The following is a 144,179-nucleotide window of genomic DNA, read 5'->3' on the forward strand; positions in this document are numbered from 1 at the left end:
TGGCACCAGAAGTTGATGTATCTCCTGCTCCTGCATTTGCACCACATGGTACAGGAGATCTTTCTTCACTATAAACTAGGGTCCTGGACCCTGGACCTTCCCCTCCACTGATATCCCATCTATCTCAGCCACCTCTTTCCTGACTTTATCATATCTAGGGTCCTCTGCCTGGTTCCGTCCGAAAGTCTCTCTCCCAGGACTAACCTGCCTGAGCTCCCAGGGGCTGGCTTCTGCTTTTTCCAACGGTTCGTCGCCATCACAGCTGGGACCAGCCTCTGGGTCACCTTCCGTGTTGGTAGTTTCTCTGATGGCTGCTCGTGTCCATCTGCCTACTAGCGCGGTCTTCTGGTCTGGGTCAGGATCCGGGTTCCCAAAGCCTTCACAGCCTTGCTTTCTTTTTTTGTCTTCCGGGCCTTTTGGAGGGCTGAGAATAGATCCTGAGAAAACTCAGAAAACATTGGGGGTTGACATTCCCCCAGTGATGAGTCACTGCCAACAGGGTCTCCACCTCCCTCCAGCCTCTCCGGGGGGAGTAAATTATCAAACCCTGGATAGTCCCTCCCAATAACTACAGGATATGGGAGTTTAGGAACTACGCCCACTGTCACCTTAATGGGGTTCCCCTGAACCTCTATCTCCACTGGGATGGTGGGGTAACTCATGGCCCCATGCACACACGTCACTGCTACACATTTGGCTTGCAGCAGCTGGCTGCTTTTTACCAGCTTACCCGATATAAGGGTGATAGCACTCCCCGAGTCCACAAGTGCTGTAGTCTCTGCTCCATTTATCTTCACCAGCCTGGTGTAGTTATGCGGGGCTAATGCGACGCCCGCAAGGTGGATAAGGGAGCATGGGACCTCCCAATCCCCCAAGTTGCTTTGCACAGGCTCCTCGGTGCTGGAACACTGTGCTGCTATGTGTCCCCATTCCCCACATGCATAGCATCTATAATTGTTTCTAATCATTCTCCTATCATGTGGGCTAGGGGGGTTAGTCTCAGGATTCCCCCCACTTAGGCCAATCCCTTCCTTCTGGAGTCTCTGCTGGTTTTCAGCCCCCCACCTCTTCCTCCACCTAGGATTCCCCAGGGGTTTGGCTGTCCCACCTTCCAGGGTTGGAGTTGGGTGTTTGCTATGAAAGGGGCTTTCCTTGGGTAGTTGGGTCAATTCCCTGGCTGTCATGCGTCTTTCTACCAGCGTGATCATCTCGTCAAAGGTGGACGGATCGTTCTGGTCTACCCATTTGCGAAGATCTGGTGGCAGTGCCCTCATGTACAGATCGATGACCAGAACCTCTAGTATCTCTTCCAGACTCTGGGACTTTGTTTGCAACTACTTTCGTTTGAGATGGATGAGGTCATACAATTGGGACCACGGGGTTGTGTCTTCCTGGTACTTCAACTCATGATACCACTGGGCCCGCACTGAGGTTGTTACCCCAGTTCTGGTCAGGATCTCTGCCTTCAGCTGGGAGTAGTCTGCTGCAGCCTCTTCAGGCAGATCATGGTAGGCCTTCTGGGCCTCCCCACACAGGAATGGGGCAAGGATGCCAGACCACTGATCTCGAGGCCAGACCTCCCGTAGGGCTGTCCTCTCAAAGGCCAGAAAGTATGCCTCTACAGCATTCGTCTGCGTCATTTTCTGCAGCCAATGGCTAGCCCGTATGAGCCGCGTCCCATCATGGCCACGGTTCAGCTCTGTAAGGGTCTTTACCTGGCTTACCAGTTCCTGCAACATAACTCGGTCTTGAGCAGCTTGGTCCATCAGCAGGCGATTAGTCTCTTGCTGCAGCCACACTGCTTCTTGCTGGGCGGCTTCCTGGACACGGGTAGCCTCCTGCTGGGCCACCGTGGCTTGTATCAGTGCCCGCACTACGTCATCCATTGTGGTGACAAAAAAAATTAACCCTCTTTTTTTTTTTTTAATCACCCTCCTTCTTCCACCGCGCTGTGCACACCAAAAATCCCACCGCTGACACCAATTGTGACACAGTTCCTCCTCTACCTTGGTGGGTCCTGCGCTTATTGGCGGATTTGCTCACCTCAGTGATCTTCCCCTCTGGTGGAACCCACAGTCTGGGTCAGCTCCTGTGTCTGATTAGGAGTTGAGAGGTTTGGGGGGAACCTCTTCTCCGGGTTCCAGACCAGGGCCTTGTGGATTGCAGCTGTCTATAGTGCCTCCTGTAACAGCTGCATGACAGCTACAACTCCTTGGGCTACTTCCCCATGGCCTCCTCCAAACACCTTCTTTATCCTCACCAAAGGACCTTCCTCCTGATGTCTGATAATGCTTGATTGTCTGATAATTCCTCAATTCTCCAGTAGCACACCCTCTCAGTCTCAGCTCCTTGCGCCTCTTGCTCCCAGCTCCTCACACACACTTCCTCTCCTCTCGCTCCTCCTCGCCTGACTGGAGTGAGCTCCTTTTTAAACTCAGGTGCCCTGATTAGCCTGCCTTGATTGGCTGCAGGTGTTCTAATTAAAGTAGTTATCTCTACTGCCTTCTAGAAAGATCTTAATTGGCCCCAGGTGCCATGATTAACCTGGAGCAACTGCCATTTGGTTACCACGGTACTAGGGATTTGTTTAGCCTGGGGCTAACATACCTGTTCCTCAGTACTTTATTGTAGCCATCTGGCCTTGCCCCATCACACCATGCTGGATCACTTTATGCTGTGGTCATCTATTACTTTTTGAATTTGCACCTAAAAATCTATAGTTTTACATGTGTTACATAATTGGAACAGATTTTCTATTTATTTTTTTAAAGGGATGTTTGCAAAACTCTCTGGCATCTTAAAATTCTTTATGCAGCATTCATAGGCAAAGTACATATTAAAAAGTATAAGGTAGCCACAGCTTTAGGTGCCCTGACAGAATCACAGTGCAACAGGGTTACCACCCAGCAGCATAACAGCACTCACACATAACAGAAGAAAATTAATATAATCAGTCAGTAATTTCAAATTCTAACAAATAAATGGTCTTGGTAGCAATTCCTGAAGGACAACAGAAGGTCATTAAACAGAGCTAAATTCTTTGATAGTGTAAATCAATATAGTTTCATTGACTCATTTACACCACTTGAGAATCTGAATTTGAGAGATAAAATTGACAGATATCTGATGATAGATATATAACTCACGTACGTGGCACTCCTATCTCTGAGCCATTATATCCCAGCATATAGTGGTAGAGGGTTCTGTGTTGCTCCAAGGTGCCATGTTTCAGGTGAGATGCAAGATCAAGATACTGACAATGACACTTTTTGTAAGAGTGAGGAATTTAGTAATCCAACCAGGTCAGTGTTTCAAGACACTTGTATTTTCTCTAGTATCTTTTGCATTAAACTATTATTATGTTCAACAATATGAAGAAATCCTAAGAAAGTGATAAAAATGAAGGTCCTCTCCCCTTAAATTTTGGGAATGAAAGTGCTTACAATAATGATAGCCAGTTAAAGCACGTACTGTATAATTGTTCCTCTAAAACTCTTCCATTACAGCTCCATTCTACAGTTTCAACTTTGAGTGACTTTTTAGCGGAGGTTTTCAATTTTGTAGAACTGTACCAAGGCATTTGTTGGTTTTTAACACTGTCAGATATTCCCCCTACACATCTCCCCAAACACGCACAAGAGAATGAAAAAGCACTGCATTTATTTCACAAAACTAGATTTACCCCAAATATGTAGAAGTAACAGACTGGTAAACTTTCTTAATAAGACAAAAACAAATGTAGGTGGAAAAGCACACTGGCCTAAATGGAGCCCAGAGTTCAGTTCCTAAAGCCATATTTAGGCCTAGTTGGCCTGACTTTCTCAGCTGTTGAGAACCTATGGGAACTGCAGGTGCTCAGCACCTCTAAAAATCAGACCATTTAGTTAGGCATCAAAGCATGGTTTCAGACATCCAGGGACAGATTTTCAAAACACAAAGAGGCACTTTGAAAGTCAATGTGAATTGAATACCTGCAGGAGAAAGGTGCCACACTAATATTTGTGTCTTTCACCCCACCCCCAATTAGAAAATGATGACCATTGTTCCTGGTTCCAGTATTGAAACAGCAATGTCAAAACAAAAGGGCCTTCAGAAAAATTAACAAAGACAAACAAAAAGGTTAAACTTTTTATTATTATTATTGAGATAAAAGTCAAGTTTTACACTAAGCATAGACTATTGGCTGGTGTTGAGCTCTAGGTCATGATGTTAATGGTGTTAAAACAAGTCCTGGGGCTAAGGGTTAATGATGGTATGCTCCATCATAATCCTAAATGTAGAATGCTTGCTATTATTAGAATCTTTTATTCCTAATCCTGTTAAATTTCTACTCAAACAGTGACTTGGAAAGTCAGAGAAACAAAGCACAGGCCAGATAGTTTCTATGTGCCAGAGTGTTTCCAATTCAAGCACTTGTTCCCAACACAGAAAAGAACAAGCTAATCTTCAGCCAATTGATCCCAATTTATATCAGAATGAAAATATCTGCTGAGAAAGAAAAGTCAGTGGGGAAAATGTTGGAATTTCACCTTAGTGACCAAAGTTTTAAATCAAGTCAGATGACATTCAGATGGTTTGCAAAGGTGCAGAGTGGGATGTGTAATGTTTAGTGAGGCCCTTAGGAGGCATATAGCTGGAGGAAAGTCACAGCATTTTTATGAACTGCACAAGCACTGAAGTCAGATGTTTTCAGAAACCTGGGCAGGCTCAGTCTATTGCATGCTGGGCATTTTCAGGGTATGTCTACACAGCAAAGAAAAAATGGCATCAGGCCCAAGCCAGTTGACTCAGGCACATGGAGCTCAGACTGCAGGGTTGTTTCATTGCTATGTAGACTTCCGGGTTTGGACTGGAGCCCCAGCTCTAGAACCTTTCAGGATGAGAAAGATTAACTAAGGCTCAGGACTTGGAATCTATTCCCAGCTCTGCCATAGTTTTCCTTTACTTTGGGCAAGGCACTTAGAGCAACATTTTCACATGTCCACTCAGGGGTGGCTCTAGACATTTTGCTGCCCCAAGCACGGAGGGTCCGCTGGTCCCACGGCTTCGGCGGACCCTCCACAGGCATGCCTGCAGGAGGTCCACTGAAGCCGCGGGACCAGCAGACCCTCCGCAGGTACGCCTGAGGGAGGTCCGCCGAAGGCACCATGCCTGCCGCCCTAGCGGCGACTGGCAGAGCACCCCCCGGCAGCTTGCAGCCCCAGGCACGTGCTTGGAGCGCTGGTGCCTGGAGCCGCCCCTGTGTCCACTGTTTTGTCTGTAGCTAGAGTAACCTAGTTCCATAAATTCAAAGGTGTGGAGCACCTACAACTCCAGGAGAGATCACTACAAAATGGAGGCTTTGAGAATCCATGTAAGACCCTCCATCACTCAAGATGAGTGGCCAAAACCAGCAGCACTTAAAAGTAATGGACACTTAAATATATGGCCTTTCCTCAATTGTCCATCTACAGAAATCTCAAATACGGGACTGAGACAATGTCAATGTATATGAGGCTGTGGAATGGTGGATTCATTATGAATGTGCCCTCTTGTGCCTGGGAGTGGGAGGCCAGATTGGACAGGAATGGTGTCCCTAGCTTCTGTTTGCCAAAGGTGGGAATGGGCAACAGAATGGGTCACTTGATGATTACCTATTCTGTTAATTCCCTCTGGGGCACCTGGCATTGGCCACTGTCAGAAGACAGGATACTGAGCTAGATGAACCTTTGGTATGACCCAGTATGGCTGTTCTTATGAGTGTCATAGTAGCTCTTTCTTCTCTAGCACTCCCTTCTAATGGTCACTCCAGTCTTGTGATATCTACCTCTTCGCATGACTTGGCCCTCCATTCAAGTCACAATTTAGTTCCACCCCTTCCATAGTACCCAAAGTTCCAATATCTTCAGCCCCTCTTCATGGTGGTTACTAAGACCCATAGGTCCTTTCACAGGATCTTCAAACAGACCACACTACGAAATCTCAGCTTCTGTACTTCTAGTCCTACTCATCTGTTAGTATTTTATCTAACCCTGTCTCAGGCTCACCATAGTAAGAATCCCACATCTGCTGTCTTCTTGATATTTCCCCTGTCTGTCCTTGAGGCTCAGTTTTCTGCCCCACTCTGTGCTTAATAGCCCCTATATCAGATGTCTATGAGGATTGGACCAGATGACCTCTCGAGGTCCCTTCCAGTTCTGTGATTCTATGCTCCTTCATCAGGCGCATAGAGGGGAACCCAGGCCCACCTACTTCTCTGAGTTTAAGCCCAGGGGACTCTGGGCTAAGCAACTAGGTCTGCTCCTTCAGACACTTTCTCTTTGCTTACCTGGACTTCTTCCTACCATTAGCCTTTCTTCAGGCCCTTTATAACAAATAACATCGTCCAGGAGTTCTCCTCAGAGGTCCAGATCTTGCCCTTGTGTCAAGGTCATCCACAGGTATTCCCTCCAATCCTATGTCTTCCAATGTCTTCCCTCCTTAGGCTTCCTCCTTGCCCGCAGGAGCCTTCCTGTTGCCTATCAAGAGAGTGACTGAAGAATTCTTATCTTTCCATGTAGCCCCTTCTGTTCCAAACGTCCTCTCTTTATAACCACAATGCAGCTCCTCCCCAGCTGGGCTACATCTTTAATTAGGGCTGGCCCACCCTTCAGGTGCAGCCAGATGGGTTAATTGAGCTCTTTAACTCCTACTAACCTTCTATTTACCTGTGTGGCATAGACACCCCTTCAAGGAGGTGTTCAGATATTACAGCGATGGGGTGGCGGGGGGAAGAGAGTCATAAAAAAAGTCTTATAAAATATATAAATAAAAGGTATGCAGCAACAACAGAAACCTGGTCCTTGATTGAGGCTGCCACACACTACCACAAGACACCTATTAAAAAACAAGTAGGTATCCCTCAACCAAATTAGTAGAAAAATATTCATTCTGAGAATTTAACCAAACCACAAGCCTCCAGCTTCAGATATATTCAGGAAGATGGCTTGATATTTAAAATAAATAAATAAATAAAATTACACTATTTCTGAGTATCAACTTTGGCCCTGATCCTGCAAATGCTTAAGAATGCTCACTGATCTCAATAAAACTATTCAACAGGACTATTAATATACTATATGCAAGTGTTTGCAGGACTGAGGTCTTAGTAAAAAAAGTTAATATTTGTAAATTTGTAATATTTGCATTATAGTTTGTATATTTTTTAAAAAAGATTAAGGGTTTTTTATTATTTGTTTAAAGAGATTTAAAATACTTAAAGGAGAATTCTCAAAGAAAGATACTCCAGTTGTTCCTGTAAATTAGTGCCAGAAAATGGATATATGCACACACAAACCGGGCAATTGTGCCTACTACCCATTTGCACGTTATTACCTCATTAGTGCATGAAGGGATTGAACTGCACTCCTTATTGGTTATACTCAAAAAGAGTTTTGTAGGAAGAATGGAGGCAGCATCAGGCCTTCAAATGCAAGATTTGCACAGTGTATACAATGGACAGTGATACATTTTAAAGATGTAGCCATAAGCATCCACATACGAAAGTTTGATCCTTAAAATCACAGAGCAGATTGCAACCAAACTGCAGTAGTTTCAGTTATCACTTCAAAGTGCAAAATATTCAATTAAAATAGTGCCATTTGCAGCGTAATGTATTTTAAAATTATTAAAGATGTTTGACTTCATGAAAACCAGTTTGGAAAATATGAAACTGCTTCAATGATTTTAAAGTGATATGCTATACATTGCTATAGTCCAGAACTAAGATCAATTCTAAATTAAAGCACCTATAAAACATCTGTAGTGCTCTGATAATTTTAAATCATTTTGCACTGCTGAAGTCCAGATTCCCTATCACTTTCAAGCTGAAACACTTAGGATAAATTTGAAGAGCTCTAATAATTTTAAATCATTGTGTACTGCACATGCTCAGAACCTTGATCACTTCCAAATTCAAGGGCATATAAAAATTTGAAGAGCTTCAATTATTTTAAATCACCATGTGCAGTGTATAGAGTGATTTAAAATTGTTGTAGTGCTTCACATTTTTTAAGCACTTCAGTTTGGAAGTGAGTCAAGCAGCATTCCAGCATAGCAGCTCAAGACATATTGGACTGATTTAAAAATGTAACACTCATCAGAACTGGAAATTAAACAAAAAAGGACTTTTTTTTTTTAAAGGAAGGAGGGATGAATGAAAAAGTAATCATCTCCCTGAAAAGGGGAGGGGGAGAATATCCTCAAATATTATTTGAAAAGAAAGAGGGAAGGTTTTCCTTAAAAGTATAGCAATGTACCTTATGAAAGGGACCCAGAGAGGCAGGAAAAAGGGGGAAAGATTTGAAAAAAAACAGCTGGCAAACTCATTCTCTTACAGCTGAATTGTAACAGCAGTGGCATTTCACTGATTATGGTTTTGTTCTTTGCCTCAGTTTGCCCAATAAGGATAACGTGCAGATTTCCTTTCTTTACACTGTATTGTATGTTACTGGCTGCTAGTCCCCTTGCTCCTATTTAATATTTCGCTCCAACTGGGGAGGAGGAGAAAGCGCTGTACATTCAGTGATAGTTAAGAGAACCCAGTGTTAGTTATCTAGAACCATATCTTCACAGGTTGTAAAAATTTTCAGAAATGCTTAATATCCAGCCACTCCTCTATTAGTACAGTCAGAGTGTTCTGAATTATTCTTTACAGAGACATTTTTAAATGTCCCCTTTTATTCAGCACTGTATAAAAACTGGATTTGGGGAGGAGGGGGGTGTTTAAACTTTATCATCTTCTTTGTTGCCTTTGGGTTTTCATGTGGAGCTGGCCTGGCAATGCCCAGGAAGCAGGGCATTCTTCATAATTCTGCTTCAGTGAAAACATACTGTCCTGCAGTTAGTAGGAAAAAAGGAAAAAGAGCCTGAAGGCACTGGAATAATTAAGCGGATGCAGTGACAGCTGTGGCAGGTCCTGGGCAGGACTGGCTCCACTGAGCTGAATTAATGGCATCAACAGCCCAGCATCTCCATTAACATTTGATCATTAATTATTACCCTCTGACAGTAAGATCTGAAACCTTCTTATGAGTGGTCTGTTATTAATCTACCTTACCTGCCCTGTAAATCAGGCATATCTCCCACCTAAACAGAATTCTTTGTATTTTTTGCATTAGCAATTGGTTTTTAGAATTGGTTTGGTAAATAATATACACAGTGCTACTTTTAAATTAATCAGGTGTACTTCTTAAGCAGCAGCAACCTCCCTAGAATGTTTACTTAAAATAAAATGGTTACCTTCTATATTTTGCTAGCTGGGTGTAGTTAAAATTCTCAGAGAAAACAAATATTCATTCTTACTTCTGAGCTGCTCATCATAACCAAATAAACTTGTCAAAATAACATTCTTCTTACCAAGCACAGCTGAGAATAAAAACTTTACTTTCACAGCAAACACAGTGCCTTATTTATTACCATTTAATTCAGAAGATATAGCTGAACTATTGTCATGGTGTTTACCAGCGTGCTAAATGCTAAATCATGATCACCTGCATCCTTCACTCAAAAATCGCAAATAGCAAAACATAAAAATCCTGTGCTTTTAAAAAATGGAAAATACCAAAGAATTAATTATATCACTAAATTTGCATTTAGCAACCTTTGCACAGTCATTTGGTTCACTGTCTTTTTAGAGGGAAATTACTGCCTATTAACTTTTTATTTTTCTTAAACAGCATAAGTAGCTATTTCTATGGGTACCAATCAAGAGCAAAGGTGAGCCCGATTCTCCTATCGCTGCTGTAAATCAGAAGTCACTCTGTTGACATTAAGAGGAGAATCAGGCCCTCTGTTCCTTCATCTGAACTACAAACATTCCTTCAATCACTCCACACGCAATCAACAGGATTTTGTAATCAACAGAAATTTTGAGTATTGACTGTAGGCAAGGTCAGAGTGGGAGCCCAGTTAATACTTTAAAAAAAGCAAATTACAATGTACAATTCATGTGGTAGGTTTTCCTACAATGAAGAAAATTTTTATGACATGGTAACGCAGCCAAATTAGCACAGCCAATTAAAATGTTAGTAGCTAATCCAGCCGCTGGTCCTTTTTCATAAGAGAAAGAAGAGGGATTGATTATATGTGTTAAGGATCCTAATAATCAATCTGCTCACTAAACAATATAGCCCAAATCTCCACTGTGCCAGTACCCATTCAGTATAGGAGGAAAGTGCAGGGGCTGGTCAGGAAGCCAATTATAGCCATCTAATATTTAGGCCAACTTGGACCCAGCAGAATTAAGAGCACCCTATTGGCTGCTCTAACTTACAATGGCTCGATATGGTCCCCACAGGCCTATATGCCTGTTGAGAACTGACAAAATGTAGGTACTCTTCATCTGGCCCCAAACTTGACTCCAACACCTGGAGTCAAGCAGTACAAAGTGGCCAAAACATAGGGGGAGAATCTGGCTCTTAATTTTCATTGAAAACCCATTGAAGTGAATGGAATAATTCACTTGAATTCATTGTATGAGGATTGGACCCCAATTGTAACCCTAGTTTACAATTATTTCTCTTACAAACCATTAACAAATAGACTTCAGACAAATAAAATGTACTAAGTTACTGTCTCCCCACCCTGCAGACAGACACACCCCATTTAAGAGAAATATGTAAGAGATAGTGTCTGCCACTGAATACCGTTAACCATCTTCTCCAGCATAGTTGCCTACATTGTTTTAAAGCTAACCTAATGGGATATATATTTTCAAAGGGGGCTGTGTTTCAGGCCAGATGGTTTATCTCTTGAAACAATTCTCCCAGTAGAGAAACAGTGGCTACACAGTTGCAGCAGTGTTCAGCCGCATAGTGCAATAGTCATTTGGCACTCACATTTTGGAGTCAAACAAAAGTATGGTTTGTGCGGATTTTGACTCAAACTCATGAGTTAAAAGGACTTTTCTATAAATGGGTATCATGAATAGCTGTAAAATTGGTATCCAATTTTCAATTGGAGTGAAATGTGCAAGTATATTTTGGTTTTACGCACAAATGTGTCAGTCAGTACAATACTGAGGGGATATATCATGATTAACCAGATAATGGTATCACTGGAGGGGTCTCAGCCCTGAAATTTTAGGATCTGAAAAGCCAGTTTGCAAATGTTGTGCAGTTATACGGTGCCTTTTAACTGAGAATTGCAAAAGTGGGTTTTATCCTTTCCTCTTTTACGGGCTAGGAAAGGGGCAGAAAATCAAGGCCTAAATTTTCTTTCAATTTTGGATACCTAACTTTAGACACCTATAGGATAATTTTAATCAATTATGAGCTCCTCCCACTCCCATTGACTCCAGTGGAGATTCAGGCATTCATCATCTCAGAATATCAGGCTATTAGTAAATGTCAAGTTGGGTGCTCAAAAATATCTGATATTTTTGAAAATGTAGCCTTTAGAAACTTGCCAAAACTTAACACAAGTATGTGACAAGAGCTGAGGAGAGAACTATGGTTTTCTGAGTCCCTGCCTATTGCTCTAACCACTGGAACACCTTCTCACCAGAGCACAGATTTTGGGTGGAAACAAATTGAGGTAAAACCATATTGAAATATGCATAATACAGAAATATCCATTATATATGTCTGCTAATATTAATGTGCATGGACTGCAAGTCCTTTAGCTTTCTCTTCTACTGAAGAGCGATGTTACTTCCGAGACAAGCTGAAGAACCAGATTTTCTATTTCAACAATGATTGAAAACTTCTCTAATTCTGTTATAGAACTTCAGTTGAAGACACAGATCTTGTTATGCAGTACTGGCCACTTTATAAAAATAAAGCTGTAGAGGTACAGGTATCCATTCCAAGAAGTTTACCACCCTCTGAAACTTTCCAGGCATCTAGAGGGATGGGAGGATCTTCTAGATTCCTGAGATTTAAAAAAACAAAACAAAGCAAACCCACCTAACACATATACAGGAGGTTATAAATTAGAGAATTCATGGGGAACTTGGGACAGTTGACAAGACTAGCAAAAGTCTTGCCAGAGTGCCACCTATTTCTTTTTAACTGAGCCTTGTTAGTGAGTAACCTCTTTTCTACAATTAATAATATTCCTTTTAACAAGAACAGGAATATTTTCCTAGGAACAAATGCCATTTTACACCAATGTACACTTCTCCCTAATGCTTCAAGCATTTCCATAGTGCCACAAATACAAGTTGGGAGTGTAATGTTGAGGGATTTCCTTAGTATAGAAAAAGCTGATTGATCTATAACTTTTCTTAATTTGATTTTGTAGCTAGAACTTGTTCTTGGCAAAACAAGTTAATCAAGCTCCATCCCTTTCAAAACTCTCATACTATAAAAAGAAATCATGGAAAGCCTAGAAGGAATGGTAGTAAAAGTAAACAAATACTGGAACCATAGATGTGCTTAACTATCCTGAAATAATCTGGTTAGCTAGAGGCCCACAATATTCATTGTCTTAGATGCTGCAGACACTCATCCATTAGCTTTTGTTGCTATCATCCAGAATACATTCAGATTAAAAAACCCACTACCCACATTAATATGGCTATCATATCCAAAAAAATGTTTAAGACACAGTCCAAGATTAAAATACACAAAGTACTTGCTATCATATGTCATAAAAACTTGTGTCTAGCCAATAATAAAAATAAAATAATACCACCACCCCACATATACCTGTAAATTACTTGAATCATCCTGAGAGGAAAAGCCAAATTCTGGAGATTCTATGGAAAGTGTCTAAAAAATAAAATCAGCACCCAAGACATCCAGAACTATTAGATAGACAGTTCTAAGAATCCTTTTTTCCCCAGTTATTTAGTGTAACTGGCATCTGGCACAGTGCCAAACCAGTGTTCAAAGGTCACATAATATCCACAATATATCAGGACTTGAGCAAATATTTCATAAAGTATCTGCCACCCTTAAAAAAAAACCACCATGTCAGTTGTTCATTGCTCTGTAATATTTGAGAGTAACGAATGCCACATACAACTTAAAATACTCAGATGTTCTAAATGCCAGGAGGTCTGCCAAGGTATTCAGCACATCACTAGAATTGTTTTACTGCTGGCTTTATATAGTATATAAAATATGTTATGTCACTTTGCACTGATATTAAAATACAAGGATCAGGTTTACTTCTAGGTAATATTGAATTGCATCATCAAAGTTATAGATCTGAAAATTGCAAGGTTTGGGGAAGGGATCCTCTCTTCTGGGTATCTTGTATCCAATTCAAATATTTGTTGCATTAGACCACAGTGGGTATTTCCTGAAAGTGAGTAACCTGAATAATTCATAAGTTCATAGCTAAGTCAATATCCATCTCTCTCTCTCTGAAACCAAAACCTTTTTAATAGTTTGTTTGGTAACAATATAAAGCACAATTATGATTTACAAATACAGTGTGAAAACAAAAAAGAAAGTTGGTTTTGCAAAATCATCTAATGCAGAAAGACTTCAGACAAAATCATATTTGTAAAGAGGATGTGATTGAATCAAAGAAGTGTTTAAATGATGTTAAGGGGTTGACAATATTCAAGAAACTGAAAATCTGGGGAAATTAATTTCCAATCTGTTACTGCACTAACTTACTCTAGTGGGCAAGAATAGCTGAACAAATAAATCTGTAACAAAGTTTATTAGACAACAGACAGTTTTGGGTTGGCCAATTATCTTAGACAGGTCCTGGCTTCAAACTTCAGGGCTAACTTGAATATCCTTCAAGTTCAGATGGTGAAGTCTTGGCCTCAGCTAAGGCAAAACTCCCATTAACATGTACTTCAATGAGGTCAGGATTTCCCTCAAGGAGCTTTGGATATTGGATTTTATTTTAGGCCCATCGCTAATTAAATGAATTTGTTCATTCAAACTGTGTCTGCATCACCAAACCACTATGATATCCGTCATAAACAGACGTATTGCTCAAAAGAGGACCAAGGCGGGAACAGCAGTGGTGCTGCAGAATGGACCGATTTGCATTGCCAAAGCTATGGGGGTAGGGCGAAATCCTGAAATGAAACAGACTGCACTACGGAACGGATCCAGAGTCCAAGTCAACAACAAGACTCACACTGATTTTTATAGATGTTGGATAAAGCTCATATCTCGCTCTAGGTCACTCATATTCATGAGCCCCGAAATTCACCAAAAATCCTAAGCAAAATTGTATTCAGAAACAAGGATTAAACTTCATGTAGCACCTAATGTATCTGCCAATAGCCACCTTGACACTTAACACCAAGCAATGACACACAGATTAAACAGACTAAAATTCATGTAAAATTGAAAGCAAAGAGACAATTAAACTAAACTTAAAAACAGTGTGCCATGTGTGCTGAAGGCCTTCTGAGAAAGGGGGTGAAGCCTGGATTCAGGATTATATTAGCACTCTGAGATGAGTCCTATAAGCATGGGAGGCCTAAGAATGTGCTGCTCCCCTCATATTTCTTCTCTGATACAAATTGATCTAATTTGTGTCCTGTTTTGTCCTGAATCCAATGTTCTGTTGGGAACATCACAGAAACAGAAGCTACAATTTAAATAATTTATTTTAAATGGACGCTGGTGGTGGATTGGGCAAGGAAGTGGATGGGAACTAGGATGAAGCTTTTCATCACTAGGTCACAGAGTAAAAGGGTGCACCACCCATTCCCCATCTTTTGACCTATCCATTTCCTCGTTGATAGTGATTCATTAAAATGACTCTACAGCTAGTACAGCATCAACACAATAAGTAATAACTGGAACTCATCAAAACCAAAAACCAAAATTCTCTAGTCCAAAAACGTTAAAACCAGATAAAGACTAGGGTTCTATAGCTCAATGATGAGTCCGTGCTACAAATCAGGCAGAGCAGAGGCTTCAATCTGGGGGTCCCACATCATAGGTCAGAATGAAAAATTTCAAAACCTCAAGTTTTGTTATTTTTAAGCAGGGTGGGGGCAGGTATTTGTTCTGTATTTCAGCCAACCCTAGAAATAACTGGGGGCAAAAGTTGGTGCCACTTAAATTTGATAGCCTCTGTGGGGCAGAAGTAGAGGGGAAATGGTGATCTCAAGACATTTCTTTTCAGCCAAGGATTCAAATCACCAAAATGTCCACCCAATTAGCGTTAATTAGCACTCTTGTTTCAATGATCAGCAGGAAAACCACACATTGAATAAGCCTAGAAACTGAACTACTCTCTGGGCTATTCTGTTACTCCAACTTGGTTTCTTTTGATTGAACTTGAACCAATGACCTACAGCAAAAGGGACCACAGCCCTCCCTCTGAGATTGCTAACTTTTGCAGTCCTTAACCAACTATGTTTGTTCATTGAAGCTTGTTTGTTAATTTTGAAATTATTTTTTAGATTTGTTTGGCAAAAACAAACAAAAAAAACCCCTCTCTTTACTGGGCCCAATTCATCCTGGATTAATTCCATTGAGATCAGTAGATCTACAGCCAGAAGGAATCTATCAAAATGATCTGCTTGCCCAACTTCAATACACAGAAGCTCTCTAGGCTGTGCCAATTTCTTGATTTCAATCTAGTCTTCTACAGCTTGTTAGCTCCTTCATTAAGAAACAGGAACTCAGGAAAAGAAAACTTTTGATTCTTTCTTTCTTTTAGATGACATACAAGCTAATACAACCTCAGCCTGAATCATACTTAAGCTACCCAAAGCAACTTGGTTAATCAAGTCAATGGGAAGCAATCTTTCATGACTTATCTTGTGGCTGATCTGTCACTGAACGATGGAAGGCAAAGGAATTTTATATACATCAGGCTTATTCTTAATTTGTTATTTAATAAACTGTTTATAGTATGCCCTAATTACACACGTTTGTTATAGATATCAAACCCAGAAATGTGTGAGAAAATGCTAGATAGTTTCCCACCTAAAGTTTTAATGAGATAATAATACCTCCAGCCCATATGCTTCAAAAACGTTATCCTCAATTATGTAACAAGGGGTATGCTGCTGATATCTGTTAACAGCTAGAACAGCTGTGGTTTTCTGCTTTTTTGCACTGCTCAGGAGAAGCAGCAAGTTCAGCTTCCCTTTTTTTTTTTCTTTTTTTTTTGTTGTTGTTGCAAAACCTCTGAGCTGAACAGGTGTGTGCAATCATGAACCACAGTGATGAGCCCAAACTGCTGCCTTTCTAAAAATTCCACCAGCCAGTGACACATTCTGGTCAAGGTTTCACAACCTTGTTTGCCACTGGTTGTTTCTGATGATTCATTACCCTCATGGAGGTGAATTTCAATTATCGTTAATATGCTTCTTTTCTCATACTGTACTAAGAGGTTCCTCATTTTCATTTCTTACTCTTCTCTCCACCCACCTTAAATGAATTTAATGCCCTTGATAAGCGCTGGATTCATAGCCCAGGGGAATTGAGCCAGGTACAGAGCCTGCTACAAAAGCAGTGGAAAAAATTCCCCACATTGCTCCATCCATGTGCATCAGCATGAAGGGGACCCTCTCCCGATAGCCCATTTTCCATGTCCATTCATGCCCTTTGCTTCTCTCAAGATTGCCAACAATTTGTGCAACTAGCTCATTGGTGCAGTTATAGAATTGCTCTTTGCAGGTGGACACTTGCCCACAGCCACTGAACTCATTTCATATAGGCCACCGGACACTCATCTGATAAGATATAGGCTGAATCTTACTTTCAGTGAGAGATTTGCCACTGTCTTCATAGCAGCAGCATCTGGCCTCTGTTCCCTACCTACTGTAGGTATGATGTACTAGAACTGCGGGGCAGTGACCTAGACGTGAAAGTTGTGCTACCCTATTGTGCCCTCAGTCCCAAGCTATCTTGTGTATTCTCCCCATTTTGTTTCCTTCACTTGTTCTCAATTTCTCCCCCCTCCATAAAAATGAAATTGTTTTTAATGGATCTATTAATGGATCTATTAATGGATCTTCATTAGCCTTCTGTCATTAGCCTTTATTTCTATTTCCTTTCCTTTCTCTTCACCTCCACCCAAGATCAGTGTACTTTTAAGAAACAGGAAGCATGTAGAAAAAAAACTGTGTCCTCAGAAGGTCAGATGATGTGAATTTCAAGAACAGCAGCATTGTGAAAGCTGTCCCCAAACTTAACACTCTTATGTCTTTGTAAGCTCTGTCTGCAGATGTCAGGCATTTTATTATGCAAAAGGTAAGGCTAACTCTGTGATGCCCTGAGGATGGATATAAACTCATGCCTAGAGCTCAAACCCTAACTTTGCACAGGCAGCAATGGAGGAAGTACCTCATGAATGCTTTCAGTCAACCTTCATTATATACATTCCCCCTACACTGTGAGGCACAGAGTGGCACCAATGGGTTGCTTAGACAGACACATCCACGATTTCTTGCAAGGGGAAGAGTTATTGTGATGTAGATTCTTGTATGAAAAAAAGCAAAGAGGGTAAATAGGATGCCGCTGTTGGATCGACTTTCTCTCTTAAGTACTTATAAGACCCCCTTACCCTAGTATCTAAGTGCCTTGCCATCTTTATCCTCGCAACACTCCTGTGAGCTCAGGAAGTATTAACACCATTTTACAGATGGGGAGCTGAGGTTCAGAAAGACTTATGATTACAATGGGAGGTAGGTGATTAGGCACTTATTGAAAATCCCACTAGGTACCTATTTGCATCTTTGGGCACTTAAATATCTTTACAAATTCAGCCCTACGTAACTTGCCCTGACAAAGACTTTCTGTGAGACCTGGGACAGAGAACTGAACCCATCGCTCCCAAGTCCCAAGCTAGGGCCCTAACCATTTGACTGATCTTCCTCTCACTCCCTTTCTGCCCACAAGCCTTGTGTGTCCCAGGTTCAAGACAGTGGGTACCCTACAAGTCATATGGGTTGCATTCCTCACACAAGCAAGTCTTCATTCCCACTGAACTAGCAAGAGTACAAGTCTACTTTTCTAGAGAAGTTGGGTGGCAAAGTTCAGTGCATTTACAAACAAGGAACAGAAACTTTTTCCCCCCTAAACTTTTCAGTTGGAACCTCATGACCTTAGATTTTGCAAGTGCTGAAGGAAAGATACGTGCGACTGTGTGCACAGGCAGAGAACCTGTGATTCACTGGCTTGTGGTCTGTGTATTCAACTCCTGAATCACAGAAGGAAAGTGACTCTTCAATTAATGTGCCCATCAGTACACAGGCACAAACTGCTAAAGAATAAATTGCTTTGGCCCCAGAATTATGACCTTCTAGAAAAGTTGTACTTATGTAAATGTCATTACAGCAACTGAGGCATGGTCTACACTTAAAACCTACACTGGCATAGCTATATTGGTTAGAGGTGTGATTTTTTTTTTTTAAATCAACAAAGCTATGCTGGCATTAATAGCATTTATGCTAGGGTTTAACAGGCATTTGTGTTTTTTTGCTGGTGTGACTTATTTCACCTAAGGTACCAGCATAAGTTATATTGGCAAAAGCACTCTGCTGGTATAAACTAGGTCTACACTAAGTGGGCTTACTGGTATAGTTATACCGGTAAACCTTTTCTAGTATAGACAGGGCCTTAGATGCTCATTCACAGTCTATGCCTGTAATGTTATTCATAAAACACACCACAGTTATTGTTTTTAACTAGTATAATATTCACACATCTGAAATGTGCATTGGGGTGGGAGGCGGGGATAATTCTTTGTATTTACCCAGCACTTTTCATCTGATAATCTTAAAGCATTTTACTAGCCTGGGAACATAGGAATTACCATACTGGACCTGACCCATCTACTAGAGTATCCTGTATCAGATGAAGTGCAAGAACTAGAGCTGAGTGAAATGTTTTAAACAAAAAGTTTATTTGCTGAAACATGCAGTTTTAGATTGACCTAAAATTCAAAACTAGTTTCAAGTCTAATTTGCAAAAAAGCAAAGCTAATGAAAGTCTAGAGATTTCATTTTGACATTTTCATGACACATTCCAGCTTTTCGTTTTGAACTTTTTGTTTCAAAGTTTGGCTAGATGTATTAAAAAATAATAAAAATTTAAAAAAAGAGCAAGACACAAACTAAATGAAAAAAAATCTGCTTTGGGTCAACCCAAAACAATTTTTCCCCTGATTTTTCAGTTTTACCACCAAACCGAAAGAATTAATTACTTACTCTGCTCTAGTAAGAGCTTCATTGTAGGCAGATGTGCTCTCCCAAACACACACATAGTGGGTCTTATCCTGATCTCTAATAGTTAGATTGGCTTAAAGTCTGAAGCTTGACGGTTATATTTTGCTAACCTTAATTAATCCCCCGCAAAATTGGTATAAATTTTACAGGTGAATACAATTAAATCAAATAGGAAAGTTGTATGACTTACTAAGGTCCATGACAAACCATTGTCAGAGCCAGAAGGAGGAGAACCTAAGCATCCTGATTCCCATGTCCTTGCAGTAATCCCTGGAAACAATACCATATTTCCTCATCCTAGTCCAAATACAAATGGAGCCCTGTCGGTACAGTTGGAGGGCAATAGGCTCAAATCTATTTCAGAAGAGAATTTCCTTCTATTCAGATCTACTCGAGGTTGCTATTCAGTGCACATTCCCAATCCAGCCAAGCCTGGTTTTATTGCTGTTTCCCCCCCGAAAAGCTACATTGATTTTTAGTTATCTTTTCTAATGTATGTCAGTACCATTCAGCATACTACGTAATATTTTCTCACAGTGTTTTGAAGTATTGTACTGCCATGGAGATTTAAAAAGACAACAAAACAACAAGTCTTGTGATCAGACAGTCACGATCATTTGGGGTAGTAAGTTGCCAAGTCAGCTTTCTGGCAACAGATAAGAGAAAGGAATCTCAAAACAATTTGTGTGTATTTGGAACATGGCAAACACAGCAGGCTGGTGACTATCCAAATTACATTCAGGTAGCTTAGTTAATTCCTAAATTGTATTCCACTGCACTGTGCATATAGGAATCCATGGACACACATGCTATTGTGGAAGGTCAGAGCTAGGATATTTTGAAAGAATAAGGGTGATTTTGGAGGACAAAGACATCATGTCTTTTCTTCATCTTTCGAGTAGGATAGAGTAAGTGTCAGTATGGTATATTTGCTCACAATCTTTCATACAGAAAGAGAGTACTTTGAGTCAATTTGGCTACATCTGTAATGATGTGTAAGAGTTTGTACTGCTGGTTAAATTCTTTGATTACTTCTCATTAGGAATCAGTGAGTTGTGATTTGGTATTTCAAACACTTCAAGTTCAGGCCAAAATCAGATTTATGTCAGTCCAATGTAGGATTTGTAATTTAATTTAAGGCCATGACAACTCACAAAATGAGAGATGTGATCAGATTGCATATTGGACACTGAATGATGGAAATGAAGTTTGCTCTGCTTACAGAAAAAAAGGGATATACTTAATCTACCTATTTTAGATTTTGCTAAAAGAATTACAGAATAAATATATTTATGGATCTCACAGCTAGGTAGCTACATAACTTGTATTAACATTTTATATTTTGCATGTGCATTATTTAAAGCAGATATGCTATAGAAAGTATTACAGAGAAAGATCATCATATTCTTCAGAAATCTGCTGTCTCAGTTTGCATTGAACCTTAATTGCAAACCAGAGTATTAGGCCAAAACATATTCAGTTTTGTTCTAAAAACTGCCTCATGTTGGAATTACAGCTTGTGTCATTTTTCAGTCTTCACAGAGATGCATCCGTGTCTTTGTTCAATCCTGTCAAGCAAATACCAAGGTCTGTCATTTTTTTAAATGACATCAGAGTAAACTGGCCAACAGTGCACATCTGGTCAGAGGGAACATAGAAATTATTTATGGGCATCAGAAAATAAAGTAAGCTAAAATTCAAACACACACTGAGGAAATGGTTTCCGAAAACCTGACCTATGAAGAATGATTTTTTTTTAAATTGTGATGTTTACTCTTGAGAAAAGATGAAGGGGAAGGACCCTGAGAACAGTCTTCAGATAGGTTCAGCCTGCTATAAAAAGGACGGTGATCAATTCTTCTCTGTGTCCACTGAGGTAGGGTAAGACAATCAGCTTAATCTGCAGCAAGGGAAATTTAGATTAGATGTTAGGAAAAAAGCTTTCTAACTCTAAAGGTAGCTATGCACCAGAACAGGCTTCCAAGAGAAGTTATAGAATCTCTATCACTGGAGGTTTTTAAGAACAGGACAAACACTTGTCAGAGCTGATGTACCTGATTCTATCTCAGTTCAGGGGGCTGTAGATGACTCGAGGTCCTTTCCAGCCCTACATTTTCATAATTTTTCCATTACATATAGTTTGCTGGGTTTTTTTCCCCAAAAAGCAAGCTTCTTAAAAATAATTGACATTTCATCATTTTTCATTTTCTGAAAAAAAAAAGTCATACTTTAAAAGACAAAAATGAAACCACTTGGAACACTTCCAAATGAAAACTTCACAATTTCCATTTTTTCCCCCAAAAACAGATTTTCATGTTCCTCCCAGCTCTACTAGGCAGATTACATAGGTCCTAACCTGTAGCTTAGCAAGACTTACCTGATAACAAAGGCAATTTAACTCCTGCAGATCCTGGATACACCCCTGTAGTAGGGGTAGAGATGGCAGGGTCTCCTTCCCAGAGTCAGTTAGGGGACTATGATGGTGTGAAAGCAGCCTACCCTTAATTTCTTGCTGGGGCACAGCTTCAAAGTGAGTCCAATGGAATCATAAACCCCACTTCACACGAGAGTTCAAATTTTATGTGGACATTAGTGTCAGCACCACATAGGAGTCCCTGGTGGAAGCAGGCTTAAAACTTGGTGAATTGTTCACTGAAGGTCTCCTATGCCTCAGGTCAGCTCTGCTTAGACTTCTCTCTTCAAAATAATAAGTACACCTAACTGGACCCTGCTCATTTTGTGACAAAACACACTTTTTGTCACTCTGTTTAAACTAAAATTAAGATAGTCTATCAATATAAAGTTCACATACAGTTACCTTCAGGTCACAAGTTTTAAGGAATATTTCAGTTAGGCTCAACATTTCTGGTATTGTTAATCTCCTCCTTACTCCAAATTCAAAGGTAAGTGAGTTTTTTAATTAACATTTTATCAAGATGTTTATAAATGTAGCAGTTTTCTCTAGACATCATCACACAGTCACAGGGAAGAAAGAGAGAATGAAAAATCTTAAGGAGTATATTATTAATACAAAGAGAATTTACTTGGTTGCAATGTGTTTTATTGGTATACTCATTGCACTTCAATTTAGATTAAGTAGTAGGGAGATTATTATTTCCCAAAAGACAAGTAACACACACACACACACACACAGTCTTGTATTTATATCCCACAGAGATGTCCCAAACTCTCTACAAATATGCAGGCTCATGGGCAAATTGGAATACCTGGAGCTTCTTGGATAGCCAGTCTGTATTTTACTGTCCTTGACAACATACAACTGCTGGGTTCTCTGGATCTCTGATCCAGTGTAATGTTGTCATTGCACTGTGTCAGGTTACATTGGGTCATATCTCATCTGTGATGTGACATAATTCAATGTGATGTGATGCACAGAACAGCCAGGTGCCCACAGGAAGCATATATTCTATGACTAGGAGCAAGTTGTTCACCACAGCAGGTACAGAATTCTGAACCCACTCACACATCCATTGATGTAGATAATTAGTATACAAAGCAACACTTCGTGCTATGCTCATTCCAACTCAGTAGTTTCCTATAAAACACACTCTTAAAATATATTTTATGGTGAGGGTTAGCTAAGATTATTTCACATTTGGGTATTATGGTATCATAAAAGGCAGCGAAATCGTCTCCATCAATAAGCAGCATTACACCTCCATTTAGAACCCATTTTCAAGCACCAGTATAACAGGGGGATGGGATAGAAATGTCCAGTTTATTCAGGGAAGTAAACCTTTTTAAACATTTTCATGTTCTGAAAACTTGGCACATTTATGCCCTCAGTGGCACTCACGTTTGGAGAGAATTCTGTTACGAGATACTAACGTCACCAATCATCTCTTCACTACTGCAGTAACAGCTGAAGGTGTCACAACCCCTTCTTCCCTGGATTAACTGCAAGAAGGTGGATGTGGTCATGGACATACATCAACTGAAAGGAGCACAGAAGCTGTCTGTGAGAGAAGAGTAGCAACAAAACTTGGAGAGGGGTTTGGGGAGGAGGAGAAAAGGACCTGAAGAAAAGAGGTGGTGGGGAGGGGAAATGCTGGATAAAGGAGATGCATGTAGAGGAATAAGAAGTCTAGACAATAAAGAGGTTTGCATTTTGTCATTGTTTTGAAGTCACCATTGAAACCGCACTCCAGGAAGGCGGCGAGTTTGAACACAAGCTCAGAGTATACACTTTGCTGAGGACAGGATAGGGACTCAACCCATTCAGAACAAACTGGATAAAGTGGGGAAATGGAGTTAGAAAAGGAGTGCTAAAGCTCAGCTATTCCACTGCAGGGAAGTCATTATCCAGGTCTGAAGGTCCAGAGGAAGTCACGGCATGCACCCAGCCACCCAAACAATAACTGGATGAATTCCCTTCATTCTGCCCTATACCAAAACTTCCCTTATGAATGTAGTAGATCAATGAGCTTTCCAACCCCAATTAAAATTTTGGAAATATAGCCACTACCTCCCTTGTGCTCCCTCTTTCTAGCTCTTGCCCCCTTTAAAAGGGACTCTGAAAGATTGGGACCTTAGAAGGTGCTTATGTATGCTGGTGACAGGAACTCTACAACTACTGAAGCAGTAGCTTCATTGTGTGAGAACAATTGTTTTCTACTCAATATCAGTTTCAGATTCTTGTCCCTCATCAACATTATCCAGTATGCAGGGCACTCTCAGGAAAATATTTATTTGCTTTAAAGATCATTTTAATTGGAATAAAAAAAAATCATGTAGCACTCTGGTTTCACTAAAGTCTTTGTATAAATCTAAATTTGGAGGCAAATGAAACTTGATACCTCTTTAAGCCAGAATGAAACAACTCATTACTACAGAAGCATATGAATGATGAATAACAAAATTAAAATTAAGCAGTTCCAAAAAACAGCATGAAACAGATTATACATTTCAGTTGTTTGCCTGAGAAGGGTAGTTTATAACAAAGAACCTGATTTTAAATGATCACCATTTTGAAATGTCAATTCGCAAACATTTTACACTACTGTCCATTTCCAGATCTGTCTCATTTTCCTTAGATTTTTCATATAATAAAAAAGCTGAGTTGGTTCATTTTCACACAAGTTCCCTAAACTAGTATTTGCTCTCCCTCTTAATATTTTTGTTGAGATCTCTGTGCTAGATATTGAAGTCAGAGCATAGCAGAACCCTGTCCATGTCACAGTTTAGAAGCTGTTACCACCACATTTCACTTTTTTTTGTTAATTTTTATTTTACTGAAATTGCTATGACATCAAGGATGGTGAGGCACATTCTGCTATACGTAATGTATAATACAGGAGGTACGTAAATAGACAGCCCTTTTAAAAGGCATACAAGTCTCCCCCTCAGCTACATCATATTGGGCCTCTTCAAAGGTATTTAAACACATGTAGTTCCATACATGTGATTTCCTGGGAAAATCCAGTGTTAACTGACCCTCAGATTTACACCACCTCCATGTGTAATGGGCTAAGGTTAGAGCACAGGGCTATAAAACAAGAGCCTGGGTGAGATCTGCTTAAAGGTGGGCTTGTTGGTTTTTTGTGTTTTTTTTTAACTCCGTACTGCATGGGTTCTATTTGCCAGTTTAGGTGTGTTGTTTTGTTTCTGTATTTAGAGAGCAATAAAGAAACCCAATCCCAAGAATGAGAGCACACCATTTTTAATAACAGTAGCTACAAATCTGGGCACCTCACACATATGATCAAGTGTATTGTCAACAAGCTACAGGTGTACATAAAAAAAGGCAGGAGAAGCGCAAGTGTGATTATAAGGGAGCCGATAACAGGCTGAGCTAATAAAGCATTCATCCCAAGGTGCCCTTGTTTTATATTTAGGTATTTCTTGCCTATAGTTTTAGAAGTGTGTGCGCAAAACTAGCAGCTTTAATTTCCATTACAGGGGATATGTTCACAACTGGCCAAAGGGGGATGATAATGTACTGTAGCATGACAAGGGTGGTTAAGGTTGATTGCCACAAGTGAGGAAAATTGGAGGGGGTGTGTTTTTACACACACATTTATTTTTTTTAAAAGGCTGGCAAGTCACCATGCTATTTGCCTCCTCCCTGTCACTCGCAGAAGTATTTAGGGATTGCTATTCCAATCCAAAACTTCAGCAAATCCCAACTCTGGGCTACAGGTGGCTAGAGCTGTGAGCGTAATTAATTTTTCCATTTTATGGAAGATCAGAAAATTTGAAAAAAAGATTCAGTTTGATCCAAACCAATTCCAAGAAATTTCAGGTAACCTTAATGCTGGCATTTCCTAACTTTAACTTAACTAGCACAATTCTGCTAACAGAATAATGTTCTTTTAACATTGTGTGTGTGTGTAATATTTACTTCCACACCCCTCAATCCTGTAATTGCATTTGTGCAAACAGACCACTGTGCCAATGCAGAGGCCTATAAAATCCATGGGAGCTGCTGGGTGCTCAGCACTTTTCAAAAGTGGGCCATTTATTTAGATAACTAACTATGAGTTTAGCAGCCTAAATTTGGGCTGCTATTTTCAAAAAATATTGGCCTAAGTGCCATTCTGAGCTCCCAAATTTAGTTCATTTCAGTTCTAGATGCCTAAGTTTTGGGCCTTGTACTTCTGCCTACATTCCTATGGAGTTAGTTTCCAAAACCGGAACTGATCGCTCAAGAGATTTAAAAAGAAAAAGAATAATTCAAAGCTTCCCAGTGAGAGTTTCTTGCGTTATGCCTTATTTCTAGATACCAGGCACTCTATTTGGATCTCACTTGCACTGTTTTTATACCTGAATATTTCCACTGGCCTGAACAGAGCTGGTCCTGCCATACATAAGTGAATGCAAGTTAACTTGTCACAGGTGACATTTTAAAATGTCTCTATGGGTATGGCTACGCTGACCAAAAAAACCCACACCTAACAGCAGTGAGTCTCAGAGCACGCAGTCACCTGACTTGGGCTTGTACTGCAGGGCTAAAAATAGCAGAGTAGGTGTCTCTCCCCACCATCTTGCCGGGCCACACAACCAGGGTTCTAGCCCAAATGGGATTTAAGCTCTTAAGTAATTTAGGGGCTTTTGAAAGTTTTACCCCATCTATCATTTTCTGTTTTATATACTCTTTAATTTTTGCTGGTAGGAAATATCACTGGGTAAGTATCTTCCATCTACAGAAATCATCTACTCCTAAGCTTCTCAGACATTTTTTCAAAATGTGCAATACAATGCAAACATGTGTTGCATTAAGTTGGGTTATACCAGGTCATGACACAGTATATCCCAACATAATCTAATGCAAAGCAAATCACTCACTACAACATAAATTTAGAAAACAGCGTCCTTTTTACACACACCCCAACTTAGACAACAGCTGCTGTAGATAAAGCGTCCACACTATCCCATACAGGTAGGCATGCATGGCTTGATAGTATCTGAATTACAAGTCAGTTAGATACATCTGTATGCAGATGCAACTGTAAATATTTATATCTGAGCTTAGTGGGCACAGCTGGAGGAAAAAGTTATTTTTATTGAAACAGGGTCATTTACAGAAGTATTGTCCATATTTTTCTTGAATACCATGGTAAATAAACACCATGGTGCAGTAAATGTGGACCCTTCAGAAATGACCATTGTATTCACTCAGGGTAAGATTAAGTTCAGCCACCAAACCAGGCATACTCTAGCTTAATGTGAATGAAGTACAGGTGGTAATGTTCAGGAGATGAAATCTACTGTCCTTGGGTGAGGATCCAGGGCTACAGTACAATCCCTTTGCCCTTGCACAGCCTTGAAAATAATGACTAGCTACTCTGCACCTCATGAGATGTGGCTCTAGTGGCTAGAACACAAGTGTGGTCCTGTAACCTCTCCCCACCCCTCATTTCCACTCTCTGCATAAAATGGGGCAAGAGTACGTGGAGTTCCCCTATGTGCTAATTCACTGGTAACCCCAACCCTATGCATTCTACTACTTAATTTAAGTGGCATAGAAGTGTTTGTGTAGACCCTCTCCATCAGGCTAGATTTCATACATATTATATGGAATTCTTAGAGCTGGGTAAATCATTCTTGGAGTTATTGCAAAATTGGTAGCACTGATGCATACCAAACTATCATGATTGTAATGACAAATGCATCTTCTGTAGATAGAATATTTGTATGTACATTCACATCTCACTTGCAGATAAAACATGGTTATGTTAAGAACTGGGTATATAGTATACACACGTATCATTTGATAAAGTATAAATTTATTTGAACTGTATATTTTAATTTTATTGATCACAACTGCAGTATACTTCTACTGATATCTTCTGTATTTATACTATTTTAATGTTATCTACCATATCTAACAGATATGCCAACAGATTTGCGGTTGTATTAATAAGAGCATCTTGTGAAGTGGCAGCAACTGGATGCTGCAGGACAAGTAGAAGAACATATCCAGCACTGAAACAAACAATTACTGATGATGTAAATATATATCCAATCCCATAGACTGACATGAACCCTGCTTACAATTTAGATTATTTCAGTTGAACTGGCTTCAAACTCAAATTCATGCTAATGCAGGTACTGTAAATACTGCTTGAGCCTTAATTCAGTAATGAGATCAACAATTACGCTTAAAGATTACTTACCATTTCAGCAGTGCGAACAAAATCCTTTTGATCACACCTGTATTGTGCTATTCATTATTTTCTTTGATGATTAATAACACTGAAATAGGCTTGTTAAAAAGAACAAAATGAAGTACAATATTTATATCTTATGAAGTGCTTTAGCAAATCAGAGGGCTTAGAGCACCTAAATTAAAAAGAAAATTATATCCATATTTGATGTGTTTAACATCTAGTGGTGTATATACACATCAATAAAACTCCTGACCTTGAATTTATTGCATTATCTAGAAATGTGATCTTTTGCCTACAAAATCCTCTTCCTGCTCATTTTCTTTCAAATCTTTGTTTCCTTCATCTTATTGCCTGCAGAAAAACAGAAATTCACTATTTGCAAAATGCAAGACATGGATGTTGGGAGACATTTTTAGCAGGGGAGAAAAAAGGCAATTATTTGACTTCGGGTTTTCACTGTTATTCTAAGTTGGAAAAAATGGCACGAAGACGTTGTGCTAGGCAACAGATCATGTAAACATTTCCTGTGACAGTCTTTCATCATATATGGGAACATTTACAATGCCAGATCTTGTCTTCTTTAAAAATGTCAGCTCTGTAAGTTTGATGCACATGTGCTCCTTCTGTAAGTGTCTGCTCAGGCAGACAGTTTACTAATTTGTGGCTCAGTAAACCTTTCACTGCACTGAGCACCTTGAGGTTAGCACATCTCTAATCATTATTTGATAACAGAAGTCTGTAAGCATCACAACCCTAGTAACAAGAACATTGTATCTTAGCAACCAGCCTTGATATTCAAACAATTTCATTAAAGCGTAGCACCTCTTAGCAGGTGGGTGAGTGCGGGTGTTGATAAACATTTATAACATGATCAGCCATTGTGTTTGCCAACACTATAATCAACATGACAAATTTATGGATTTGTTTACAAGCTCTTAGGTATCCAACCTAAGTAGGTAAACTACCTTGTATCTATAGATACAGATATAGTCAGAGACTTGATGCTTCTTTAAATTGTACATACTGAATAAAAGGTTGGCAGATAAATACATTTCACCATAAAAATCATTTAAATTAAACCACAGAAGTGTCTTAGAGCAAAGGCAAGTACTGAGTTTTATCCCCAAGAGATCAAAGAAATTTGAAGTCAAAATTGTCCTTAATTTATCCTATGGTTCCTAGAATATAGATCACATGCCATAGTGTCATAAAGATCCCACAACAAAAAGGAATGGCATTTTGGCCCCGAACCATAACTCTAAATTCTAGTGATTAGAGCAGAAGACAGAGAATCAGAACTCCAGGACTATATTACCTGATGTGTTGCTACTTCACTATGTGATCTTGAGTTTGCCATTCCAATTTATTAGAATCTCAGTTTCCCCAGTTGTAAAACAACCTGTATGACAACAAATTGTTCTATTAATCATCAGATTATTTCAACACAGCAAATATAAACTGGTACACAGAGCAGATGTAAAATATCATTTTGAGTGTGTGTGGTTTTGAATAGTGGTATTCAAGATACCAAAACTACTATAGTCCTCCTAAAATGGAGGGCCAGGCATCGTGGTTCAGACACAAGTGCACAGGCAAGCTGGCTGCATGTCTACACACAGGATGTCTACTCAAAAAGCCAGAATAGCAGATCACTATTGTGATGGTAATACAGTGATTTTAGACACCTTGGGTATGATGTTCAAAAGTACTAAGCATTGGCCTAACTTAAGCTCCCTCTGAAGTCAACAGGAGTTTTACCATTGGCTTCAATATATATAGAGTGGGGCCAGGGTTGAGCACCTTCAAAAATCCCACACTTTGGGGACCTACTCCTCCTCACACACTGATTTCAAAGACATGAATCTCACCAATATGAATATAGATCATTGTAAAACTTGTGTGAGCCAGTGGAGAGTCAGGTGTTGTGGTGGATTATTTTGGGGTGGGGAGGGGAGCGGGGGGATAAGGTTAGCATTGCTCCAAAAGTTGTTAATAGCTACTTCATCTCTGTTAAGATCAAGCCATGCAACTGCTGCAATTACGATGGTTTGCAAAGCAACGATTTACTAATTCACTGAACAGCTTTGTTATGATCCGGCTGTTGTAATAAGAATTTGATAGTTTCAATCCAGTCCTAGGCAGATAACAAGTAACATCAAACACTTCAAACCAGTACAATTCTGAAAAATTGATTCTAAAGAGAATGCAGATTAATCTAAACCAGATAAATTCTCTACCCATTTTAGAGAGACAAAGTGTACAACAAAATGAGGCTTCATTTACTGATAAATTCCCATCATATCTTACATTTCAATACTTTACTTCCTGATACTACTAATGTAATTAGACCAAATTTTATTATATATGCATGTCTATGCTATGGTGGCCAGACTGTCTATACAAATTCATATCTGCCTAGATTATGAAAAATTGACATCACATCTTTTTATTACCATTTTCTTCTATTCTTTGAATGTTGCAGATTTGATTGGCCAAATTCTCCTCAGAGTTACACTAATGCAACCCTATTGAGGACAATGTGTTTACTCTTGGGTAACCAAAACAGCACTTGGCCTCACAGTCTAAAGCTGACAGACCCACTATCCTTCTGAAAATGTCTGTTTTGAATAGTTTCTAGTTTTCCCTCTGATGTTCAAAGAAAAAGGGGGAAGAGAAAAAACTGACAAAAAGGATAGTTCAGTGGTTAGGGTGTTAGCTGAGAACTCAGAAGACTGAGTTTCTTTTTTGCTTACAGATTTCCTGTGAGACCATGGCCAAGTCCCTTAGCCTCTGTAAAATGGGGGTAATAGAACTTCCCTGCCTTACATGGGTGTTGTAAAGACTGCAGGTGCTAAGATACTATGGCAATAGAGGCCACATAAGTACCTTAGATAGACAGGTGAAATATACACAGTACTTTGTCTTGTATTTGTATTTGATGAAATACTACTTTAAAAATAAAACATTCCAAATTTTTTTAGTATATGCTTAGATAAATGTTCTTGGCACTTCACAGCAAGTTTCCAAAATATAAATGATCCCCATTTTCAATGTAAGCAGGTATTTTACAGGAATTTTGCAGTTGTATTAGAAACCCTGCCAGATTTGCTAAGGGTGTTTAAAATTTACCAAAAGGTATGAATTAAAATGCAAGGGAGAGATAAACAAGGAACTTTTGCTAACTGAAGTTTGTACCTTGTACCTATTGCATCCAAGGTAACATACCGCATCACTGATTTCACACTGGACATGCTATTAATCTACCTGAAATACCTGAGATTAAGTGAAGCATTCTAGAATAGGTAACTGAGACTCCCCTTTTGAAATTAAAACCAACCACTATGAAAAACACTTATTGTTTTAGCTTGTTCCCATGTGTTTAGTTTGCCTCCCAATGCAACACTCTGACAGATAATAAAACAGAATACAGTAGGACTGGGAAAGAAAACCCAGCTGGCAAACAAAAGCAATGTTTTCATAAAAGCCCCAGGATTGTAAGAGGAGGGTGAGTTTAATATCTTGAGTGATTTTAATTAAGAAATTGACAAACAGAACTGAGGAAGAGAGTGACTACAGGCAAAATATCAGGCCCCAGCGTCTCTCAGGATCAGTCCCTTCAAAGGGGAGGAAGATCTTGCTACTGAAGCACAAAACAATGAATCGCACAATCTGGATTCTTTCCCGGCTTTTCTGTAGACTCCCTGAGCAAGTGACCTTCAGCAAGTCGTTTAACTAAAGACGGTCAAGAGACAAAGTCTTTTCCAGAAAAAGATTCCCCATCAGCTTTACACTTTGTGTCTTCTGTAAAATGGGGAAAATACTTACCTAAACTTGCCAGGCAGTGCTTCGGAATGCACAACAGGAAAGTGCTTTATCAGTGCACAGAACTGATTTTTAATGGTGCTAAAGACTCCCTCTAATATCACCTTAACCAAACCCAACACAACCAGCATGTAGAGTACGAATATTGCATTGGCTAGCAGCTACATTTTTGTCACTGAGAGGGGCAGGAAGCATCTTTTTGTTCTGCATTCATACAGTGCCTAGCAAAATGGGGTCCTGGTCCATGCCTAGGATTTCTCAGCTCTAAAGAAATACAAATAATAATAGAAACAGAAAAAGTAGTTTGAGAGGAGGTTTCATCACTTTCCTTCTTAAGGCATGCGCCTCAATTACCTTTCCAGAATATGCGTTCAGCAGTAGAAGGCAGAAGAAATGCACAAATATTAGTTACCCTGGACCTCATTTTTATTCACAGTATATAAGGCTGCTGCAATATTGGTCTGAATGGAGATGGATATTAAACAACAAAGAGAACAATCTATATATAAGTTTCTCTTCGGTCAAACTATTCTATCCACCCAGCCAGCACACTTTATGCTCATAGACACACTCAGTATTTCTGGTTCTCACAGTTCCAAGAGCCTCTGACTGTATTTATAAAATATATGGCTTCAAAAGCTGATAGATACTAACTTCTATCTCTCTCAGCTCTTATAAACATATGCACCCCCATCAACCAGTCTGCGGAATATCTTTTTGGAGGCTGGGGGGGCAGGATCCCACACCAGAAGGAAACCACTTCCCAACACTTACTTAATACTACGACAAGACAGCAGGCAAGTATATGTTACAGAAATCAGCAGTGGATAGAAATTGAATTGATAAGACGACATTTCACTATAACACGGATAATTATTTATCACTTAACACATGTTAAATATTCCTTACAGCACCACCGTGAGCTAGTTAAGTATTATTCCCATTAAACAGATAGAGAAACAGACAATGATTGTTTCAGGGCCTCAAGTCACTTGGCAGAGGTGGTGCTTGAACCGAGCGGCTTCAGGCTCCCATTTCTATGTTCAGACTTGAAGCCAAGGAGATAAAGATTGAGTGGAGAGGGGAGGGCTTAATACTAATATTTCCAACATGATGGAAAAAGTCAAGGAGGTGGAGAGCTACAGGAAGGTTATTCCAAGTAACAAGCTTCAGAGGCACACATGGCGCAAGACTGTGGGAGGAGATGGAAGGGGAGAGAGGACTAGATGAGTGTTAGGGTGGCAGGAGGAAAAATAGATGAGATGCATCTAACTGTCCATGAGCAAGTCCCTAGAGAATTTTAAAATTCAGAAATTAATTTAAAACTGGATGCTGAAATTAGCAAAGAGCCAGTTGAGAGATGGTGGAGGGTAGGAGTGATATTATTCTTCAAGGTGTCACTGGTATAGCAGTCCAAAATTGGGGAAAGGGAACATTTTTGGACAATATTGTATGATTCTTTTCCCTCAACAAATTATAGGGCCAGCCAAAAAAATTCCTTTCTTAAGAGAGCAAGAAATATTTTTAAACTCTTTTTAATGACTCCCCCTCACCACCCAATCAGCACTGGCCAAGTTGTCACACATTCCAAAAAGCACAGCTACGCCAGGGATTAGTGTAGTCCACTGCATGTCAGTTACCTTTATTACTTGCTTTTCCATTGGGAAGGTACCATGCAGTCTGGTTGTTAGGGCTCTGGACTGTGATGTGGAGACTCAGCTTAAGTCTCTCCCCTATTGCCTGATTCAGAATGGAGTTTTTCATCCCCCATCACTCAACCAAGTAGATGATTCGGAATTCGAACCTTAGGGTACAGCTACACTGGAATAAAAAAAAACCTGTGCCCAGATCAGTCGACCCACGCTCATAGGGATAAAAATTGTTGTTTAGATGTTTAGACTTGGGCTGGAGCCCAAGCTCTGGAACTGTCCCCCCTTGCAGGGTCCCAGAGCCTGGGCCTGAACATTTACACAGCAATTTTACAGCCCCACAGCATGAGTCCCATGAGCCTGAATCAGCCATGGATGTTTAACTGCTGTGTAGACATACCCTTAGTCTCTAACATGGCAAGGCAGTGCCCTAACCACCAGGCTACAGAGTGGATAATTTAAGTAGTGGTGGGGTGAACTGTGTAGCAAAACATGACATGCAGGTGATTAAATCCACTAGTCATATGATGCCTGTTTTCTGCATCCTGACTTTACACAGTAAAACAAAAAACAACAACTTTCCCAGTAAAACAAAAGGTAGATTTGGAATTATTTGTTAAATGTGATTATGAAATAAGGACCTGACTAATTAGACTCACAGATGCAAATTAGATATGATGTACTACATGAAACTCCACTCTCTTTCACCTACACAGACAAGCAGGTTGTGCAGTCAACTCCCTGCTCTTTGCTACAGTCTGTACTACAGGCAGATAACACTCCCCAAATAAATAAAAAATACTCACAGACGTCCTGCTAGCCATGAGGAAATGAAGGACTACAGAGTTTTCACTACGCTGGGAGGCAAATGATTGTGCACACTTGTGTTCAAAAACAAGGATACAACCAGCTTTGCTTAACAGATCAATTAAACATCAATACAGTGTATTGTTTTAAGTTATTGGGGAGGGGTGCATGTGTCTGTGTGTGATGTTTCATTGGCACCAACAGTTTTTCTAGAGCAGTATGGAATTTCCAGACAGCCTAGTGGGCAGATTGCTGCTACCACCTTGCCTTTCTTTGAGAGTCTATTGAATGGATAGATGAACAGCAGAGCTTGTGGTTGTCAGCTAAGTTATATAAATTTGTATTTTACTACTAGTCTAAGGGGAAAATTTGAATGGACATAATTGAAGTTTCTTAGTGGCCCAGACCAAAACAGAAAAATAGGTCCAATACAAAAGTCAAAGTGAACTTTTGTCTTTTCAGAACGTAGATTAAAAAAGTTAGAGCTATGTATGGACATAAATCAGAGTGATTTTTAACCACTCCTTGGCTCACCAGGAAGAGCTACCACCTTTTAGGGAATGAGTGACTATAAAAGGAAAAAAAAAGAAGATTAGGTTAATTCTAATCTTGAGTCTAGACTTTTTAATATTTCTTTTGATTATGGATTGTACTAATGTGATTAAAATGTTCTAATGAAAAATCCTAATCCCAGACCTAGTGTCTTTAGCGGAGCGGCTCATTTGTGTCTCACTGCAACATATAACATTTGTAATAATGTTATTCATCATTAATACTAGGGTCCAACACATTTAAAACAGGTTCATAGGCTTCCCCACTCACCATTCCCCACTTTTTTAAAAACCCTTTTATCTTCCCACTCCCACTAGTATAGGAGAATGGCAGAAGAAAATACTGCATTACTGATGCTTTCTAATATGTGAAATGTAAGGATCAAATTTTTGGCTATTCCCCTGATAACATGATCACCTTTACAACCTCAGAAGGCTTTATCAAACATTGTGAATGATGACAAAAGCTAAAAACAAGCATCCTACTATTTTCCTAAGTATGTTTGTTATTATTTATAAATACTTTATATGTTGCTATAAGACAACCATGAGACACATGTAGACAGAAAAAAACACCAAGTGTTTAGTTTTGTTTTATTTCAGAATGATCTTTACATTATGGGATTTTCTTCAGATTCTTATGCATCATCAAGCAGAAATCCTCATTTGACTCATCTCATTATGTGTCTATATTAAGTTTCACTTTAAACCTCAAGTGCCATTTATAACTTCCTGGTAATATCTTCACACCTCTGAGGCTTTGCTGTTTGATGGAAAACCCTCTGGAACCTCACCTAAGGTATCATCAGATCAGGCAAACCTCACTTTCCTATGTATTTACCAACTGAAGCATACATTCAGCTGAACCTAGTTTGTGGAAGTCCATGGTTGGTTAGTCAGCCATGCACAGTTTTCCCAACCTATCATTCCGATTGATATTTCTAAAATTTAACAAAATATTGTCCCTTGGTTCTATAACTAAACATCATTACCTGAATAAAATGAAAAATGGCAACGTTCTTAGTTACTTTTTACTTAGTGCAATATATCTAAAGAAGAGAAACTTATTGAATCAAATTTAATGGCATAATAAATTCTTCCCTTCAGACAATGTTGAAGCTTAATTCACCAGTGCACTTCAAGCCTTTGCCTTCAGCATCGGATGGGTCATTAGTCTGTAATCCAGCAGCTAGCCTGTTTGGAATCTAAACTAAATCAGCAAGGACCATATCAGTAGTTTCTGAAATATGATTGGCAGGTCAAATGTCCTCAAAAAGACTGCCTGGGGCAGGTAAGACTGGTATAGGGCACGACTAGAACAGAACCAAGTAATGAATCTGAAAGCTTGTACTCACTAAAGACTTCATTCATTCTAACTCACTGAACAGTAGTTCTTCAAGTGATTTGACTTATATTTTTGATGTTTTTAAACCAGTAGGTCATGCAATAAAATTGTCCTGTATGTGCCAATAGGCTTAACCTACAGATCATTGGTTTGCATGCTTGGGCATATTTTATTTATATTTTTCCCCCTGAGTTTTTCCCTAATAGCCTGGTACAGGCAGTAGAAGTATTACAGGCTTCTCCACAGCACAGTCTAGCAGTACTTTAAATCACAGTGTTTCAAAAATACCCTTCTGTCAGAAGCCCAGTGACTGAAGTGTTAGCGAATACACCTGAAAATCCAGAACGTACATGCAGTTTTAGCACATTCCTGCGACTTCACTACAAGTCAGGATTGTCAGCTGTGAATGCGGGGTTTTCACGTTATGTATGAAACAGAATCTAGAGGTAACCACTTTAGGGATTTTCAATGTACGTCTAAAATCAAGTTCAGCTTTAAGATTTATTAAGAGTTTTTCAGACTGATAGAAATGGAAAATGTTGTACCTTGAATTTAAGATGCATCCTATGTTTAGCTCTAAATGTCCTACCACACTAAAGATTGCACACTCATAAAACTTGATCCATAGTCTAGTGCAATCAATTGGCATCAATGGGCTTTGGATCAGGCCGTTGTCTTTACATTATGCCAAGGCCATCTGTGACAATTTAGCTTTTGAGAGACAATAAAACATTAATCCAAACATTTCCCAGATTCAACAAAATAACCAAAACTTCTGAACATAAAGATCTGATTTACTGTCTCATTTTCTTTCCCCCACCATAGCTTGTTATGCACTTTATTGGGATGAGATGGGTGAAGTTTTCCAGAAGCAGCAGCATAGTAGCAAAGGGGTACTTGAGCTTAATGTCTGGGTTTCAGCCTCAGGTACTCAGCAACCAAGGAATACATTTATATGCGGTTCCTTTGGACTATTTATTGTGCAACTCCTATGTCATACTGATTTAAAATGTATGTGAAGGGTATCCAGAGTTCTGGATAGGGAGTTGTTTTATAGAATGAAATAAAAATTTAAAAATGTATGATTCAAGATGTGTTTTATTCTACTAATTTCTTTAGTCAATGCAGAATATTACAATCATAAGTAAAAAATAGAGTACAAACATCATTTGGAATATTTGATAAGATCTTCATGTTACAGAATAGACTAAATATGTTCTAGTAGAACCACACTTGCTGAGCCACCATATGCACCACATCTAATGAAAGACACCAGCAATTTCAGCATGATATAGATAATGACAACACAGCAGGTGCAGTAGAGAGCAGCAAGAGGGTTAAAACCATACAGCTTTAATATAAATATCATCATTTTCCATGCAAATACAGTAAACATTTAAAGAACTTACAAGAGTTTACCAATAAAGGACTGATTATCCATGCACATTGAAACGTCCCTAGAGAGCTTACAATCTGGATTCATTTGGAAGGGACCATGTCTTCAAATCCATTTTTACAGCACCTCACACCACGAGATAAAGAGGTTTGGTAAACTGGGCATTTGCATTGTTTTGGGTGACATCCTGATTGCAGCTTTTGAATCTTGGTTTAATAAAATTATAGTAATGGGAACTTGGAGTGCACTAGGAAGGCAGGGTAGGGTACATCATGACTTTCAGTCACTTTCACTACAAAGTCTTGTTGGAAATTGATGCAGCTCCAATAGAAGACCAAATAACTGGCATTTCAAAAACATGTTTTTATACCATACGTACCCTTCGGAGAACAGAGCTAGGGAATGTAATAGGGTTAAAACCAAGGAGACCACAGAAATTTAAAAGTGATTCTATCCCCTCTATTTCCACAGGTTTTGTGAAGTTACCCAGAGAATTTTTTTTTAAATACACACTATGCATAGTATCTAATAGAAGTTAAATCTCTGCTAATGAATTTCCTTTTCCTGTTCATAAAAGTATAAACGTGTTTGCATCTTCCAGTGAAAACCCAGCAGGCAGAATTCATTCCTGATACAACTCTACTGAAGTCATCAGAGTCACAGTAAAAGTTAGCTTTGGGTTATTTTTTTTTTAAATGTGGAAGGAGATACAGATGGAGCACCAACAAATCCCATCAAAGCCAATGGGAGACCAGATGCTCAGCACTTTTGAAAAATCAAGCTAGTATGCTCTATGGAACCTGACCCTTTAAAATGTATTTTCTTTGCAAGCCAGGGGCCTATTCAGGTGTTCTCTGTCCAAATATGTACTGTTAATACACATTCTCTTCTCTAATCCATAGAAGATAGCTGGAGATGCCTGACTCAGTGGGCCAGATCCTCAAATGGCATCAATGTAGCTTTGCTGATTTACATCAGCTAATGTACAGTATGCTATTACTGTATAATAGTTAATGTATAACTAATATACAGTAATAGTGTCTCTCACACACACAGGAGGTGAAAGGTACTTAAAAATGAAAAGATTTAAATTCCTTTTTTTTTTTTATTATTGAACTATCAAAAACACTCTGTCATTTGGGATCTCCCTCTGTATCTCACTCTTTGTATGCTGAGGTACTTCAGTGAACCCAGCAAAGTGAGCCCAAAATGCTAACTTGAGATTTGCATTATAAATGGCAGATACAAAGAGAGATTTTTTTAAACTTTTGGTTGATCTAGCATATCAAAGATCTTTTTCCTCTCTTTTTCTAAGCTACTTCAGTGACTATTTTGAAGTGAACTGAAAGGATTAACTTGAAAGTGGCAAGAAATCTGGCATGCAAGAAAAAAAAATCCCCATTTATTTCAGTTGAACTCTTCATTATGGGGGAGCTATCTCTTCCTCTTTAGAAATGCGCTTTGCTCTCTCACACACAAGCTACTCTCCACTCCGTCAACACGGAACAAGGTGAAAATAGGAAGCAGACAAAAATAGCTCCTAACACTAGTTCCTGCAGTCTCCGCTCACCCTATTAGGTTGCTACAATAAAGGCCAGAGTGAAAAGTTCAATCTTAATTTGCTGCCACCACTATGACTAGCACTTCAGATGTAGCTGTTGTGTGGGGAAGAGAGAAGAGTGTCACTAAATTCACTACATCACCTCAAGCACCTTTCCAAAAGGATAAGCCATTAGCGTTATGACAGACGACCCATCTCAGCAAAGCTCACAGGAAACACAAAGGACAACACCTGAACCAAGACAATTACCACCAACCAGGGATTTCAGAGCTTGCAATGTGCTCAGCATGTTTTTGCTCTGGTATTGTTCACTGGGGGAATATGAAACACCATAGGCTTGTATTTGCCAGGAAACAGGGATTCCAGTTTCTGGCAAAGTTAGGAACAGAATCTACATTAATTCTCATACAGCTCAATCCTGTAGCAAACCTCACACTGAAGTCAATGGGAGTCATGGCCAATTACATCAGGGCTCAATTCAGAACTTCTCATCTATTTTTGATGCCCTCATTTTAAAATTACTTTAACATTTATTTTCTAAAATTCCTAGAAGAATTAGGTCCTTTCTTCTCCCTCCACTCTGGGGATCTTTCAGCTTCAGCTTTTGGCCTAATTCAGCTTCTCTTATTTAGTTTGGATACTTAGGTAATGTAGCTGAATCTACAGAAAAGCTTTTGGGCTCATATAATCCCACCACCCTGAAACAAACCTAATGACAGGCCTATGCCAACAAAGAGTATTCTCCTACCTAGCGTTATTTTCCTGAGTGGGCCTTCTACCTCTGTTCAGGGTCTTTGGAAGGCAGCAGACCTAATCCTCTTGTGGTGCTTTTCAGGGGTATATTGCCACTCTTCCCACCACAGACTCAGGTTTCCCAGAGCACGTTTCCTTTCTTCTTCCCATAAAGGACTGATCAAACTAATTAAAGTAGTTTCTACTAACCCTCTTGATAACATGGATTAGATTTAACCACGTTTGGGAACCTGAAAAATTAGCATGTGGCTTCCCACCAGATAAACTCTGTTGGAACTAGGAATTTGAAGTAAACCATGCAAAATTGTCTGCGAAAATTTCAAGACAGAGTGCCAAAAGAAAACAAACAAACAAAAACAAAAAACAAAGAAAGGCCCAACCAAAACCACATGTATTGATTTAATTGTGTTATGAAAACTTTTGCACTGAACATTCTGGGAAAATGTATCCCTTGTGTAACTCCATTAATCTCAACACAGGATTAGATAGGACTGCAGCAAGAAGAAAAGCAAGACAATAGATACTAGCACCCACCATCTGGATTCAACCAGCCCTACAAACAGCAACAGTACAGTCTTTGAACCCTCTAGTAGAGACATGCACACAAATGCCTGGGCCCAGCTGAAGACAGTACTGCATTGACAGGGAGAAGTAAATGTGAGAAAATCTGGGGATATGGCAAAATGGAAGAATGTGGCCACCAAAACCTGCTCAAATGCAGTACGTAACATGTATATGATGCATTTCCTTTATGATGTTTAAAAGCACATTTGACTAGCAACAGGAAAATATAATTGATGTCATATTATCTCTGGATGTAAACAACAGACCTATGTTACAAATATCTTAATAGCTTTCTTTTCTACAACCACTTTCCTACCACTGCATGTACATCATGACAAGTTTCCTACTTACCTCTGTAATTTTTAACCAAGACAATCTGTTCATGTCCTGAACTGAAATTCCACTGGTTCCAGAAAGTCAGGTTTGTGAATCAGCAAAATCCACCTTGAATAAAGGCAAGGGAGGCCTTCGACACCTGAAGAAGCAAGGAAGAGCTCTCACTTTCTCCAACAACTGAAGGTTGATTGTAGAGCAGCTCTCTTTTAACAAAACTCTAAGCCTTCTTGACTCCATGTGTGTGTCTAGATTTGTGACCAATGTAGAAGGCACTCATCTGTGCCATTTTATAATCATTAACATGAGTCAAGTCAGCTGAATTGAGCCCATTAATTTTTAAAATGTAAATAAAGATTTAAATGCTATAAAAGCAGTTAATTAATCAGATACAAGATGTAATCTTCTTCCTCTGACAAAAAGAAGCAAACCAGGGAATCTAAATCAATTTGCATTTACCTCATTTAGTTCTCGTAAAAGCCAATGCTTAATATAGGCTGAAAAGAAGATAGCACAAACTGAGTCCATGATCCTTCAAAGACTTATGCATGTGCTGAAATTTTCACACACCAGTGGGTCAACTCAAATGTATAACGGTCAACATGCACAAGCTCTTTTCATGATCAAAAACATACACAAAAACTGGTGCCACTCACGTAATCCTAGAGACATTAATACCATGGGAGGGAAAAATCCCCATATTAAGACGGATATTTACTGCTCCCCACTTCATCATCCATCCAAGATTACTTATGACTGAAGAACTTTAATTGTATGAGTATTCATAGAGGAATACCTAAAGCCACAAAATCCAGCTGGGTCAGCCTGATTCTGATGATGAACTTTTATTGCACATTTCTAACACTGTCTGAAATAATCCCAGATTTCATTTAATCTCTCTTACAGTACTAAAAATAACAGAGCAATAAAATCTCACATGGCACATATTGCAAGACTAGTGTTTAGTCTCATTGATAAAAATGACAAACCCCTCTCTCAGCTCCACAATAACACCAATTTTTTGTTTTTTCTTGTTTTTCTGGATTATGCACTTCCCTTCCTATATTAACATTACATCTCTGTATGTTAGGTTTTGGAGACTATTTTCCTGCACGTAAGTGTTTTATCTTCTGACAAAGAGCAATACTGACATTAGATAGGTAGAAATAAAAAATAGTTGCTGAAGCCAATAAAGAAGCTCTCTTTGCCATCCATATGGCTGCTAAATTTAATAGCAATTATGTCATTTTTATATGTGAATCACTTGATGTAGTTTTTATATGTAAATCATTTGACATATATAAACTCAGGCAGATTTCTTAAATAAACACATCACCAAAGACTGAATTACAAAACTAATTACTTAATCTAATATAAAATTTACTTTCTAAACATACTTTTACATAACAATTTTGTTTTTAAATTGAAGATTGAACTATATCAAGGTAGTAAAGACATTTACCTTCCAGGAAGAGATAATGAGGCCTGATAAACTGAATATTTGTAAATTTAGGAGCAAATGGGACCAACCTTTTGCACAGTAGGTGGGTACATGGAAGAACTCTGCAACTCTGGCATGCCATGGAGGTGAGCTGAACATCAGCTCTACAGAACCCTGCTTTGGGGGGAAGTAAAGAGGGACTGGAAATGTGGTCCTTGGATCTACAATTAAAAATATCACTAATGTAGGTGGTGTACTGGGGTCACAAGCCCTATTCCAGCACATGCATAGGACAAGTACCCATGGAGTGATGCCAATCTGTTTCTAAAAACCAAACCTAGCTATTTGTTTAATGTGGGAGGTAGAGAGGAAGGATTTGACCCTTCATGAGTTTACCATTTTTTAATTCTCACTTCTCTTCTTGTTGGAAGATGATATGACAAGTCAGAGGTCAGCATTAAAGAAACAAGGAAGGAAACCCTGTAATCAAAGAGAATTTTACAGTAGAGTTACATTTTTCAGCCCTGACCTTATTGTGCTTCCAGCACAGCACACACCCCTTTCTCCAGAACCCGTTCTACATCCTGTAATGCCCCTTCCTCATGTTTCAAATTGTTTATGGTCTTGTACATCAACACTATGAACATTTACTATGAGCAGCAAACAAAACTGCCTTTCCCTCTCTCTAGTAAATGATCATTTATTGGTCATCCATTTTCAGTCTGATATAAGATATAGCCTCTGTCTTTGCAGAGGAAGAGACTCAACAATCAAATATGTTTTGTCCAGTTTGAGCTTTTATTCAATAGTACATTTTTTCCTGTAAATAAGTGAATTATACCTAAGCTGTTGCTTTTATAATGGTGCTGCAGGAGTCAGGGAGAGGGTAAAGATTTTTTTCCCCTCCTGTTTTACTGTGATCAGGGAACAGAAGCCTCTCAGGAGACAAGTTTCTTAACTACCCCCTTGCTTATTATTCAGGACCTTGAGAGCAGAGCTTCATTCCTTTCTCATGGTGTGTGTGCATGTATGTAACATTCAAAGATGATGGCCCTATAATGAGTTTCATATGGGCAGACGCTTGCACCTGCTTAAAAGCCCCCATGATTCTAATGGGTTTCCATATCAGTGCAAGAGTCTATTCACTTGGGTCAGGGCCTTAGTACTATTTAACTGCCTTCTATCCTCAAAGGACTCAGACATACAAAATTCTAAGCATATCTGGCCCTATTCAACAAAGCCATTAAATACATGTCTAACTTCAAGCATACAGAATAGCCCTAATGATTTCCTCCAACACACATTAACTTCCGTGGGAATATTCACTCATATTTAAGGAGATGCTTAAATTCTTTGCTGCAAAAACAGAGTCAAACCCTAAATGTCTACAGGCTTTCCTCAAAGTAGAAAGGAAATCCATTTTCTTATTTCTCCTTTTTGAATTTTCTGTTTTCTTATTTAAGGAATTAGCTAATTATGTAACATTGTAAACATAGGTTATTTCTCCTTTTCTTCTCCAGCTCAAGGAAGTAGAAATTCTTACCTCACAGAAGAAAAGCCTTCTCTCCGCTATTTAACACCAGGAAAAGAGAATGACTGTGTGAGTGATTTCCTGGCAACTAATGGCTACTGGGCCCAAATCAGCCTACCTGTAGCTAATTTAAGGTGTCACAGGTGTGACAAAAATCAGTCATAGGCTGGCCAATACTGCTATATAAAAGCCCTGCCCCAAACATATAGAAGTTATTTTAAATAACAGTGTCAAAGGAAGTAAGGTGGGAGAAAGTGAGTTCCTAGAGGGATCCTCAAAACTGATTTTCAGCTGGTATAACTAGGCATAGTTCTATTGGTATCAATGCAGCTATTCTAATTTACTTGAATTGAGAAGTCAGCCCCGAAGGGCTTGGCAATATAGTGCACTGTTACCCCTGCTTACTCGGGTGGGGGTGGGGGTCTTATTAATAAATGCTTGTTTTAGTCATTTTATTGCTGTTTACTTTCTGCCGTCATTCTAGAAGCTTATTCAAGTCACTCACCCACTGACATATTGATCATCACAATAAGAGCTCTTCTTTCCTAGCAAGCTGGCTCACTTTTGCTTCCCCCCTTTGTTCTCTTTTCTTTCTACTGTGAGAGTGGAACAGCAATTCTTTGAAAAGTGAGATTTGAAAATAACTAGTGGTTTTGTGCAAAAATAGATTAATTAACAAATATTTGAATGAATACACAGTTAAAATTAATTTAAGAAAATTTCATGGAAATACAGTGGAGGTGTGATTTTTCCAAGGTGCTGGGAGTGGCAGATTGTCAACACCTCTGAAATTCAGGCCTGGCATAATTGTAGTTTCCTCCAGTGAAGAAACACATCTAAGGAAGATTTGTGCATGCTGACATGAATCAGGGCAGTTGAGTCTTTTGACATACAGTTTTATTAATGTTTACAAGAGTACGGTGCCTTATTCATACAACCGATTAACAAAAGGAAAGGAATTATAGTCAGACAGCAGGTTCATTGATCACCTTCACATATTTTGCCAGACCATATACTTTCCTGTGTAGGAATAAGGAGTGTCTAAAGCATGCCTAGTTTGTGTGGGTGTTTAGGGGGTGAGAGGGGATTTCCACAATAGTTTAGTGCTTGACCCTCTCATAGTTTTTTCTCTTGCCTCTTAGTTCCCCATAATATTTTTCCAGACCCCACATTGCTGAAATTGCCCATTTGCATACACATCTAGTTATACAGAAAGACAGCTTAGAAGTATGATACTTTCTCATGTATCCTGGGGATTTAGCTTTGTTGAGAGCAATCAACCCTCATCACATACCGTTGGGTTCGCAGGGATGAGTTCTGATTTTCAGTGATGCCTCTCGTCTATGGTTTCCCATAGGGAAATACTGTACAGTGGTGGGTCTTGAACTCCAGCATCTCTGTCTGATACTGTGACTGTATAATGAATAACAACCATAGTGTTTCAAGGACATGAGTTAATAAGCTATGTGGTTTCACCTAACACAAGCCCAGACTAGCATACTAGTTTGAGACCAAGCTTCTGCCACAAGCGCATCCACAGATAATGTAATAGCCTGTCACTCAGAGCACAGCAAACCATAAGTGTGTCAGAGACAGGACTGCACATTGTACTATCTACATCCTGAGTCCCCACCACTCACACCTTCCATTTCCTATGGCTAATTTATTTGCCCCCATTTGGTTGCTTTGATTTTGCATTTCTTTACCCACAACATCTCCTGTACTTGCTGTGTTATGCTCAGACACTTTCTGGTTTGAAAACCTGTTTGGCAGTTACATTGTGTGGTTTTCCATCACTCCTGGATGGGCAACCATGACTTCCTTTTTCTCTTCTGCCAACAAACCCACCTCCCGTCTGTCATCGTACTTTATCATAAACACTCCAAACCACCCAGCTTTTAATGTGGTTGCCTCTCTAGGTTTGTTGTGTATAAAATTTTCATTCTCCTCAGTGCACTGCATTGTGACATGTTGACTCTCAAGATATCAGCTCTCGATATCCTGTAGGCAAATTGCATAATCCAGAGGGTGTAACAATCAAAACAGGGTAGTAATATTCTTCCTCCAGGCTCTTATTTCCTCACTAAGTCCCTGGCTACAGTAGGTATTTTTGCACAAGTATAAGTAGGCCAGTGTTGCTATGCCAGTGTAAATCCCTAGTGCAGATGTGCTGCACGTGTGTGATGTCACTTATGTCACTGGGTGAATGCTCCATTTTGCACCGGGTCAGTGTGACTAAATTAGGAGTTTCCACCAGTCAAACCACAATGAAGCAGTAACACGTTTTCTTAGTCCAGACAAGGCCTTAGAGCACATTTACAACAACCAACCAAATTGGCCTTATGATGTCTGAAAACAATACAGAGAAATCCCAGTCACAACACTATTTCAGCCCTCACTCTTAAGTCTGCTGGCATCACATTGTGCCCAACAACCTGTCACACTTGCTCTGAAAGGATTCCTGAAGCCCTTACCACAAGCCCCAGGATGTCCTCAGCAGGAAAGAATCACGGTGGTTATTTTAATATAAAAAATTAAGTTTGAATCAGGAACCAAGTATGTTGAGGACTATCATTATATCCTCATGACTCAGTTAGTTAACAGGGAAGTAAGTAACCTAGTTACGCTAAAATGTTGTCATAAATAGAGTCATGAGGATATTATGATTTCCCAGGTTTTCCCTGTGCTGCAGGAAATGTATTGAGAAAGGGTGGAGATGGCAAGTGGGCTGAGAAGGTTTTTTGGAATCTTTAAGTAATTTGATGTAATTCGTTAAAGACTGTGCTTTTACTATATGTAAGGTACCTGGGATGAGACAAGCACAAATGACAAAAAAAAAAACCTAAGTATTGTAAAACTTTTGGGAATAAAAATTATTGGAATTAAACTTGCAGCCCATTTCCAATATCTGATCTTAATGTGATCCTCAGGGAGCTCTGAAATTATCTTCATGTAAGTGATCTTTTCATATGATTTTATTTTATCACTGTATTTAGGTATCATCTCCATAACTTCTGTGTCCACAAGCTTATTTATCTCCTTGCTAAAGTTCAAAATCTAATTTCCAACACAGGTTACTTACTGTAATAAACTGTACAAGTTTTAAAATGACAAGTTGAAAGATACAATTTTTAGAGTTATGAATTAATAGCCCTATATGTCAAAGACTTTGAAAGTGCCAACTTTTTCATATTTATAGATATATTATTGAAATGATAAAAAATGAACTGAGGAAAGAGAAAAGAAGTGAGGAGAACTACATATAATGAATCAAACATACTTAACAAGACATGTACAGACACTTTAGTGTGCATCTCTTTTATTACATTACATTAATCAAATTCTGCTAAAGACATCCATCTGAGCAAAGTGTCACAATGATATTCTATAAAAACATTCTTTTGAAAAAGAGTCTTTCCTGACAGCAGTATCAACTATCTTGTCTTAAGTGATTGTCAGGACTGCATTACTTAGAAATTAAGAGAATTTATATAAGTGCCTCGCAAGCTTCCCTGAAGAAAAATAATTTAATTGGAGCAAGTGTACAAACTCTGATAAAGGCTGGTAAAACATGGGTAAGTGATTTAGAAAGCATAAACTGGGTTTTTCCAATTCTTCCTGCTTTGACTCATAGTATTAACAGGACGGTCTCATTTTTAAATTATTTGCATCTGCTATTGACCAACTTTGAAGAAAATCTTACTCGCACTTGACTGCATGGGTAGAACGTGAGCATTTTTAAAGTCATATGCTGAGATATGATCAGTGTCTTTTGGGCTCTTCTCTACGTCCAAGTAGATAATGCCATATTTCACTTTGATTTCTTTTTAAATGCTCTTGAAAAAGACTCCTATGTAGGTACTGGAGGCTTTCATTGTTAAACAGACTTTAGGTCCCAATCCTGCAACTTATTTAGCACGGGTAGATCCCTGGGCTTGGAATCAGTGGAGCACTCTCTGTAGATTCAAGGCCCTGCTCAGAAAAAGTTGCAGTTTCAGCGATCTTGTCTGCGAAAAGAGGAGAGAGACAAAGAAGAGGAACATCTAATGATTTGTGAGACCACAAGGGGATCAGAGGGAACCATTTTTACAGCATGTGTGTGCAGTTTATTTCACTATGCATTTCACGGGCAGTCCAGTAATTTTCTATACCACCATTAATGAATAGATACTGTAAAACAATAGATTCATTAAGGAAAACTCTCTGCTTTTTGTACAAAGTACAATAGTCCTTAATTTTGTAATGGGGCTTTTAATGGATTTCAGTCTACACCGACTAAAACAAATTGTGTGGAATTAAGATTATTTTAATTTTGTGCCTATTCTGAAACACTGTAAAATTTAGACTTTCTTTGCTCTGACAATGACTAAAAAGGAGAGAACTTGGATTTCAAAACATGATAGAACTTTAAAACTGAATTTGGGTAATGTTTTTCCACCATAATCTACTTTAATACTTCTGTTGAAACAGCACATACCAGAAATCAAGAGTCAAAGATGACATGTATTGCATCATTTGTCCTCCATTATTTAGATACAGTGGCATTCAAAAATTCATTAAGATGTCATCCATTTGGTGGCATTAAGGAAACATGGGTATTACTGGAAAAGTATAGTCCACTCATAACTATGCTTCTTTTGGGGGGCTCGAACCTACTCCCATTAATTTTAATTGTGCAGAATCAAGCCCTCATTGATTTGTGTCACAATATGAAGTGAGAGAATAATTCACAATAAATAATTTTACCTTAACAGACCACAACATTCAGAGATTTATTTGCTATTCTACATTATTCACAAATTTAATCTGCAAATGTTTTGTGGCCTCAAAATTATTTGAACCTCAGGTTTTGAACAATTAACAGTGAACATAAAATTCACAATTTGCACTAAAACTTGTGCCAGTTACTATCTGAAACACATAACTCATGCGACCAACTTAATTAATCAACACAGCACGGACTTCAAATTGTGTATTCAGTTATAACATTTGCTGTTCACTCTGTGTTGGTTAGTTCCAAAGTCATCTAACCAGAGAACAAAAATGCCACATAACTTATCAAAGTAGTCAATACAGTGCAAGCTGCTAATTGTGAATTTTATCATGAAATATACAAAGTAAACACAAACGAGTAATGAATGTGTTTGAATCGAAATTCAGTTTTGATTTGGGAACATTTATTTTCAGCTGCCCTTATCAATTTATTTTCAACTGTCCTTATTAATAAACTATAAATCCTAGCAAACTCGCAGACAGCCTTAACTACCGTACTGATGCTGCGGTGTGACTAGGAAAAACTCAGATAAATCCATTGTGTTTTCACAGTAGTGAACATCATTTCTGCAATTTCTGATGTTTTATGTGTGATAATATGAGCTTCCTCGGAGGTATATTCTCATCTAATCATAACTCCCCACACATCAATAGAACATATCCCATGTGGTCTAACAACAAAAAACAGAGAAAGAAGTGCTTCATTAAAAACGTGGATTTAACCTACTGTAAGTAAAATCTTAGGTTACAACAAAAGTCTCAGAAAAGGTGAAAATTAAAAGATGCCACCTAAAGAGCCCTGTAAAATTAGAATTAATTTAATTTTTCCAGAAAGTGTCTAAAATGGAATGTTAAGTTATAAAAATTTTCAAAAATTATCTTACAATAGAAAAAAACAGCCCTATTAAAACTATGTTCATGGTTGTACTGTATTCCCTCATTCAGTCTTATATCTACAGCAAAGGAAAACATCAGTGATTAAGATAATTCCTTACATTGGTGGATACATATTTACCTAACACAATGGGCTGGATTCTCCATTCAGTTAGGTTGCTTTGCACCATTCCAGTAGTGCAAAGTACCTGAACACAGTTTAACAAGCCAAAGGAAGGATCCCACAGGTCATTCGTCAACTTGTTCCCATGTGCCAGGCTGGTGTATACTGCCCTGGCTGATTCCTGAATGCTGGGTTGCCTTTGTGGGCTACTGACAGCCACCATATCATCAGGATGCTCTGTTTTACATAGGAGATGGTGTCAGTGCCCAGGGACCCCAGGACTGAAAAAACTAGGTGGCTCAAAACCACCTGTGTCTTTCCTTCCCTGAGACACACTTCTGAAGTTGTCAGAGTAGCAGCCGTGTTAGTCTGTATCCGTAAAAAGAGCAGGAGCACTTGTGGCACCTTAGAGACTAACAAATTTATTTGAGCATAAGCTTTTGTGGGCTACAGCCCACTTCATCAGATGCATAGACTGGAACATATAGTAAGAAATATATATACATACAGAGAACCGAAAAGGTCGAAGTAGCCAGACCAACTGTAAAAGGCTAATTAATTAAGATGAGGTTTTAGCAGCAGGAGAAAAAAAGACTTTTGTAGTGTTAATCAAGATGGCCCATTTTAGACAATTGACAAGAAGGTGTGAGGATACTTAACATGGGGAAATAGATTCAATCTGTGTAATGACTCAGCCATTCTCAGTCTCTATTCAAGCCTAAAATAATGATATCTGGTTTGCATATTAATTCAAGTTCAGCAGTTTCTCATTGGAGTCTGTTTTTGAAGCTTTTCTGTTGCAAAATTGCCAACTTTAAGTCTGCTACTGAGTGACCAGAGAGCTTGAAGTGTTCTCCTACTGTTTTTTGAATGTTATGATTCCGGATGTCAGATTTTTGCCCATTTATTCTTTTGCATAGAGACTGTCCGGTTTGGCCAATGTACATGGCAGAGGGGTATTGCTGGCACATGATGGCATATATCACATTGGTAGATGTGCAGGTGAATGAGCCCTTGATGATGTGGCTAATGTGATTAGGCCCTATGAAGGTGTCATTTGAATAAATATGTGGACAGAGTTGGCATCGGGCTTTGTTGTAATGATAGGTTCCTGGGTTAGTGTTTTTTTGTGTGGTGTGTGATTGCTGGTGAGTATTTACTTCAGGTTGGAAGGCTGTCTGTAAGCGAGGACTGGTCTGTCTCCCAAGATCTGTGAGGGTGAGGGATCATCTTTCAGGATAGGTTGTAGATCTCTGATGACGCACTGGAGAGATTTTAGTTGGGGGCTGAAGGTGACAGCTAGTGGCGTTCTGTTATTTTCTTTGTTGGGCCTGTCCTGCAGACTCCAATGAGAAACTGCTGAGATTGAATTAATATACAAACTAGATACTATTAACTTGGGTTTGAACAGAGACTGGGAGTGGCTGGGTCATTACACATACTGAATCTATTTCCCCTATTTGTCCTTATCTACCCTGCTCAAGGGCCCCCTGATCTGTACTGGTCAGTTGATCTCTCAGCCACAGAATCCTAATCAAACCCAAAGAGATACAAATCCTAGTCCTGATTCTCCTCTCATTTGAACAGGTGAAAGGCAGAAGTAAACTCAACATAAAGCTACTTCTACAAGATCAAAATCACGCCTAGTGTAGGTCAACACAGCACAGGGATGGAATTGGTGACTCCTCCCCATCTGGGTGTTCTGGGGCAACAGCATGGGGTGGAATGATGAACTCGAGAGTTTCATCCCAATCCTGCTGGAAAGGTATAACAAGTGGGGTTCCGCATGGCGGCTGTTTTGGGACCGGCTCCATTCAATATCTTCATCAACGACTTAGATATTGGCATAGAAAGTATGATTATTAAGTTTGCAGATGATACCAAACTGGGAGGGATTGCAACTGCTTTGGAGAATAGGGTCATAATTCAAAATGATCTGGACAAATTGGAGAAATGGTCTGAGGTAAACAAGATGAAGTTTAATAAAGACAAATGCAAAGTACTCCACTTAGGGAGGAACAATCAGTTTCACACATACAGAATGGGAAAAGACTGTCTAGGAAGGAGTATGGCAGAAAGGGATCTAGGGGTTATAGTGGACCACAAGCTAAACATGAGTCAACAGTGTGATGCTGTTACAAAAAAAGCAAACATGATTCTGGGATGCATTAACACGTGTGTTGTAAGCAAGACATGAGATGTCATTCTTCCACTCTACTCTGCACTGGTTAGGCCTCAACTGGAGTATTGTGTCCAGTTCTGGGCACTGCATTTCAAGAAAGATGTGGAGAAATTGAAGAGGGTCCAGAGAAGAGCAACAAGAATTATTAAAGGTCTTGAGAACATGACCTATGAAGGAAGGCTGAAAGAACTGGGTTTGTTTGGTTTGGAAAGAGAAGACTGAGAGGGACATGATAGCAGTTTTCAGGTATCTAAAAAGATGTCATAAGGAGGAGGGAGAAAACTTGTTCATCTTAGCCTCTAAGGATAGAACAAGAAGCAATGGGCTTAAACTGCAGGGAGGTTTAGGCTGGACATTAGGAAAAAGTTCCTAACTGTCAGGGGTGGTTAAACACTGGAATAAATTGGCTAGGGAGGTTGTGGAATCTTCATCTCTGGAGATATTTAAGAGTAGGTTAGATAAATGTCTATCAGGGATGGTCTAGACAGTATTTGGTCCTGCCATGGGAGCAGGAGACTGGACTCGATGACCTCTTGAGGTCCCTTCCAGTCCTAGAATCTATGTTTCTATGAATCCCTGTGTGTGACTCAGCTGGGGAGCTAGAATGGCCCATACAGCCCAAGAGAGGAACCTTCTGGCTGACAGCTCAAGAATGGATTTGCCATCTTAGAAGGATGTAAGGGGACCATTAGAGATCAAATAAACAAACAGACCCTGGCCAACAGAAGTAGCAGAAAGCAGCAATACACGCACCTTCTTACAAGGTGTCTTTCTAAGACACATCCTGATATCTCTTTCTCCCTCTGCAGCAGCTCAGGAGGGATTATTTTAGGCCTCAATCTACTGTGACTTCAGTGTTGCAGTGTACATAACAAGATTAAAGGGGACCCGCAGGATGTAGTTCATTGTACACATTTCCCCACCATGGAACAGACAGAGCCTCTTTTGCAACAGGCCTGACCCTTTGGTGGTGTGAACCTGGGTTATGGGGCTTAAAAAGGCTGAAACACATATATGGTTTTAAAGAGCTAACAGGATTTGGGCTATGTATTTAAAAATGATTTTTTTTAACTTGTATTTAGCATTAGCTGCCTCTCAATGTTTCTGTGTCTCCATTCCTCAGTGGGCCCAATCCAGCATATCCTTACAGACATGAGTGACTTACTTACATGAGGATTCCCACTGAACTGAATGTCACTCATGTGCAGAAGGCTAGAGCAGGATTGGCCTAGTGACTGAGATTTGTCTCTCTCTCTAAGTAACAGCTGCCATTTTAATGATACAGCAAAGAGGGTGAACTTCATCTCAGGAAGCAGAATGGGACATATGTTTCCACTAGAAGCTGCTGAAAATCAGACTTGCTTCAAAGTTATTTTGAGGTAAATTCTCTATGTAAAAAATAACCATTTTAGTCAGTTTAACAGATAATTTAACCAGCTGTTACATTATATCGATACATATAAATATGTCTGCATTTAAACTGATTTACCTTTAAAATGCCCAGTTTTCAATGGTTCTTAATGGAACCTGACTTTCCTCTGCCCTAATCTGCCTCAGGAGATTGTCCAAGTGACAGCTTCCTGTCAGATTATTACTCTTTAAAAATCATTTTTAGTGACTTTCTCCCCTTCATAATTAAATGTAGAGATTTGAATAGCTTTCATAATTACACTGCAGTTTTCCTTTAAGACACACACAAAAATTCCTCCTCTCCCAGCCTTTGGCACATTCAGAGTTACCGTTCCCACTCACAGCTGTCACAACCATGCAAACTTAATAAATTCCATCTATGCATGACTTACTTAGCTAACCTACATCCACCAGAGATATGCGCATCCTATTCAGATGAGAAAGGACAATAACATAGTAAAGCTTCAAAACAATAGCTTACATGTAACAATTCTGTATAATATAGCAAGAGGCTTACCCTCACCCCAGTGAATCCAGCCTCTGAAGAGGAGTTCTCTTTCACAGTCCTTTACTTCTGGAAATCCATATTTTTTCCTTCAAAAGCAGTTTTAAAATGGAGATGGGATGGGGGGAAACAAAGTCTTCCAAAAACATAAAGGCAATTTTTTACTAGCAACAATCAAATGGGCAATTCTTGGGGTGTACTGGTGTCAGGTACGTCTACACTGCAATAAAAAGGTACGTCTTTGTATTACACTGCAATGAAAAAGTACGTCTACATGCTACACGGTAGCACCAAGTCTCAGAGTCCACATCAACTGACTCAGGCTCACTGGATTTGGGTTGTGGGGCTAAAAACTGCAGTGCAGACATTTGAGCTCAGGCAGGAATCCAGACTCTGAGACCCACCCCCTCTCGTGAGGGTTCAGAGCCTGGAACTCCAGCCTGAGCCTGAATGTCTACACTTCAATTTTTAGCCCAAGCCCAAGTCAGCTAACCCAGGCCAGCCACAGCCAGGCTGTGCATCTTTTATTGCAGTGTAGATGTACCCAGTCAGGAGCTTTCAACCCCAAAACGTGAAAGAACAGATTCTGATCCCAAGTACAACCATGTACATTTCCAATAACTCTATTGACTTTCAAAGGAGCCATTGCAGATTTACATCAGTAGGAGAAAGAGCAGGATCTGGCCCTAAATAATATAGTAGAGACAAATCTGGCATGTATGTAAGGTTATAACAAATGACAAGGTGCTGAGCAAGGTGCAGAGCATCTTTTACTCTTGTTGGTTTCTCTGAAAGCAGAGGGACATTAGCACCTTTGGAAAGGGCTCATCATCTCGTAGAATCAGGCACTGTATGAGCAGTAATCATGTCCAGTGTTAAACAAACACTCCCAGATGCCAGGTAAAATGCACATCATACTGCATCAGCCCTCCACAGAAGGTATCTGGAGGCAGTAAAACAAAGTATGCTTCACTTTGAATTAGAAAGAGAAAGCACTGAAGCCTACAAGCAATAGTAAAATGCAGGATACATTATTTTACTAGGTGCTGCCTTACAAGACTTCCATGGACCAAATGCTGCCCTGGCTTATACCCCATGCAATTCCAGGGAAGGCAACATGTTCCCTGCTCCCCTGCCACAACAAGGAGAGAAGCCAAACATGATAGAACTGGGCCTCTATATAGGCAATTGGAAAATACCATCCAGGCATGTTGCAAGGATTATCTGTTTTCCCAGGTTTGGGGATAGTCAGGGATCTAGACAGGGTTTTGAAGAAGTTTATTTTGGTATGTCAGGGAGCTCTTTCAGTGGTCAGTTTCTCTTGTTGGGCCAGATACCCACCTGGTGTCCATTAATGTATCTCCAGCTAAGGAACATTGCCTAAGAGTCCTGAATAGACCTTTTGATGGGTTTGAGAAAAATAATACAATACAAGCACAGGTTTGGGCCTCATGTCAGAAAAGCAGGTTTTGAAATACTATATAGCTATGGAGAGAAAAACAGGCTTAGCTCTGTTGCTTTCTTCACAGTGTGTGTGCCTCAGGATAGAGCTTTGGCCTAACCAAAAAAGGGGCCATGAGAAAGCAGTGTTTGCTTACTGTGTCAGCTACCCCTTTCTTTGCAGCCACATCAGGATGAACCCTAGAATGGTTGTCAAGTCTAGAATCTATAGGACAAAAATATCCTGATTTCATCTACTTTGTGCCAGAAGGCCTGATCATGCATGGGGTTGCGTTCCTTCCACAGTGTGCTGCTCAGTGGGAGATAAGGGCATTCAGTAGCTTGCCTCACCAGATCTGGTCCATAAGTTTCAACGTAAAACATAGACTTTTTTCTAGACCAAATCCTGCTTACAATCTGCACCTTGTCTTGCTTTATGTAAAAAAAGAAAAAAAGAATCACACAGCAAGTGATGCATGCAACCATATCACAGAGGTATAGTATATAGCAAATATGGCTTTAGAATGCCATCTATTATTGCATATTAATAAAATTAAACTCCATTATATTCTCAATTTCCACTTGGAAAATGGATGTCATAAGAGCATCTATAAATTATTCACAACTTTGCTAAATGAAGGACCATCAAAAAATTGTCACATGCAATCCATACTCTATATAACTTGTGACACAATTGTCAGTGTAACTAATATTTTTAATACTCTCTGGTTACTTCTTAATTACAAGAGCTCAAATATTTTATGGCACTTATTTGAAACTAAAAAGATGATTTGGCTTGTAACTTTGTACACTTTATGGGCCTGATCCTGCATTCCTTGAAAGCCCAAGACTCCAAGCATATGATCTTGAAATGGACCAATGGGTAGCTTTGGATGTAGAAGAAATTGAAATACAGAGCCCCTCCACCCACACTGGTTAATCCCCCTATCTAAAAAAAGTACTAAAACCATGCCTTTAATGTGTCACTTGCTATTTTAAACAATTTATCAAAACGTTTACCTATTTGAATTTTTGTTCTTGAATACAAGGGAATAAAAGAAGGCATTTTAAACATTGTGCATTGTTTCAACTTTGAGGATAATTCACAGATTTTTCAAAAATGACAATTTATTTTTTATTCAGCTGCTTGAACACTAAGTCCGAGCACTCTTCAGACTGAAAATACAGCAATTATACCAAGTAATTCTTTGACACTGTTACCACAGGCAAGTGGCCAAAGTGCATCAGCAGTCAAAATATCTAAGCAAGTTAACAAGCTCCTTTTACTCTCTACAGAGCAGGAGAAGAAAGGGAATCCAACCCCTGAGAAATGTTAAAATGAAGGAGAAAGAAAGGCTGCTGGTGTTTGTTAAAGAAAATGGTGTCACTGTCTTGGTCTGATCAAGGTGTAATATCTGAAGCCCTGACAGATGTCCATGGCTATATTTGACAGGGAGGGTTTTTTACAGTTCAGATCTGTTTTCTGTTATTGACTAATGAATGACTGCAGTCCACCAACATTTCTGTTCAAACTACACCTTGCTCTCTCGGTACTCTTTTTCTTCTGCTTTTGCCCCTGTTTTTCTTTTCAGCTCCATTTTGCAAAATACCCCACATGTACCATACAAAAGACATCTAAACTCATTAAGTAAATTCCCAAAGAACAATTAACAAATCATTTTGCTTCAGCCAGAGATATCAAATTTAATTAGGTGATCAGTGTTGATGGGGTGCAAAAACAAAACCTATCTCCTGTCTAAAAAGGTTCAGGTCCCATATAGGCTGCATTCTTCTCTCTATGGCACAGACAATAATTGAGCCTTTAAAAAAAAAAAAAAAAAGAACCTAGGGATGAAAAGAGGAGACTGTGTTGCAGACAAAAGCTTTCAACTAAGATTTGTTTTCCTTTCTCACCAGGTGACTTAAAGAAAAAAATCATATCAGCTATAGCGAAACAGCTTTAACCTATGCTGAGATCACAGTGACACAGAATATAAAGCAGCTCTAACAAGCATAATTTTTGCAAGTGATTAATCAAAACGTATTTAGCGAGTCATATTCAATGATTATCAATAGATCTGCTTAAAACAATAACCATTTTGCAATAACAACAGTTCTGTTCATTCTATTGCAAGCCAGCTTTGATGCCGGAAATAAAACGTCTTAAGTTGTACACTGGTACAGGGGTTCAAAAGACTAGAGGTTTTAGCATGATGGATTATCTGATCAAGAGGATACTAGTATGGGGTATATACTACTATGTCACATGCAACATGGCAGGCTAAGGTACTGCAATGGGTCAAAGGTTTGTTTTGTCTCCTTTTTTAACTTGGAGTTAGTATTATTTCTAAGCCTGATCAATTATCATTTTAAAGCAGTATTATCTCTATAGCAGAAATCCCTACCATAATATTTGGTATTTAATATGGATTTTTCAAAGCACTTGCACAGATTCTATAACGCCTATACTCCTAAATAAAAGAGCTAGATCATTTTTAAAATACCCTTTAAATTAAGAAGCTTAAGAAGCACTAACAGTTGATGTATCATTTTTTGTACAGTACAATGCTTTTGTGGCACCAGCTACTCCACATGCTGAAAACTCAGCCTTCTTTCTGTCTTTCCATCTCTCTTGCATTTCAGTAACACCAATATAAGAAAAAGAAACCCAATGTTAGTTTCTGCATGTGAGTCTTTAGATCTCTGTAGATTCCCAGCATATATCTTTCTAATTTAAGGCTCATAAAAAGCAGGGACCAATTAACACTATGAAACAAACTTTTGATGTGATGTTTTATTAAATAAATAAGAAGCTCCAAATGATAATAAAACTAGTCAGCTGATTCAGAGTGAAAGCTCAACAACCTAACCCAAAACCTACTTTTTTATCATTATACTAATCATTCAAAAAGCCATGTGTCTGAAGGCTGCCATAAGCTTCATTTTTTAAAACTATCATAGATATTTAATTTTTTGAAAATGCTTGACTATATTTTATGTCTTTGAAATCCAAGTATTACAATACAGCACAGAAAGAGTATCAAGGTACCTTTTTAGTCCTGAAAGTCAACAAAAAATAATTTGGAAGCATTTTACACTTATTTTATCTGAATCCCTGACAGTTAATTTGGTGTGAAAAACTGCAACAGTAGAAAACAGATGTTAAGGGGCAAGCATATAGTTAAGGTCAAAACAAACATAAAACACGGCTTCCATTTCCAAGGAGAAAAAGATTTGTCCAGCAACAGGTTTTATGCTAAACCTGCTTTTTTATTGTTCTGCTTGCGATATCTGTAGACTACACAATGCAATACTGTCTGCCATAGTGCAATACCTCTCAGCACTAGTAATTTAAGACTTTCTTCTCTGTAATACACTAAACCATCATAACCTGTCTCTTCCTATTTAGTTTAACCTACAACCACCACATACTGATTTGGCTGTGTGTGGCTTTCTCTATTGCCATTTATTACTCTGCTCGACTCCTGAAATTCTGTTTGCAATTTAAGGCCACAAATTAGAAGCGTAAGTCATCTGTTTCCTATAATCCCCCTGTCAGGACTGGAATCGCATTTGGAGCTCAGCACCAGGCCTGGTCCTAGGCCTTTACAGCCTCTCTGATTGGCTAAACGGTCTAAAAGCTAGACTCCGAATAAATAAAACACTGTAGTGCAGGGTTTTAGAGACAGAAAGAGAGAAGTCATTCAACTATGCAGGATAAATATATATGATTTTTACCACCATATTCTTAAGGTTAGATAACATTTATGTCAAAATTCCAAGCATTTGAATGGTAATTACTGTTGTTTTTAAGCTATTGTACATTGATAGTCATTGCTTACTTCTTATTAAATATAAATCTTTTACAACTTCTGCCACCTTCATCACACAGCACATTTTCTTAGCATTGGTACTGTCTTTTGCGATTCTAATTAGCTGTTTCCCCCCCTAACATGGCAGTCACTATATGAAACTAAAAATCTAAGGAGGCTCACTCCACTTTTCTCTTTTCTCTGTAATTATTCTAATGAATCTGTGCATTTATTCCTTTGATGCCAGTAGATAATGTTTTTAGGTATGTAGATGAGAAATCTTAAAAGATGGTCATTCTTTTTCTCCTGACAACGAAACCTTAGTTAAACAAAAAAAAAAAAAAAAAAATCTTTCATGCAAACATTTGTGGGTATTCCTGCAATTTGAATATTATTTCCCTGCTGCCTTTAAGCCATTTCAATAGCAGCAGCCAACTAGCTCTGCTATGGTTGACACTCTGTCAACATCTCTTATTTTACATCATTTTCAACTTTCTTCTTATGGCATTGTGTGCATGACAACATATCATGTTACAATCTCAAAAGAGCAAGAAAAAGCATCTACAAGGACACCAGTACAGAAGAGCAGTATATGGAGAAAAATCTCTCGTAGCTCACAGAATAATTGGAAAGTGCTGCTCTGCTTCAGGAAAAAAAAAACAACACAAAGAAACAAAGAAAGAAAGAATTAAATACCATTAATAAACATACAACAAAGTCACTCATGTTTCCTAATAGATCTTGCTATATCTGGGCTTGGAACTAAATAGATCAATATAGATCCTGAATGATGTGTTCTATTTATAAAGAAAACCAAGCTCTAAATTTTATAGTGTACAACAGAGCAGGAAAAAGATGACCCAGCGTGAATTACAGCAAAACCATTTTTCAGAGATTTAGGCAAAGCAATCAAAATGTTATAATTTTTGTTTAAATTAGAGGAGTCCTAAAAAAAGAATATTCCACTGCTCCTTGTGCTTCTGTAACTTAAAAATTGGCTACTTTTAAGTGAAATTGGCAGGCTGTTAGTCTACAATGTGGACTAGGATATTTGGAAATAAAAAAAATTGGCCAAGATATAATATTTTAAAAGGAGTTACTGTTCATGCAATTTTCTAAGGATTTTTTTTTTATTATCCATTCAGTATTACAAATTTGTATACACACACAAAAATACATATTATGGGTCCATAATACACAAATGCAAACTATTGTCAAGACGCATTCACAGTATGTACTGTGATGACTACTGAGCAAAAAAGCCTCTCTCATGATAATGAATGCCCATTATTATAAATAAGCACACTGTAGGAATAACTCATTGCACACAAAAGCATACCCAAACCATTTGGTTTCTTCCAGAGCTCAGACACCAGCGCTACTATTAAAGAGCTGCACACTGGAAGAGCGATGGGAGTATTGCCATGTAAATGAGCAGCATGCTAAGGAGCAGATGTTGCTCTTTGGAAGAAAAAAGGTCTTGCACCAAAATGTTGGTGGACCTCTGTGTGCTGTTGTGACAACTGACCTTCCTAACTTCTGTCCTTTGGATGTGTGTTTCTGGATCTAGTAAATGGGTCGGCTATTGGAGGTGCATGCAGATCATCTCTTAAGAAATATATAGAAATATACGGTCAGTGTTCCACCGATATTTTAGTCTTGTATCTAGAGCTTCTAAACTTAAAAAATGTGTCTTCATTTAAGACTCCTTGCTGAAGATCCAAACACCTTTATGTTTGCATAATAATTTTCAGACCTGAAAATATATCAGCTATCCTCCCAAGTATAAAAGGAATTGTTGAGTGCCAGGTTCCAAACAGACAGACACATGGTGTGAAGTCAAACTGTCCACTGCTTTAAACTGAACCAAATTCAGCAACTTAACCTCAAGGCTGGAGTCTGTCCCAGTTACCCTGCATGCTAGGCCATGGCACAAGCTAGTTGATAAATTAATTTAAAAAATCACTTTTCACCTGCAACTCATTCCACCAACATGCCCAACATATCTCAATATGCTACAACTCAGCTTCACAACTCTGATGAGCCATTTCCTTTCTGTTATGCTTATCACATGATGATTTGCAACAATTAAAGGAAAACTTTACTTATTGTGTTTGTCCTACACTTATGAAGTTTTAAAAAATGATGCCAAATGATTTGCCATATGCACAATGCAACCATATTTTAAACATAGTGGATCATATAAACTGTATCCCAAAATGCTTTACATATTTAAATAGATGACAGCAGTCTACAGTGTAAATTACAGAAAACAGTGGTATAAAGACAATGAATTTTGAATGAATAAAGCATTCTATCCTAAAAATTACACAAATACTTAGCATTGAATATAGTACTTTATAAGTGTTAGCTAATTAAACATCACGACATCCCTATGATTTAGGTCATTAGCACTATCCCCCATTTTACAGATGGAGAAATTGAGACACAAAGAGGTTAAGCGCCTTTCCTAAGACCACCTAATGAGCTAACAGCAGTGTCAGATTTAGGACTCAGTAATTCAAGGTCCCCAGTCCTATGCTTAGTCAACTAGACTATGTTGCCTCAAGATGAAGGCTTATGAGAAAGAAAATAAAAAGCATCTGCATTGTAGAAAAGAAGCTTCCACGTGAGCTTTTTAAAAGAGTTGGAGAGTCAATGAGATGGAAACTGCAGTGCACACAAAGAGGGGTGAGACAAGATAGAAGGAATAGAAGAATGTGGCAGGAATAAAGCAAAGGAAAGGAAATATGGTCTTGTATTTAAAGCACTAACCTATGATAGTAGAATCCTGGGTCCGTGTCCTGGCTCTGTACCTAGCACAATGAGGCCCCAGCCTTGGTTGGGGCTTGTAGTTGCTATCATAATACAAATAACAATAGAGACAAGATCCATGGGAGGAAACCCACATAAAACTTTGAAATAGACGCTAAAATTAGTAGGAAGTACGTGGAGGCACCTAAGCACAAGAGCAATTTTGTTCTGTTTCTTGGACTGTGTCGAAAGGTGGGCCTCAGCATTCTGGAGTCAGGGCTTTGATTTCAATTAGATTACACCGGTGTAACTGGCAAGAGAATTTGGCCCTATATCTATGTAGGCAAAAAGTCTTGTAAAATTGCAATCCATTCACTGTTTTGTGAACTCAGAATCCTACAGGAAGTGTCACAAATCCACACAATGTTCCCGAGTGCTAAAGTTTGCCTATGGATCTCCAAGTTATTTGACAGATGTGTAAATTCACATGTAGCCAAAAAATTCCCTAGTGACAGCACAGCTGTGCATGCTGAAGAGTGCAAGTTACTTCAGCTAATGTCGACATTAAGTTATGGTTAATTTTTTCCTACAAATTCACCTTTTGTCTGCAGGTGTAATATAGCTTGAGGCCATTTGGGGCTGATTTAACTCTGCTTTGGTCAAACCAAGCCCTCTTTTGTACATTCCAGACTCAAATGCAAAAAAGTCTGAGGAGCTGATCGTTTCAGTGAGTAGGATGAGTGCACAACTGGAGATCCCCAGTTATATACAGACTTTCTTAAATCCCAAATGTGGGAAGATGCCCAGCACAGGTTTCATGGGGCTGTGACACTTTGCCTCAATACTTCCTCTATCTGACACTAGTAGAGCAATGTGCTTTTAAAACAGGAACAGGATTTACACTGGAGAGATGTGCATCAAGGATAAAATGTTTACCCTGTAAAAGCTCACCAGCTTGTCACATAAACCTGGCATTGTTTGGTAAAAGCTAGATAGTCAGATGCATAGTGGTTTGGTGGCATTACCCCTTAATGGTTCCAAAGGATTTATTATTGTGTGCTACAAATATATGTTGAACGTAATGTGCTACTTTGTGATACACCAAATTGAAGATGTGTTGGACTATTGTGTGTATGTGAATTTCAAGCTGAAAACAGTTTGTTCCTCCAGGTATATTCTTACTCTTGTCTTTTTATGGAAAAGCTTGTTGCTGAGTAGGTGAAGCATACAGTAATCTGTTCTCTAAACCAAACAAAAGGGAGCCTAATAAGGTTACAGTCAGCAACAGTCACTCTCTTATACCAACTTCCATCAGACAAAATTATTAACCCTACATTAATCATTGGCTATAGACATAACAGAGTCATGTAATAGATGAAAGATTACAGACTTGTAACCTTGCAGTAGGAAATCGTTGGTGAGAAAAATTAATGCTAATTTCAATGAACTTTCAATGGATTCTTATGCCAAATCAAAAGTGTGGATGTTTTGTTCCAATGAAGCTGCACATTGCACAGTTCAGCAATGGCATCAAAATGTGTCAGAAAGTGCTATACTGTGTGGAGGAAGAAGGGAAGATACGGCAATGGTGAAAGCATTGAACTGGAAATCAGCAGCCTTTCCTTCAGCAAGTCACTTACTCTTGCTGTGCTGCCTTTACCTCATATGTAAATGGGGTTAATAATACTTACCAACCTCACCCAGGCTCTGTGAGGCTCAAAATCATTCATGCTTATTAAATTTTCACATGCTCGGGTAGTTTTTCCACAGAAGATGGATGGGGCAGGTAGTGCTGAGTCCACAGCATCATTCTCCCTTCTATCTTTCCAGAAGAGCCCCTCTGTGGGACTTCTCCGGGACTGGGGCTCCAGGGTTTGTGGGGTTTATGGAAAGCTAGTGAGAAGCTACTGTGCAGAGCATTCTCCTCTAATGAGAGAAGAGATGCCAACCAATAGCCTTAACTTGGGCTCTGCACCATCCTCAGAGGGGTGGAGGTCTGCAGACACAAGGTGCCTGGCCAACTGAGCTTGCACAGGCCATGCAAATCATTGCTTGTTTTGCTGCCTTCCTGGCATCTGTGAAGGAAGAAATCTGCAGGTGTGCAAGTTTAACACACTCTACGGAGTTAGGTTTTCCCCAGTTTTTATTGTTTCATGAGCATTTTAAATGATTTCTGTTTCCAGCTTTTTTATATAGTGATGTTAACTCTGAGAATACAAACCAATTCACTGTTGCCTTTATGGGTCTGTTGACAGACTGACACATGATACTACTAAAAGAAATGTGAATCTGCCCATTCATCTTAATGGGGTGTTAAACTTGAAGCCTTATATTGAAGGACCAACATTATAAAACTTTGCACTGCTTATCTCCACCTCGAAATCATCCTAGGAATGCTAATCAGGCTGGGTATATTTGTCACACCTTGGAGTTCCATTGATTTGATAGGAATAAGACTCTATGTCTCAATGTGCAATCAGAGAAATAATAGAGATGTAAGGTGCTTGCTGCCTTCCTAACACTGGAGATACAAGCGGCGTTTATATTACTTTTAACAAAAAGGACTGACTTTTGCAGTACAGCTAGTGAAGTTTTGTGGCCTTTTCTCATAAAATGAGATGCAGTGGCAGGGAAGGTGTTCAATTTAATAATAAATATTTTTCAGTCACCTGCAGTACCTTCTGTAATACAATGATCACTTGATGATTACCTGGTCTGTTCATTCCTTCTGAAGCACCTGACATTGACCACTCTCGAAAGACAGGATACTGGGCTAGAGGGACCTTTGGTCTGACCCGGTATGGTTGTTCTTATGTAATGATGCTTAGTTTAAAGTACAGAAGGAGAATGAAAACTAAAACTCCAGAAAAAAATCTACATCTGGAAGCGAAAATCCCCACAAATTTTCCTCAAATGTTCTGGAGGCTCTCCACTGATCCTACCTCTTTGTGCAAATAAGATATTGATTAACAAGTATCATTGACTAAAGTATTTTTTTAATTCAGAGAGTGAATATAACCACATACATGGTACATATCATCAGTATAATCCTTAAATCATCATGAGCTCCTATTGATGCCTTCAAAATTCAGAATGCTCTCTCTCCACTTCTTTATATCAGACACCAGTTCTTATTGGGGGGGGGGCGGCTCTCTGCCATATCAATTATAGGAGTCCCCAACCTGCTCCCCTGTTCTGTTCTATTATCCAGTATCTCCTTTTAAGTCCTTTACCAGACCATTTGTCTGGTCACTTGCTGCCCTCCCAAAGGAGTACCTGCACTGAACATCTGCCCAATCGTAGAAAATAAGTTGCGACATATGGTCTACCACCATTTCGTCTCACCAGAAAAGATCCTCCCTTACACCCGCCGTAGGGAAGGCAAAAAAAACACATTCCACCTAAGCCAATTCTGGCGGTGTGGGAAAAATTTCTTCCCAGCCCCTTTTAAAAGGGGGTTACTACCTTAATGCCCACAGCAGGTCCTAACCCAGCCTGCCATTCACCTCCACTAGGGAAGGGAAGGTGGGTGCTGGCTTCCTCACTGCGTGGAACAAAGAGACAGGTTTCAGACCTTTATGAACATTCCTGGGGGGTGGGGGTGAGTCACTGCTGCAAAGCTGACCACCGAGCACCTTTTTTACAGAAGTTTCTGACCTCCTTTTTCCCCTACCCACCACAAAGCAGAGCTGCCCTTCCTGGCTATGCCCAGACAAACTCTGCACAACCTTAGTTGTGGTGCAGTCAGTTGTGATTCACTGAGGCCCCAATTCTGCATCTGAAGAGTATTAAAGCACCTACTTAAATTTAAGCAGATATTTATGTAGATTTTAATAGGGCTTAAGTACTGTGTACACTTAAAGTTAAGTGTATGTAAGTGCTTTGCTTAATAAGGTCCTAAATCTCTCCCACAGACATGGTTCCTTCCATACTGTGGGGCTACTTCTTTACTTATCTTGGCAGTCTGTGCTCTACTACCCTGACTAGTAGAGTTTCCTATTCTCCACCACCTCTGCCTGCTATCTCTGCCTGCTCATCTCTTAAATGGTTTAAATCCTCACTGTCCGTCCACATGATCTTCATGATCCCCCTCAGGCATTTGTTTTCAAATCCATCCAAAATTCCTCTCATACTTTTTGTGTGTGCCAGGTTTCCACATCCCTATGCCAGATTTGTATCGAATAGATGCCATTTCCATTAACAGTTAACATCTTTTAGTTTTACCCTGCTGAAAACCAGCTCACACAGCAAGCCACCCACAGACACACCTCTCTCCCCTCCCATATGTACATGCGCACACATTGTCTAATTAGGCAATTGGAGAGACCTCTATTGTGAAGCTGTGTCCTAAACATGTCATGCATCTAACCCTGTTGCTGTGGTAAGCCAAACTTCTCTAGCCTTGTTAGGGTCAAATTGAAATCCCAAACCTGATAGAATCATTATTCTGTCTAGTGCCAACATTATGCCTGTTCTCCTTTCAATTTTGATAGTGGAAACAGAGTAAGTACTTTACAGACCTACTTTACAACATAGGGATTCAAGGATAATACCAATTCTTTGATGAGTGATGGATACGAATGTGGACAATTTTGAAGTGGATTAAGTGAAAATACATTACATATCTTTTTTTTTTCAGATACATTTTGAGACTCTTGTAATCATATTGAATCTGCTGTCTATAGCTTCAGAAGAGAAACTGGCAAAAATCTAGACTGAAAGAATCTTGCTAAGGGACAATCAAACTCTCTGTACAGTAATCAATTAATTTCTGAGGATGCTAACATTTCAAGATCTCTTTCCTAAATATTTCTTAGTGCCAGCAATGACCCTCATGAACTAAATTTTGGGTTTGATATCAACTGAGGCACATGATCCCTGAAGAATCATCTTGATGGAGTCTGCTATGCAACCTTTTAATGTTATTTTATTGCTGCTCCTTCAGTTTGTATAGTTCTAAATTCCAGGACTGTGGAATTCAGAAACTTGAAAAATCCATGTGACTGAAATCTGGAATGTTAGGTAAATTTTGATGCTCAGGAAAATATTGACTACATACTCTGAAGACTTAAGTGGTGTGCAGGCTCTATGCGCAGGTGTGAATGTCACCCATGGTACGTAGTCCATTGTAAATGTTTAAATAATCTGTGAGATTTCAAATGTTTTGGGTAGCCTATTAATTTAGCATCATTTTTTAGGAGAAAAGAAAATCTGACTGCTCTCATAATAGATGATCATTAGTAAATGATTAACACTAGTTTTACTTCTGCTGATCTTCAGACAAGCCAACTGATCCACTTACCCCACAGACATGAGCAAGGTCAACTTCTAGTAAATAGGCCTCTTGCAGGTGGAGACATCTTTTGTCATGGTAACAGTAAAAACTAAAAATAGCTTTTAAAACTTTGTCAAATTTGCATATGTATTGATTTCTTTTCCTTTGTGGAGCCAGGTTAAATGCAATCTGATACGTCACACAAGCAAGGGGTGACGCAAGGAACTTCATTTAATACTGCAGCCACTCTATGCCAAACATCTTTCCCTGTAAAATATTTTCCACCAAAACTGTCAGAGTACAGAATCCATCACAGGACCTGGGGCTAGCACAATCACTATGGGTGCCCATGAAAAGCTACATATCCACAACAGATTTCACTATGGGTGGTTAAATGCCTTCAGCATTTAAATATTGTTGACTGCATCTGTTAAATAGGATGATGGGTGAGTGACCATTATGTACAAAGTCATTCAGCTAGGACTACACCCTCAGCTGAAAAATATGGCAAACGTATTAAAACTGTAGTGATTTTCTCTGCAAGTTGTCTCTGCGGTCCCACAGAAAATCATGAAAAAAACCTCTGCAGGATACCACAAATAATGCAATACATTTTACTTGATAACAGGTATACCCATACTTCCATCAGCCAAAGGGGGCAAAAGAAACATTGTTTTATATTTTTTAAAATAAGTAAGTGTATTGCTTCCAAAAATAGTATAAATCCCTTATCATGTTGGCTGTTTTTTCCCCAAGTCAATACATCTGCCATGGTTTCTTTGTTTTGTTTTGTTTTGGTTCGGATGACATAATAGTTCCATACCAATATCTGGACATGTTTGCCTATCTCATATAATCATAGTAGTCAAATCCGGAAACTCTCTCTCTCAGATCAGTCAGTCCAATCCCTGTAGTCACCTAATAAGTTATACTGTATAAAGATCTATTTTTGGGAGGTGGGATTCATTAGTGTGGCTACAGCTTTGAAGATTTAGAATAACAATTAGAAATAACAATGATGTTTTACAGTTCTACAGTGCCATTCATATCAATGCCAAAAACATTTGGCAAACTTTGTGCCTGATCCTAAGAACATCCAGCATTTCTCAAGATTTATGTCTTTATACATACAGAAGTGGTTTCACTTACCAGTGAAATTCAGCAACCTCTGGAAAAAAAGTATCAGCTGTTTAACAGGATACATCAATACTGCACAATTATTTAGTACTAGAAATGGAAAATCCTGTATCCAATTAAAATTGTATTGGGAATTTATGTAGGCAGGATTTAATTACCCAAATTAGAATTTGTCGAGGACATCAGGGCTAAAACCTATACTGGTTCAGAAACAGCCATGGTCTCTCTAATGGCCATATTTAATATTTTATATGTGACTACAGGTTAAATCCAAAAGATCTGCTATAGATCAGTTATAAACCACTAAAAATTAAGAAAACAAGTTTTCTAGTGATGCCGAAGAATGTAACAAAACATCAAAGATCTTGCCTTGTTGCTGACAATATAAAAATCAGACATTGACGGGAGAAAAAGATCTCCCAACCATCAAGCAATGAAACAGTAATGAGCATGGCAGTCATGGTCTCTGATTTCTTACATACAGTGCATGGCATCATGGTAAGTTTTGGTAACAGTAGATTCTAGCACATTTTAGATGGGGGAAAATTGACATAACTATAAAAAAAACCATTGGTTTTAGTACAAGATTTTAAATAATATAACATCATGTAACTCTTTGTGGAGACTTATGATAATTTCCAAAAATTACAATACTTGTTTAAATGTTTATGGGCCAGATCCTTAGCTGGTATAAATCAACCTCGTTTAATTGTAGTTAATAGAGCTACACCAGTTAATATCTAAGGATATGACCTTGGATATTTCTGTATCCACTTAATTCTGTGATAGAATTTTTTTTTCTCCAGAATCCATATGGCTGTGGAGCGGATTCTGCTACCCTTATCACATTGACTAGAACGTTACCCTATCGAGAGATCCATTTATTTCAGTGGGAGTGTTGTGCAACATGAGTACAAGCGGAAGAACAGAATTTTATTTTCCAGGTGGCATTTGCTTGTAGTAAAGAATTAATATCATCAGGATTACAAGAAGCAAACAAGAATCTTCATATGTCCTGCTGTAATGCTGCTCCCATGATTGCCTCCAAAAGACAAATGACTGTTACAACATGAAAGCAATAAAAATTAAATTCACCAGAGTCCCGTTGTGACTGAGCTAGAAAATATGAATTCTGCATTAAGCACTTCTAATTTCAATGCTTGGGAACTGTTTTAAACTGTCTGCTAATTTGTAGCACTGTAACATACTTACTCCAACTGTTGTAGTGAGAGAAAGCAGTTCCTCAATGGCACTGTACTAACAACTCCACTTTACTCACGGATAAGTCTAGGCAGTTTTCCACCTGTCCAGGCAGATAAATCAGTTGCATGAGGCACCAGACAGGTGAATTTGTCAAGCTTTGATATAGTCTTGATGCAAGTAAGTTGCTGTTTATGTTGAATATTTTCAGTTTAGATTATGAATGAGATTCTCTCCTTCTTCCCAACACCTGTTTTGAAGTCTTCCAAGCTAATAGTGTCTTTTTGACATCTGCCTTATTGCAAGTGTAATTCTTCTGTGACAGGTGAAGCTCTTAATCTGCTTCATTTCCAGCTTTCCCTTCCAGAGAACCTGTCTCTCCCTATCTTCCAGGTTCTTGATCTTCCTTCTTAGTTGCATCGACATCTTCTTGGGATGTTGACCTGCAGGCCTAAAAAACTTCAAAATCATTAAATAGCAGAGAACTCCTACAAACTATATTTGATGGTTCTGCTTACCTCTCCTGCAGGCTTACTGAGTGCTATGCTTCCATACTCTGCATTCTCTCTCCACTTCTGTTACGCATTTCATCTGTTCAATGCAATTTGAAGTATTGCTGAACAATATGAATCGTCTACACTTTTCATTGCCTGGTCAAGTCATAAACATATCAAGCTATCCATTTGAAAAACATCCAAGGAACCAAATATCGAAAACTCCCCATGGAGAATATTAAAGAAATTTCAAGTGAATGTGATACTATGTCCTACTGCAGCAAGTCATCTGAAAAAAGTGACATGACATAGTTGGAGGTTACATGATGTAATCTGGCACAACATGGTGAATATGGAAAGCTTGGGAAAACAAATCTTTTGAATTAGGTACTCAGTAGTAGCTATTTCACCAAAATTTATTATAGCAAGTGGAAGTAGGGTGTATGACAATGACCCACAACTCATAAACTTGTAGGTATATTTTTTGCTGTGGAAGTGAATTATTTTCAGGTAGTTTAATATATCTCTGATTGTAATTACTTCTCAGACCAATATTATCCTTGAATATTTGACCTGAATATCTCAATGTCTTTGTTTAAGAACAGAGTCACTTGAGATTGGGGCAATATATGAAGAGAGCCAGGCTCAAGCACTGCAAAATAAAATAATAAATAAATAATAATAATAAAAAAAATGGAAGCTTTCTTTCTATTGTGTCAAAATCACAGTGTGAAACTTTTTCCTGTGTCAGGAAATGCTCTTTTAAAATGCATATTTTAGAAAGAAAGAGCCTTTGCCATGTTTCTAATGTTCTATTCATTTATAAAGAAATCAGCTCAGGTCTTTCGGAGTAATATTTTATGCTGGTTTCAATTTCTTTCTTTCTCTCTTTCTTTCCTTTCTTTCTTGCCTTCTTCAAATTGAAACCAGCATAAAATATTACCCCAAAAGACCTGGGCTGATTTCTTTATAAATGAATAGAACGTTAGAACCATGGCAAAGGCAAATTGGCCTACAAGAAAACTGACAGCTTTATAGCCTATGTCTCTGATTGAAATGTTGGGAAATCTCTTGGCAATTCTCCCAGACATCCAGGTAGAACAGTGAGTTCACTGATTATGTTAACTAAAACAATCTGGCTTTGCACAAACGCACCTCAGGCCCAGCCAAGTGTGAAGGCTTATCAGCATGCCAGACCAAGAAAAAGACCTGTTTACCTGAAGAGAGTAGCTAAATGACTAGGCTTTGAGAAATAAAAACAGGAACATCAATGCTCAGCTTTTTTGTTTTTTTTCATAAATAGCTTAGATGTGAAGGCAATGATTGAGCCCTCAGTGGGGCTGTGTGGATGTTAAACAAGGGCACACTTTGGTCCAGTGTGTTTACTGCATTTAATAATAAGAATATCATAGTGATAAGTATGGTATTAAAACACATACAGAGAGAGAGAGAGAAAGAATAAACGTATTTCTATGAGAGAGAGAGAGAGAGAGATTCTTAATAAATTAGGATGACGTTAGGCTTTTTAGGCACAGTCTGGAGTATGGGGTGGCACTTAGCTGCATTACCTCAGAAACTGGGAAGGAATTGACTCACAGTTCCTCCCTTCTTGCTCCAGGAGTGGGAGAAGGGAAATAACTTACTACAGCCCTGAAAATAAGGTAATTTGCGTCCCTAACTCACTTGTGTGCAGTCATCTCTTCCAGCCAGCATATCCTGGCTCCCTCTACTCCCTGCCTCTCCACTTGCCCCAGTGCTGCTCTCTTGCAGAGTCACAGTACATGTCACTCTAATGCAGCTTCGCAGGCATCGTGGGCCTTATTGCCTACCAACCCTCCACTCGTCTACATTACAGCTAATCAACATCCAGCCCCAAAACTTCATATATGAGAAGTACAAGTGTCAAATTGTAACAAAGCTCAATTAAATAACTGAGAGCAATGAATGTGACATTCAGAATATTCCAAAGAAGGGGAAAAGAACCATTTCCATTACTTTTTAAAGATAAAATTAAAATTCTAATAAATCCAAACTATACAGATTATAAAAGAAATGCTGCTGTTAAGTGACAACCTTTTGGGCTAAATCCATAACTGAATGTTATTTTAAACAGCACATAACACAGAGAATTATGTTGATGTTTACATAAACTCATCTCTTGGAATCTGTGTATGTTTAGAATTCAGTTTGTAAATAGATTTTGTTATACTTCTCCATTAAACTCTCCAATATGTCTGTCTTTTTTTAAAAAAAATCCTGTGTTGTGTTAAAAGATAACTACAGCAAGTTACAAATATGAAGGAAGTACCTCAAGTAATGCTCTTTCCCCAGAGATGCCCCTTGGTTGTAGTCAGTAATGCAATCAGATATCTAGGGTTATTTCAACTGCCTGCCAAAACATCACTCATGTCTATTAAAGTATCCTGAAAAACACCATTACATCAATTCCAGCAATGGCGTAATTATTCTTCTTTCTGGAATGTCTTCTGATGTGAGTCAGTCCACTTGAGTGGGATTTCATTGGAAAATGGCTTTAGGAATGTTTTAAATAAGGGAAGGATGGGGTGGGGCCCCCTTGCAGCAGGCATTAAGGAACATTTTCAAATCATATTTCATCAACCACTCAGTAACACTGACCTAAGGTAAAACAGAATAATGCAGAGAGTGCAGGGTGTTCCACTCAGACTTGCTATCATAACAACAGATAGGATAACTGCATCTTTCCAGAATAGTATTTCCCAAAGATATAGGGCATTCCTCGCACACTGCACACTTGGTTCCTTCCCAAACCAGCATTTGGTGAACAAGGAATGCACAGTTGAGTTCATCCTAATAGCAAAAACAAAACAAAAAGACACTTAGGATTGTATCATTTGTATCATTGCTTAATGAAGTAAATTTGGATCTCTGCTTAGGAATGTGGTGCAACAACAGGAAGATATGCAGTAGAAGAAATAATAAAAGCAATTTATTTTATGTAATAATCAGTAGTAGTCACTTAGAATGGAGATATCATAGATAATATGGATAATCCATAAGGCATCACTCCAATCAATTATGGCTAGGTAAATTGTGGCACAGTATGAAATGTGGCTTTACTATGGTTTCACATATTGAGAGTCAGCAAAGTGAACTTTATGTATGGAAAATATGTAAGACAAATTTTGCTTTTGATTATACCAGTGTAAAGCCAAACTAACTTTTTTATGTCACTGGCATAAGAGAGGTGAATCTGGCCTTCTGCCTCCTCTTTTAACCTTGCAAACAGAAAAGTTTAACTTGGTGAAATTCTGCTTCCCCATAGGAACTATAGCACTGTCAGGAATAATGCTGTATACTTTTATAGTTTAGAAGGTTACAGAACATTTAAACCTCTAAATAAACAAACAGTTCCAAATTCATCTCTGATAGAATGCGACTGAAGTTGATGGAGCTCCACCAGGGATGACCACAGACCATTGTATTTTACATTTTTTAAATTTAAAAATCAAATTTTAAAGAGCACTGCTTTATAAAACTGTTCCTACCCAACTCCATGGAGCTACATCCATTTTGAAATATCATGGGTGAAATCCTGGTCGCATTGAAAGCTGTGGCAAAACTCTCATTGACTTGAGTAGGACCAGGATTTCACCTTATATGAGGATCTATTTTTCTTTTGGTAGACAATCATAGCTTCTATGCTAATGATTTTGCAGATTCATCCTTGCCATAAAGAGAAATGTGAAATTCTGCCTCACCTGTGTCCTGCATAGTGTTGGGTGTCAGAAGAAGGCCCTTCTAAAATCTCACTTCTGTAAGCGTAAAAGTTTGTTGTCAAACTAAGGAAAAACTGAAAAATCAGAGTATATTTTTACTGTAACATTAGTATTAACAAGATTTTTTCTTTAGTGAGTAATAATAATGAGATGCTGGTAACTTGCATCTCATGGCACTTTATAAACATTAAGTAAATAAGGCCCTGATTGTCCCCTCTGCTTCCAAAAAGGCTGTCTTTGGAGTACAGGGGTGTGGATAGTGCCAGCTCTGTGGCACCATCTCCCAAATGCTTTATGATCCTAAGGAAGTTATCTACTTCACAGTCTTCTAGCGTGGGATTTGGGGTATGGGAGTAGGTGATGGGGAAGAACAGCTCTCACTGGATGCTTGAAGCATCATTAATTCCCTTTGCATCCCTCCCTATTACCTATGACAATGCCACACCCACAGGAATTGCTCTGCCAACAAAGTTGAAGCCCATGTAGCAAAGTAAAATGAATTCCCCTCTGCACAACTAGGCATTCACTTCCCCACAGATGGAAAGAGTGGTGAAACTATATTCTCTTGCCCTACCAATAGGACAACTAAGCCTCTCCACTGAGCAAGAGATTTGGTTAAACTCTCTCCCCATAATCCCCAGAGTTTGCTGGTCATCTTGTCAACATCCCACAAATATTTTGGCAGGAAGGTATGATCTGACTTAAGCCTCATAACTCACCTCTTAGGTATGCATCATCAAATCCATTTTACCAATGGGCAAATGGAGGCACAGACAGTATGATAGCATTCTCATATATGTTTGCATTATATTTCTATTCATGTATTGTATATCAGATTCTATCTGTGTCATGTTTTGCTGAGAATTATAAAATTAAATAAAAACTTTAACATAGTAAAAGCAGGAGATGAGTCAATATTCAGAGCCAACGTGTGAAAATGAGATGGAGATGAGCAATGATGCACTGGTAAGCCTGAAAGGATCTTTGCAAACTCTGAAAATCTAGCATCTTTCTTCAACTCTTAGGAAATGCAGTCACTCAAACTAATGCCAGTAAAACCTGCGGTGCAATCCCATCTTCATTCTATACACAAATATATATTTTCTCTATATAGACTAATACGTGGTCCCTACTAAAAAAATCAACATTTATTATCAGTTGTATGCACCTCTGTGCCTACCTATCCATCTCCCTCTCTTGGTTCTTATACCATGTACACCATAATAATCTCTGAACACCTGTGTGGAAATTATTGGTAAATGTTCCATTTTTAAATGGCAGCTATATATTACATTACACCCAGAATTCCAGAAAACACATCTGTTTCTCACAGTTTAAATACACTGCAGATTCCTTTTCAGCTGAACATGTATTGAACTTATTAAAGTTAAAGTGAACAGACAGTTCTTCATAATACTACCTCACACATGGGATAGCTTAATGGCGTTGCAATTAATATATGCATAAGTACAACCTGCATTATCAGTGATAAAAGACAAGTTAACCACTTGATTACATATAATTACACAATATAAATTCCTGTAACTAGTGCAAGCATGAAAGATAGCTTGTAACCTTTGCAGTATATAGTGAGGGTTCACTGTAGTTCCTTCCAAGCATACAGCTGATCTCCATTTGAGCATTTTCACAGTAAACAAACTGTTTATTAAAAATAACTTCTAGCGAAGTCACATGGTCACATTTTCTGCTGATGTAGAGTGGTGACTTGAATAGGAGTTGCACCATTTTACTCCAGCAAAGAATTTGGCCCAGCAAAGAATTTGGTCTACAAATTAAACCAAAAGCATGGATATTTTAGTTTAGTTAAATAAAAATGGGGTGTCACGAAAGGAGTTTTGAAGAACTATTGCTTTATGGAAATCAAGCATAGATGTCCTTCAGTTAGAAAAATGAATAGAGGTTGAACAATCCTGGACTTTAAGCACAGTCTTAGCATAGTTCTAACTGCAATTAAATGGAAATAATTTAAAACTGTAAAACTCCAAAGAGAATAAAAAAACAAAAAAGCCCTCACATACATGAAACCAGCAGATATAGAGCCATTTTGTACAGTTCGGTAGGCAAGCTAACATGAAGGTAATAGTGACAATTGTTTTAAATTGATTCAAATAACAAATACACATTTCAGAGATTATGAAATTTTTCACTGCATTTTTCTTTTTATCTTTAAAAGAAAACAATGCTAATAGTTTCCTTTTTCCTACACTCAATTACTATTTACTACTTTCTTGATGTGGACTTTCAAAATACAAAGAAGGTTTGGCAAGTTTTCAAAGTCTTTCTTCAAAGTCAGCTCTTAAGTACTTTTTATAAAAACATGAAGAATACTTCTTACTAAAGAGAATCGATAATGTACTGCTTTCATTATTTGTATATGAAATACTGTCAGATAAATGCACATGTATTCATTTGTTTGGACCTTCTCTGTTAACCTTGTGTATGAAATCGATTTAAGAAAATGAAATTGATCGTAAGAGTCAGTAACATAACAATCCTTTCTACCAAAAGCTGCTCCAGACGTTATAGACTCAGATTTTCAAAGAAGAAAGTTACTGTATTTGCAAGTTTAGAGTCAAACTTGGCAGTTTTTCCAAACAGAGTGGTCAGAAGCAGGAAAAAAAATAAACATATGTTTCCAGGATTTTTTTCCAGCTATCATAGAAAAGAATGGTACAAGTTTGTCACAACCCTTTTAGAAAGTTATTTATGAAACCATATACCTGAAAACAATTGAGCTAATTCATTGCTAATTAATTAGTTAATAATATTGATGCAGCATTTGTAAGACGTGAAGCACTTTATAAGCGCTGTGTGTTACTCTTTTGAGTTGTTAATGGTAGAATTTAAAATTAACACGAATCAAAGCAAGCCAACTACGCCCTCCCCTGCACAACTACAATGTAAACTAATCAAATTGATTTTGTGTCATCTGCAGAGAGTCACATAAATCTGTTTATAAACAACACGGTGGCAGGAGGGGATCAAATTTAGAAGTGATTTGAAGGTATTGCAAAAGTACCTGTAAGTGTGAGTGCAAGAGAGTTTGTGGTGCTTACACACTGATGGGCCTAAAAATGGTACAAGTTAAAGTAGGCAAGGGAAGACCAGCTTTTAATTTACACCTCCTTAAACCTGTCAGTTACTTTTCCTACTGCACCTTTTTCATCTGGCCCTCAGCATGCGGTTTACAGCCGATTTGATTCCCTGGGCCAAAGTCACACTTAGTTTGATTCAACTGACTTCAACAGAGTGACTTAAGAGTCAAACAAGGGATGACTTTGGCCCAGGGAATCTGATCTGCTGTAAACCACATGCTAAGGGAATCTAAATTGGTATAAACCAAACCTGTATACCCACTTATGATGAGCAATTCACATCACCTTACCTATCACCTCTGAATGGCACCCTGTTTTGTAAACACAGACTTAACTCTTCAATAGAAATTGTAAGAATTGTAAATTGTGAAGAATAATAGAATCATAGGTCTAGAAGGGACCTCAAGAGGTCATCTAATCCAGCCCCCTGCACTGAGGCAGGACCAGTACTTCTCAAAAATAGTAACAATAAACTTATATAGTCCTTGTACAGCAAATATAAATATTTGACTGCATCCCTCTCCTCTGCACTTTTCATATGTCACTTGTCTTCTTAGTTTGTAAACTCAAGATAGGGACATGGGTAAAATCCTGACCCCACTGAAGTCAAGAGGTTTTTTGCCATTGACCTCACTGGGCTAGGATTTCACCTTGTTTCTTTGCATATGTTAGTAAAGAGCTTAGCTCAGTGGGCCCTGATCCAGATTGTGGTTGCTGGATGTTACCATGATATATATGTTAAATAAGTTATCAGGAGAGCTGAGGTGTGTGGAAGAGGAATTCTTATAACCAAATGTGGGTCTTCCCTCCGTAGTCCCAAGGAGCCTCGTTGTGCCTTTCAGTCACCTCATCATTCATTCCATGTCCCCCCCCAGGGGAAAAAATAGCAGTCACTGAAATGAGAGCAAGGCACCTCTAAGGGCTTCACACTGCAAAACCTTACACCTACAGTAATTCTTATTCCAGAAACTGGTCCCATTGACTTCATTAGCACTACTTATATGAGTAAGGATTACTTCAGGACTGGTAATAAGGCAGTGTGGTCCAGTGAATAGGACACTAGACAGAGGACACAGCAGACCTGGGCTCTATTTGTGTATACCCATTCACAATGTGCAATTCACGCCACCTTAGATATCACCTCGGAATGGCATCCTGTTTTGTAAAGACATGCATTTAAGAGATAAGTATAAATTGCAAATGTGCCGAATCATAAATCTGGGCTCTAACTTGCTGTGTGACTTTGGGCAAGTCACTTCACCTCCTTGTGTCTCTGTTTCTCCTCCCACCTTTTCTCTCTCTTGTCTATTTAGAGTGTAAGCTCTTTTGGGCAGGGACTGTCACAATGGGCACTGATGTCAGATGAGGCTCTACTGTAATGCAAATAATTAGAACCTAAATCTGTAATGACACTGATGTGTGAATCCTATTGCCTCCACCCATTACCCTTAACACTTACTTTTGTCTCCTAAAGCTGAAAATACAAGCTCTGCAGCACTGCTGGCTCCATCCCAAGAAGCCAGAGATCACTTCAGAGCCAGTTCTACTAAGGGGCAATAGATAGTGCTGTTGCCTGGGCCTTTCACTATTTTTTTTAATAAAAGCTAAACTGAAACTTATGCTAATTGAGAGCACAAAGTATTTCAAAGAGTTATAATATATTCTTATGACAGGAATTATGTTATGCATAATATAAACAGATCTATTTAAGGACGATAATAGTTTAGCTTCAGGAAGTAACCACTAAAGAAGCATTCCCCCCCAATTAATGAAAATAAAATTTATGCATTATCATAGATAAGCGAAGATTAGAGGATGAAGTAACACACACTATTGGATTTGCTGCACCAAAAAGAATTAAAATTAATACTACAGGGCTTTTTATTATCCAGTGTTTTCATGCAAACTGGATCACAAAACACTGTACAGAGAGCAGAGGGACGGAGGGAAGAAGAGGCAGAGGCACGGGAAAATAGATCAGTTATCAGCTGAGATTTAATATGAATCAGTAGGACTGTACCATGAGGCAGGAGTTACAGAGTGGAAGACTCACGCCAACAAAGGCAGAATTTTGAGAAGAGATGGAAACGGTTGATGTTAAATGGACAAATAAGGAAAGGAGTAAAAAGAAGAGGAGCCAAATTCTTCTCCCGGTTACACCAGTGCCACTCCACTGACATCAGTGGGTGTAACTGAGAATGGAGCCGAGCCACTTAGCCTGGAATAAGCACAGAAAGCGTTGGAAAACAAATAGGGTGATTCGGATCTGGAAGCTGAAATGAATGGGGAGCTACTGGGGGAGCTGTTGGACAAGTTGTCCCTTAGGCTTTAAGAAAGCGAGCTCCCTCCAAAAGACAAAAAACTGCACATATTCAGTTTTATAAAAGGAACTATGATGACAAATGCAGTCCTTAAAGCCCCTTCACACAAGGAGTTGCTGGCACATCCATTTGTTACCTTCATGCAGTCTATTCTCCTTTTGATCTATGGGATATTTGGCATACAAGTCTCATTAGCATTAATAGGAGTTACCAGTCTCCCCTCACATTGTGAGAACAGACATCAGCGTGTTTTGTCCAAGACAGGGGCTGAATTGAAAGCATGCTTGCAGATCCTACAGCATCCTTTCTGGACACTGCCAGGCAGTTGCTAAGCCAGACACAGCAACACCCTCTGTTCTACATTACTCACCCCCAAGGCTGTGCTAATAGTCACCGGTATGCAGACTGATTGAGGCACACCCTTCCCTCAGCAACTGCAGTTCATTACCTCTTCAAAGGAGTAAGGCAGAAACCCATGCTGAACCCTGAAATACTGCAGTCATCCCGCAAATGATTCCACCCTTTGCATAGCCAGAGCCTCCTGTGCACTACCAACACAGAATGGCAGGATGTCTATCCATCAGCAGCAGAGGGGGAGCCACCTAACTGCTCTGCACTAACCTATCCTCCACCCATATGTCTTTATCACACAGACTATATTTGCTTAGACTACCCGTCCCCCCCATTAATCAAACACATATGCACAATAATCAATCTATCCCTACTCACCTTGACTATCAAACTGTTTCTGAGAATCAGGGGCCTCAGGGAACACTAGCTGGTGTCCTTGCTCCCTCATCATCTTCCTGGTCCAGCATGCTTATGTCCTCCTGAGCCTCACAGCTCCTATGTCCTCTTCTTTTCAGGGCTCCTTATTTCATGTATGTCTTCCCCCTCAGGCAAGGATCATGGCAATGCTGTGTAGCACAAACATACCTGGAACATCCTGCTAACCTTGTCAGAGGTGTACGGTAACATGCCACCAATCTCAGGCCAACACCTGAATCCCAGGTTGAGAATGCCAAACTCCTGCTCAAAGCCCATTCAGGTGGATCTGAATTTACTGCTGTATGTGTGTCCTGCCCATGTTTTCTGAGCGTGCTCTTCATCTCCTGAGGGAAGGAGACAGAGAGAATTTGTTAGCCAGATCATCAGTGGGAATGTACGTATGTGGAAGGACCAAGGGATAAATGATGTCCCCACCTCAAGAACTGAAGATGGCCCCTGGCAGATGTGATTTCACTGTATGGGGAGGGGGAAAGATTTGGAAGTAAGGCAGAGGGTACACACTTTTACATGGTGGAAGCTCAACTCCATGGTGGATATCTGTAAGACAGAATGCAGCAGGCAGAGCCCAGGTGGGCCCGAGGACCCTCTTGTCTTTCTCTTAATTCTTGCCTACGTGTGTGGGGGGTGGAGTGGGGGTTTAAAGCTTTTCGTCACCCTAGTGCATTTGCTCACTACCCAGTCCAGCTAAATGGGCTGGGTGCCGAATTGGGGATTTGCCTCTTAAAGTGTATTAGCATTGCTGGCCTACACCCTGCAATAGAAATGGAACCAGAGCCTAATGCCTGGCTCTGTAGCTGCTAACCACACCCAAGCTTTAAGGTGATGAAGGACAATACATTCAGAACAAAATCAGAGATGTTTAGTTCCGAAAGTTACAAAACCAACATGTTAATTTCTGGATTTTTAACACCAGCTCAGACTATCATAAAATGCAAAAGATCAGATTAAATAAACCATTCTTTCCAGCTCCCCAGCAGGGAAACTCGTACACAACTTAAAATAAAACTCTATTTCTCCAGGCATTCACAGTCTTGTGCAGACATCAGTAGCATGCAAACTAGACACACTTTTATTGAATCTCACCCTAAATTACTTTCAAAAACAGTTTCTTCATATTTGTTTGGTAGATTTTGCAGTCTCTTCCTCTTTTTCTATTTTCAGACAGCTTTGCCTAATGGGAAATGGATATACAAATTTAGATCTTTTTACAGTTACTAAGGCTTTAAAAACCGATCTGTAAAAAAGAATCCAGTGGGTAGGTGGAGGGTGGGGAACAGACACATATGTAACTTTGTTCTGTAATCCCTGCTAGAGAAAATGTTCAAATAGTCATTTTGAAAAGTTGCACTGAGTACATAGACAGCTGTTCCTCATACATACTGGGAATGTTTCTTTTAAATTCCTAAGGACACAAGAGTTTGATACAAAGCCAGTACCTCTAGAAATGGCAAAAACTAAATACACCCCATACTGATGCTTTCACTGTCCCAACAAACTCTCTCCCACAACTAAAACATTAAAACTTTTACCCCATATCCCACATTGTGAGATTAGGCCAATAACTAATGTTCTATCCAAGCAAAATACATTTTGTCATTGCTTGAAAATTTTACCTTTCACAGAAGTATAGTATTTCTGACCAGCAGGGAACATATGTCAACATTATCTATTATTACACAATGTCAGGACCAGAAAGGGAAGGTGGGTGGTGGATGTTAATAACAACTTAAGCGATTTTCTAAGAGAGGCATTTGAGAAGTACAAAGCCAGAAGTTTGAAATGTTTTTGTCTGATTGTAGCTGTGTCAGCAACCTGCCCCCTCCACTAGTGCAAACCTAATTCTGAGTGTGACCTAGTGCCCAGTTCTCTTTTTCAATCTGAGCCAACACTTTGCTAAACTGGAAAGTTTGAAAAATACCTTAGAAAACTTCTCCACCAAAGAAAGAAAAGAAAAACAAAAACATATGACTAGTCCCGATGAAAATGACTCCCACTCACTAAGGCAAACACTGTGATCATAAGAGATAGAAGGCTTCTTAATTTTTAGTATTATTTTTACTTTTAATATATTAGATAAACTATTTATGTTTCTCTGTGTGTGCGCGCGCGTGTGTGTGTACTATTACTGTCTTTGGCTGTACAGTGACTTCAAAATAAGAATAATTTAAGGACTCATCCTGAATGTGGGAAGGATTGGGCCAGTATAGCAGACTAGTAGGGGAGAAAGGATTATTACGGCATGGGATCTGAAAGCAGTGGGTTCTAGTCCCTCTTCTGGCACAGATTTCCTGTGTGACCTTGGGCAAATCACTTATCCTCTCTGCACCTCCCTTCCCCATCTGTATAATGTGGGGATAATAGCACTTCCCTGCCTTGCAGGGGTGCTGTGAGAATAAATATATTAAAGACTGTGAGGCATTCAGATTCTACAGTGAAAAAGGCCATATAAATACCCGAGATAGAAACTGCAATGGATAATTACCACACACATGCAAAATTTAACTTTGACAGGCAGACACAGAGTGCTGAAGCAGCACACTTAGGCCCTGGGGGTGGAAGTGCTTTGTGTCACTCACAGCCAGCTTCAAGAGCCTGCATTCTAGACTTTTCAGAATGCTCCCTGGCGCTCCCTGGGGCAGATTCACTGCCCTGCTGTACTCTCTTTGCACCACTTAAGGGCTGCTTTAGTCATTTTCAAGGTGGCTCTGCAAACATTTCTGGCATGAATATTTGGGAGACTTTCCACCAACATCCTTACAAACCAACAAAACATCTCATGAACACTCATAGAAAATAAATCTAACCAGTCTCGAACAGCCCCATGAGTTTGTGAAGATTCAAACATTCATTCCCACTTTTCAATATTTGCCCATTGTTGTTCTGGATTGTAGAGTTAATAAATGCAGGGGGAAAAAAGAGAGGAAAGGAGGGTATTTGTGCCACTTATCCCCAAGGAAAGCAGTCACCTTTCTGTGTGCCGGGAGATCCATGCCAATCAGGCTCTGGAGCAAATAGGGCCTCATGTCGTGCTATCCGTGAGCAGGAAGTCTTCACATCAGCAAAAGCTACAGTTCTAGGTGACCCAGGAGCAACTCTGGATCGCACTAAAGGAACTAGCGACATGGCTTTCATTAAATGAGAATCTTTTGTGTAGAGGATGTGAAGGACAGCAGAAGTTAATCAAATGCAGGGCACTCCATGAATTTACAGATGCTGGAGGGGGAGAAATAAAATGTCAGTTTCCCAGAAATGGCTGGTCACAAAAGACACATGTATGACTTTGCTGGGTATGTTTCTTAAATAAAATATGTTATTTTGTTGCCATGAACTCCAGTCTTCAATAGAAAGCTAGATGGACAATCAATAGACTTTTAAAAAATAAGTATCTTTCACTGGCCACTTTCTGTGCCATTCCTTTTAGCTCCCAGAGCAGGGAGCCATAACTTCGAGCCAAACCTTAGCTGCTGAAACAGTCCTTGGAGACCATAGGCATCCAGGTGTAGGACAGCGCAGGTCTGTCTGTTCTGTCTTGCAGTGGAGATCAGACCAATACTTAACAATCCTGGGACTGATCAGGGCAATGTAAAGGTGGCTTATAGCTTCCTTTCTACCCCATCCCCAATTCCCCTACCCCTAGAGTGGTAATGGGTACAGCATGAGCAATCCCAAGGGTCTGGCCATTGTCCTTCTATTTGTATGAGACTGAGAGTAAATCTTTTTCAGGACCTTTGTAAAAGATGCTAGGGGCCTCAAACTGTGTTTCAAGAAGTGAATTTGTTTGAGGATTTAAAAACAAACAAACAAACAAAAAAAGCAATTAATTTCATTTCCATAACAAACCAATCTCAAGGTTGCTGGGCCCAAAATGTCTCACTCACTTTTTCTCTCTAACATTTTGTCTGCAAAATCCATATGATTCTTTATAGGTGCCACCACACCCACAAAAAAATATCCTTCAGGATATTTACTCCCCTCAAAATACAAATTATTCTGTTCCTCAGTAGTTATTTGTTTTGCATACAGTTACACAGCTGAATCAAAAGCAGCAAGATATGAACAAATATATAAATAATGGAAACACTGAGGTGTAGTTTCTCATGTTTAACATAACACAGGGGAATACATTTTTATAGCAACCCAGTAAATGTTGTAAACTGATGTTTTCAATTGCAGTGACTCAGAATTAACTTCTAACTGATATCTAAACTAGTTGCAGCTTTTTATAGTCTCATGCTTTAAAGCCATAATGATTTTTTTCATCAGTTGTAACAGAAGAAATTATATTTTACTAGGAGTTAGTAGAGGTAAACCATTAAAAAGGTAAAAGTGAAACCACTTATAAATGATTATTTTTGTTCCACATAACTTCACTGAGTGATATAGAGGTCATAACCCTTTTACCTTATAGGAATCTATATGGGTAGTTCATTACAAAAGACTGTACGTTTGCCAATACTTAGGGCATGTGATAATTAAGGGAAAATATACCAAAAAATGTAAGAAAAATAAGGTTTTCCTTTCTTGTAATGGTAATTCAAATATTATTTAGCCAAAGCAGAGTTTTTTTGTGTCTTTTTTTAATAGAAACCGATATCCCCCCAAAATAACGCCATTGGCACACACAACCCCATTCCCCCTTACAAATAATCCGGGTCACATGTCTTTCTCTTTTTTTTTTTTTTTTTTTTTTTTTTTTTTTTTTTAAAATGAGAGAGCAGAAAATACCACCATTTGAAGGTCAAAGTTTCTTGCTGGTTCTTCCATGAGAGGGACACTTTGTGGGATCCTGGAATGAGGAGTGTACACCTGGCAGATTCTGACTAAACAAACCCATTGATCCTGGAATGTCTCCTCATTTTTTATTTTTATTCATTATTTGTATTACAGTAGTGCCTGGAGGCCTCGACCAAGATCAGGGACCCATTATGCTAGCCACTGTAAAACACAGAGTCCCTGCTGTAAATTGCTTAGAATCTAAATAGACAAGGCAGACAAAGGGTGAGAGGGGAAACAGAGGGTGCATCTATCCTGCAAATAAATGCATGTTAGCTGACTCTAGGATGACCAGACAGCAAATGTGAAAAATTGGGACAGGAGTGGGGGTAATAGGAGCCTATGTAAGAAAAAGACCCAAAAATCAGGACTCTCCCTATAAAAATCAGGAAATCTGGTCACCCTAGCTGACTCGGCTTGTGGAATTCAGGCTACAGGGCTGCTTAATTGTTGTGCAGATGCTTGGGGTCAGGCTGCAGCCCGGGCTCTGGGACCCTCCCTCCTCGCAATTCAACAGCCCTGTAGCCTGAGCCCTGCAAAGCCAAGTCAGTTGACATAGGCCAGCTGCAAGTGTTTAATTGCCGTGTAGAGGCATGGAAAGGTGAATGACATGCCCAAGGTTCAACAACAGGTCTGTAACAGATCTAGGAGTAGAACACATGTCTCCTGACCCCTACTCCAGTGCTCATAACTACTAGCCCACACTACTTCTCAAAGCTGTTCTTCGGGCTCCCCAGCATCATTATCAGTCATAGCACATTGGCTAACCACCTCCATTCCCACACCATACACACCTAAATTTTTCAGAGGGTGTCACAGGCCCAGACCACAAACACTGATGAAGATACAAACTTTATACTCCTATAGCTGGCAGAACCCAAACACCTGGATTCAAATGCTTCTGAACTTGGAGGTTTAAAATCCAAAACTGAAGTTCCTAGAGCTGACTTCTTAAAGAAATAGGTTAGAGCTGTGAACTCTGATATGAACCAGGATCTTGGGTTTGGATCCAGGTTTTTGATTTGGGCCCCATCTCTAGTTTAGAAAAAAAAAAAGGCAGAGGGGATAAAAAGAGATGAAAAGATAATTGCAGAAACTTAAAAGCCACCGCTGCATTCTTTTAAAATTACAAATTAAGCTATAAGTGATTCCAAACTATGCTGTTTTTATTAAAAATGACCTAATAATCTCATCTTCCTTTCCTTTCTTTTATTTTAGAATTTATTCTATATCCTGGTAATCACACATAGAAATTACACAACACTGCACTGGATGCTCCTGACAATATAAACACAATTGTTTATCCAGAAGCATTATAGGTTCATGCAAAAAATGGCATTTAAAGCTTGTGGTCAGATCAAGAAACCACAAGTATAATTGTTTGTTTATCCAGTCAAACATTACTGTGCAGTGTATGTTTATGGGGCTGGTTCCCCCTGCCCCCCTCCCCCGACGTATTTATTTATTTATTTATAATTCGTTTTAAATTAGAGTTATAGAGTGAAAATAAACGATTAAAGGCAAACAACTTATGTCAATGCATGTGGAAGAATGTTTTAGTATGTAAATTGTTTCCTTTGTTGTTGCTTATATTTCTTGTTTTTATGCTTCCATAAAGGCTCCATGATAACAGGGCCCTTTGGTGGAATTTCTACATATTTTCTCTTTAGTTCAGGGCAGCTGGTTTCTTTCCTCTCTGAGGAGAAAGCTGAAGTATATTTATCACTCCAACAGTGACTCAAAACAAACAGGAAGTCTTCATCAGCAAGCTCCTGGGCAAGGCAGATACTACGGTACAGGCAGAAAGGAAACAGAGGCCTTCGTCTGTGGGAGTCAGACATACACGGTATATTGCAGTTACAGCAGATAAGTAGATCAGAGATCCACCAAATTATTTTTAAAGTCTTTTTAAAAAAGAAGAAGAGAGATCAAGATATTAACAGGGCTTACTGATACCGTGGGTTCTTGTGAAGTTTCCCACCAAATTGTAGTTTGTCAGAGAAGTATGAACTGTCCACTAAGTGCCTGACACTCTTGATGAACCTGTGTGCAAAAGGAAACCTGTAAGTGAGTTATTCTGAGAGTTTTCACTTTGATCTGGTTGCTTAGGAAAACCACTCCTTTAGTCTGAATAATTCCTTCTTTTAAAGCAGGGCTTTCTGGTAGGGCTGGCTTTCTCATGACTGTTAAGACAGAGAGAAAAAACTCAGAAAGTGTTAGCTATTAAAATGAATATTGATATTTGAAACTAGTTTTTAAAATTACATGTGTTTCCACAATTTTGAGTGTATCAGGCATTGATCCGCACTGAAACTTTATTTCCATGGGCAACTGGAGAAGGCCAGAGAAGTGGAATCACAGTACTCCTAAATTCATACACACACACACACGGGCCAGCAGTGACTTTATCAATCTTCATCTTCTGCAGAATACAATGCCTCACTCTGATTGCCCTAGGATTGATTAGGGCAAGGATGGGCAACTTTAAAGCAGCACAGGGCCACAAAATCCACTAAAACCCTTTGGCAGACCATACTTTAAGTGGCTACATATTACATAACTCATAAATGTTTGCTACAATATGGCATGTTAACATACAATTAACCATGAATTAACAGTGCAAAACTGAAGTTCTTAAATATAAAATCCCTTATTGCACAACCTTGAAAAGTATTTAAACAAAAGAGTTTAATTGTCTGCCGATGTGCATGAAAACAAAACATCAGAACATCTTTCTTAATGTTTTTTCTCACCTGCTCCCAGTCTCTGCCTCCATTCTATTTCCCCATGGACATAGGCTCTGCCATATGGGGTGCAATCCAGGACCGGGAGCAGGACCCCATGTGCTGGGTCGCAATGTTACTCAGATTTGGCTTGGCCACCCCTCCATTATGCCAACAGGAAAGAGACCCCGCCATTACACCACCCAGCTCTGGTTACTTCCTCCCCACTGGCAGAGATATGCTCCAAGCTGTCCACTACTGGCTGGGCCTAGCCAGAACCTGACTGGCTCTCAGCTCCCAAACAATCAGCCAACAGGGAGGCAGTAAATGGAGCTGTGTGGTGTGGGGTGGAGTCAGAGCCTGCGTTGATGGAGAAGCACAGCCAAGCAGAGCAGTCTGAGGAAGCAGCAGCTTTACTAAAAGACTGGGCCCTAAGCAATCCAGCTCAATCTTAAATAAATAAATAAAGAAAAATCTGAGGCTGTGACTCTGCCTGTGGGCACACCAAATAAAATTATATGGCAGCCCCTGGGCCACCAGTTGCCCACCCCTGGACTGGGGACTATTTGACACATTTACAATTCTTTGTTTTAATAATATTTTTCCCCAATATCAAAACATTATTTTAGATACTACAGAACACCTTAAAAAGAGAGGGGAAAAACAGCCCATACATACCAATAACTCCTTCTCCAACAAGATACAATGGAGGACCAATATTGGTAGTAAACTACAGATACCACTCAAAACTCATTAGCAAAGACTGCTCAGAGGCCTCTAAATTACTTTTGGTTAAATACCTATAGTCTCCATTTTTAAAAAAAAATATGTTATGAAGCTCCAGTCCAGCAAAGCATTTAAGCACATGTTTAACATGAAACATCTGAGCAGTCACATTGGCTTCAATGGATCTACTCACATGCTTAAAGTTCACTGATCTGCTGGACTGGGACCCAAGATACTGCATTTCAGGGTCAGTGTAGGCTCATAGCACTGAGACCTATGTCATCCAACCCCATGTAGGATAGTTTGTAGGAATAATTTTCTTCACAGTTAGAGAAATCAAAGCTTCATACTGTCTTATTTCAATGATAAAATTTATTTTGGGCCCAAGCTCTTGGGTTGGCAGGAAGTGGCAATACTGTAGTGATCCCCTCCTTCTACCCTCACAAAGTATGGGCAGAAAGAGGGCAACATGCTCAGCCCCTCACAGAAGAAAAATGCCTTCTATTGCTCTTGTGCAATCCCATCTGGCTGGCTCAAAAACAAGCACTGAAGGACCCATGCCCCAGAGGAAGCCCTCTTTGAAACCAGAAGAACAAATGATACTGGAGGAGCTGTGGAAGGATGGGTCCACCAACAGAGGAAAACTGGATGCTCTCAAAAATATTCACACAGATTCAGGAAAGCTGAATGGGGGTGATTAAGTCTTCCAGTCTCAGCCTTCTCTCTACTTCCCCTCACTGTTCCAATGGCATTTCACAGTCGCCAAGCCAAGCTGGTGAAAAACTCTCAGAAACGGAAGCTCAGTTGGTTCCCTTGGCACCCACCACTGTTACTCCAGGTTCACGGTCCACTAGGAACTAACCGGTCCTATTAAATCCCAGCTGTGGCCTACCTTTTACCCTCACAATGTAAGAGTACCTCTTTCACTTGACTGAACATTCGTTCTGCATTGCATCACGGATTTGGTCCCCAAAGTCTCCTTGCAAGTCCGGGGTAGCAAGTGTTGTGTTTGTCAGTTTTAGGGCTCTGTCTCTCAGATATCCTTGCTCTCAGTTTCTTCCATTTAAGCCTTCTGAAGAGTCTTATAGAATAGTGGCTTTTCTGTTTCATTCACAAACAGCTATGAAGCCACCTCTTTCCTTCCTACTAGAATTTAGGAAGTTGCCATTATCTCTAACTCTCCCTGGAGCAATGTGCTTGTCTTTTATGATAACCTCATGCATCTTCCAGAAGCTTCTCAGTTTATTGACATGCCTGCTCCCCATTCACCTCTCTTAATTCAGGCACATGCAGACACACACTCCCAGCAAGTTGCCATTTTCATTGTATGCCCATATTCCCTTTTAACTGACTTCATGCACATAGTCTCTGCTTGTGCTAAACTCATTAACCATCAGCTTAGCAACAATTTTCAGCAGATACTTTGTTCTAATTCATTTGGTTATGATGATTTCACATTCCTTAATACTTTTTTCAGAGTTGGGCATGTGCACAATGTTGTCACTGTAAGTTATGTAAAAATTGCAGGCCCCAGGCACAAATTAGGTAGGTGAATCCTTTTGCAGCTCAGTCAGCTACTCCCTCAAGTCTGAGTTTAATAACATGTTGCACTTTTATTGCACCTTCCATCTAAGGATCTCAAAGCACCATACAAAGGTGTTCAAGCACTATTGTCCCCAAGAAAATTAAGTCATTGAGAGATGAAGTGATTGGCTCAGTCACATAGGAAGTCAATGGCAGAGCTGGGAATAGAACCCAGCTCTGATAACTCACAGTCCAGTGCCTTAGCTACGTCATCGAACTTCAGAGAGGTTGTGGATAAATTTTCTGCCATTAGGGCCAGATTATCTGCTGTGGCTAGCATGCGGCTATAAGACTCAAGTTGGGAACAAATTAGCAGCTCAAATGTGCTGGCTGACTGGCAAATGTTTACTAGCTGGAGTGCAATACATTTCAGCCACACCTCTTTCCCACTCCCAAAACACTCCTCTTTGCCCCTGATGTGCCCTATACAATTAAAGCTATGGAGAAGGGGATATGGAAGCCAGCTACACCATATCTCTGCTGGGGGAATCAGCTTGTGGGATACAGCCAGTCTGAATTCCCTTTGTGCTTCCTGAATGGCACCAAGGAAGCCAAGCAGGACAGAGCCCTGTTCCTTAAAGTGAAAGAAAGTCTTGGTGATCTCATTATCTGGTCTACAAATAACCATACATAAAATATTTGATACCACAGGCCTTCTGAAGCTGCTGTTTCAGTGCTATAGGAGTACTGGTACCAAGGATGAAAACATTCTAATCTTGATTAGTTGGCTGAAAGTAATTTTTCCCCTGTATTGCGATCTGTCATCTTGTTACTTCTTCCCTCATCTACTTTTGTTTCTATTTTAATTTGAGCTACTTTATGTAGCAACCCCACGCTGAACTCGTCACACTGCAGTATACTGCACAGTGTCCAAAAATTCTTATTCTGGAAATTTACCAATGTGTCATGCTGTACTGAACTTAAGATGCCATTCTGAATCTGTACCACCCATCTACCTGACAACTGGCTCAGAATGAGAAATAATACATGGGACCAAAAAAAAAAAAAAAAAAGAAAGAAAGAAAGAAAGAAAGAAAGAAAGAAAGAAAGAAAGAAAGAAAGAAAGAAAGAAAAGACAGAGATAGCCTCAGGAAAAGAATCCATATGCATACTTACACATTTAATTGACTTTAACCAAAGCCCCTTTTTTAAAGGAAGTATTTTCAAAATGAATACTGATATTTAAATCACAGTAGCAACGGAGGGTCAAAAATGAAATTGGGAGTGGTGAGGGGGACAAGCATTTGGAAGCCAGAAACAAAGCTTGGCAATTGAAAGCAGCAAGAAAAGTGTTATGCATGCAACTGCTTAAGTCTTGCTTGACTTTGTGATGACAAAAAAAAAAGTCTCTCTTTTTCTCAGCTCAGTGATTACAGCAAACCCACAGTGCCAGCTTCAGACTGGCAAGGCAACTAGCATTGCACACAAAAACAAATTCACTGGGTTTTTTTAATGCATAAATTGGTTTAATTGTGAAGGTCTCTCACACTCACCCATTTCCTCTCCATCATTTAAGGGATATTTCTCCTTCTATTGTCCTTCTTTAAAGCTAACAAAATAGTAAACAAACAAGGAATGAGAAAAGTATATTCCATGTGTGAAACAAATGTAGATTATGCCCCTCATAAAACTCACCAGGGTTTAAGAGCACCAGTGAAAGAAGTATACCAATGCTGCTGCTGCTGAGAGTTAGAGTTTGTCATACCTCATAGCCCTGAGAGGTGTTGGTACTGCTATTTAATTGTCAGAAGATGAAAGTATTTCCGAGAGAGGCACTTTCCATCCTGTCTTTCCCTTTAGAATCTGACATTTCTGATACTCTCCCCCCCACACACACACACATTCCATCCAGTTGTTCCAACTGAAAGAACAAACAAAACAAGATAGATTTATTTAAAGAGATCTGAACCCTTAAGATACTTTAGCCTGCAGAGCCCTATTCTGACAATACTGAATATTAAGAATTGCAATTTAGACATAACAGTGTTGGATCAAAGGTCCACTTTTTAGATATGGAGAACTATGGTTCATCTATCTGGATTATTAGCATATTATAATTTTTCTTGAACAAATACACTAACTTCAGATAATGCAGAGGAAATGCTGCTTCCTATTTATGTTTGAGCTTACCCACATCAGCCCTCATGAGAGGTCCATTCCAGCAGGTCCACAAGGATTGTCTATTATAATGTATTGTGTGCCCAGTGGAGAACAGTAGACATTGTAGCATTTGGGAGACCTGCAGGAATGCACTCTGTTCTTTTCAGTAAGAACCACTGACCCATATGATACTTAAAAGTAATGAAATAGTAAATGATCTTGTTCCAAAGCAATTTTCATTAGCATGGATCTGCTTTTGAGGTACAAAAGTTACAGATCATCCATTAATACATTCCGATCTCCCAACAGGATCCCAACCCATGTGTCTTCAGAATTCATTTTTTTATTTTGGGATACAGAGACTTAGAGATAGATTCTGATCTTGTTTACATCTTTGCAAATCCAAAAAGTTCTTTAGAAGCAATGCAATTATTCTAGACCAATTTAACAAGATCAGAATATGTCCCATAGAATATACCCCTATTTCTAGCAATAAAATGGGCCAAATTCTGTTCTCAGCTACAGTGTGTAAATCTGGAGTAATTGCAATGATGTTATTGGAATCCAGTATAGCTGAGGGCAAAACTTAGCCCACCGTGTGCAGTGACACCTGCAGGAATGATAAGGCAGTAGGCTTTGAAGAAAGAAAAATAATAGTATCAGGATTACTAGGGTATATATAGTCAACCGAGCCAGTCCACCCACCCTCTTCTAGAGAATAGATCCTCAGCACATCAACCTGACAGAGAGGAAAGTCATTCTCTTCACATTATAAAGATACATATATGAACCATAATTGAACCGTCAAGATGCAAGCATGCCTAAACTGAGTAACCATATGATTGCATGACAGTAATCTTTGTCCATCAGTCCCTCTCTACTGTTTGTTACCCTCTTTCATTAGGCCATATCTAAAATTCAGATTGTAAGCTCTTTGTGGGCAGGGTCCTTATCGTTCTGTCTGTAAAGCTTCATGACTCTTTTCATAAAAATAATAAGTGATTTGGTTGCTTGAGGCGTTTTCTCCCCAGAAATATTCTAGTAGGTTAAACAAAATGTTGGTGTCAGATAAGAGTGAGTAAAAGATTTTTGATAAAAGAACTGGGTGAAGAAATGAACACTTACAGGTTCTTAACTCTTCCATAGCCATTGAGCATCTACCACCATTTTCTTTTGACTGCTGTTTAGACATTTTTAAGGTCCTTCATTTTCAGGGTTTTTTTGTTTGTTTTAATCTCCCAGGAATGTATCAGGTTTTGTTTAAAATCTTCAAAAACCCAGATGGTGTGGGGGAAATCGGTAAAACCAAAAATGAAGGGCACTGGAGGGAGAAGGCCCAGTACCCATAAAGGGGGAAAGAGGGCTACTCACCATGTAGCAGTTGAGGAAGCCTTCCATTCCCTGCAGCAGTCTGGTGGTCTCAGCTGCTGGGACCTTGCTCCTGGCCCGTCTCACTCCCCCACTACACAGAGGAAGTGAACAGGGCCCAACTGAAGGGCCAGAGTCATGAGGGGTGCAGAAAGCTGGAACTCTTTAGTACTGACCCCCCTGCCGGAAGAGCCTCCTCCTGACCCCAGGCCTTCAATGTGGCCCACCCACTTCCCTAGCAAAAAAATTCCCAGATCCCAGAAGAGCCAACGTTCAGGTGAAAAATGAGTAAAACCTGAATATTGACTCTTTCAAAACCTGGGGAAGTTGCAGGAAAATTGGTAAATACCAGTAACACAGAGCCTTAGATAATTTTTATTTATTTGGGGCTTCCTGATCTTGGATTTCATAGTGTACAACTTTCTTTCTCCCCCTAAAAGTAACTAACTGCAGCATATAGCCCAAAGAACTTACATTCTGTTTCCTAGATATAGACAGCCCATTGCTTACAATGAAGGTCCTAGATTTTCCTGTATTTATTAGTAGATTGGCATCCTTTTGAAGCACTAAAACAATGATATTTCTTAGTGCAGTTCTCTTAAGCTAATAGATTGGTCCATCTCTCTAATGAAAGCGAAGTGAGCTCTTTCTCACACATATATGTGTGTGTGTGTGTGTGTGTGTGTGTGTGTGTGTATGCACGTGCGCATGTGCACATTCCAGCATTTCTAAGCAACTTGGTCATCTGCTTTCTTGAACTGACAGTCATCTACTATGTTCCGTGAATTACAATGAGTTATTTAATTGAACAAGCTCTTGTCTCAACACAAGTTCCTCTTTCTTAGCTGGTTTATTAAATATACTTTCTTCATCAACATCTACAAAACAAACAAAGTCTGTGTTCTTACACGCAGATTCAAAATCTAGTATAATTATATCATGTAGCATCTAAGTCTTTAATGTTGTTTTGTCCTGACCTAATGTCATGTTTTAGGATTTCTCAGACATGCTCTTTCTGTGTGCAATCCTCGACATCTGTTTACAAAACTTCTTGCATTTTTCCCCTTCTTTATTACTTCACTAGAAAATTCCTTGCCCAATTCAGGCTTACACTCAACAGAGATTGATTCATGTCAGTTGGATTTTATTCTGTCATTAACCATTTGAGACCTATATTTACAAACTCAGTCAAGGGGAGGCATTGCATCATGAGATCTATGAATTTATTTATTTTATGGGATTTTCTCTGGCGTCCACCACTTTAATAGCTGAGCACCTACAGACACTCGTTAATATATCCTCCCAACCCTCCTTGAGATGTTGGCAAGTATTGTTTTCCCCGTGATACAGATGAAAGCTTGAGATAGAATGCGATTAAGAGACTTGCCCAAGGTTATACAGGAAGTTGCAGCAGATCTGGAAACAAAAGCCACATCCTCTAACTCCCTGTCCAGTGACTTAACCTCTGGAATGAAAGGACCAAGCTCAGCTCTGTGGTAATATTAACACTATCATAGCTCTTTTAATATAAACTTTATAATAATTCACAAGTTAACCAGGAAAGTACATCGAGCTCCCAATGCCGCTTTCCAAGGAAAAACTGAAACCACCATAAAGCAGGTGGAAATTAGTCCTTGTATACAAAACAGAATAAACTGTTGTACTCTCTGCCTCTTCTTCCCCTCAGAGTAAACCAACCACAGGCATAGAAGTTACTCTAAGGGCTGGTCCACACTAGGGGGGGGGAAATCGATCTTAGATACGCAACTTCAGCTACGTGAATAACGTAGCTGAAGTCGAATATCTAAGATCGGATTACTCACCCGTCCACACCGCGTGGGATCGATGTTCGCGGCTCTCCGTGTCGATTCCGGAACTCCATTGGGGTTGATGGAGTTCCGGAATTGATATAAGCGTGCTCGGGGATCGATATATCGCGTCTAGATTAGACGTGATATATCGATCCCCGAGCAATCGATTTTAACCCGCCGATACGGCGGGTAGTCTGGACGTGGCCTCAGGGAAAGAACAGAAGCACTTCATCTATGGATCACATACTTCAACCTCGGCACCTAACGTAAGCAAGACATAAAAGTAAGAGTTAATAATTCCTGAGTCTTTTTTTTCCACCCATTTTCTTTTTCTTAAAAATCAAAGAAAGTGAGAGCAAAGACCCCTCAGAAAAAATTGTTCAAGCCATTCATTGGCAAATAGTAAAATAATTCCAAGTGTCAAAAGATGATCAGAACTGAAGCTCATACAGTATTTATGTCCATTCTCCTCTCCCTGTTCCCACATCACTATTGATATCAATAGGAACAATACACACACATACTTACACAGTATTAGGCCTTATCCTGCAAGCTGTTCAGCACAGCGACCCAATGAAGTCACCAGAGCACTAAACATGGGTGAGGAATCCACCCGCATGGAGAAATCTGCAGGGTCATGGCCCAATTCTTCCACCCTTACTCATGCTGAGCAGTGCTCTCCTCTGTGAGTAGCCTCATTGAAATGAATTGGGCTATTCAAAGAGAAAGGCACTGCTACACGCAGGCACAGGAGGCAGAGTTGAGCCTGTAGGGAAGAAAAGAATACATTCGGGTATACAGTAGAGAGAACTTTCCTATAGTTTCACTTTTCTTAATAGTCCAACAGTGTGCTCAGTGAAATGAATTTGGTGGTCTCAGTCCAGCGCCCACTGGACAGGTGTCAACAGAAAACCCACTATCACAAATTGCTCTGAACTAACATTCTTGCTGTCAGTCTCAGCAAAAAAAGACCATGGACAAAATAGGCACTGAGAATAAGTGAACCCCCTCACCACTAGAGGTGGTCTCTCCATGACATCATTATAGCACACTGGTGAGGGCCTCAGTCGTTATCCTTCATGAGCAACACATACACACACACACTTATTAAAGAATAAGCTCCCAAATCTCTGTCATATTCAAGACCTTTTAATGAAAGCATTTTAGTGCAGTTTTAATCCTAATGCCAAAAAGAGGCAAACACTTCTACATTGTCTCCATATACAGGATGCTGGCTTGACATCATTTAATAAAGACAATGTTCATGCTCTCTCTCTTTGTTATCCAGTATTTGGAATCATGTGAAAAACTTGGCTGAGTATGAAACAACTTCAAAAGACACATTTCTGTGCCAGCCAGGATGCATCAAAGTAGGGAAACTAACGACCCAATTCACCTGATCCTACTAGCTGATAGAAAAGTACAGGGAAGCTGTTTTATCAATGTACCTTCCTAACACTTCCTTCCTATTCCAGATTCTATTTTAACTATTCTTGCATCCCACCAACCAGGCCTTCTGTCTGCTGCAGTTCTCAACTTTAAGGGATGTGAAAGGAAAAGCAAAGGAAAGCCTAAAAAAGAGAGGCCTGTACGTTTCTGTGCAGTTACTAAGCAGTCATATCCTTCTGCTTTCCCCTGAAAATCAAGTATCACCTTATCGTTTCCTCACCAAGATTAACTCCTGCTTCCTGAAGAGTATTTCTGAGGTAGAAAGCAGAGGTGGTGAAAAAAAGGGGGAGCTGAAAAGCCCAATCTGTCAAACTCCATTTTAGAAGAAAGAAAAACTGAAAAGTGAACGTATTTAACATGAGCTATTTCCTGCACTCAGGAGGGAAGAAAGCATGCTACTAACTGTGTGCATGAGGAGATCTGCACTAGTGTTATCTCTGACCTGCAGCTTAGCCCTTGTGTCTCAGCTGCCAAAAAGCTCCTATTCAACGTTATGCTGAGTTCATCAATGCTCCACGTGTCAGGATCCTAACAGGAAAAAGCAGGACAGACAGTCACTCTATTCAACTGCCTGGGGACCCCATGACAACTAAAATCCCCTTGCAGACTGTCCATATCAACCTATGGCAGGTCAGAACACATAACCTCTCTAGAACCACAAGCTCAGGCCCACACCCTTTCCCCTTGTCAACACTGTCACTTTAAACAGAACATCTAGCCTTATCACAAAACCTGAAGTAAGTATGACAATTAAGATGGATTGCAAAGCCTGCTTGTGCTTTACAATTAACAATAACTTGGCAGCGTGTCCCACGCAACTGTTGGGTGGTATGGCAAGAACTTTATCCCTGCTTAGTACTGCATTAGCATATTTAGTAGGCTGCAAGACATAATTCCTAAGATATGAACATATTTTGTCTTTTCAAAAATCTGCAGTTAAGCTATAATGTGCAGACAGTGTACAACAGGCAACAAACTTTGCAAACCCAGTGCTGTAAGAGAAGTGTGCTAAAAATGGTCCTTTTACCTTATGTCAATTATCTATTTAAGAAGGAACCTATTAAGTAAGAAAAGTTTTAGCATAATCTTGGTTAGGAAACAGTAACAGCTCAGAAACTATAGTTGATATTCAATCCTGAATTCAATATGTAAACAATGGAATGCTTAAACAGGGTGTTATTTTCTTAGCAAAAGCATGTACTTGTCTTCCGCTATTCATTTTAACTTTTTGCCTCCTATCCTCAGATAATGCAGATAATTTCCATAGTAAAAAAAACATTGATAGCTTCATGGTAGCCTTTTCTTCTATATATGAAGTCTCTCTCTCTCTCTTTCTCTCCTCCCACCCCCAAACTGTTATTTACACTTATTTTAACACATCTGCCAAATTAATTAAATGCTTTAGAGAGGCAGTTATTTGGAATGTCCTGACTTTACTGGTTTCCTACACAAGAGACACTCAGGCCTCTTGGCTTTTTAAGTATGTTTACGGTATACATTATCTGTAAAATCAGACCGAGTCGAGGGGGAGGGGGATAAAGATCTTTCTGCGATAGCCAGGACATTGTCCTTCTTGACATCTGTGTTGCTGGTGGACAGGATATCCTGCCAAATGTAATAAGACAACTGTGTGACCCACCTTGTGAGAGGCACCACTAACTGATTAGAGCACAGCAGGAGTGGGTGCTGATTCTTCTAGCCCTGTGCTACATCCTCTACACAGAAAAAAAAGAAGAAAACTCCCTTACAGAAGGGAAAGGACAGAAAAGGCCCAGTTTAGGTGAGTAGCTTATATTCGAAACAGAGAGAGCAGATGACAGTAACAAATGCAATTTCACATACAAAGACTTTTTTCAGCAGAGTAATGGATTAAACCACCTGGCAATCCTGGCAAGAAAAGAAGAAAATCTTAGGCTGTGACAAACCAAACCAGGTGTAACAGGTATAAAACTTTTGCTTTCCAATAATACCCCTCTCTTCCCTGGAACGCGTTGACAGGTGCAGAAGTTCAAGTTACAGTGGGGAAGTAGCAAATAAATACACAGCATTAGTGTCTGACGTGCTTGCTGAGCAACCGGGGATGTTAATAACTGGCAAGGTACACTAATCTCTGATTGCAACATTTGGTTTACCTTAATCTGGAGGGACAGCTGTATTAAAGAGGGAATTATACTAATCAGTTCAAGGCCCTTGCATATAAAACTTCCCATTAGGCTTAAAGTACAACAGCTTACGCTCATTCTCTAGGAGCCTTACATCTGGTTCTGAATACGGCTGTCTCTCATTTGCAAGGTACAAACTGAAAACAAGGGAAGGGGGGGCTGACAGTTGCTGGAGGATGGCTGATAGAAGAACAAGCTACTAATTCTTTGAAATTTTTTACAGCACAAAACTAGCTGTAAGGCATCTTAATACTAAAAAAAACAGGCATGTGTTATCAACCCTAGGCCATTTTTTCCTGTTACCGGAGGTGACCAACATAAAATAAAATTGATGATGTCAGTCAAAAACAGCTAAGCACAAAGCTTGGCTTTGTTATCTTAAGTCAGAAGGTATGATAGGCCATGCCATATGGCTTTAATCCTCCTATATCTTCCATCACCTAACAGGCAACCTTCATGTAGCATGACCTTATTTGGCTGGTCTCAGGTTAGGGCTGCCCAAAGGGGATTTTTCTGTTTCTGCTATATCCAAAGGTTTATGTTGATTTTTTTTTTTTGAGGCCTGCAAACTATAAATCCGACTGATTACTCTGCACTCTTTTGCTTGACTGAGCCTTTACAATCAGACATCCCCGTTAACAATAAGCTCCTAATGAATCAAACATCTATGGCATTAGTTTCACCTAGCTGCCTCTTTCCCATGCACTGCAGCTCTTTGTCAGACCTGGCTTGATGAGAAAAGCTAGTGACACTTGGTGCACCTATTGATAAACAATTCAGTAATGAGGGGCATAACAAAAATTACCTAAAACAACCTGATTAAAAATGACAGGCAAAGGCTACTACAGAGCTTCGCAGTTAAGGTAACTCTTGGACTTTGGGCTTGCACAAAATAATTAGGTACAACAAAATTTTCTCTAAAATTACCACTTTGTACTGATCTTCTTTTTTTAATCTAACAATTTAATCAATGTTACAAGAAAAATACTCCCTGATATTTTATATCAGATTCATCCTTTTTGAGGAACTTTGTGGTTCAATGTGGTATTGTTTTTTCTCTTTCTTTTAAATTCTAAACTGATAGTAAAGTCAGTGCTACATCTAGTTCAACTTATCAATTGCCAGAAATTCCGAAATTAAAACTCAGGCTTATACTTCCTTGTTGCTTAAAAGCACACGTGGGCTGTAAATAAACTGTGAAAATGAAAGCTGGCTCCAAAGACAAAAATAAGAACAAAATGGAAAGACTGCACCACACTCTGACGATGAACACCGGGATCTCTCAGTAAGAAAAAATGTGTTAAAAGGGCACGCACTGCAACTCTCAAGCAAACTTTGAAACAGGAGTGCAGGAGCATAACAGTGCTTGATTCAAAATCAGAAATGTGCATTTGTGTAGCAGCATGTTGGGAGGGTTTCAATCAGTGCACAGATGCACTTGAAAATCAAATATGGACATGGGCAATGTTTTTTTGATATAGCAAATGAGGACTGATGACATGTTTATTCTTTGCAGATGGATCCAGTACAAAACCATACTCTGCAATGAAACAATATCCACCATTTGCTGCTTTCTAGAGCTGCAACAAAATGGTGGCAAAGACAGAATGCACACATCTTTCTCCCTTCCTTCCACATGCTCCCTACCTGGTTCATGATCCTGACACACTCAGAATGTCACTTGGTTTTATTTTTAATTGTTTTGGGAGAGAGGGCTTCTATGAAGGATATGAAAAGAGACACTGTGGTTTGAAAATAGCAGCTTATTTGCTTACTAGTTAAAGAGCAGAAGAGAAAAAATATCAAAGAAAAAAGGATTTCAATCATCATAAATATGTCCTTTTATTGTGAAAATATTTTTCTCAGAATAAATATGTACAGTTGGAATGGCTGTGTGAATGGCTGAGCCCAGTGCTCAGCTGGTGTAAATCAAAGCTTTGTGGATATCCATGGAACTATGCCACTTTACATCAGCTAAGAATTTGGTCCTAAGTTCCCGGAAATGTGTAATTTACAGTTCAGAGGTAATACATACCAAATTATGTTGGAGATGCTGATGAAAATTTAGAGATATGGTAGCAATTTTTTTAAAAAATTTTTTAAAAAATACAACAGCAGTTGCTGACGATCACAAATGGCCAAATATAATGTACTCATCTGAAAGGCAACTTCACTTTACAGGTTTTAGTAATCTTTTCCAAATTCTGACATATACTTTGTATTTCAAGGGAGGAGCCAAAAGTTAACTATTCATAAAAAAAAATCCACACATTTTACAAATCAGTGATTAAAGAAAAACACATGAATTAATATGAACTTTAGGGTCTTGTATGAAAGTAATTTAAGTATATTCAAATCAAACTTTATAGACACTTGACTTCCACTACTGATTAATAATAATAATCCTATTTTCCCTTATATTTTCAGCATGAATACTGAATGTCAAAGCTAATTTTCTCGTCAACTTAAACATTATCTAAAGAATTGCAAACGCAGTTGGATACACAGGACTTGAGCCTCTTCTCACACAGCCTGGTTTGACAGCAGCGTAAATCCACTGTCAGATTTACACCCGAATAAATGAGATCTGAATCTGGTTCTGAATTATTGGAGAGCCAAAGATCTGATAGTAAAAATCCAACTAAAAGTACATAAATCTGCAGGTTCTTTTGACCCTGCAGTTCCTGGCACCATACCAAGTAGAAATCTGCAGTTGCACTTTCTGTGATTCTAACACCTTGTTATCATTATGGAACATAACAAAAGCCTATGTTGAGTTATCTAAATGAAATAAATCTACTGGACTTCCACTGCTGGATTTTATGAGATGTGTGTATACAGTAAGTAAGATATATGTAAAAAAAATCTTTTTACCAAGTTTGAGCATGCATCTGTTGAAGGCAGAGGACCTAGTTCTCATGTATGTTAAGGCCACTTTGCACCACCCTGCCCCACTTTAAGGCCCCTTTATGCTGTCAGAATGGTACAAAAGGGCCTACGGAAATAAGGCTTATGACCCAAAAGTGTGAGGGAGAAATTCTGCTCTCAAATACACCTTTGTAAATTTAGAGTAACACCCTTTGCTTGAATGGAATTACTCCAGATTTACAATAATGCAAATGAGAAAAGAATTTGATTCAGTCAATTAACAAAACTCCGCCTTTTGCTCTATTTGTTCCAAAAGAAAACTCTAATAATCTAATTCGACATATAACAAAATCAGGTTCCCAATTAAGACAAATTCATATTTCTTCATAGCTGTGTTAACAGCTGTATTCATTTTAGGAAATGCGCATGCTTTATGAAGTCAGTTTTTATCTAGTACACGTTAAAAGTAAAATTCACTCATGCAGTCCCTGCATAAAGTCTGAGGGAACATATATTGTGTATGAGAACTGGGTACACAAAATCTATCCTCTCCACCAAAAAGCAGAGAGGGGATAGCCCACAAGCCTCTGCAGTAACCCCTGGATTGTGATCCCTGCACGCATGCTATACAGCGGTGTGCGGCCACTAGAGCCACATAACTGCAGATCCTTTGGCTATGGCCCTTCCCTTTCTTCAGGTCACCCTTCAATCCTTCCTCTCTTCTGTACTGATCTAAGCAGAACTAGCATACAATCCAAGTTCCCCATGTGCATGGGGTGCAAACTATCCACGCAAGTCCTTACACACACCGGTGGCTCTGATACATTGGATGGCACTCTGCAGTGGCTGTGAGCTGCATGAATCTTCCCATGTTTTTGTCTGTCAGCTAATGACAAATACAACTGAAACATGTTCAGTTTCCCAGGCTCTTTAATTAAGAACTTTTTTGTTTTCATTTAGATATTTAATGGAGGGATAATTTACTACAAAAAAGTTATGAAAGGCCAGACCCTCAGCTGGTGTAAATCAATGTAGTGCCAATGAAGTCAGCATGGCAGGAATCTCCAGGTGGCATAGAGCTACTATATTAGATCTATGTCATCCTTTCCTGGTATGTGATATGACTCCAGTGATCCTCAGCTGCTAGAATAATCCTTTGGGGTCATATGCAGCTGGTGGCAACTTAGAGTAGCCCTTTGGGCTGCTCTAACTTGTGCCAGCCCCCAGTCAGCCAAAGGCCAGGGATCTGCAATGGCATAACACCATCTCCCTGTCTCCCTACCACTAGATCTGTGGCAGGGGCAACTCCAGAAAATCAGAAAATACAGACCTATCATTAGAGTGTAACATGTGAGCGCTCAGGCACTGGATAAGCCAGTGGTGGTGATGTCATGCCATTTGGCATGCCAGGGTTGTAGGATTATGTATCTGGGTGAGAGTGATAAAGATGTGACCTGCTACCTTTGTTTTGACAGAAATAAACGTGTTGTCTTTTATTGTCCTTCACCTGACTCTGCTTTATTATTCATGCCATCACTACTGTTCACTATTAAAAGCTGGCCAATCCAAATAGTGAATTTATATGCATGTGAGGATCTCTCATTTGTTAAGTGTGTTCCACACAACTTTTTTTTTTTTAAAAAAAAGCTTAAACATTCTAATTTAAATTTAAATGTATTTTACCTATTTGGTCTGATTCTGTTGTCACTTACACTGACGTAAACAAGACGTAACTCCACTTTAGTCAGTGGAGTTACTCCAGCCTAAGTGTGATCAGAATAAGGCCCAGTAAAAATAATTTAGGCTAGATCCTCAGCTCCAGCACTGTTAATGGATCTGTGCCAATTTACACCAGCTGAAGATCTGGCCATTTCTTTTTACAAGTAGGAGACACTCATAAACCAGATCACTCCCATTACATCCTGAGGGTAACAGAATATTGGCAGCTTCAGTATGGTTCTGAAGGCCAAATTCTCCTCTTAGATAACTTGCATAGGCTAGACTGGTTGTTCTCAAACTGTGGGTTAGGACCCCAAAGTGGGTAGCAACCCCATTTTAATGAGGTCGCCAGGACTAGCTTGGACTTCCTGGGGCCCAAAACCAAAGCCTGAGCTCCACCACCTGGAGCTGAAGTTGAAGCCTGAGCCCCATCACCTGGGCTTGAAATTGAAGTCTGGGGGCTTCAGCCCCAGGTGGTGGGGCTCATGTTACAGGCCACCTGCCTGGGGCTGAAGCCCTTGGGTTTCAGCTTTGATCCCCCAGCTCAGGGCATTGAGGCTGAGGCTTTGACACCCTAACGCCGGGTGGTGGCAGAAGGGGGTCACGGTGCAATGACTAGACAGCTCCATACATTTTACTGGGCCAAGACATACACGTGCCAGACATGGCCCTAACATACATAAGAAGATGCTGTTCCTAAGGACAGTTACCTAGCCTACTACAACAAATTACTGTAAAGGCAGTTTTATCTAGGGATGAGTACACCTCAAAAGATTCAGAATTTAGGTTCAACTAGGATTTGCCTTCAAATTTCAGGGACCTGTTTGGACTCTTGTGCAGTTTAAGGAAGTCCTATTACAATGGAACAGAATCATTGGGACATAAAAATGTCCCAACCATTCCTCCTCACTCCCAGCCTACTCCCAGCCTTCCCCAGAATGGCCACTGCAGCAGAGAGCACAGAGTTAGAGGAGGAGAGTTGGGACAATCCTCTGTCCCTGCCTGCAGGTATATGGGATCTTGGGGAGCAATTACCACACAGGTGGGGTGCAAAATAAACTTTATTAAGAAAATGCAAAAACAGGGAAAATTTAATAGTGAGGGGTATGGGGTTTGTTAAGGTAGGCAATTGGGGAGGGAGTTCTTTTAGTATAGTATAGGGGGTTTCAATAGTGGGGTACAATACAGTGGGGTACAATACAGTTGGTAACCAACTAACACTGAAGTATAAATGTAACAGGTAGCTAACAATTTCTAGGTAAAGGGTATGTCACAGCAGCATATAACCAACTAACAGTTATGGGTAAAATGTGTTAAATAACCAACAACTCTAGGTAAAAATGTGTCACAGTGGTGTAAATATAAAATGTGAGGTGTGTGAGAGAGAAAAAGGGTAACCAATGGGGTTTTATGCTAGACTTCAGTAATACAATTGAGGTTTGGCAGCAGTAGGAGCGGGGTGAACACGTGGGGGAAGGGATTAAAAGAGAGAGAGAGAGAGAGAAAGGCAGTGGTAGAGGAATGAGGTTAGGGGATGGGGGAAGAGGAGCACGTGGTGGAGCAGAAACCAAAGATAGAGGCGCTACAGAGGGAGATTTAAACTCAGGGAGACACAGAGAGCAGACAGGCTGCAAGTTTAAACAGCAGAGAGACTGCAATGAGTGACTGGGGAGCTCGGGGGAGGGGGGGATTGGGGCAGTGGGAAGACAAATTCAAATAGTAAAAACCTTATCTAGCCCCTAACTTAATCAAACTTATATAAAATGACAAGCAGCTACAGAATACAACCAGGCAATGATTTTCTAAACTTATCTTAACCAACAATTAGGCAACACAACAAATATCACAGAAAGTTACAAGCTCTACAATCTTAACAAACTATGACTTATTAAATTAAAAAAAAACAAGACCTATGGTGCACCTTATGCTATGGGGAGGTTACAGAGGGCAGAGTGGTATGTATCCAGGACCCAGCTCCCAAGGAAGCCAAGGGATGGTGGCTACAGCGGTGGATACAGCTGAAAGCAGAGAGCCCCAAGGCAAAGCCCACAGGAGCAGAGCTTAGCAGTGGCAAAGAGCCCTGTAGTTTAAGAGAGGTTTTAAGACACAGACCAAGGTTTAGCTTGAGTCTGTGTGCTGGGGAAACAGAGCCAGCAGCTAAAATAATAAAATAAAAGTATAGAAAGTTTTACAGAGGGATTCTTACCAGTCCCCAAGGCAGCAGCAAAGGCAGAAGCAGCAGCAACATCAGAAGAGGCAAGGAGGGTTCGGTACAGTCTCAATAATCAGGAGATCTCTCAGGTAGCAATTCGTTCTTCGTGGGGGGGTTTTCAAAAACGAGGGTATGCTCAAAAATAAAACGAGAGCGGAGAAAGGACCCCCCAGAACCCCTGGCTGATCAGACCAGGCAGCAATGCAGGAACCTTTTTGAGGTGTGTTTCAAAAATGTCTGGTTTTAAAGGCAAACTTGGGCAGTTTCCCACCAGTAATCCTGATAGGCTCCCTCTGTCACAGGGGAGGGGGCACAGGGGAAAAACTGAAGGTAAGCCCAGAGACATGCCTGGACATAGTCCTGTGCAATAGGTGACTCAAGAGCACATGAGACTATGACTCATGCCCAGGATCTTAAAACCACAATAGGCCTTGCAGCTCTGGACATTGCCTACCCTACACCAAGCCCAGGTTCAACGAGGTGATAACAGGACTAACCCTTTGAAAAGGGCAGTGGTCCCACTTAGCATGCAGCACAAGTGGCCATCCCTTTGAGAAGGGCAATGGCTCTTGTTAAACAACTTAAGGGGCCCTCCCTTTGAGAAGGGCAGTGGCCCTGGTAAACAACTTAACAGCCAGGGAAGGGCGGCCACAGGAGAACAGAAAACAAAATGGAGTCTGGGGAAACAAAATGGAATAGGGGAATAGCTGTAACGGACATCCTCCAGAAAACTCCCGCAGCTGCTTTTCTGAACTTTTGTGAGAGGTGCACGGGCACAAAGGAGCCATAAGACAACAGTGAATTGGGCCAACAGAGAACGGGACAGGGAAAGTCAGACTGCCTAAAGTTTTTCGTAACGGTAAAAGCCTTTCCACCTCCTCCACTCCATTACTATACCATTCACTATGCTCACTTCCTACACAGGTACAACTCCCAGCATCACACATAACACGTTGACTTGATAATCTGAGAAAGAGGTTAGTCCTGCTTTGGACCCCACATGAGCTGTCAGAAGAGGGATACCCCACTCCTGCAGACCTTATACAGTAATTTGATTTAAACTTTGTTGCTCATTTAAGAAGACAAAAGTGGAGGGAGATTGCTTAAAGTTAGGTCCATAAATAAGTGATTAGATTTTTTAAAGATGCTGAGCACCCACAGCTTCTATTGGCTTCAGCAGTAGTTGCAGGAACTCAATACTTCTGAAAATCAGGCCATTCATTTAATTGCCTCGTTTGGGTGACTTTCTTTAGGCATCTAGGTTTGAAAAATGTTACAATACGTTTTGCTCTCTTATTTATAAAAACATTTGGCTACTCCGTCAACGTATTGCACTAGTAGAAAATGCATGGCGATCTGACATGCAAGTGTACTCTGGGACTGAATCAGATTTGAAATCGTTAGTTCTCATTAAATAAATAGCATATTATGTCACCTGTTTATATCCAACATGTTATTAATTCAGAATGCAACAAAGGATCATAGTTCAGGTTGAGTGGGAAGGTATACATTGTATAGGATGATAGTAAGGACTTCTCAACAAACACTTTACTAAGTTGGTTTGAAACGACTATAGGTAAAGTGGTACAACTACATAAAGCAGAGACAGTTATATTAGTAAAATGGTGCTTATTATTCCCATAAATTTAGAGAACTAAGTTACATCATTATAAGGCACCATTATAACTATTTTGATTTTTAAAACAGTTAAATTGGTACAAAAGCTACATGTAAACCAGATCTAGATGAAGAAAAATATATATCTTGAGTAGATGCATCTCTTAACTGTATTTTGAGCCTCTCACACTTTTGAGATTCTTTTGAGGTAGACGAATTATACTATGGACATTGTAAAATGCTTTTCTGGAGGTTAGACTCATTTGATACACATTGTCAACCTTAACTATTTTTTAAAAAAAGGTGTTTAGTAAAATCCTAATTAATCTTGCAACCCAACACACTTCTGTTGAATTCTTTAGCCAAGGCCCACATCCCTAAAATAAGGAATTTCTAAAAGCCATTTCCAATTGGGTATAACTTTCTTCTTCCTTCCTGCTCATCTTCAGAAACAATTTCAGTCAGAGCTAGAAGTGTGCTGAGAAACCCTGCTTAGAATCTCAAATAATTCCTGCCTATTCATTCATTCATTACCTCTCTAGCAAGAGAATGTGCAGTTACTAGAATTTTATACAATTAGTGCTCTGAGAGTGCTTTAAATGCAAACCTGTAAGAGGAAAGTAAAAACAAATCAAAGTTAATTGTGACTGGCTGGAACAAAATGCTTAAATCAATATGACGATGGCTCATCTGCTCGTCATTTAGCCATTACCTGGGAGACGAACACCTCCTGCTGTGCCTGATTTTTGATACAGATTTACGACTGCCTCGATTTTGCAGATACATGCTAAGCCAAAGACATCCCAGACTCTCTCTGTCATTATACTGTTTGCCCTTAATATCTTCTTTTATTCATTTGTTCTTTATGTATCTCTCTTTGTTAGAAAGACACGCACACATGAAAACTTGAGCATTCAGGAAGTTTAAAACATAGGAGGGGCCGGGGGGCTGAAGAGCAGTAAGAGCAGAAGCCAACGTCTCCAGCTTGCATTATATGTTATTTTTCCTCCATGAAACCAAACAATTCTCCCAGACAAGAAAACCTGTGCTAAAAGAGAAGAAAAGGAAAGAGAGAGAGAGAAATAATACATTTCTAAATAAAAACTGGAGGGTGGGGGTTACATAGCTCCATTCAACTTAGAATTAATTTCAGAAGTTTTCTTTACAAAATACAGAAGTCACTTCAAAAGATGTTGCAAGTACAAATTTAGAAATAAAAGCTTCATTGTTTGGTGTTTAACATATTTAGTGCCTAAGGATGTAGAGAATACAACTAATGAAAGGGCACTCGGATGACCCTATGGAGATACATGGCCTGATTCTTATCTCACAGCAGCAGATATCAGGAGTCTAGTCAAGTCAATGGAGTTACGCCAGTGTCCAGGAGGTCAGAATCAGGCGTATTGTGTCCAGCCCTGGGATTTGTTGAAAGTGTAGCCTCTGGGTTTTAATAGCAATGTCTTTTAGTTCTTGACAGCAAATGGCAGGGTAAATCAAAATTATGATAAAGGAAAGATTTTAACTCGTAACACAAACCTGGTATTTTGTATATTACTAGATCTTCTTTTGGGGAGATCCACCATAAAAGAGAAAAGCTTATTATAATCACATTTGCACATACGAACATTTGAGGGTTATGTAAATCCCCTTATATCCTTTCCCTAAACTGTTGTTAATAATATAACATACGCTATGGCCCAGACCCACCAGAGTAACTGTGATTTTTACATGATAAAAAAAAATGACACTACAGTCAAAGTGACTAGATATAGCAGACCAATCAAATATGAGAAAAATTAAATATATTTGTCAGTAATTAATCAACTATTTTAACTGTGCTGATCTCAGTCTGGTACATATACAATATTTATTACAATCAGTAATCATGGAATAGTTAGAGAACAGCAAATTCTGGATTAAACATGCTCATGTCACCTCCCTCCCAGTTTACTTATCCCACTAAATTAAATGTGGAAAATGTTAATAATCTGCTGGGTAAAATAGAGTGTAAACAAGTATGGAAAACCTACCAGAAAACTGTTATGGAGGGCTTGAATGGCAAAGTGCAAAGGGCTACAAGAAGAAAATTGTGATGGCATACAAATGGCAAGAGAATAAGAAAGATCTGATAACAGATACCCAGTGTTAGTCTATCAACTTGCTGTTAGCTAGCATTCCACCTACCTCCCCATCAATACATTCATTTTTTGTTATGATAAAGGACATTCATAACAATGTTATAATGACAGTAAATGTAGGATTTAAGGTATATAAAACCTTTACTAACATTAAAAAGCCACCAAGGGGGAGTTACCTTGCACCAGGTTCTATTTAGTGATGGTTCCACTCTTTCACTCACTGACTGCAAATCAGCATTTTTAGTGGACAATAGGCTCAGCAGTGGCCTTATGATTGCCTCTTTTCAAATGGAAATGGCTATCCTAACTCCTCTGCCAGGTTTTTCTTACTAGCACACAAATTGCAGTTTACAAGGCTCTGAGGGGGAAAAAAAATCTTAGCTGAATATCTTTTTTTTTATTCGACAAACTGACATGTAAATTACCCTTTAAGTGCTCCACTCTAGGGCTCTGATCATCTCCTAATTGTCACAGTCAATTGTAGCCAACAGTCTCTTCAATCCCAAGCGCTTTGACAACAAGCATAAGGATCAAAGCAGAATCAGCTCCCTTCAATATCCTTCTGTTTAGGATGCTACAAAAAGCCTGAAAAAGAAAAGGTGTAAGGGCATTACTGTAGAAGAAACTGAGAGCAGGAAGTACTATAATAGTCATTTTCTCCTTCTCTAATATTCTATATCCTTACATGGTCTGTTATCACATACTCATTTCTCCTTCTCTAATATTCTATATCCTTACACAGTCTGTTATCACATATTCAGCATGAATACATAAACATCCTTGAGAATAAATAGGATCTGAAAATTGTTATAATATACGTTTCCTTACCAAAACGAACACACTATACATTTTTACCAATTCCTCCCCTCCCCCCAAACTTTCCCCTCTACTTTGAAAAGTAACATGACAGCAATCATTTAAAAAAGCAACTAATTTATTTTTCTCAAAACAATAACAAATTTTATTGTTCAAGATAAGGCTAGAGGCCTGATTCTGATCCCATCTAAGCCACTGTATTTCAGGAGTAACTCCACTGGTCATGGCGAGTTCCACTGATGTGAAACTGCTGCAAGTTGTATAAGAATCAGGCTGCTTATGCTATATTGTGGCAATGTAATATAGCATTCCAAAATGACTATACACCGTGGTTACATAGCATCTAATGCAAAGTCTATAAATACAATGGGAGTCTTTCCACTAAATCCAATAGGCTTTGGATCAGACCTATAAAGGCCATTCAAAAGAAATATCAACAGTAAGAAAACAGAATACCCCAAAATTACTTAAAAGAAATACAAGTTTCCAAAGGCTGTCCTGGAAAAAAGATCATGTTGCTGTAGTTCTGTAGGAAGACCTGCCTTTACTGTATAAAAGTCCAATTAACAATCACGACTACAGTATATGGCTTGAACAAAGTTTTATACTAGTTCTGTAGTCTGCTATGACATGCTCCTTCCTTCCCAATACCTCACCAAGAAGGCCCTCATGCAAGCTCTGTGGGGTTTGGGACTCCATGTGTTTTGGCAGATGGAAACAGGAACAGGGAGCAACCACTGTGAGTGATATGCTTACCTTAGGATCCTGCAGATAGCCACATGACTATCCGCTAATGTGGCATTTTAACTCCACTGATGTCCCTTAAGCAGCTTGTACAATACAACCACAAGAAGAGGCATAGCACAGCTCCTGAAGAATTTGTGCTAGAGTAAGAGGAGGGTCCACAGAACACCACAGAAGGCCCGGGAAGATGCTCTAAGACCCAATGTTGGAAATAGAGCTCCAAGTTGGGACACATAGTTCCCCTCTGGCTCCCCCATAACCTCACTTCCTTAGAAGGACGCTCTATGAGATGAAGCTCATCAAGTTTCCCAGATCTATCTCCCTCCCTCCTGCAAGGTTTTCCTCACAGAGATACAAAATAACCCAAGTTCATCCAAAAATTCTGCATTCAAGTAACATGGAAGTAGTCAAGAAAGAAAGAAAGAAATTTAGAGATTAGGATTCACATACAATATGAGAAAAGAAGTTATTTATGAGAGTTATTTTTAGGTGCCTGTCTTCTGATGTTCTCAAAGCACTCTCAAAGGATGACACATTTGTTAAGTATTTATTTGTTGATTTCTGTCACAGCACTGAGCTACACATCTAGTTGACTGAGCTAAATTCTGTCCTTTCTTACACCCATGAAACATTCCTGAATCCAATGGGATTGCATAAGGTAGAAGTTAGGGTAGAATTTGATCCAGTGGACTAAGTTTGTCCCACATATAGCTTCACTGTTGTCAATGGAGTTACAATCAGGGCTAAATTTGGTATGGTTTTAGTTAAGGGCTTTTAAAAAGCATTTTGTTCAAAATGGGAGTGTGAGGAGGGATCCTTCCTATATCTTTAGGAGACCTAGGGCACTATCCATGGATCCATATAGTAATAAAATGGCTGAAATGCAGCCCTGGAGACATCTTGTTCAATCTAGGCACAGAGTACTAATTTTAATAATGCATGTATCTCGAGTTGGAGGACTTTTTAATACAGAGTTTTTACAATAATAGTATACATTTAGGTTAATACTAAAGTTGGTCAGAAAATGGAATTTCCTTCTAGCAGGAAATTCTGACATCCTGAAATCTGTATTCATTCCGAATTGGAACAAACAGTCAAAACAATTTTGTGGAAAGGAAATCCCCAAAAATCTGAGTTTGGAAACATGGAAACCTTTTGTTTTCATCATGTCAAAATATTATAATAAAAAAGTCAAAATGAAATGTTTTTACATTTTCAAAATGAAACATTTTGACATGATCAAAATGAAATGTTTAGACTTTTCCCCATCAAAAATTTCACCAAAATTGACACATTTCCAAGAAAAATTTCAATTTGGATTTTCCAACAGAAAATTGTTCCATTAAAAATGTTTCAACCAGCTGTAGTTAATATTACCACAGCCTATATTACCACAACTATAGCTGCAGCATTATTATATAAAGAACATTATATTCCCTAAATGGTGAAGTCCTGAACTTGTCCCTATTGAAATCCATAGCAAAGCTCCATTCATTTCAATAAAATAGAATCAGGCCCATCATTCCTCTATGTAGGTTATCCTTAGACACTTTACCATGAAGGGTACAAAAATGAGTAAATTCTATAGGGCTATTCTGGTCACTGAAATTCCTTTAAAACTTAAAGATGTTTTCACCTCCTTGCTCAACCACAATAGTTCCACATGCCAAGAAAAAGTGCAAGGTAACTAAGAAAATGATTACCTGTTTACACAAGACATTATACCTGCAAAGGCCAGGAGCACCCAGATTATATGCAGGATGGCTGGGGAAAACACACTCCTCAAAAGCCTTTGTATTACTTTTTTTAAAGGCTGTAGCATGCACTTTTCCCAGCAAAGCTCTCTAGTGATGTCTGGTGTGTGGAGAGGGCAATGACTACACCTCATCTGTACAAATACAAATGGAACCAAGTCACTGACTTCAATCAGCAGTGTTCACAGGGCCTTCTTATGCTCAGACAGTCCAACTGTGACTGCCTCCTGTGAGTAGAAAAGGGGAGTCTTCTCTTAGCTCATCTGCACTTCTGGTTCTACAGATATAATTAATTATTTTCCAGCACTGTGAGGAAATTTTATTATATCTCCATTTTACAGATTAGGAAACTGAGGCGGGGATTTTAAGGGCCTGATCTAAGCCCATTGAAGCTCAACGGAAAGATTCCCAACTCAGTGAGTTGACTAAGGTCATAGAAGAAATCAGTGTCAGGGCTGAGATTAGAATATAGGAGTTCTTGGATCCCAACTCTGTAGTCAGATTATACTTCTCTCTGCATTGCAAGGATTTCCCCTTCTGCCTAAACCAGGTCAAATTCTGTTCTCCAATGCATTGGCAGATCTTTACTGAAAACTAAACAAGTCCATACATGCACGCATACACACACACAGCCCAGAATTTTGCACACTGTCTTCAAGATAAACATACTACAGTTATAGAACATGGGCATCACTCCTAGGCGTTGAAATTAACATCTTTAATACAGTGGAAGATACCTTTTAAAAACACTCAAGACAGCTACTAAAATCAGGTGCTTAACACAGGTGGATCAGATTGGACTCAGTATTTGCCAGGTAAGACAAAAGTTTGCTTCATAAGGACGGTCTCTTCTACAGTTTGTAATGTGTATGATAACTGATATAATGAATGAAATAAGGATTTTTTAAAAATTCAGTAGAATTTGTAGCCACTATTGTACATTTTAATTGATGAAATCAAGTAAAAAGAACAATAAAAGTGTACTGAGTGCCCAGTTCTCACAGCTTGTCTTGCCTACAGTTACTTTGGGCTTATATACAGCCAGTTTAGAAACATGCATAATTGCTTATGGTCAACAACATGTCACTGCCAGATCACACATTAAACAGATAACCACTGTTATTATAAGAGCAACTTCCTTGACCTCATATTTTGGTCTGGCTCAGGATTCCTGTACTTTACCAGTTTGGTTTGTTATACTATGCCAACCTTGTGTCTGTACATGTCATTTTCTACTAGTGTAAGTGACCAGTGCAATCGAAAGCTTACTATAAAATGCACATTTGTGCATATGAATAGAATAAATTAAGAAATATGATCATAGTTGCTCCTGCAATGTTTTTTTAAACACAGAGTCTATGCTTTTATATTGTAGTTAAGGTACAGTGTGTGTTATTTGGCAGGGGAGTCTGACTTGAAAATGTAAAAGGTTTGGGCAACCACACATTTGGAAGTAGAAATCTTTCCTTAAAGCATGGTTTTGGTTTTTAAACATAGCAAAATTTCTGGAAACTTCAGTTGCTCAAAGTCTGCCAAAACTTCAATCATATTTAACATATTCTTGGGACTTACATATAATGTTTCTAGTAATAAACAACATCTTGTTTACAGTGGCATGGTGGAAATAAAAGGAGGCAAACACTCTTTAAGAGTCAAAACTCTAAATATATACTAAAAGTAAAGTGGATTTCCCTTAATGATGGAAACTCAAAGAAAAAAGCTTTCACAATTTGTTGTTAATAAATAAAATTCACAATTTGTTGTTAATAAAAATCAGAAACTAATTTGCACTTGCAGCAAAGAATCCTGTGGCACCTTATAGACTAACAGACGTTTTGGAGCATGAGCTTTCGTGGGTGAATACCCACTTCGTCAGATGCATGCTCCAAAACGTCTGTTAGTCTATAAGGTACCACAAGATTCTTTGCTGCTTTTACAGATCCAGACTAACACGGCTACCCCTCTGATTCCAGACTAACACGGCTACCCCTCTGATACTAATTTGCACTTCAAACTTACAACAGCTGCAATTATAATTATAAAGCTAGTTCTTTATAACAATTATATTACAAAATAAGAAAAATTCATCTCCTGTAAAGTGCACTGTCATTTTTAGTAACAAAAGGGAGAGGAGACTTTAGGTCTGATTCAGTAACAGAATATAAGGTATGCAGTATACATATATATATAATTACATATCTATAGCAGCCCCTTTATTTCACTATATACACTTTTTTTATGCAGGAACTAAGCTGAATTTAAAAAAAACCAACACTTTTTCCATGAGAGTGCTTATTATACAGAATTCACACCTTAAATATATGCAGACTCATCTCTAAGAGGCAGGCACCATTTCAGTGCACTCATCAAGAATACATATGAACAAAATGATTTTGAGAAATAGAAATGGCCACATAACAGCCAAAGGAGATGCACCTATGATACCAATTTCACCAGGCTGTTGTTGTGAAGCTTAATCAATTAATGTTTGTGAAGTACTGAGAATAACTCAGATGATCAATTCAATTCATTATTATCCAACCTTGGCTTTGTATCTCACCTTCTCCTTTATTTCAACAAGGCATTTTCTTTAGAAAATTATAAACTTTTAAAAAATAAAAAACTGATGGAAGCCATAAAGGTAGATTGTGACTTGGCCTATACATGTGTGCAAGGGAGTAAGAACCTCTTCCACTTCACTTCTACATAGTCAACATATCACTGGGTCCAAGTATAAGCAGCACCCATCTACTCCTGCTATAGAGTATGCGGCTGGGGAGTGAGCCATCCCTCATTAGTTCCACCTCAATGAACACAGTGATTTTCCTTCTTGTATAGTTCCCTCAGGGAACCAGACGGGAGAAGAACGAGGATATTGTGGGTCCCTGATACACAGCCTTTTCCCCACAAAGACCCAGCTACATGCCATCCCTTACAATGGGCTGGGTCACAGAGACACAACCTAGCTCTCTGTTGGCACACAGGATGTGAACAGCTTTTTCCAAAATATAGTAGGAATAATTAGATGACAATTGAATTGAATGAAGCAAAAAGATTAGACACTAATATGGGAAACTACATGGCTTTCATTTGTTAGTTAAATATGGGCCTTAGGGAAATTCTACACTACAGCAGTTCATCAGCATAGCTGTAGCATGTCTGGTGAGGACTCACTTTGCCGATCGGAGAACGCTCTCCCACCAGTGTAATTACTCCACCTCATCAGGAAGTGTAAGCTATGTTGGGGGAAGAGCGTCTCCTGTCAATATAGCGCCAGTGTGAACAGCATGAAACTTATATCGCTTGGGGGGGGACAGGCTTTTGCACACATAAATTAGACATAAGTTAGATCGACTTAGCCAATAATGTAGATCTGCCCTGAGTCCTGAAGTTTAGAAACTATTCAAACTTCTCTAAAGTTCAGGTGTGTTTGGACCAGAGAGTTGGCTCCTGCCCTATCTCTAATATTCATTAGATGGAGATAGAGGGAAAAATCAAGAAAGAGAATAGCAATTTGAAATACCTATGTGTAAACTGATTACTCAAGCCATGAACAAAGTAAGAAGGACAGTCATATTCAGAAACAAAGAATAGCGTGATCAAACTCAAATTACCTTCAATGGGAGTTTTGCTCAACTAAAGGCCACAAAATCTGGCACCAAGTATTTTGGGTAAGAAGGGCCGGCGCTTCCATTTAGGCGACCTAGGTGGTCGCCTATGGCACCAGGATTTGAGGGCGCAGCATTTTGCCACCCTCGGAGGCAATTCAGCGGCGGGGGGTCCTGCCATGCTCCGGGTCTTCGGCGGCAATTGTGCAGCGGGTCCTTCACTCGCTCCGGGACCACTGCTGAAGTGTCCCGAAGACCAGGAGTGCGGAAGGACCCCCGCCCCCGGCCACAGAATTGCTGCCGACCAGGAGCGCGGAAGGACCCCCGCCTAGGGTGCCAAAAACCCTGGCACCACTCCTGTGGGTAAAATGGCAAATACTGCTTGGATAGGATTTAAGAAATGTAAAAGTGATTGGGTGATTTTTTATGTTGCTTTAGACTTGCAGAGAGCTTAGGATAGATTAAAACAACAAAACTGCTGATAAGAAAGACCAGAATTTGCTAATGGATTAATTGAATTACACAGATATTGGCTGGGTAACAATGACATAGAAGCTAGAAGGATGTGTTTCCAGAGGAGTGCTCTTAGTTTACTGAGAAGCCAACAGGATTACACAGGACCTAGTACTTGGAAATAAGCTATGTGTAATAGTTTTATTTTTTAAAGATAATATTGGGGAGCAACTACTATTGAGTGATACAAATCTGCATATGGTTAAGAGATAAATCAATTAGAAAATATTCTAGTAAAGAAAAAGAAAGGGATACCTACAAAGTAAACAGATTCAAGTCAAACAGGTCGTTATAAAAACACAAAGAAATTCTGAATATTGAGTCTAAGAGAATATTTCCACTAAAAGTAATGGAATTTTCATGGCAGACAGAAAAATTGGCCCACTAACAAATAATACGATCCGATGAAAGTGAATAAAGGGAGAACAGAATTGTTTTATGGCTATTCTGATCCTGCAGCTTTTTCCCATGCAATTGATTTCAACAGAAGTTACACATGCAAAAAGAATGAAAAACCAGGCCCTTATCTTTCACAGGCATGATTTCTCATTATAGTTCCTGACACGGCAAAGGATAGGTAAATCAGTCTACAAAAGGAGACAAGTATAGCCTGGTAGCTAACCCCTATAACTGGGAGTGATGAGATTGGGGTTCTGTTCTCATCTTGGACACTGATGTGCTAGGTGACCTGGAGCAATTCACTTAACCTCTCTGAGCTTCACTCTTCCTCTTCTGTAAAGCTGAGATAATAATATCCACCTGACAGGGACACTGTCAGTCTGAATTCATTAATGCTGATACAGTGCTTTGCGATGTTAGGATGCTGCAGACTCCAAGCATTATTATTACCATCATCGGATACGTCTGTGGTTACTGTAAGTGGCTCAGTGCCTTGGTGGATTAGCCTTTACATCTGAACACCTGAAATCCAATCCTCTTTTTAACATATGGGTGAGAACTAAATATGATCATTTCAACCTAGTCTTTATTTATGTACATCACAAAACCTTTCACAACTGGAAATATTTTAGAATCTCTGGCCAAGAGAAGCCCTGCCCTGGGATAGCAGGGATGTTGAAGATCAAGATTAAAATATATGAAGTTATATGAGGGAAATCTGCAGCGATCTGGCTGCACTAGAAAGGGTTGAGGGTTGAATGAGGCGGCTCATAGTGGCTTACTGAACTGATACTTTTTTCTGGAGGCTGCCATCTCCTGTTCCAGACTGTTTTTCTCTAGCTATTTTGGTTGTGAAGATACCCTCAGATCACATTTTGAAGGTTAAACAGCAGCACTCACTCTATGTGAGTCTTCCGTTAGCCTGAAATAATAACTCTGTGAAATGTGTAAAACAAGTCTCATTTAAGGGGTGCCAGCTCTGAGCCCAATTATGACAGTTTAAATGTCAATAAAATTAAAAAGTGGGATGATCTCATTCAACTCTGAATCCTGTATCAAGACGTGCACTATCTATTGTGAATGGTATCTCATTATGGAATCATGAGTGAGCAGAGCTTGCAGAAGTATAATTGCTGGGCTTGGTTGGACAGTTTGGTGGGAAAGTGTCTTTTACTTCTGCTTCCCATGGAAAATTCTGACCTTTTGTTGAAAACCTGAAAAAATAAAAGTTTTCAGTTTTCTGCTGAAATGTTTGATTTGGAATTTTCATGACAGTACCTCATGGAAATGTTAGTGCAGATGCTTCATGCCCTAGTTCTTCTTTACAGGCCAGGTTCTCAAGACTATATTGCCCATGATGCATCAAGGTGGTTCAGCAAAAGAGAAGGCTGTGGTACATAATGGGAGATTTTGGGAGCCCAGCCCATAGAGGAGAATGGGGCGGGGGAAGGGGTCAATAAGACACCCAAACTGCAATTAGTATGAGGCACTCCAGCATTTCCAAATCTATATATTTTGGCCTAACTTTTTTGGGGGGGAGGTCGGGAGAGTTCGGGACAGATTTTTTGCCAAAAAGTCAAAATTTACCATGAGGCAGGTACCCATTTTCCAGCCAGCTCAAATCAGAATTTTCATTACCTATTTATCAAACTAGAAAATATCCATTCTCTCTGTCCAGCCTTAAACTTAGGCATAAAGTTAATATCCACTGAACATTTGCTACGCTAGGCAATTGCCTGGTCTGTCTGTATGACACAACAATCTCCCTGAAAACCATTGTGCTGGTGTGTGGGCAGGAACTTGGAAAGGAAATAACTTCAGATTCAAAGCTACCAAGGAGTAAAAACACAAGTTTGAAATTTCTGATAGGAAATGAGGACAGACATTAGTAATATCTTCAAAAATATTTTACATGGTCTCTGATGACAGTTCTGATTACTTGGGACTAGAATATGGCAAACACAACACCAGAGGGGTCAGATCCTCAACTTATACACATTAATGTAGCTCCATTGAAATCAGTGAAGCTACATCAATTTACTCCAGCTAAGTATCTGTCTCTAGAAGGGTCCTTTGCATCTTCTATTGCATTGTCTATTTCTAATGTCTCCAGTGTGGAAGTTGGAATATATTCTAATATATAAAAAGCCTGGCTCTCTCTCTCTCTCTCTCCACATACATATAAATAAATAATAGATACATTTTTAAAAGAGTAGAATATAAACAAATGATTATAGCATAATTCACAGACATGAAGAAAATGCTGAGAACAGTTTTACAGGATTTAATGAGGAAACACACTGAAAAGCCTAATTTGAGTAGAATCAGCCAGTGTGGATTTATGAGCAGGAAGTCTTGCTCAAGTAATTTGTTGGAATTCTTCAAAGATATCCCTGCCAAGGTAGACAAGGAAAATGTTATAGATGATGTACAATATGCTTAGACTTTCAAAAAAGCATTTGATAAGATCCTACATTGAAGATTACCAGCAAGGTACAGACTCATTGCATAAAGGATAACAAAGTTTAATGAACTCAAAACAGCAATCACTGAATGACTCAGAGATAACCAGTCGATGCAGGATACTGCTTTGGTCAGGATAGGGACTCATTTCTAATCTATGTAAAGGAGTAACATTACAATATCAAAAGGTAAGATATCAAAATTTGCTGAAGACATCAAAATTACAAGAGTGCTAGCAACAACTGCTTAACACCACTAAAGATCCAAATCACTGTCAAAATGTACCACCAGCATCACCAGGAACATGCTGCTGTGCTGCAGCCTTGACCTGATCAAGGAAAGTAAATATTTTCCTCAGCAGCTGTCAGTAAGGGAGACTGAAACAAAGGGGGAGTGATGCTGAAATAAGGGGCAAAAGGGAGGATTGTTGTAAAAAGGGCCAAGACCAAGACACAGATACCAACATAGAAGAGCAAGAGTGGGAGGCAAGGGAGGTATGAGAAACCAATCAAGGGAAAAAAAGGAAGAGAAGCAACAGAAAAGAGAGAAGGAGTCCTTGTGGCACCTTAGAGACTAACAAATTTATTTAGGCATAAGCTTTTGTGGGCTAAAACCCACCTAATCAGATGCATGGATTTAGCGCACGAAAACTTATGCCCAAATAAATTTGTTAGTCTCTAAATTGCCACAAGGACTCCTCCTTTTTGCTGATGCAAACTATCACGGCTACCACTCTGAAACCAGAAAAAAGAGGAGAAATCTTTCCTTTAACTGGACTGGTACAGAAGATTGAAAGAACTTAAAAAACAAAGTGGCCCTAAAATTCTACAATCCCCCCCATTTGAAAAAGTTACAGACCAAGTCAGATATATGAAACAAAAGCTGCATCAAGAGTTTTGGGTTATAGTGAAAGTCTGAGAAAATGTGATTCAGATAAGTATGAAAGCACCAGCACATTGAGCTGCATAGCTTTTCCTGACCTTGAAAGATCCTTCATTTTTCTTACATCCAAGTAGGCATAACTTGGGCCAAGTGAACTCCCCAGTATATTTTATCCAAGAGATAGTTACTATATACTGTTGTAACTGCTCTAGTGGTCAGAGAAGCATGCTAATCATTTTTCCTTTTAATCCAAGTACCACGTAGTTTTGAACCTCTACCAGTCACTTTCTGCCATGATACATACCAATCTGTCCAAAACAGCTTAATACAAACAGAAATCATGAAAGTCTCAGCTCTAGATTCAAGTTTGGAATCAGATTCCACAGCTCAGCTCTATCAGTACAAACAGCTTGTTAGCCTACATGTAAAATTTTCAAAAAAGGCCCAGATTGTTAAAGATGTTTAGACATTGCTGAGCTCACCGTTGCAATACCTAATTGATTTAGGAGCTTAAACACCAGAAGAATTTAGTCCCATAAGCATTGTTTTGTACCTAGACCAAAGAAGTCCGCTGCTATTATGCACCTTTTATCAATAATTCCCTTATATTAAAACAAGAAATCTCACAAAGTCAAGTGTTCCAATACTGTGGTAATCACTACACCTACTTAACTTTATTTCATTTTTCCCAGTTGCACAAAAACATTGCCTTTAGACTAGAAATGCAAGGATTTAAACTATAGGTGTTTACAATTCAACAAATGACACAAAAAATGTTTTTTACATCTCCTACTCCCATGAGCCCAGTGTTAGAACAATCCTGCCGAATCCAGAAGGGGCATTTCCAATTCATCTTTGGATCACAAGTTCTCTAGCAAAGGTGGATTGAAAAAACAAAGGTTAGATCACGTCTTTTGGTGGATTTTGTTCATTTTTCCTCTTGCTAGCTGCAAATCCTTGATTGAGCTGGAAATTTGCTATGCCTCTTAGTAGACAGATACTACAAACTGCGTCTTGCCATCTGAGCTCAATGCACACCCATGACTTTCCCACTCTGTCCAAATTGTGTTTTCCCACCCGTTTGGTACTAGCTAACTGACCTTTTCTTTTCCTGGGTGTATGACAAATTCTCTCACATCCTACTCCATCACTTTAGGGCTAGACTACACATGATACCTTACAGCAGCACATCTCCACCATTGCAGCCCTTCAGTGTAGCCACTCGCTACATTGGCATAGTTAATCCACTTTCCCTAGATGCAGTAGCTAGTTGATGGAAGAAATCTTCTGTCTGCCTAGCGCTATCTACCCTGGAAGTTAGGTTGGCTTAACTATGTCAGGCAAGGGTCTGGATTTTTTATAGCTGAATCAACTTAACTTTGGGGTTTAAGCCTGGCCTTAGTTACTGAATAAGGCTTCCCTGTTTCCCATTTGGATGCAGAATATGTTTCTGTAAGGAATTCACATTAACAGTCACTCTCTTTTTCTAAAATTAAAATCTCTCTTACTCACTACAGGAATGAGCATCTCTCCTATACAAGTTGGTATGGCCAGGCTTTAGGCACAATTATAAGCATATTGTTTTCCTGGGATTTCAACACACGTTTGGCCACTGGAAGCCTGAAACCTTTCCTCCTTCTCACACAGTTTCAATTTACTTCTTTTGCCTTCTTCAGTTCAGGCTCTCTTCTCACTGTTACTTTAATTGTTGGTTTTAAAGAATCTCAATGTTCCATGTTTATTTGTGGCTTGTGGGGGGTTTTGTCCCCACCCTCACCCTCTGGTGTTTCTATACTGTGCTCATCATCATAGTATCTGTTCGACCCCCTAACTTCGCTCTTTGGGTTGTGAGACAGAAAAGTTTTTTTTTTTTGAAAGTTTGAGGGAGGCATCTGTATGCTAATTACCTCTCCAGTTTCCTAGCAGAAAATGTAAAGGGATATAGTCCATTTTCATAAACTATAAGCCCATTTCTAATACCAGTTGTAAATCAATACAACTCCATTGGAGTTACTCCTGATTTACACTGGTATAAATCAGAGGAGAGAAAAGACTTACTCTCCCCTCATCCCTTTCAATCAGCTTTCAAAAGCATTTCTAGATTTTAGGAGGCCTTTACAATATGACAGTCTGGATTCTAAATGTTTTATTTCACCTTCAAAATACATTGTTTCCTCTGCCAGACATCACCATTTTGACTCGATATCACTGCAGTATAAATACTGCATATGAACATTTCAGAGGAGCCCCATGCAAATCAAAAGAATGGATATTGTCATTGCACAAGTAATATGACAGATCACCTCCAGCACTCTTAAATGTTGATTACATTTTCATGGGAAGAATTTTCTTGCCCCAGGAACAGGCAAGACCTCAGCCAATCACCTCAGCCAAATTTTACAGCTATTTGATATAAGTGAAGGTTGAGCTTAATCTCTTTGATATTAAGATGTCATAATTAGGATGAAGGCTGAAGCCGTAGCATCAAATACACTGTAGACAAAAATACTGACACTGGTGAGTTTAAAAAAATCAGGCTATAAGATTCAAAATTAGGACTCTAAGAATAAAGAGTAAATTCATGCAGAGCTATCTGATTCAGAGCACAGTAGGCATTATGTCAAATAAAACCACTGAGTGAAACAAAGTATTTAATGAATTTAAGAGACAGTTAGACATGTTTACATAGGCAGACAGGGTTGGAGGATATATTGACAATACAGGGAGGTGTGTTGTAATAAACTTGAAGGGGGACAGGCTTGTTGGGCCAAGTGTCCCTTTTCCATCCAGGAATTCCTTATGTCCTCATTAACCTCTCACCTCTGGACAGCTGCGATATTAAAAGCTGGCTCAAGTCTTAAGGAAATTGAGTTTAGTGTCCTTAACGTAGTCCCTAGTACACATTTATCCATATCACAAAACAATCATACAATTTGGCACAACTGACAGCGTCTGCTCAGGAAAGAGGCCTATGCTGGAATGGCAGGGTTTTTGCAAGTCAAAGCTAAAGACACTGGTAAAGCTTGCTGAGCACATGAACACACTGTGCCTCTATTGATCAGGAAGATCATACCTAACCATTAGTGGGAGAAATCCTCTCATTCTCATTCCTTTTTCTTCCTACACCCTCTCACAGGTAATATTTTAATTGTCACAGAAAATAGTGGGTTCCAATTTATCTGTTGTCCAGTTACATTGACTGCAACAGTTAGGCAGGGATATATTTAGTCTAAGATGTTCCTTCTTTCGCAACCTCCAGATTGAAGCCTTGAAGTCAAAATTAATAAAGAATAGGCCTGATCCAGCAACGCTCGCTCATATGAGTAATATAGATAGAGCTAGGTTCCAACTCTTGTAAATGGCATAATGGAGTAAACATTAGCTGTCTGGCTGGTTATTTTGGATTGACACAGAGCACTGTAAATGTGAAAATCAAGTGCTAAATAATCTGGAGTAAGAAAGGGGCAAATTGGCTCTAAATGCACCCAAGGATGTGAAGGGAATAAAAACAAATCAGCAAGAAGATTTTATATTTTTAAGATAAACAAGCTGTTGACCATTTTTAAAGAGCACAACATGAAGAGATGGGGTCTGAGCCAGAGGCCTGGTCCACACTACACAGTTAAATCGATTTAAACAGCGTTAAATCGATTTAACTCTGTACCCGTCCACACTACAAGGCACTTTAAATCGATTTTAAGGGCTCTTAAAATCGATTTCTGTACTCCTCCCCAACGAGAGGAGTAACTCTAAAATCAATATTACTATATCGATTTAGGGTTAGTGTGGACGGAAATCGAAGTTATTGGCCTCATTCCTTTAATGTAGCTATCCAGAGTGCACCGCTCCGGAAATCAATGGTAGCCTAGGACCATGGACGCACACCACCGAATTAATGTGCCCTAGTGTGAACGCATAAAATCGATTTTATAATATCGGTTTTATAAAACCGGTTTTAGTAATTTCGATTTTATGCTGTATGTAGACGTAGCCAGAGGTACATACAAGAGGATGACTCTAGGTCCTGCAGTGGGATGTAGACTCCTCTTATGAATCACCCTGTTATGTGCTTGAAATCTACATGAAGGTGTAGTGGGAACTGCAGATGGATTCTACTAGCAAAACAGAATATAAAAGAAGTTGGAGTCCCTTTTTGGCAGAGAAAAAGGGAACAGAGATGCCCTGCAGAGGAAACCCTAGGCACAGTGAAGCTTGGGGAGAATGTTTAGGCAAAAGGTTTTTGGGGCATTACTGTGTAAGTTACAAATAAAGCTCAGCCTCAAGAAGTGAGGAATTGTACAATTCCTACAGTGTAGGTAGACTCTGTTCTAAGCAGTGTCGGAACTCCATCTGCTTACATTATTCTTTCAGCTGGCAAAAAAAATGAAGAAAATATATGCTGTCATATTTTTTATTACTAATCTGAACACTTCAAAGAGAGATGGGAAAGAATTACAAAGTACTCTTTCTATTCTTATTAAACAACTATGTTAAACAGCTTCCAATATACTGGGGGTGGGGGAAGGGTTAAGATTTTTTTTTTCTGTCAGTGCTATGTTTTTCTTCTGATTTAGTTGTTTATCAGCTAAGGAGAATAAAATACTCTATAGATAGTTGAATATAATTATCAGAAGTATCAAAGTTCTGGGTGGGTGGGAAAGAGGAAGTAAAATGAAGAATAAGTCAGCTGTAGAGAGAAGAAACTGATGTGTAAATAACAAAATTGTATGATTTATTCTTTTTGATGCATTGCACTTTTAATAAAGAAAATCCCCTGGAAACCACTGTAAATAGCATGAAACATATAATTAGACTTTGCTATTCTCACTCTCTGCCTATTTAAATGCTCAGTAACTTCAATGGTGATTCAGTAACAACTGATTTTATAGAAACATCTGATAATTAGAATACATTTGTGGTGTTTTCAATATCTACTTTACATACCTCTCTCTTCACCTCCAAGTGCAAGGGATCTCTGTGTCCAAACAGATACTGTCTTCACCAACATATCTCTCTCACACGCATCATCTCACTTGCCACACCCTCCTCCCCAACATTAAGCACATTCCCCTAATCTCTTTGACACTCTCTCAGATACAATCCTTTCAGAGGATGATAGAACCTCATTCCTCAAGTATATTCTCTCTGATCTTGTTTTTTATCTCCTAAATGCTATCCCATAAATCGCAGCAGTGATCAACCTCTCATTGTCCACTGGTGACCTTCCAAAAATGGCATCAGGAGTGCAGCTATTATCTCCTGTGATCCTTGATGTTCTTCTTAAAGCCCCAGCTCCTGGAGTCATGGGATTACACGAGACTCTCGTCTTTCAATTTTTTTTTAAATAGCATGTTTCTAATCCTCATAGTTTCAGAAAAAAAAGCTAGAAAACAGGATTTAAGTGCATCCCAAAGACTCAAAACACTGGGAAACAAATAATAAGAACCCAATTATTTCATCTGGTAATTTTTAAACCAACCTCACGATTTTTGAATGTTTCAGGTTTGCAATATTTGACCATGACAATGAAGTTTCCCTAGGCCACATGACAAATGTGTTTGATAGCTCATCTGGATGGACCAATTCTGTGGCATAACTGCCAACATTTAAACAAAATGAGTTAATTCTGAGAAGATGCCAGGCCTACAGAAAGTGGGAATGGACAAGGCATTTTAATATGAACCTCCCAGTTCTCCAACTCCCAAAAGGTTGGAAATTCATATAAGCAGCTGGAACCATAGAGGCCCCATCCCACACACTCAGTCTTCCCAGACTATTGTTGTAATCTCTGAGGAGGTAAGGATACAGTGGTCTGCAGTCTCCTCACTTCCTTGCCCCCTAATATCTGACCATGTTCAGGGAAAAGTGGCAGGCTGGTTCCCCAGCTCCTGTGGCTTCAGGCGGCATCTATTACACTCTCTCTATTGTAAAATGAAAAGGCAAATTTAAAGAAACAAACAATGACACTCTTCCTCCCCAACAGCATACATAGGATGTAAAAATCCTTTAGCCAACCAGGAGAGAATTCCCCTGGTGAAGACACTGTGTAGGTCAGCCATAACTGGCTTTACACAATCCCGAAGCATTGGGAATGTGCCAGAGATGGGGCTTGAGGTTGCAGGAGACATGTTTGAGGTGGGATCATAGTGCAGAGTCCTATTGAAATACTAGGTAGTTCTAGGTTGTGGTGCTGCTCATAGGCAGCTCAGCCAGAATTGCTATAAAGCAACTCCCTGAGCTGCCCAAATTATGCTGGGAGTTATTTTGGCCCCTGACCAGCCTGGTAATAGGAAGGTATAGATACCTGTGCTCCTTTCCCCTTGTGCTGATCCTCCTGGAGGTACAGCACACATTACATGTTCTTTTACCTTGTTCTCACTCACATTTCCCACCTGGTCAGAACAGGGAATGAGGAATAAAACAAATGAGACATCAATGGAATTATTTTTGGTTTTTATAATGATAAAAATTCTTATATTAGAGGGTTTCTAGTTGTAAGAGTAAAAGAAAAGAAGAGCAGTTGTTCTAACAAAGCCGTTTTGACATTTTTGTCAATGATTTGAAGCAGGATAGTTGATATAGGCAAAAAAGATACCAACATTTGAAAATAGTTTAGATGCTGCATACAGCAGTTTTTAAGTGATGCAATATTAGTATGTTAAAATCATGATTGTACAAACATCAATAACTTTAGACCTGACTCAGGGAGTAGAACAAATGACCCAGAGAGCTGGTCATAAAATTTCTTGAGAATTTTTCTTTTTTTTGGGGGGGGGAAGGTTGGGAGAGGGAGAAATAAGTGGAAATTTCCACAGAAAAATCTTTCCTGTTTTGGGAAATTTCTAATGACCCAGTATCTGAATGAGACCTGGGCTAGAATAAGGGCCATTTGACTGAGGCTCAGTCCAGAGACAGCCCTGAGATGATAGTTGATAAATTAGGGGAAGCAAAGGAAAAAATAAGTGAGAACTAGATCAGCACTCTGATCAAGAGAATGTGTCCACCATTGGTAAGGTACATCTGCGGTTTAGAGGTCATCTTAGACCATCAAAACTGCTTCTCACTGCTCAAGTAGCAGTTGTAGCTAGGAGCACTGTTTTCCCTAGTGAGAAGGATACAACGCTTTCTTTGGGATGTGGATCCTCCTAAACTTCTCCTTGTCTTTGTCGTAATGAGGTTAGAAGAGAGTTGGTCAAAACTTTTTAATCACATTTTTTTTTAGAAAAATGGCTTTTTGACCAGTATGAAAAATGTCATGTTTCAGCTGTTCATTTCGGTCAAAATTTCAGCTTTCCATTGACGCGGAAGGTCTGAATCCCCAGACCTGGCATTATGTAATAGTATGACTGTTCTGAAGGGTGCAATACCACCTACTGCCACTGGGGACTCCTGGTGGGGCAAGAGCGGGAGTCCCCAAAAGACATGACCTCCTGTGGTTCAGCAAAGGAAGTCACTCAAAACAGGAAAAGGAGGTTTTTAGAGCTTCTGCAGCCCCACAGCCACAGAAGCATGCTTTAGTCACAGCCTCAGATCTTCTGCAATTGTGTAGGCATGGAATTTGCTCTTGCTCTGCTTTCTAGCCCTTAGAATTGTAAAGAAAATCTTTAAAATATTAACTGAGTCCTCTTCAGACCGCAGAAAGCAAAAAACAACTGCACAGGGAGGTACTATTCATCTCAATGGGGTGTTGATTCTGAAACCTAAGAATGGTGATCTAAAAGTCAACAATGTTAACAATTTTACTGATAATTTTTTAGACTCATCCAGCTAATGTGATTATCTCATAGTCCCAAACTGCCTCTGCCATCTTCCTTCATGTCAAAAGGCCCAGCTTCCCCCTATCCAGCTGTCAAACTCCCAACTTCCCTCCTGAGCACACTGTAGTTGTGTGTTGTTAATACAAAAAAGTCTGTAAGTTACTGAAAATGTGGAACAACATGATATAAATTGAACTTCATTTTAAAAAATAGCATGGGAGCTATATTGGGTTTATATTTAATTCAGCAAAAACCTCCATTTTCTAGTGTAGATGATGCTGCCCCACCAAAGTGCTGCAGAATCCAAGAATGCTGGCACAGAGTATCAGACCAGTGTGTCACAGAAAGCACACGGCCCTGCATGTCTTCCCTGCCTGCCACCACAGTTCCTTCTCAATTCCTCTGCTCCTCTTCTCCAGACAGCAAAAAGCAGTGGTGGTGGTGATGTTTGGAGACAGTGGAGAGTGTTAGTTTGCTGAGCATATGGAGGAGGGCAAAACAAAGAGCATTTGGCCAGAAGGGTAGCCTCTGAAATGTAACCAGGCTGAGTAGAACGTTGTCCCACCCCTGAAGAGTTCACACTGTGGGAGTGGAGGTCACTTATCAGCCACTCCCAGAACATGGGCCTAAGTCCTTACTTTCTAAAATGAGATCATGAAAATCGGGCTTGCTCTAGCTTTGAGTTTCACTTCCTATTGTTAAAATCAGCTCTTTCCTCAGCTCCAATGTGACTATTTAAACCTCATTCTAGCTCTGAGATGCTAAAAGGGAAAGTCTGAATCTTTAGGACTGATCTTACTGCAAATAGCTTTGACTCCGGAATTCAAAGCAAATGGAAGTCCCAGGGACAGAACTCATAGCTTGCCCCTTAATGCTGTAAATCTTGCTCAAGTTTACCACTCTGCTGTTACAAATTCAACCCCCCTCAAAAAAAAAAAGTTATCTCTGAGCATATGCAACTGCTAAACAGCCCATTCAATATAACTTCAGCTTGTTCTGAGAACTACATTTCATAGTTTCTTTATACAATAACTGTCTGTCAGATATTACTAGGAAGATTACCATAGTCTACATAATATACTTTCACTATAAAAATTACTACTTAAATAGTTGTATGTTTTACTACACAACAGGAAAAAATTAAAGATATTAAAAGAGTCTTTTTTTTTTAATTTCACACTCCAGATGTAACATCTCCTTTATATAGATGACCCTAAGAAACTATAAACACTATCATGCATCACATTCCAATACTTTCATTTCAATGCAAATTCTTTAATCTACAAAATATAAATAGTACTTTATCTATTTAAGATATTTTTAAGGCATCTATCAACTTGGTTTCTAAGAATTACAACAAGAAATCTAACAGGCCATACTTTAAATGTTCATCTCTCTGAGATGCCTGTATCTAAGCAGTACGGTTAAATGTACCAATAAATAAAAAGTCTCAAAATGTTTTCTTCCTTCTTGAACACATTAAGCAATGAGAAATTCAGACCCAGTGTAAATGGAAGCTATTCCCATGGAAATCCTTGGATCATATTCAACAGTGATATTGTGATAGTTAATAAGTGGTGGTGTAAGGGAGAATGGGTACATCCTGATCCTCTTACTCTTTTACATCCTCCTGGAAATTGTTTGTCCTGCTGCACTTTCCTCCTTTCTATTCCTTTCCAGGACAAGCTGCATGCATTTTACTTCCCAACTGAAAGCCCAATCAGTGCAAGTTACACAACATTGTCACTTGCACCTGTTTTCTCGCCAATTTACAACTGATATGCAGCTTACACCATTGTTTATGTCACTGCTGACTCTAGGTTGGGGTGTTTCTTGAGGATTATGATTTATGCCTGTAAAAATATAGCAAGAAATCAAGGATATTATGTGTACTCCATAGAAAAAACACCACCAAATACTCTTGATATTTTAAACTCCCCAAATTAAAATAACCTTGGCCCTTGTTCCTAAGGATCATATAAACAATCTAAACAAGAACAACACTGTACTGCCTGACAGATTTCTTTACAGTTTCCTCAGACAAATAATTTATTAACATTAGGCAATTTTAAATAATGAGTATATTATTGAGAACCTTATCCTGTGTTTAAGAAAATATGGCCTAAGTGTGTTCGTATCAAATGATTATATGTTTTTCTGTAGGTATATGTAAGACATATGTGACTTGTTGACAGCTTCTTACTGAGAGAGACATATTTCAAAAAAATGGACTTTCACAATTGCAAAGAATAAAAGTTTTACATTAGGATGTTACTTACTTTGTGTCTTTGTCCTGGGAGAATGCAGCTAAAGAAACCACATTTAAAAATCAGACATTAGATATGCAAATATGTGTTCAGATCAGAGATACAAAAATTATTCAAATGATTAATTATTCATCATAAAAATGTCAATTAATAATTCTGAAGCATAATAGGCATCTTTCTAATGCATCTTTATTTTTCAGGCCTAAATACTGTTCAATATGTGTGTTCAATTACATTCTAACAAGTTTTTAAAAATTCAGCAAAGTAAACAACAAAGTAAACAAAAGTGAGCAGTGAATTTTAATAACCACTAACTCAGCCAGGAAATGTGCCCAAAGTTCAGCATAAATCCCACAAGAGTAGAAAGAACAAGTACAGCTCACTACGCCAGACAACAAGCCCTAAGTAACTGGCCTCACAAACCTTCCAAAAATTGCATTCTCCAGCTATTATCAAACGGTATTCCAAAGTCACTGTCTCTTGTTTACTTAGCACAAGGAGCAGTCTGTATCCTGCAAGATGGGCCATGTTGAACACCATTTGTTCAGCTGCAGTTGAGAGAAGTATATTACAATACATAAACAAGGCTAGGCTGTCTTATAAATGACTTTATATGTAAATTAACAAATACATGAGACAGATAGATATATCTTTTACATGGAGGCACTCCCAGGAGACCGGATACCTTAGAAATGCCCACAAAGAGGTAAATGAAATAAAGCTAAACAATCCTTTCCCTCGCCTTGGGTTTTTCTGCATAGGGACTTGGAAACTTGTTGAATTTTGACTCAAGGGGTTTCTTCCCAAATATCCACTCAGTAGGTGCAAGGCCCCTACTGCCAAAATGGAAACTGGTCTTTCCTCCCTAAACCTGGGATCTACAGATCTCAGGACACCTGCATGAAGCAGGTGGAAGAACCACATGGAGGCCCATGGGCTCTACACAGCTTTCTGGCTTCCCCTTTCCTAGAGAAGACATTCCACTGCATTTTAAACACACACGCGCACGCGCACACACACACCAGGTGACTGCACAAAATGCCCCCTTCCCTCATATAAGAGGCCTGACCAGTAGGGATTTGTGCTTCAAAACAAACCTGCACCCAAGAGGATCATACAGCTTCCAGCAGCTGCTTCCCAGCTACTTCCCAACTCTGCTTCTGTCCTCCAGAGCTCTGCAATATGAAACCTCAAGAGGGGCCAGAGACAGAATGGAGCAAAGCTGATATTCTCCCACCAGGACAGGCTTAGCTACTAAATCTGCATGTTGCCTGCACTTCTCATAATATTCATAATCTGTGGCACTGCAATGCCTGAAAGGAATATCCAAGCTCTGCCTAGACTAGACAAACAGATCCAGTCTGCTTAAACACTAGTATAGACAAGTTTTAACAGCTTTAGATGGCCCATCTTGATAGATTGTAGAGGGAAGCACTAAGGGACAGCTAACAAGTTTTACAGGTGCTAAACCCTATCTATGCTAGGGTTTCAATTGTGGTAGTTAAAGGATGTTCTCCAAACACTTTTTTCAATGCAGCCTGTTTTTTCCAGTCTGCACATAGCCTTGGAAATTTATCTGTGGATTTAGGTGTTTAACTTCAGGCACTTTAGTGTGCAAACTACCCTTCTAATCCCTCCTCTTTATTTTTCAAACTGTAATACAAAATTTGCACAACAAGTCAAACAATAGGGACCCATGTGCAGCAAAAGCAGAGATCCCACCTTTGCTACTTGTGATTAAAACTAACTTCATGAGATGAAAACGAAAACCACTGCTAGTAGCACAAATGAAATCCAGCCGCTCCAGGGCTCTCTCCCCAAATCCACCCTTTCTGGGTTGGGTGGCGGAGTGCAACAAAATAGAGTTATTCTCCACATTACTTGTCCTCTGGTTGCTCCAGAGCAAGAGAGAGATTATCATTTCCCTGTCATCCTAGCGCACTAGTTTCACATTGAGACGTTACTGACGTAGATTTCAAGGTAAGGCCAAGGTCCTCTAGGGCCTACCTAACCCACTTGATACTTAACCACATTAAAACGAACCACATTACTGGGGGTGAGACCCAGCCCCCTCACACACACACCCTGTTTAACAGTTTGGCAAACCCTCCCATTTCTCTGTGTCCCTTTACACTGCTGTAGACTGTCAGCTCCTGTGGGCTATCTGCCCTCGCAGCCCCTTTCTCCTGATAATGAGCCCCTAGCAACACCTCAGCTGAGGCTCGCGCCACCAACACACAAACGGCCCCCTTTTTTAGCAGCCAGCCCCCCACAAACCGGAAACAGGGGACGAGCTCACGTGGTTTTAAAGCAGGCGCTGGGTGAGAGGGAGCTGGTGCAGGGATGGAAGGGGAGGAGGGGGGTAGAGAGGGGTCTTTAGCTCACATGGCCCCTCACGTGTGATGGATGCAATTGACAAAGGGAAAATCATTGAAGGGGAGGGAGCGGCCCCGCCAGCGCTGGTTGCATGTGTGGCATCAGTCAGGCACAGTTTGTATCAGTACAGGACAGGATCGTTTTATGTGCCCCGAAGTTTCCTCTCTTCCACTTTTCACACAGGAAAAGTTGGGGGAGGAGGGAACTCCACCCTATGAGCTAGCCTTAAAATTGGGTCTGATCCACCCTGGTGCAAAAATCTGAGCTGTGCTGTGCAAAAATGGGTTGGGGTTTGTTTTTTTAACGGCTAGGGAAGACATCATAATTGCAAAGTTTAAAATAAAGACAGAGACTCTTCATCTGAGGCTGTGTGGAGGGGGGTGATTAATTGCAATCTGCTTTCTGCATTTATGAGAGAATGTAAGAGATGCATTGCCAGCACCACCCCCAATAAAGGCAATATCAATAACCACTGTCATTATTTCCATATCTTAAAGAAGCTGCACGCCCAATATTAGTTCAGTCCAGGGCAGGAAATCATCGCCTGGATTAAGGCTAAATTCCTTCTCAGAAGGATTTAACTGATTGTTACATGTTTAAGTCTTGTGGCCAAAATAAAAAAAAAAGCAGCCTCCTATACGATAAATTTAAAAGAATGTCTAATAAAGACTTGAATGTTATGCCAATCATGAGAAGATCAGAGCATTTTATCTCTTTGATACTTGTGTGCTGGGGGTGCTTTAAGAGTTACAGAAACTGTCAGATTGAGCGGTAGAGGAGAGTCTACAAAATTATGACCAGAGATTATCCGACAATACAAAAGTGTTCCCTAAAGCCCATGAATGTAGCCACTCGGTCTGTTTTGCCTCTCTCTCTCTCTCTCTCTCTCTCTCTCTCTGTAGATAGATATAATATGATAAAACATCGATCGTGTGTGTGTGTGTGTGTGTGTGTGTGTGTGTGTGTGTGTGTGTGTGTGTGTGTGTGTGTGTGTGTGTGTGTAGATATAATATGATAAAACATCGATCGCAGCATTATTGCAGGTTAAAGTGGAGCTTCTTTTAATCCATGTACCCACCCTCTCATTTTATAATCTGGAATTTTAGGAATAATATGTAAGACGTTTGTAATAGGATTAATTTATTTTAAGAACTTGTTTTCCATATAGGACGCGAGAGACTGGAAATTGGACCACTCAGTAATTGGCATTCACTTTTTTTTTTAACATATGCATCTAAATTCAGTTTGACTCTTTAAGGAATTAGCAGAGTGCCCTTGATTTATAGTCAGTGTTTTATGGATCTGAGAGGATCTAATTCAAATTAATAATACTTTGAATCTGATTTCAGGATATTTGCACTATGCCACATATTTCATTAAGATATCATCACTCTCGTCTGTATCAGTGCATCTCTGCTTCTATATATCTATAGTTATATCTAGAGATAGATAGATCATAATCCTCCAGCAAAATAGTTTTGACATTTAATCAATAGTTATGCTAAAAGTTTTAGCACAACTAACCCAGTTCACCCCAGGAAAGGGCAATAGAGCCTTTGCTCTCGCAGGCATAATTGCAGAGCTCATTGTTATCAGTTCATCATGTATTAATTTAAAACAATTCAATTTAAAAATATAACTGGCAGCTCTTAAGAAACCTGCTCTTTAATATTTATACGAGAGCCTTATATAAGATACACACCGACAACTGTTTCATTAGCTATTTCCTTAGGTCATTTATACTAGTGTTACCAACATTTTAAATCTTAATTTCGCCTCGATACCCCACCTGGTAGAGACTTGAGTTGGTGGTTTGAATTGGTACCTGCTCGGGTAGGCTAGTAATGTCCATTTATGGAAGGTTGTCAGATCTTTACTCGGTGAGTGATAACAGAGAAGCAGCAGAAAAACAAACTCAGTGAGCTGAGGATTTTATCTGGAACTGTTAAAAAAAAGATTTTGTGGTTGTTGCTCTAAAATCTGCCTACACTAAAGACATCTCAGGTTTCTAATAACACCCAGTTTATATTCATTAGTTGCATTGACAGTTACAGTCCCCAGATGTGTCCAAATTCTATACTGTAACCAACTGTTCAGTCTTCCCTATTGCCCCCAAAATTGTGTGATCGGGCGATTTCCAGCGCAGTGCATTCAGATTCGATTTTTAAATCCGAGAGTACCTTTATTAACAGGTAAAAATATTCATCAGATCTCTGAGGAAGCGATGATTTGCAAATGCACGTTTGATTTTTCTTTCTTTGCAATGTTTAATCATCAGAAAGGTGTGCTCTGATAGGAGCATTTTTGAATGCAATTGCTAGTGACTATTGCAAGCATTACAATTCTTGCTTTAGGCACACATTCAATGCACAGTTCAAGAGCAGTTTATCTTAGCTTAATGTAAGTAAAAGTATAGTGTCGGATCAGTGTACCATTTGTTTCAGTTTACTTCGAGGGGCGGGGGAGAAGTGCAGTAATAGATTTAACTCTGTCAAAGAAGGGAAATTCATACGGAGCCCGCTAATACAGCCCCTTGGGCAGCTCCACGTTTACCTTCAGAAAGATCATACAAACATGCAGGATTTGAAGTTCATCTTTACATTGAGATTATGTAAAGCTCTTCCAGAGAAGGAATCGTATGTGGGTTCTGTGAAGAGCTGGGCATGAATTGATCAAGGCTCAGAGATTTTTTTCCCCCTCTTCAGATAAACGCCTTTGCTGACCGAATTTGGCTGTCTTTAGTTACTTCTATATTAGTTTCTAATTATGTGCAGTGCAAACCAGCTTTTTGATTAACAAAACAGCAGAGCATTGGTTAACAACACTTAAACTTCAAAAAAAAATCCCCCTGGGAAGTGGGCTCTGAATTGGTTAATAATGTGCAGTACTTGCTAAATTGCTGACTTCCAGATGTGGAAAATATCTTTCTTGTTTAGGACCTACGTACCCTGATTGGATTACGACAGAAGCGTCACATTGGAAAGCTTTTGAGTGATGATTTAATTAACCATACAGTAGAAAGCTGCATTTGCCAGGAAACCCCTTCCAGATTTGCATAACCAATCCCTTCAGTGCAAAGGTGGAGTCTGGTTTTTAATATTATTAGTATAATTATGATTATTATTATTATTATTTTCCTATTTTAAAAACTGTTAAACTTGTTATCCCCACAAGTTCAGTGCCACTCACCCAGTCACTCTTGCTAGCTACCTCCTTCCCCCCAAAAAGGGAAGAGAGACAGAAAAAGAGCCATTTCGCCCCATGAGTATATCTGGGAACAAAACAGAAAGAATGTCAAATCTCACGTTTTTCACTAGATATAACAGACAATTCAAATAAGATTGTTGAACCTCGAAACAACAACAAACCTCAACAACAAAATGATCACAAGTCAACTAGGTGCCTTTTTTTCCAATTCAAATACAGAGTTTAGTTTCTACCCATAATTTTGAGCTATGGCTTGTTGATCTGAAAGAAGGGGGTAAGGGGTGGAAGGGGGACTGAGAAGGAGAAAGAGATTTTCCTGCTAGAACCCAGGCTGACAAAGCTACCCAAGTGAATGTGCCTGCAGAATCTGGCCATTAGAGCTATCTCTATAAAAAGAAGTAGGGCTCTTGATTGAAAGACACACAGGATCGCTCCCTTTAACTTTCAGTTCCTTTGAGTTATCCAGTTCTGTGAATGGTGTTCACCGTTTTCCGCCGTGTATCCAGTAGGATTTAGTGAAGAGGATAATGATGCCAAAGACTTGATGGTTGCGGGGGGGGGGGGGGGGGAGGGAGGGAGGAGGGAGGAAAGGGAGCGAGGGTCGGAGAGAGGGAGGAGGGAGACAGAGAGAGAGGGAGGTGGAATTTCATTTCTTCCACTAAAGCGTTTGCGGAGACTTCAAGGTATAATCTATCCCAGATCCTTTCCCAGAGAGAAACTTGGCGATCACGTTTCCACATGATGCTCACGTTTGGTGCTCTTCAATTATCCCTCCCCACAAAGATAGGTGGCGTGTGTTTCAGGGTCTCTCCTCTCTCTCCTACAGAAAAGAAAAAGAAAAAAATGTCATTAGAAGAGGCGTAACACGTCAGTCCGTCCCCAGGTTTGTGTTTCCTGGAGTGGCAGAAAGAGATCAGTCCTAACCTGCCCAGCAGGAATAACGGTCCTTCCGACAACTCTTTGCAAGGCTTTTTACAAATTCTCCAGGAGCTGCATCTCTCTTCACCTTTTCTCCTCCACTTCGCGGCTTCTTCATGCTTTTTCTTCTCAGCATTTCTGGCCAAAACTACAAACAAGACTTCGCAGGTAGGTTCTGAATTTAAATATTTCTTTCTTTCTTGTCTCCCCCCCCTTTGCTCTGCACCGTCTTATTTTCCCCCTTTTTCTTTTCTTTTTTTTTTATTTCGAGTCTGGTGGCTTATTCAGCTTGTTTATAGTTGAGAAACCTCATTTTGAACTGAAATGTAGTCACTTGGCACCAGTTTCAGGAGGGGTTGGTTCTTTTATGGCGAACCGTTCTCTGCTGTTATTCACCCCCCCACACACACCCCGTACCTGTCCAGCCAGGTAGTAAAGGTGTCTTTTGCAATTATGACAGTAAAAGTTTTAGTGCAAGGAAAATAATCCATTCTTTCAAACAACCTCACTGCTCTTGTATTTTAAGATTCACATAGGATCATCTTAAAGTTTGCATGTACCTGTTAGTGATTTGCACGCACTGTGCATGCACAAGAAGCACGGTTGTACAGTATTTTAGCTCCAGCCTGCTTTTAGAAGTCCCAGCAAAGATGTGTTTCCCCAGACTGAAAGTTTGCTGTTTTGTCTGCCTAGTAAGTTTCATTTCTTTATTTTATTTTGTGAGGCTGGGTGAAGTAACACCTCAGGTTCTGGGATCCCAAAGAAAGAAGTGAAAGTAGTGACTGGAACTTAAAAGTCGTTTACAAAAAATAGTCAATCCAGCTGGGAAGAAAACCGTTCTCAAGAACCCAAGATTGAAAATTATTGGCAACTTTTCTTGTTAATGCTAAGGAGCAGGGCAGATATTGAAATACATTTAAAACAATTCGCCATTGGTCGTTTTGCATTAATACGCCAATTGTCGAAGAAGCCTCACAGGTCCGGGCTTTTATGAATTTGTTTGTCTCCTACCTACTTTCATATATCCTGTGCTTGGTCTGTAATGATGATGTAGAGATTACAAGATGCAGAGCAAGAAATAACCAGCAAATATAAAGTTTTTGCACGTATTCTCTCAATCTCTCCCTCTCCCACACACATGCATCCATGCCCATAAAACTACCAGTTTACTTTCTCAACATGGATTCATTTGCTGTAGTCTACGAGTAAACATACTGACCTTGGACAAACAATCTGCATATTCACATACACTTACCTGCACATGGATTTTTAAAGCAATCCTGTTTTATAAACAAAAGCCTAAGAAAGGCGAATTCAGAGCAAATAAGACGCAAGAGAGCAGCACTCTTAACTGATCCATCCTGATATAAATCGCTACTAAAGTTAAAATGGAAAAATCATAACTAAATCTACTTTGTTACAAAATGTGTTGAGACAGGTCATCAGCTTCTCGGTTTTGTGTAAAGCTTTATAGCAGAGGAGTAGACAATAGATGCTGAGGCTAGGGTAGATTTTGTTCAGAAGAGCAAGGGTTAATTGTCCTTGTTTTACAGTTTGCATCTGTTACATCTTTTATAGCCCCCTGTTTAAACTAATCCTCAAGTCAAAGCATCTTTAAAGCTACAGCATCTTCTTCAAGATAGACTTAGGTTTAGGAACCTTGTATCAAGCAAACCAAGCGCTTCCTCACTCCAGTTTTGACAGATTCAGTCTCAAATAAAGCCTGCATGTGTAGACAGATATAGGTACGAAAGTTTACAAGTCGAAAAGGATATGATCATTTAGAAAGCTTGAAAACACTGACAGCAGTAGTTTTGATTTCTGTTTCTTTTCTCATGCGGGGGGGCGGAAGACGGGCTGAAGCTTTGTTTAATGAGCAGGGGGAAACCCTACAATGAATATTGTCAAACCGACTAAAAAGGTGTCAGAGGTTTATAATACACTTCTCATTGTTGGGGGGGAGGGGGTAGAAGTGAGGTCTCAATCCTGCGCCTTACCCCACAGGGGAGGGGGAGAGCGAGCAAGCTCTGTGCGCTAACAGAAATACAAATAAAGGCAAAGATAACATTTCTTGGGAGAACAAGTTGCAATGTCAGACTAAAGTACTTTTAGGAGGAAATGGTCCGCCTCGCATTGAGTCAAACAGCCTACTGTACGAGCCTGTGCATTCCCTCATACGGTCATGAGTTATGACTCATTTTGAAGATGTAATTCTTGTCTCTCTGATCTCCTTTGCTGTGCAATACAAAAAATAAATAAAAACCTGGCCGGCTGGGAAGGAAGGGGGTCAATTTAATCTCTGCTCCGACCTCCCCCAGCACGGCAAGTCTTTGTGTGTATGTGTGGATGGGTTCCTTTTTGGGGGAATATTTGGGTTCCCTTTGGCGCCCTGCATTTAAATGGGATATACCAATGCCCACATTGTTGCTGTGTTTGGTTGTTACATAGAGTCTGCGTGCTGCTGAATCAGGGAGTCGAGTCCATGCGAACTGCCATCTGATCCACTCTTATCAATGAAGCAGCAGATCATGGCGGATGGCCCCAGGTATAAGAGGCGAAAACAAGCCAATCCAAGAAGGAAAAACGGTAAGAAAACCCCGAATCAAACTTTTCCTTTAGACTCCACTAGAGAGATAGAGGGAGAGGGGGAGAAAATACCACCCAGCAGCAACCGCAGCAGCCCGGGGTTTGCTGGCGATCGCTTTCTATGTGCCGGAGGAGAGATCCGCCTGTTGTATATCTCTGGAGGGGAGAGAGAGTTCAAGGGAGTCCCAGGGAAAGTGAGTGTCAAAGAAGCCGGAGGATCCCAGCTCTTTTCTCCGGGCGCAGTCCCAGTCTAACCGAGCGCTCCTGATCCCCCTTACCCCCCGGCCCCCCCCCCGGACAGCTTTGGAGAAGTCCGAGCAAGTGGGCAGAGTCCCAGATCTTGGGCTTCTATAGTTTGAGTTCTGCAGAATCACTGGGCGGTTTGGAAAGAAAAGCCAGAGAATGAGCGATAGCCCCATGCAGACTGTGTGGCTTAGAAAGGCTGAAAGTTTCTTGCCTGGGTCCCTGCTCGATCTAACGGTCCTGGGCTCTGTGTCTCTTGCGCCTGGCTTCTCACAGCCCCCCAGGACCCGCTGGAGTCTCTCTCTCCTGCTTTTTTCCCCTTTGACCGCTGCCTGCAGTGGCAGAATTACTTCCCAGACATGTAAGTCTCACACAGACCAAAGCCACTTTCCGGCCAGTTTTCATGTTGGCAGAACCACCTAAGCCATGGACTCTAGTGTCAGGGGGAAGAGAGAGACGAGAGGAGGCGGAGAGGTATTTTCAATAGTTCCATTAAAGGGAGGGGGAACCACGGAAAAACCATATTCCCTGGGAAAAAGGCACCGTGAGAATCCTAAGCCACATTGGCAGGGAGTTATTTACTTTTTAAAAATTGTTACAGACTCGAAAATGAAAGTTCCTTCTCCTTAATCATTAAGAAAAGAATGAGTTTGCTGCCCAATTGCCCATAGTTACCCTCTCCCCTGGTCTCTGCAGGCGACTGAGAGGTTGGGTTCAATGGGACGGGGTGTTCTGGTCTGATCTCACATTTGGCAGCTCTTCCCTGGTGTGGGTCTCTGTCCCTCCCTAGTTTCTTCTTTTCTTCGTTGGTTTGGAAGTCTGCCCCCTCCCCCAGCCACCCTGGAGCCCCTGAATGGACATCTCAGCCCCACTTTCAACAACTTTCCTCTAGAGATCAGGAGGAATGAAGATATTTGTGTGAACCTGAACCTATTTCCTTATAGCTGAGCTACTTCATTTAAGTGGAGAGGTGGAGTGGGGGTGGAAGGAGAAAAAACACAAAGACAAGAGAATGTTGATTAGAAACAAATGATCCTTTCTCTCCCCCCTCCCGCCCCCTTCCTCTCTCTAGGTTGCGAGTGTGTGTGTGTGTGTGTGTCTTTTTCTTGTTGTGGTGGAGGTGTCGAGCCATATGGGGGAGTGATAGAGGAATTTTAGTCAGAAACTGTTCTTTATGTTACCCTTTGTGTTGTCTTTGATCTATTTGCTTGGCTTAGTATTACAAAAAAAAACCAACTAAAATAATATATTCCAAGCAGCTTCCCAATGATCCGTTCCTTGTTATCTTTTTTAAAGTCTCTCCCCCCCACCCCATACACATCCCCCGCCTTTACTCCTGTGTCTGTCATTATTTAAGGTGGTCCTCACACAGGAGACCTCCCCTTCCCCTCATCGCTCGGTAATTTAGGAGACATTAAAATTACACGTAATGTTTCCTTCTCCTCTCTTGTGTTTCCTCTGTTCTTTTTATTAAATGTTGGTTATTGATTTTCTAAAATCAATGTCTGTTGTGGGGTTTTTTTCCCCTTACAAGTATCTAAAGCACATTGCTGATCTACTGAATAACAAAAGCTTTGTGTCAAGTAGCCTTTTTTTTCTTATGTTAAACAGTCATTTTTGAGAGGAAAGAGAATTAGGTTTAAAGCGGGGCATCCAGAAGTGCTCTTTTGCACTAAAGAATGTCCTGTCTGTTGGTTTAGCCTTCTCGGGTCTCTTCATACAACATTATTAGTTTAGAGCATTAAACATCCTCACATGTTCTGTGATGAGTGTGTGTACCGATGTGTTTCATGTTTTCGCAAAACAATTTGATCAGCAAAAATGTACAAACGATTTCCTAAAAGCTCTATGGTTATGTATGTGGGAGAGATAATGAATGTAACGTGTACACGCAGATATTGCACACAAGTCTTTAGTAACACATATGGACCGGACTGACAGATATTCCCTTGCTCCATGGAAAATGTGTTTTCGTGGGGTGCAATAACTTAAGAAAAGCAGGAGAGTTGGGAGTAGAAAGTTTAATTGCGATTTTTAAGGTAACTGATCCTGCAAACTTCCTTTAAAGTGTGTTCATTGGTGGCAGGAAGGTCTAACTTCTCCCTTCCCTGTCTTGCTCCAACCAATGCATTTTTATTTTATTTTATTCTTGTTTGTTTTCCCCGTGTTTTTTTTTTCCCCTGTGTTCCACAGTCTGCTTCTTTCATTCATTTCTGAGTCAGAAATGTTCTGGTTTTGAGAAGCAGGTAGACCTTTTTTTTTTTTTTTTTTTTTTCTTTTTTTTTTTTTTTTTTTTTTTCCATTTTGTCTCTCGACAAGCACGTATCCAATGCCTTTTCCTTTGGGGATTGCCCAGGATTTATCTGAACTGAGTGGATTTTTCTTCTCTCCTGGATTCATGGAAAAGATGTCACTTCTGAGCTTGTGTCTTTTCTGATAACACTATGATGATGCTTATCGAAATCATATAGAAATTCCTTGGAAAGGCAATAGCATTACATTTTTTAAAAGCTGCAAAAATAGATGGGCATCTATGAAACTAGAGTGATATAAATGTAACCAAATAGAAATGATAAAGGGGATAAAAATAGAAGAAACCAAGTAGTACCTAAATGCGTTATATGCTCTGTGTGTGGGTGTGAGTAAGGATGGTCAGGACTTAGGATTAGAAAACGATGCTGGATAAAATTCCTACAAAGCTAAATAGGGTAGAAAGAAAAAAAAAACCCTCAGGATTTTACAAGATAACGGAACTGACCAGAGCTGGAGAGGAGAGTGATGCAGTAGGGCAGTGTCAGGGAAGAGTGTGAGTGTGTGTGTGTGGAGAGGGTGGGAGAGGTCATATTAAAATAAATGGTCATGGGGGGAACCATCCCCAGGATAAAAAAATGTTAGCGAGAAAAGTCTAAAGAGAGGGGAACAGGAGTAAGAGGGTGGAAGGTGGGGAAATCAGAAGAGCCCGCAGCCCAGGAATGTGTGTCGGTTTCAGGAAAGTTCAGTCAGATGATTTTCAGTCGCCTGACTCACTTTGTAACACTTTCACTGAAGGAGAGAAAACCCGAAGCCCCCTTCTTTTTTCTCCCCACTCTGCATTTCCTCCCCACTTTCCGAGTGATCGCTCTCAGACTGAGAGCCAAGCTGCTGCAACGTTTGAAACTTACAAAGTTTGGCGTTTGCTGTTGGTGTTGCCCCTGTTTGTAGCTGGAGCGGTCTCACTGGAGATGCTGCTTCGTTCTCTCTTCCTGCTGCACTCAGAGCCTTAGAAATAAAGGGAAAGGGATTGGTTTCTCATCCTTCCCTCTTTCTCCTTCTCAGGGAGAGATGACTAGGTACAAACACAATTCCTTAGAACAGATCTCTCTGGAATGGCATGAATTGGGAGTTGAGTTGTCCCCTTTAAAAGCAACAATGTTTGGGGGGAGGAAGAGGCGAAAAGAAAAGTTTGGTCTAATTTTCTCCCAAGTTTCAGTAGACATGTCTCTCTGATTTCTTGCCATCTCGCTCCCAGTTGTAAAGAAGAGGGAGAACGTTCAGTGCTTCCAAAGCGTCTGATCCGAAAGGGAATACAGACCAAACAAGCAGACACAATTATCCCCTTTAAGAACCTTAACCAAAAAGACATCCACCCACCTCTTTCTAGAGATGCTGGGCAAGAGGGAAAATTCGAATTCACTTCACTCTTTAAAAAGAACAAAATCTAGCTAGAATCTCTGAGTAATGAGAAGTGGGGCTTGTTTTGCCTGATGGGTGAAGTTTGGAAATAACTAGAGTCTCAGATACAAGAGTGCTCCCTAGTAAATTTCAGGTGGCACAAGTTATAGCGGTCAACTGGGAACGTTTCTTTTCCGAGTTCTCTTTACAAGTGTGAAAATCCGTTGCAAGTAGTAGATTTTGAAGTTGATGAGATCATTGGGAGAATATCTCACTACCTCAAAAGGTACCTGGCTATAGGTTTATTTAAAAAATATTATTTACTAAATGCAAGTGACCAAGATGCAATGAATATCTAAGTATATCTCGCTATACAGTTTTGACAAGTTTTGACGTGGAGCAGAGGAGGCTGTTATCTGAGCTATTGATTTTATTTTGAGTTTGGGTTAAAAACGAGTGAATTTGGATATTGTTGAATGCCACTGTTGAATAGCATATGCCATTTCCAGTAATTCTTTACTTACTGTTACTGGTTTTGCCACAAGCCTCTTTAGCTATTGCACCTGATCTACAGATAAACTTTTAAAAAATCTTTTAAAATAAAATGAAATAAACTAAAGAATTAATTACCATAAAATCGATATTTTTTTTAAAAAATGAACAGCATTGAAAGTTAATTGTTAAATAAATATATACGGTAAACTGTCCAAGGTAAATAAAATATATGGAAGATTGAAAAACAAGCTATAAAACCATACTGAGAATATTCTCTAAGAAAACTGTCTACCCTTAAAGTGGAAAGAAGAGTGTTGATTCTTTTACAACAGCACCACATTCATTCCAAGAAATAGGAAATTCTTCGCCTCACAACAGTTTTTGGCATCTGCATTATCCCAATGCTTTTAAGGTGCATTTTCTCCTCTGAGAAAGAGAACTCTTTGTCCTTTTTACCAAGACCATGGCTTCCCAAGGTAGACACTATTTTGTGCCTGTCACATAGAAAGGGAGTGCAGGTTTGCAGTGCTCACAGACAATTGATTGTCTGCCCTAATGTGTTTCATTTACATGTTTATAACGTCAATAGTGCTGGGGTGTCCACTGTACCATTCATTCCAGCATTCCCACAAGGGTGCAATTGTCTGAATAGCCAAGTCAGACACCTTTTTGATTGCTCTTTAGTTGTCTTTTTAGAGTATAGAGAAAAAGGAGAGAAATCTGGGATGCAGAAACACTAGTTGAAAATATTTCAGAATTAAATGTCACTATTAAAGCA

General features: G+C 39.5%; 1 protein-coding gene and 2 long non-coding RNA genes across 11 annotated transcripts in view; 1 reads left to right on the forward strand and 2 right to left on the reverse strand.

The window, feature by feature from the left end:
- Positions 1-46,811: 46,811 nt before the first annotated feature.
- Positions 46,812-96,387, reverse strand: LOC127058909 (uncharacterized). Of its 6 annotated transcripts, XR_007776485.1 has the most exons (8): positions 96,211-96,387; positions 95,086-95,323; positions 86,187-86,288; positions 82,439-82,685; positions 79,413-79,795; positions 73,229-73,320; positions 69,007-69,445; positions 46,812-47,516 (listed from the first exon to the last, which is right to left on the reverse strand). It is a non-coding gene; the product is annotated as an uncharacterized LOC127058909 (long non-coding RNA). The 6 variants fall into 6 exon arrangements; XR_007776483.1 differs by lacking the exon at positions 46,812-47,516 and having other exon boundaries at positions 68,707-69,445; XR_007776486.1 differs by lacking the exons at positions 46,812-47,516; positions 69,007-69,445 and adding an exon at positions 69,518-69,585.
- Positions 96,388-136,247: 39,860 nt separating this feature from the next.
- Positions 136,248-137,207, reverse strand: LOC127058911 (uncharacterized). The gene is made up of 3 exons (XR_007776489.1): positions 136,987-137,207; positions 136,433-136,574; positions 136,248-136,328 (listed from the first exon to the last, which is right to left on the reverse strand). It is a non-coding gene; the product is annotated as an uncharacterized LOC127058911 (long non-coding RNA).
- Positions 136,503-144,179, forward strand: part of ZEB2 (zinc finger E-box binding homeobox 2) — a 128,031-nt gene continuing 120,354 nt past the window's right edge. For 2 of the 4 annotated variants that reach the window (XM_050969175.1, XM_050969179.1), the window contains exons 1-2: positions 136,503-136,594; positions 138,875-139,012. In XM_050969175.1, the coding sequence (XP_050825132.1) occupies positions 138,940-139,012 (73 nt within the window). In that variant the 5' untranslated portion in view covers positions 136,503-136,594; positions 138,875-138,939. Of the gene's footprint in view, positions 136,595-138,631; positions 138,749-138,874; positions 139,013-144,179 lie in introns of those variants that run through there. The other 2 variants (XM_050969177.1, XM_050969178.1) reach the window with 2 other exon arrangements.

This window comes from Gopherus flavomarginatus, chromosome 10 (genome assembly GCF_025201925.1).
Source record: "Gopherus flavomarginatus isolate rGopFla2 chromosome 10, rGopFla2.mat.asm, whole genome shotgun sequence".
Lineage (NCBI taxonomy): Eukaryota > Metazoa > Chordata > Testudines > Testudinidae > Gopherus > Gopherus flavomarginatus.